Raw genomic sequence first — 114,189 nt, 5'->3', positions numbered from 1 at the left:
TTAGTAACACATTTCTACTCAGAGAGCTGCAAAACTTACCTTCCTCTTTTCAGTCACAGGCCTTTCTGAGAAAACAGGACCCGATTGGATGATTGGATGATTAGGAGTAACGTCACTCAGGGAAAACTTAAATTACTGCTTAAAAGCAAAAAAATATTTTTTTTTCTCCGTTTCACTTACATAAACATACAAGGCGCAGAATAAAAGGGGAACAAAAATAATAAAATATAAATTAAATTAATTATTTCAAACAATATCTACAACTGAAGATTTCAGATGCTAAAGCCTCTAAGTGCCGTTTGAAATTTTCTTCTAAAATTAGCATTTTTATCAGGCTCCATATGTTTATGTTAAGTTATTTCACTTAAATGGCGATGAAAAGAACCTATCCATTGCCATGAAAGTGAAATTACTGAACCTACCACATAGGAGCCTGAGAAAAATGCTCATTTTAGAAGAAAATGTCAAACGGCACTTAGAGGCTTTTGCATCTGAACCCTTCAATTGTATCAACTCAAGAATGAAACAAACAAAAAAAAGTTTACTGGACTGATATAAAACTTGCAACATTAATTGTATTATTAAATACATGCACGCACGCACACACACACACACACACCGGATTGCATGTGAAGACAGTTTGATTGGTAGGCCTGCACATTTTCATACTGAGTTTGTGGTTGTATGAGTGTGATTGTTTGCTTGTGTATGTGCATATATTTTTGCCAGTGCACATCTCTGGACCAAAATGCCTTTTGAATGGGTTTGGGAAAAAAAAAGAGAGAGATGGAGTCATAGAGCGTGAATATTAGGTCTTTCCCTCAGGCTCAGAGCCTGAGTGCTCTGCTTGCCTGAAACTTTTGATTCATTACCCCCTCACAACAAGGCTGTCACAGTCAGACTCTAATTCTGATCTGGAATATTACGAGCGCTCAGCAAGCACAGATGAATAAGTCACCGCCTTCAGTCTCGCTTTCCAGCTGTTCAGATTTGCTGCTCAGTCAGAGACAGAGCTGTCACTCATTATGATGTTCATTAACAGAACGCAAACAACAGATCTTACAATTAGGACACTTTGGTTTAGAAATTTTCTGAGATAATGTCAGTTTCAGTGGTTTTATGACAATGGGTTGCAGGTTTGTTCTGGGTTTTGGACAGCAAGACATGCAACTAACCATAGAATCAAGCATACGACAGTAAAATAAATGGAGGGCAAAATGGTTCCCATGTCTTTTGCTGTGATTGTGTGACCAGTTAAACTCATCAGATTGATCTATCAAGTTGGACAGATTTGTGACTCACCATCATGTTTGAAACCTGTATTAATTTGAATGAGTTTAAGAACATTTTTGCTACTTTTGTACAATAAACATTGTTGATACTCTATTGGGTCGTCACTTGATGTTTATTAGTAAAATGAGTACTAAAGACCTGAGAATCACTGATCTGTGATACTACTGGTCTGGTCAAGCATTCTGATTCTAATGAGTAAAAATAAAGAAATTTTGCTATGGACCTACACTAGGTACTTTTAGGGTATATCCTATCCCAAAAAGGGGGTCATGGTTTGGCTGATTAGCATAACCCCTCCTGGTCAGTCTCATAACTACAGCATCTGGCAGCAAAAAGAATTTAAAATTAGCATCTTATTCTTACAATTGTTGTAAGCAAGATGTAAATTGCAAGGTATCTTAATTACTAAAACATATTTTCGTGTTAAATCACCCAGTGTGCCAATTTTTCACAAACACATCATATAGTTTATGATGGTGGTCAGGTAATCCATTTTGAATTGATTCAGCTGTCAAACAGAATAGGAAGCAATTTTGGGGGGTAAGAGCATGCAGTGTATCATGTCTTTAAGGATTATACAGCAATGCTAAGCTCACTGTGCCATAAAATAGGAAACTAGGGTTTATGCTGTGTACGTGAGAAACGAGCGGAAGCAATAAGTGTAGTGGAACAGATGGATTGTGTTTACGTTGTTATATTTGTATCTATGGCAGCCATTGATGTGTAGTGGAGTGTCAGAGAGATGCCATTGGAGGGCGTGATGGGGTTTGCACGTCCTCTCCACCCTGAGGGCTGTGAAAGGGCAACAGGCCCTGGGCTGAAACAAGCAAAAGGGTGAGGAAAGCAGGAAGGAAGTGCTGAGAGCACAAATGAATGCCTGGGAATCCTATCTGCATTCTAGCTTTGTTCATGAATCCATTTGTCATCTTTTTTTTAAAAAGTGGACCATTGTAAAGCCTGTTTCTCATTGCAGTGGTAAGACTCGTCCACATTAAAGGAACACCCAAAATTGAAAATTCTCATTTACTCACCCTCATGTTGTTTCAAATCTTTATGACTTTTTTTTCTACTGTGAAAGGCAAAAGAAGACATTTTTAATAATGTCCTGGAGCTAAATGCATGAACATCTTCATACAAACTAAGTGGGAGGGGAATCGGATCTGCATGTTTTTTTATTTAATCCAAGGGATTTTTTTTTTTAACAATTAGAGGGCATTTTCCCCCTAACCTCATTAATACTTTATCTTTCATTTCAAATTCTTACATAATCTATAAATTCAATTATAATAGTGTGATATCTTTATCTATACGTTATCAAATTGAATCATTTACAATGAAAAAAATACAACTGCACTGAACAATGTTATGAGATTATTTTAATATTGAATATACAAACAAGAAATGATGGTGGAAATTATACTTTTAAGCGAAATTAAAACGCCTGTAGGTGCCAGTAGTGAGCATTTAATGAGTGAATCATTGAGTTGTTCATTCAAGCGATTTGGTCAAAAGGCAGATTCATCAGATGTTGATGTATGGGCTGATGAAACTGACTCAACCTATTCGTTCAAAACACTGAATCTTTCAGCAATGAAGCGGCTGGTTGCTGTGAGATGCGCTGTGGTTCCGCCTAAATGTAGCCTAAGTGACCCAATATTACCGTAATTGCTTATTGAACTGTTTATTGAACCATTAAACAGTCGTAATGGTGAAAACGTTGTGTGATGTTGCCTAACTAACTGTATTTTAAATATAAAAACTTTTCATTTTTGAAATTTTACCTCAGCATGCTGACTTTCGTTGTGTTGCACATTTTTATTTCTCTGCTGCGTGAGCCTCGGCTCAGCAGCGCAACTTTATACCGTACATGCATTATTAGCTACATCCACTATTCACCACTTACTCTAAATGTAATAAAATTAGAATTATACTTGCATTTTGGTGATTGCCTATTTATTTTTGGTTATTGATAGTTGTCTGGCGTTAATGAAGCGTTAATATTGAGCCCTGGAGTCTATGTGCCAGGGCTCAAACCCCGGACGGCCCCGGCCCAATTTAAACCCTGAATCCAACAAAACTTGGGAACTATAGTCTTTTAAAGCCACATTGGCTTTTTGGAATTAACAGAGAAAAAATTAAGTCACTATTCACCAAAAATCTTTACATCCAGTTCTCCTTGTGTGTTCATGAGAAGTAGTGATGTCTGACCAAACTGGTCAGATTAATTAATAAGTTGATTGGGTTCACAAGACTGATTCGTTCATGATCAAACAGATCTGCTGAAATCACTGGTTCAATGATCACATCATAGCAGTTCTTGAAAACCAAAACCGGACAGTTGTAATGCAATGCACTAATAACCAGATAGGAGAGTGTTAACAACCAGACAGAAGTGCCTGAACTTTTATTCACCCTAAGCTCTGCCCCACAGCCCCTTCAAGCCTCTTCAAGTACACACTTTGGTGATGTAATACTGCATAGATCGGTATTCGTCTGCAGTGGAGTCTGGACTCGTGCAGGTTCAACCAAAAGGCACATGGAAGGGTGTATTACTAAAGCAGTGGCTCATCATAGGTACAGTATTCTTCTGAATCATAAAATGACAAATGGGGAAACTCTACAGTCTCATGGATTTACATGATTCTGAGTGAAGACTACAAGACTGATTGAACAAGTGCAAAATAAAAAATAAAGTGCAATTTAAGATATGGTGCAGTGTACATTAATGCAGGATGTCACTGACAATTTGTTTTCCAATTTAAAGATGCACAAGTTAACTTGAAAAGGTACACTGTAACTGATTTTATTTATTTATTTAATTTTTTTAAAAAGGTGTAAATAAAATTAAGATTATTGCAGCATGTTTACATGAAAATACTATGTAAGTCCATATGACTCATGCATTATTTTTCAAGTCATCTGAAGTTATGTAACTGCTTTGTGAAGAACAGACCGAATGTTATCTTGAAGATCTTGACATCCGAAGTCACCATCCAATTCCATTGTATGAAAAGGAGCAGATGGACATTCTGCTATAAACTCCTTTTGTGTTCCACGAAAGAAATTAAGTTTGGACAACATGAAGGTGAACAAATGATGACAGAGTTTTCATTTTAGTCTGAACTATCCCTTTGAGCATGTCCGGTAGATGTGAGGCACACTGCTGTCCCTCCTGTCCCTGCTGTCTCTTATTCTCACTCTGTGTTGTGTTTTATATCTGTTTGTCTGTCATACTTTCTGTCTCCAGCTGTTGAGTAACTCTTGAGCCTCTGTTTTCTACCCTCAGGCTCAATGCACCCAGCTGAAGGAGCTGCGCTGTCCAGATGACAAAATGCATCACAATGAAACTATGTAGACTTGTCTTCAGTGACAGATGGAGCACAAAGAGAGATAATGAATGCATTTTCAGGCAAAGCTATTTAAAAAGCTGATGTGTGGTCCCTGGTGTGCTTTCCATTTAACTTATCCTTCTTCAAAACCAGCTCACAGATGCTGTTTGTCAACAGTGAGTATAGTACCACAAAATACCTTGATATTAACCAGTATGAACTTGCACATGTTGCCTGCATTGGTTGAACTTCTGTGAACTGACATACTTTACTAACACTGCACAATTTAAAACAATACTCCATTTATGCCCTGCTTTCTGTAGCCAGTAATAATGCAGTGTTAAATTCATCTGGCAAATTGCACTTTGTTTTGTGAAAGGCCCATTTTGCATAGAAAGGACGTGTGTTTTAAAGGACAACAATGACTTAATTTATAAATTCACAGCACAACGCTCCTTTGGCACATTCAGGTTTTTGCACTGAAATACCTCATGCCAATGTGGCACAGCTGTTTAGTGAATTCACCTCTGAGTGTGCCATTAAATAAACAAATTGTTTGCATAGGAAAAGCATATTCATGCATTTTGTCAAAGTAGATAACTTTGTCATTGCTCCGGCAGACAGCCGGTCTGAAGCTCACAACAAATACTGCATGTGGGGTGCAGTATGTTTTATAACAGATGGTATTGAAGTAGATGTTTTAATTAACATACATTACCTGATTTGTTTAAGGGCAGACTTGTTAGTATATGCAAATTTGATCCCACTTTATATTAGGTGTATTTATATGTATATATGTCAAAAAAGTAATTGTTTGGTACAGTGTACTTACTGTTTTCATGTTGTATTGCAAAACGCGTTTGTTAATTTTGAGATGGGACAGGATAGGGTTAAGGGGATAGTCATAATCTCAAGAAATTAATTACAGATCTAATTACATGTAGGTATTTAAAATATAATTACAATGTAAAAACAAATTTAAAATAATTTAAATGTTATAGGCTACAGAGTATAATGTCAGGCTACACAGTATAATTCAGTGAGCTTTTATTCATGTTTGAAAAGTGTTATACATTTACATAAATAAAGCACATTAAACATTTGACAGGCCATAATAGGAGTTTTTACAACCCTTCTCCTTCTTATGCAGTATATACAGAAAATTTGTATTTTCTTTTAGTTTTCTGGAAAATATCATACATGGATAGACTAAGGTAACTATAGATTCAGATTCATTCTTTATTGTCCCCAGAAAGAGGAAACTTGTTTCCACAGACTGTATCCGAGCTGTAATACACGTAATACACACATAAATGATACACACATACTTCCACCAAATACAAATATACAGAGTCAGTGCACATGATACACATGTGCTGCACCAAATATGCGTCAGCAGACCTACACGTATATTACCCAGGAGGTAGTAGCACCAACAAAACAATATAACTTTAAATTACACACTACCCGATTCCTGTGAATTTAACATTGTAATAGCAGAGGGTACAAAACTTTTCCCAGAAGCGTGCTTTTTTGAGGGGTAACTGTTTATATCTACGGCCTGATGGAAGAAGAGTAAAACATAAATTTAGAGGATGGCTAGGGTTTATTATTATAGTTTTTGCCCTGCGAATGATGGCAGTATCAATAAGAACTGACAAATTAGGGGCAGCGTCTATGAATGTCCGTGACATGATGGTCAAAACTTAGTTTGTTGTCTAAGATGCCATGGTACCTAAAACTGTCAACAATTTCTACTGACTGGTCATTGATGGACAGTGAGAAGTAGAAAATGTGTGCCGTGTATCAAAAATGAATTCCTTTGTTTTAGTAACATTGAGAAGAAGAAGGTTGTCTGTACACCATTGAGTGAAATAAGCAACAGATTTATGATATGCTGTAACCATTAAGGAGGGCGAGTATGGCTGTATCATCCGAGTATTTGAAATATAGCCTACATTACTTTGAAAGAAAAATGGTGTAGAATTTACTTTGAAACATTTTTCACTCAAAAATTGCTAGTATTAAATGTCCCAAATAATTACAAAGAATCTGCATTGAATTAAACAAACTTCTATGATATTTCAGTCTACCATTATCAACATCTCTTCATAAAGTCAGTTTGTCAGAATTAGGGCTGACTATATATTAAAAATAGTTGGATTCTTTAACTTGATTGCCAAAAACAAACAAAAATAAATAAATAAATACAGCTAAAACTGACATGTTGCATTTCAACATATAGTGGCCATTAACTGTCATTCTCCATTGTCAGTTTTCTGGCTTTTAGATATCTGAAGTTAACTATGTCGACCCTGTACTGAGGTTTTAAATATGTGCAATGGGATCGAGCCCTTGCAATACATTGGCCAGCATATTAGCAGACAAATCTAGCCATAGATGAAAATATGCTCTGTACATCGCTGAGTGTAAAACTGAAAGTGACTGAGATCTTTGCTCAGGGGCAATCGTGCATAGAGGAGACCGGCAGATGGAGATAGTGTGAGACTGAGGGAGACCAATAGAGGGGATCCTGGTTTTAAAACCGCCAGATGGGAAGCATATAGCTCTTCTGGGTCAAATTGCCACGTTTTTGGTCTTGTTCTGCCCTGAGTTCTTCCTGTGTTTCCTTATTTGGTTACCTTCCTGTCCTTGTTCAGTTTTATTGATTAATCCCCAGCACCTGTGTTTTGTAATTATCCTGTGATTATTAATTCCTGCCTGTTCAGTTCTCCTTTGTCTGGTCTACTCGTTACGTTCCCTGTGTTTCTTTGGTTTATGTTCAAGCTTTCATGTTGGATATGATCCCATGTGTTTTCATTTATTAAAGACTATTTACTCCACTGCATGCGTTCTCCCTGTAACACCACCGTGACACAAACAGAGGTAACACCCCACAGCACAATGACATAACTACCCATTAATCAATGCTCCTGGGTTGAAAGAACCAGTTCTAATGTAGAGAATGTTTTTAAGACAGACTTGCATGTGAGAATGCAGGCTCAGTGGATTTAGGATGGAAAACAGTGTTAGTATGACAGTTGTGTAGCATCTGTGCAGCTGAACAGCGAGTCTAATAGTCTCTTAACATTCTGCTTGTCTCCTGTGTTTCATATTCTGTCACTGAAATGTGCACCAGACAAATGGGTGAGACTTAAAATCACTGTCCGCTTGTCACACTTCACGGGGAGCGAGGGAACCAGGAATTTGCACAAACTAGAGTCTTTAGTCCAACAGGGATCACAGGCAGGGAAGACATTCAAAGACCGACAAACATAAACTGAATGGACGGGGGCTTATAAAGACATAACGAGGGAACTAAGGAGACACACCTGGAATCAAATTAACCATCAGACAAAGGAAAAACTGGGTCACAGAACACATGGGGAGCAAAAACACAACAAAACAGTCCAGGGGCGTGACACCGGTGAGCCTCTACTGATATCTATAGAAATGTTGTCGTCATTTTACCACTCATATCATTCATATCGTCAAAAAATTAGGATTGTTTAACATCAAACATCAAAATAAGTGTACTTGTTTAAAGCATGACAGTAGATAATTAAAACATCACTTGAAAGCTTCACTCTAAATGATTACAAAATTAAAAGCTTTCTTAAGTCGCCTTAATATTATATCTGCAAGTACAAGTTCTAAAAAAATATTCTTTAAAAATCTGAAGAACACTAAGTTCATATTAATAAATAATACATATTTACGAATGAGTTTAAGGAGTGCACCAACCTACAACACAGAAGCACTAATAATTATAGGAATAAATTGAACCAGTTCTAAGACATTACAAACTTATATAGAAACTTTCCAAACATGGACTTCATCTGTCTCTGTGCAAGGAATTATAAGGTTCAGCACAACAATTTCTTAAACATAAGCAAAAGCCACAGATTAAGTTGCAATCTGTCTGAATGACCCTGGAGTCCCACTATGTGGCAGTTGACTCTCCTTTGCTAAAACATGATCATATGATTTTCAAACTATAAACATTCCTAACCAAAAGACTAGACAGAACAAGCAAAGGTGATATCTTCCCTCTCCAAGGTTGAGTGTCATGAGGACCTGACTGGAATTCAGCATACAAAAAAAAAAAATGCACCTAATCACTTAAAAACACTCTCATAAAATGTGTTATGTGTTATGCTTCAACCATTCACTGTTACGTATTGATATACTCTGTTAAAGGAATTGTTCACCCATAAAATGAAACTTCTGCCATTATTTACTAACCCTCATGTCGGTCAAAAAAAACTGTATGACTTTATACATTCATCTTCGGAACACAAATTCATTTTTAATATTCTCTCATCTTTTTTTTTTTTTCATTGAAAATCCATGCAACCAAAATTCCACATTTTCAGGCTTTAAAAATTCATGAAAAGATGTAAAGATGTAAAAAAAAAGTAATCCATATAAATTAAGCATTTTACACCAGGTCTCTGAAGAGATGCAATAACTTTTATGGTGAACAGATAATATTTCCTAGTGAATTGGTACTAACAGTGTGTGGAAATAAATAGTACTGTACTGTAAGTGGGCACAATAAATGATTTAATTTCTCACTTTTATGAATACTACATTTCAAGTCAGTGAACCTAAAACTGGAACATACTTACATTTTTGAGTATATTGCCATGGGTAAATCTGGTCATTCTAGAAGATTTCTGAATCACAGTGAAGATTTCATTAGCTCAAGCCTATCCTGTCGTTCATGATGCTCACTTAATGAGTTGCAATGAGAAATTAGTTATTCAGTCATTGTACAATCTTACTGTGGTAATGAACAAAGATGCATTCAATACGCCACTTACGGTATTACCTCGCACTGATAGCACTGACATTTCTCTAGAGACGAATATCAGGCCAATTTACAATTAATGATAAACCAACACAACAGAACAAACTCAGCCCACTTACTTTGTCAACATGAGTCAAGGTAAGCCAGTTTAACTCAGAGAAGAAGGTTTAAGAGCTTCATGTGTAAGAAGTGCCCTGTAATCACATCATGAATGAGTCCATTAAGCTCTAATGGAACTGATAACAACCTGAGAGGAAGCAATGGTCCCATTATGAGAAATATTTATAGCAGATACAAAATTGCCCCTCTATCATTGTCATTATGACTTTTGACAATTATGTCTGTACGTCATGAGCATAAAGAAATAAAGGGACGGAAATTGCACTTCACAGTATTATTTGATGGAGGGCACGGCTAGTCGTATGTGTGCTGTTTTTACCAGCAGGTACAGATGTAAACAAAAGCTCTAAGTGTTCATTCAAAGCCTGGTTCATCAAGGCGCAGATCACTGAGATTAATCAGAACAAATTACTTAAGTGCATAATGTGCGAACATCACAAATTCCCTTTCAAGTTCATTCATCCAGTTTTAAATTGTGTCCCTTGAAATTTTGTAATACTTAACAATTACTTAAGTAAGGAATAATTGATGACAGGCCATTGAAATATTAGAAAGCAATGCACACCCGAGGTTGTGAATTAAATCGAATTATTGCACTGCTTAGTGGAATTCTTGATTCTGATTGGTCAGTCGCAACATTCCAAAGTATGCTATTCCTCGACAACAGCAGGTAAAAGCTGATAACACAGTCTAATCCAGGCAACTGAAGTCAGTGCTATATGCTTGCTAGGAACAGTTTTCTTTGCGGACGTTGTGCGTTTGGTCAGCTAATAAAATATTAAAACTCGAATCAATATTATGTGCACAATAATTTAATTATGTCATCCTGGTATTGCCGACTCGCTCTCTCTTGTTTTCATGACTGTTTTGTACACTGTAATAGATTATAAGATAACTAAAAAACTTGTAAGATTTGAGCTCTTTTATCTTGACCCATGTTTCACAATTCATTCCCAGCGCAATGCTGTACCAGGTGAGCTACCAAGCAAGTTTGCTATGATAGAAAAGCAATACATATGGAGCTGGTTATGTGATGCAAAAGTCTAAATGTTTTGATTTACAAATCAAACACTATAGTAAAAGTGTTTTGCAGTCATAACATAGTATTGTGCAAGCAACCATTAGACAATAAGTCTTTGTTAATTGATAATCTACAACCATAATCATTATTTGTGTAAAAAGGAATAAAAGTTGTTGGTGTTTTACTGTCTTGTGTTCATTTCAGTTGAAAACTACAGTGAATTGTATATATAGGTAGTTTTTTTTTTTTTTGAGTTTTGCAAAAATGTAGAGAGAGGCACATTTTTCCAGTGAGCCTATACGTTTTTGTGTCTTTTTATGTCTTTATAAATACTAATAAAAAGCAGATATAGTATGATAGTAATATGCATGCTAAAAAAATCAATTTCATGACCCCTATTCCTGTTCTTCCATACCACACACAATACTTTCCTCCAATTTTTTTTTTTTTTTTTTTTTTACGGTGGTGTGATTAGGCTGTTATGAATGTAATGGCATTTGAACACATTTGTGACACGACATACCAAAGCATTCATCTAAACATACAGTTCACATTAGCGACTGTGATTCTGTTCCAAGTGCCATCTGCCTACAAACTCTAGTAGAGCATGATGAATGATGTGGAAATGATTTAGGGCCCAGTGGACAGAAGGGGTTGATAATGGACCACCTCATTTGGATTGTCCTGGCAGTTGCCAGGATAGAAGGAAACAAACAGTGTGGTTTGAAAACACAGCAAAGACTACTAACTAGACGGTTATGAAACAAGATCTCCCCAACCACACCAGATGACTATGTGTTTCAAGCATTTCACTGGCCTTGTTAGGCTCTAATAGTGAATCACAAATCACAATGTGAGGCAGACCAATGTGGTGATATGATAAATGATTCATGCATTTAAAACAGCATGTGATAACAATGCCCTTATCAGGTCTTATTCCAGCATCAGTCTCACACAAGCACAACAGCAGTTCCCCAGAGCATCAACACCTCTACACATCTGTTTTCCACACTGTGCTCCTTTCTCCTGCACAACAATCTTTAAAAGAGCGGACAAGGTATTAAAGCCACAGAGGTGAGAAGTCTATGGTGAAACAGACAGATTTGTTTTGTTAAAGGCAGGACAGAAGCTTGGCCTACAGCCTTAAAGAGGATTGAGATAAATAAACTGATTAGAAAATAAAGCGCTAATGCACCAAAGCAATTCATGTCTGCTCAACGATCCAGTCCAGTGTAAACATTGGATTTGTTTAGGCAGGTTTACAACAATTGCTGTACTGAGAATATTAGAACATGGTGGGCTACATTTTCTAGCTACATGTTCTAAGAGTTTTCCCTCAACAAACTTCTAATTTGTTGTTTATTGATAGTAAGTAGTTGTTGTATAGATGGTTGTGCATTAATATGTGCTTTAAAAGTATTAATAAACAGTGTGCTAATATGTAATATGCATCCTAATAAGAAACTAGTTAATAGTGAATAGTGTTCCCTAATCTAAAGTGTTCCCAAATGGTCATACTTTATTTCAAGGTCCAATTTTCACTTACTTTCACCTCAATAAACTCCTAATTATCTGCTTATTAATAGTTAGTAAGGTATTTGTTAAGTTTAGGTATGTAACCTTCGAGCTAACCTTCAAATAGTTGTAAACATCAAGTCAAGGCTTGAAGAAATTCACAGTAACCAACCCGATTATGTGATTTTGTATGAATTTGTACAAAGAAACTAGAAAAAAATATGTTTAGTTCCACCCCTAAACTTAACCATCAGTGAAGTGTAAACAGATCGTATGAAATTGTATGAATGGCATTGTATAAATGTATATATATATATATTATTTGAATTTATTTATTCACCATCTTGATATCATAATTAATCAAAAAAACATTATACAAGCACATATTTTAATCTACAGCATGGCAGGCCTTCTCTGTCATATCTGGTTCCATGTCTGGCCAACCATACCAGCAGCCCTTCTACACAGCAAGCGAATTACACAACACAAAAATTAGAACACACCCATTACAAAGAGCAAAGTTTCAACACCGTTTGTTTATAGTGTATACATTGTATTTGATTATAATGGGAGTGTTCTAGATTTATTATTTTGCATCAGTCATTTGCAATGTAGCTGAGGTGTACTATAAAACACCAACACTGTGATAAATAATAATAATAAAAAAAATCATATTAATAATACAAATGTGGGGAATTCTTACCAAGAAATATTCAATACATTCAACCAAAGACACTGCAGTCAAAGAAAAAATATATATATTTTAGGGGCAAACAGGATCTTTTATGACATTTTTGCAAAGAAAATGATTTGAAATAGTAGCATGTTTTTGAGTTCTTGCCAACAAATTGATTTTAAAGGAACAGTTCACTCAAAATTGAAAATTCTGTCAATTCTGTCAAATCATTTCATGACATTTCAAATGAGATATTAGACATCTATACAAGAAAATTAGATGATCTGTACTGCCAAGCGCCAAACATGTGCCAATATGATGTTTGAACTACGGTAAACTCCAAGTTTTCTGAAGCCATAAAATAGCTTTAGGTGGGAAACAAACCAAAGTTCAAACTCATTTTTATGAGAATCTGACATCCTTGATTTTCATGCATCATGTGACCAAATGCAACACGACCTGTTTGGAAATGGCACATTTTAAATTTAAAAGCTACAGCAAAAGGGAAGATTGTCACGACAACTTAATTTTTTTTTTTTGTCTGTCCTTTTGTGGTGATGGAGAAATAATACGGGGATGAAACAACATTATTAATGAATGACAAATTTTGAATCTTTGAGTAAGCTATTCCTATATATACATCAATATAAGTTTTGACTGTTTCAAAATATCATACTTTGATGCAACATCATTACAATTCATATACTTAAAAATAATGGGTTCAGTTCATCAGATGCATGTTCTGTTACACAGATTCAGCTTTCCATCTCTCCTGCTTCCAAAGCATGGCTTGGGTTCTCCTGGGATACTCTTGGCAAGTTCATTCCTAGATATTCCAAGAGGTTCGGAAGTTTGAATGCAGAGAGATGAGCATAACAGATGCTTTGCCTCCCTCACTGAAGAATTTGGCGCCACTTCAGTTTGGCTGCAAGAAACAGGCCTTACACTCACATGAAAATAGAAGGCAGACCCATGAATGCATGATTTATCGACTTCCATGATTACTGTCATGCTTGGATAATATTACATGATGCCAATTTTGGAAAATCTGTTTGAAATATTCAACAGGATGTTTTGTTTTGGCAGACAACCTCAAACAAATAAGTTCATGGTCTTTGATCCGTTGTGGCGATGAAGTATTTCCCTTTTTGAAAAAAGTCCAACTGGATTTTGCAACGTTTAGCACTTTGTAAGCACTAAAGAGTCTTTCATCTGCAGTTATTATAAATTAGCCACTACTATCTCACCTTTACCACAGAAAGACTGAATTATCTCTCACTCAAAAGGCAAAATTGGTCAAAAAATGCCAGATTTTTCTCTTTTTAGTTAACTGAACACTAAACCAGGACCTAAATGTTTCTCTCACTCTCCACGAAGCACACACAAGCACAAAATACACACCATGTGCACAAATAACAGACACCACAAAACAAAGTCATTACAAATCTCAACAGGCATTTACCGATATCTACATATTTAACAATTATAAATTAAAATTGTGCAAATTGCCCCACATAGTTATCAGCGAAAATCATCATCATTATCATCACGTGTTTGATGATCTAAAGAAAATATAAATGTGCATCATAATGCACACAAATGCCACAATATGGGGCATCAGCTGCTCATTGTCATTAAAGGTGAAGTATGTAATTTATACGTCATTAGTGACACTAAACAGAATTGGAAATATTAATTTTCATAACAGACTCTCTATGTTCCAATTGTTCAGACCAAGTTCATTTCAATAACTGAGAAATCCCATCTGTTAGCATTCTCAGTCAACTTAAATGTAGCTGCTTGATATCTACATGTTTAGTCGTCAGTGAGGAAAGATGATTTTTGCCTCTATAATGGTGTAGTCACAGCATCTACCAGCATAGATTAATTGCCAATATCAACCAGACAAACCTTAACCCTACGGTTCAAACAAAAAGTCCCACCCCAAACTCTTTGTTATTGTTATGGCTCAGCTGGGCCACTCAAACAAACAGATTTGGTGGCACTAATGTCGTAGAAATTACACACTTCACCTCTACACTTCGCTGCAATCTGATATCAGTCTCTTGAGGTTGCGTATTTATTTATTTTTTTTATAGCATATCATATCTTGAACTGAGCATGACAAACATCCTCTGAGTGAGGAACCATTTTGATCGATGTCTTAGGTTGTAATTTGTTCAAAATTTTCTCTTCACTTTCTGGCTCTCGTCCTCCTACACTTCCTGAACATCTTTCAAAGCTCTATGGCAAAGTATTTGAATGCCTATTGGGAGATGAGAAGTATGCGAGAAAAGAAGCAGTTGCTAACTAATACTGACTCTTGAACATATCAACATATCTGGTGGACAGTCATCTCCTCTGACCACTGACACAGGGAAATCAGATCTGTCATACTACTCCATTAAGGCATTGACCCAGACCCTTTGAAGCATTTCACATATGGCTGTAATTTGCATGCTTGAGTATACCAAGCATATTTTCTTGAAGGGAGCAAATCGCCGTGATTAATAGTGGCACATTCATCTAATGTTTGCCTGAAGTCCTGTTCACTATACAGAATCTGCTTTAAGCAACTTTCACCTCTGAGGATTGGGTGACTGATTTGTACTTCACTTACTCTGCAAGATGAATCTTTGTGTTTCTGTTTTAATATTGGGGTCTATGACCTACAGAAAAAGGCACACGGGTAATACCTGTCAATACTTGATCAGTCTATATCTATAGCTTAGCTTGGCAATTAATTTCTAACAAAGACAAAGATGGTTTTAATTAAACTACACAAACACAGCTTTATGTGTTACATGTACCCAAAAGCATCAATTGATTCCAAAATATATGCAAACAAAAATGCTGGTGTGTTGGTGTCACCACAAGGCTTCTTTGCTTACTTAACCAGCATAATGTCCTTGACCAATCAGCTTCACCCATTTTTGGCTTTGCTGGTCCATCGGCACCATATTAGCATAAACCTGTATGGAAAGTCAGGTCCAAGTCAGTCTTTTCTACAGGGACATGTGGGGTTCCTTCGGTTCAAATGGAGCTTATGCACTCTGGAATGCATTACCCGGTTTAGTTAACTTTTTGACAAGTTCAGTTAAGTCTCTTTCTTAATCTTCCATTCATCCAGAGGTGCTGGTCATAGATGTTTGCTTGTGATGGTTCCTCTTGGACCCTGCAGTCCTATTGGGTTTTCTCTTCTAAATCATCAACATCACAGACAGCTATATAAGACTAGAGGTAAGACTCTGTTCTTCATCATTGAGTTTGTTAGCATGTACATTTGTGCAAATCTTTAACATATGTCCACCTTCTGCTCACCGCTGATCCTGTCTGACTGGGACAATGTCAACTGAGCACCATTGTAACGTGATGAACGGGTGCCCATCATGCGTCCATCAGAGAGGACAGTGCTCTCACAAACTCACACACAAACACACACACATTCACACGCCTCTTGCTCCTTGCTTCAGGACCCTCAGCCAGAAGAAGCGAGGGTGGTTGGGATAAGGGTCTTCTTCTGTGAGACATCTGGAGCTCACAGATTGCTCTTGGCATTGTCCTGTTGAACGCTACAACACTTTCCTATGTCTTCTGTTATCGAACTGCAGGTGGAACTATCTTGTGGTGTGGAGGTGAACTGCAATCCAGTGCCCATACCATTCTGGCTGTTGGACACTAGCATCTGCTTTTCTTCTGGACTGCCGAGCCGGGAGGTAGTGGTAGCGATATCAGGCAGCCGCGAGAGGTTGGAAGGAGGGACCATGATGCTGCCACTCTTCATCTGAAGGGACTGGCTGTAGGTGTGACGGTACTCCTCCTCTATGTCCCTCCCAAGCTTCCAACGTCTCCATTTCTTCAGAATCTCAGACTGAACCTGACCAATCAAGAAGATGCACAGAATGGTTAGGAAACAGAGTGAGAGGACGGAGCCATCTTTGCGAGATTGTGTACAATAAATAAAGAGAATCAAACTTACCTCCTTGTTGACGAAGCAATATAAGATGGCTACCAGCAGCCCCTGTGAACATGTCAGAGCATGAATAAGCAATTAAAAAAGTTGCTGCTGAAATGTCCAGGGATGCATTTCCCCTACAATGACATACAGCTTGTTGCTTAACAACCATGGTACAATGCATTGTTGAAGAAATGATGTAGCTAGTCATGACTGTTTCCCAAAACTGTATTGATTTTTTTGCACATCGGTCATTTGTCATTATTAATATTACACAGGTCATGGAGTAATAACTTCTGCTAATGAATTGGTTTGTGATGGAATTACTGTCAGATTATTGCCATAAATAAGGAATACAGCATCTGAGGATAACTGTAGTATATTTGTTCTCCATTTGTTTTGTATTCAAAAGCCAATAAGGATGAAGTGTCGACAGATGGAAACATAACATTCAAGCCTTATGGCCTCACTTGTTCTCTCCCTTACTCTGAATCTTTACGCATGTGAAAAGTCTCATCAGGGCAATTCCTCCAGGCAAATTCGTCACATTGCAGCTGCGCTCCACACGAGTGTCATTACCAGTTTGTCAAAGGGTAAGTCAGCCAATTTGTAGCATCTGCTCTCTTAAAGCAATTAGTCCTGACACTGTAAAATAAGCTACATAATGTCAATTTTTTTTTTTTCAAAGCTGCTGCCCAATCAAGGGACATTTAAAATGCATTGCTAATTTGCAGCATATGGGGCTTTTAGGGAGATTTTAGCAGGGTGAGGTGATTTCTCTGTTTAGCCACGACTGAGTGGCATATCAAAAACATAATTTTTAATTTGTTATTATACCTGAGCTTGTTCTGAGCAATTTTGAGCTTGTTATGCATCTATCAGTGAGGGTCAGAGTTGTGCGGCATTCAAAATTTAACTCACTTGAGAGTGCCTTTTAGATTCCAATTCAATTTCTGAAAATGGTTTAGACTAATGAACTCAAATTCAGTAAATTCCTTGTCCCATCATTCCACTAAAACTTCACTAATTGAAAGTAAAACAAATCTAAAATTCAGAGTTTTGCTCAACCCTATTTAGAGCGATGGGTTATTAAGACTTCCTGACCTGGAAGGAGTTGAAGAAGAGGTCGATGAATAGCTTTGTTAGGCGCAGGGATAGAGCACCATGTGAGGTAGACTCATCAGTAACAAATGAAAACAGGACCGAATGGATCCCCAGTAACGGAATCAGGGTGAGGGTTGACTTAGCAAGCCTGAAATTGGGAGAAAATCAATAGACAGTTAATCTGGAAACAAATGCACAACATTGTGCAAATGCTCAAAGTTCACCCAAAAATACACATTCAGTCACACTTTATAGTTTGGGGACCAATTCTCACTATTAACCAACTATTAACTACGACTTTTGCCTCATTAAACTCCTAATTTGCTGCTTATTGACCCATTTAATCCCAAATTTTTCCCAGACATGCAAATATCCTTATCCTTATATATCCCTAATAGACATTTATATGACTTCATAAAACCTTATATATAGTTGTATGGGCTACTTTTATAATGCATTTATTGACAGCTCACTGTGTGTTTCATCAAAACATCTCTTGCGTTGAAGCAAAAGGAACTCATACAGGTTTGGAATAAACAATGCCAGGCATTTCACTTTTGGGTGAGTTAACCCTTTAACTGTAGAACACCCACCGGAACTTGTAGTCAGAATATCTCATTTGGTGCGCCCTCAGTTTGGACACGAGGATCTTGATGATGTGTATGAAGATGAAAAAGTTAATCTGGACAGAGGGAAAAAAAACAAAAAAAAAACATCATAATGCCCTGGTTAAGACCGTTATGTCACAAAACTGACACAACAGTTTCCTCACAGCACAACAAATGACTCAAGATGAGGGACTGGGGCAGCGAGGAGTGTAGGGGGAAGGAAGTCAGCGATGCTTGGCAGAGTCTGGGAATGGCATTCGTACAGTCCAGCCCTGGGAAAATTTAAACATAGGAATTCCTGCCCACTACAGGAACACTTGAGATGCTGACAGATACGCAGAAACATCACTGCACATTGCTAAATGCTCATCTGCACCTCATAGCCAATGTGAGCATTATGAATGCATGGCAATTTTGCACAGTATTGTGCGTTTCAATGCAATCATGTGGAAATAAGGCACTGGAGGAGGGGGAAAGTTATTCTTTGAAATCATAGCTGTAGACCCTAAAACATATTATGTGTGGTAGCTTCCTGATGTACTGAGAGTCGACATCATATGGAGCTGTGCTTCGTGCATAATGGAAATTACTTCAATTTTGAATGTTGTGCTTAATGCTAAGCTAAATGCAATGCAATTGGGTGTGATGGTGTGAGCATAGATGGAAACTGCAGGGTATAAAACATTTAACCTTACAGTGTTCTTCACATTCCTTCAGTTATGTCAGAAAATAGTCAAGCCTGGGTCACAGTAATATCAGTATCATCAAAATTCTTACTATGTGTCGTGTGGGTGTAAAGATTGGATAAAATAGGCAGAATTGGCCTTTTTTCATTTCATGAATGTGCATTTTATTTGAAATGGCCACAGGTTGTTGAATAGGAATGGCAGAATAGGAAATTCCGTTACTGAAGTTCATTAGTTTTGTAATTATATTGTCACTGTCTGCCTGCTGTGTAGGAGACGAGGAAACGAAGGAGCACGGAGACACAGGAGATTAACATTCAGTACTAGTTTAATAATCCATAATGTAGACTTACAGGCAGGAACACACACGTAGGACAGGGAATAGACGAACAATACCGGACAAGGAACAGAACACTCTATAAATACACAGGAATAAACGAGGATAATTAAGCACAGCTGAAACCACATGAACTCATAATGAACAGGAACAGAACCAAATATGGACAAATAGGAACTCAAACACGTGTCAGATCGCCCCCCTCCCGGAGGGCGCGTCCTGTGCCGTAACCGTACCATTGGGGGGGGGGGGCAGGGTGGAGACAAGGAGAGCCTCCAGGGCGGATCGGGAAGCCATGGCGGAGCTGGCCTTTCTGGAGGACATGGCGGATCAGGGGACTCAGGAGGCCATGGCGGATGGGCCTTGCCCGGCTTGGTCACCACAGCCATGGGCAAAAATGTTCTTGGGGGAAATTAGGTCCTTCAATGCCCGGAGGGATTCTGGAGGGGACTCAGGAGGAGCGGGTACTTGAGGAGCGGGTTCTGGAGGAACGGGCTCTGGAGTGAGGATAGGTGCCGAGAACTCTAGGGTTAGTGCCATATCCACGAGCTCTGAGATACACGCTGGAGTGGACTCTGGGGCTGGAGCCGACAGTCTCATCCTCCACAAATTCCTACTTTGGTTTGGGGTAATTCGGGCTGGCGGGCTTGAGTCAGCGGCTACCGGTGGGCTTGGGTGAGCTGCCGACGGCGGGCTTGAGTGAGCCGCGGACGGCGGGCTAGAGTCAGCGACGGACGGCAGGCTTGCCTGGGGAACGGCTGACGGACTTGATAGCAAGCTGGTTCTGGATCGGGGCTGGACACTCTCCAGACACCGGAAGATCCCTTCCCTCCAACTCAGTCCTGTGGTGTCTGGGAGGTCCACGGAGCGATAGTAGTTGGCCCTGATTCAGAACAGAGAATTCAGCGTGGCGTCATCCAGCGCCGTATTCGTGGCGATCCCGCAAAACTCCCACGCATATGCCATAAGCGGGAGGTCTCGGTGGGCAAGAGCAGAAAACCTTGCGGCGGTTTCCATAGAGAAACAGGGAAAAACAAAAGACTTTTAAAAAAAACAGGAAAACAAAACGGGGAAAAGGAGCGCCGAGTACTGTTTTTGGGTCCGGTATTCTGTCACGGTTTACCTACTGTGTAGGAGACGAGGAGACGAAGGAGCATGGAGACGCAGGAGATTAACATTCAATACTAGTTTAATAATACACAATGTAGATTTAAAGGCAGGAACACACACGTAGGAAAGGGAATAGATTATATTCCTTTTAATTTAGACTAATCATGCCAATTTATTCACGGTTACATTGAATTTTTAATAACACTCTAAGGTTTAATTTGTTAGCATTAGTTAACATGTAATAGCAATGAAAAATACTGCTAAAGTGTTTATTAATCATAGGTATTGTCAATTTCAACATTTACTAACACATTAAAAGGAAGATTTGCTTCTGTTTATTTAATGGGCCTGAGCCAGGGGCGTAAATTTCATCTGACAGTAGGGGGGGACAATAAACGTAAAATTTCTCAAGAGCAATTTTTGAAGGGGACACAAATAATACAGCCAAAATTGTACTTGTAAGGATAGATGTGTGTACATAGCATGGACACCGTGTTTAAATATGAGTTCATGGTTCACCACACGGTCATATTATAATTATTATTTTGCGTCATCCATAGTATTTTAGGTTTCGTCTGAAACCTAGTATGTCTCTTTCGCATTAATTCGACTGCATTAAACCCACTGATCTGCCACATAACATCATATTGAGCAAAACCCAACACGTAGGTCTACAATATTAGCCTAATATCAGTTCACACACAGGTTTATCACCATGTTAGTTGTAGTGGGTGAGCTATGGTATTAAGCTTGTTAACCTTATAATCACTCATAGAAAATACATCGGATGTCATAATTTTTTGTCATGAATTTATTAATGATCCAGCATCATCTGTGTTAAAGAGAAAGAATCATTTCACTCGATGTTTAAAGAGAATAAAACAGCCTTGATAGCCTAAGTTATAACTAACTTGCTCTCTCCCGCCGGACTCGTGTGTGTGCATCGGTAAAGAAGGAAAGCAGGCAGTGGACCAAACCACTGTGAGGAAAGGGAGGGGGGAATCAAAACATTTCTGAACTTAAAACGTTTTTTTTGCATTTATTTTGTTTTACTAATCACACAATTATTTTAAGTATATGTCCATTATATTATTTTCAATACACAGAGTCGCTTGTAATGATATTTTTAGGGGGGACAAGCCTCAGATGGGGGGGTCCTGTCCCCCCCGTCCCCCCCGGGATTTACGCCTATGGCCTGAGCTAACATGAACTAACTTTAAACGACTGTATTAACTGCAACTGTAATGGAATTATTAATTCTAATAACAAGTAACAAAGATACTGTGATGAATGTATTGTTCAATGTTAGGTAATGTTAGTTAATGCATTAACTAACGTCAACTAATGGGAGCTTACTGTCTCTATGTATTTTTCAATACATATCAAAGTATAGCAATTCACATCAGTTGAATCAACTCAGATCTAAATTTAGCTGTACAGTGCCACAAATGTCCACCATGTTTTTTGGATAACTTAAAAAAGAAATGTAACATTTTTGATATTACATCAAATTATTAAATACAGATTTCCGTAAGCTGTTATTTTACAGTATCCTTATTTCATGTTACATGTTCTAACTATAGTGATAACAGTATGCATAATTACTGTACAAGCAAATAACCCTAAACCAAACCCTAATTCTACCCATAACCTGATATGATAACACTTTATTTTAAGGTGTCCTTGTTACATATGTTACATGTACTCAGGGGCGTCATGCACTCATTATTTTTGAGGGGGGGGGGTGACAGCAGCCACAGCACTTATGTTCTTATGTTTAATTTACTTTTTTCTTTTTTATTCGAAACATTCCCAAACGCATTAACTATATCATGAAATATCTCGATTGTCACCTTTATAGATTATGTTAGTTGATCTATAGTGGTCGATGGTCAAAGTTACCTAATAATGTAATCTATTAACTATGCATAAAAACCTGTCTGTTTACTTAAGTAACAGATAACGGTGTCATGCCATAACATAGTTTTAATATGACTGACTTTATGTGAATGTAATATGTTTAATGTGAATTTAACATTGAAAGTTAATATGAATAAAAACATTGTAAGTTAGGCTAAGCTACTTATCATAACACTTTCATTGTACAGAAAGCGAGGAAAGAACATTTACATTATCAAAGAACATTTTCACTGACAGTCTAGAGTTCAAGCACTCTCAAAAACTCCCATTAAAATCACTGAAGCTGTTTACACTATGAAATTAATATCTTACTTACTGTTATGGTCTCAGGTAGATCAAACTCACGGAGAGCAGGGAATCCAAAATAACAGTCTTTAATAGAAATCCACCAGGAAACATACATGGAAAACTCAGGAATAATCCACTCAAACATGTAACATAGACAATAACTGGCAAATGAACTGGGGAGAAATCAGGACTTAAGAATACATGGACTAATGAGATAATTAATGGCACACCAGGTGGAGACAATGAACTGATCAAGACACAAGGAAAACTAGTGTGACATGTGACAGATCGCCCCCCTCCCGGGAAGGTGTGTCCTCACGCCGTAAAGAGTTCAACCTGAGGAGGGAGGACGGGGGCTCAGGAGGAGGGCGTGGAGCAGGAGAGAGGACCAACCAAAAACAGTACACAAAATAAGTCCACGGGGGAGTGGAGGGTGGGTGGAGCCAAGGGAATGCCAGGAGCAGGAGGAGACATGTGTTGAGCCAGGGACCAACCAGGACGAGGCCCCAGGGCGGAGTCAAAGGCGGGGGGAGCCAAAGTGGGAATTATGCCTTGACAGTCGTGGACACCCTGGGGACGACCGACGGAGATGCAATCCCCCATAGATGGAGACCCAGATGGAGCTGAAGAGCCAATGAGCCCACGCTCAGCCGATGGTCCTGGAGACCAAGGAGGAGCCGTGGAGATGAGCGTCCGAGGAGGAACCAGAAATCCAGAGGTCAAAGGCTGAGCCGGTGGGACCGAGGACGAAGGCGTAGCCAGGGCCAAGGACGAGCCAGCCGAAGCAGCAGGTGCAGGCAGGTCGACAATTGACCAAGGCGGAGCTGGAGGGACGAGGGAGCCCAGAGAAGATGTATGGCCGATGGTTTCCGGTGGAGCCGAGGGAGGGAGGAGCCAAGGTTGAGCCGAAGTGTCGACGGGCCAAGGTGGAGCAGGGGGCACAGAGGCTAGAGGCGGAGACAGTGGATCCTCTGTGTAGGATGGAGCTGATGGCCCGAAGACACTCTGCATATCCAGCTGGACAGTAGGAGGTGCAGAGGGGCTGAAGGACAGCAGTGATGACGGAGCTGAGGAACTGGCTGAGTGAGGAGGCGGGAGAGGGAGGCTGGGCGGGAATTCAGGAAATACAGGAGACACAGGAGTCGCTGGAGAAACAAGAATATCTGGAGAAACAGGGGAGCTGGGAAAAACCTCACTAAGAAAAGTCAATAAGGTTGTCCTCAAATAAGTCCTTCAGTTCCTCTAAATGACTGCCAGTGATTGCTGGCCCCTCAACCACGGCGGAGGAGGAGTCTCCTCCCAGCACTCGAGCTCCACGAGAAATTCCTCTGCAATGATCCGCAGTGTTGCCAGTTCGCACACCTGGTCAGACTCTTGAAGAGAGACTTATGACCTTGTCCTCGGCCCAGGTTCCTCCATCGCGGCGTGCCGACCTCCTCGGTCTGCGGTGGGCTTGTGCGACAATCAAATCAGTGAACGCAGATTTGAATTTAGCAGCCGATGATATGATCACTTTGAATGGGCATAACGCCTCTGCATGTACTTATTATTATAATAACAACAAATTATGCATAATTACATGCAAGTAACCCTAAGCCACACCCTAATCCTGACCCTAACCATAAATACATGTACTTAATTAATATTACTCAGTATTTAAATATATAAGTACACTGTAATGTGGACACCTTAAAACAAAGTGTAACCCCTGATATTATAGTAAGTTGTTAATTAATATTATCTAGTACTTAACTGTATATTTACTCTAACATGGAGACCTTAAAATAAAGTGTAGTCCGAATTTCTATATTATTTCTGATAATATTGTGTACCATTACTGGTTTATGGAATATTAATTCAGTTCTGAATGATGTGCAACCATTCAACTAATGTAGAGGACTTATTCCAGTTATTCCAGTGACTTCCAGTCTTTTCAATCATATAGATTCGTACACTGACTGATACAAAAACTCTTCCTATGAGGTGTTAATGAGGGAGGGACACTGAGTAAATGTTTGATCCTCAAGTCTTATTCAGTGCTGTTTGGTCAGCAAGTCTCACTAAACAACTAACTGAATCGTGTTTTGTGTTGTACCACATTCATTCTTCATAATTAATGGTGTTCTAATTATGTGTTAATCACTCTGCAATTACAGCTAATTACACCTATAAAACTTTAGTGCTACACTCTTTTAATTGCATTATTTCTGAACCTCAGCCTCCCGGCCCTTTCCTTTTTAAACACTGGGTCGCTGAACCCGTGGAGACATATGAAGGATGAGTCTGCATTAGAGTTTACAATAATACAATTCATTTCTAAGTAAAAAAGCATATTCAATGACAAAACAATATATATGATGGCCTTGTTTGATGGGGAATTGATTGTTTGTTTGATTGATTGATTGATTGATTGATTGATTGTTTGTTTGTTTGATTGATTGATTGGAAATTGTGATATCAGCATATGACATACTGTATATGGAGCTGTTGTGTTTATGGTTCCTGAACCCATTCACCCTCTTTCCTTCTGCTTTCCTGTCCAATCACCAGTATCCTAAATAATCAAGGCTAAAAAGCAATTTTGAATTCATATTGACTTCTAGGGTGGAGGTAAAGTGGCATTAGCAGTGCTCTGAATATGGGACACTCGGGCAGATAAGTACAGCTGAGAGAGGCTGATGAGGGATCGAGGATCGGGACTCACTCACCAACACGGCCAGCAGGATTGGCGAACGAATAATCCACCAGTACTCCATGTTAACATTCTGCACCCAGCATCTGGTCAACAACAAGAGATCAAATACATGACTGTGAATGAGCAAATATATGGCATATATGTTCAATAAAAATACTCAATATAGACAAAATGTAGTTAAAAAATTAAGTTTACTGAAGCAACATAGGTTTACTTGATTATCCATAGGGTTTTTTTAATAGAAAAAAAAAAAAAAAAATCATGTTAAATGTTAGTATCAAATATGACAGAGCAGTCTTTTAAGGAACATTTAATTGTATGTCTCTGAATCATCACTGAATTGCATTGCATTATTATTTTTATTTATTGATTTATTTTTTTGTCCCCAACAATAAAAAAATACAGAGCTTTGATAATAAATCGAAGCATTTAAATATCATCTTACTAGACATATTAATCTAGGTGAGATATAGTGTGACAAACTATTTTTTGCAAGTAGTCTCTTATAAAGATTTCATTAACAGAATCAGAACTTTATCTTACTTTTTGACCATATAAATATCAGCAACTGAAGCAAATTGCATATTTTTTCTCAGTTTAGGCCTCTGAATAAAACGTACTCGGTTACTGTCGTAACCTCGGTTCCCTGAGATACGGAACGAGTACTGCGTCTTGTTAAAGACGCTACGGGAAAAAGCATTTTTTCTCCTGAACTGAAGCCTTATTCAATCACGCAGTGAAACTGCACGGCCATTGGTTCGTGTAGTGTGTTAAAAACAAACCGACTATGGCAACGAAGCCTGCCAGAGCCCGCCAGAATGGGCGGGGCCATCTGGCTATGTAAGCGGCCGTTCGCCATAGGATCTCAGGTTTCTTCGACTGAAGCGACGACTGAGTCGTGCAGCTACCCAGCACGGCAAAGTACACAATACTCGTAACCGAGTACGTTCCCTGTCGATACTCCACTCGTACGGCGTCTTGTTAAAGACGCTATGGGAACCCAGTACAATCACGCCGTGCTGGTAGAGGAACGACTCCAATTTATACCTCCTCAAGCATTCAATGCCCATAGGGAAGCATAACAATATACTCCAAGGCTAAAACGGGCTAAACTCATAGAGGTCACGCCCGGCCTGGGTAATTGTTCCAGAAGACTCTTGCATTTCCGGCACTCCTTGGGCCAAAACCTGCAAGCAACCAATCAGAGAGCTTGAGCGCCGTGCAGTCGAGGATTCTCCATCAGAATGGTTCCCATGCGTAAAATGTGCCATTAAGCAGAGAGGACTCTGGCCTGTAAGGCCGGTACGTCCAGGTTATAAAACCTATAGCAAATGTGGACGGCGAGGCCCAGCCGGCCGCCGCACAGATCTCTGTAATAGCCACACCGCTAGACCACGCACTCAATGAGGCAATGCCTCTTGTGGAATGGGCTCATACTCCGATGGGGCATTGTAGGCCCAAGGAAGAGTACGCTAGAGTAACAGCATCCACTATCCACCTGGAGAGCCTCTGCTTCGTAACTGGAGTCGTTGGGCCTGAATTCCAGGCAGGCAGGGCTAATGGAGAGCGCCTGCAGGTCTCCTACTCGCTTGACCGACGCTAGTGCTAAGAGCAGAGCAGTCTTTAGCGACAGTGACCGGAGGGTAGTGGACTGTAGGGTTGGGGGGGGGTCTTCAGGGCCCTCAACACCGTGGGCAAGTCCCATGTAAGGACTGTGAGGGGCCGAGGTGGATTCCGCCTCTTGGCACCCCTTTAAGAAGCGGACAACCGAAGTGTTCCTGCCCACAGATTGGCCTGCTATAGGGGCGTGTGAGGCCGCTGTAGCTGCTACGTAAACCTTGAGTGTGGACGGGGAACGTCCTTTATCCAGAAGCTCTTGCAGGAAGGACAGAACCACCGATAAGTCAGAGGTAGACGGGTTTTCACCGCGGTCTAGGCACCAAGTGGAGAACACAGACCATTTAAGGGCATAGAGGCATCTTGTAGATGCTCTGGCCTCAGAAATGGTGTTCAGCACACTCTCTGGGAAGTTCGCAGGCTCCCGTCAAGCGGCCAAAGGTGCAGGGCCCACAGATCGGGCTGAGGGGGCCATATTGTCCCGTTCGCACCACTGGCAGTTTCTTCCTCCTCAAGTTTTTAGCTCCATATTCCCTCTATATAATATTACATGAGCCATAAAAACCTGCTGATGCATCAAATTTGTTACTTAAAACAAATCACATATGCAAATTTTATTTGATGTTTAGAAAGGAATACTAGCTTACGATTTTACTGAATACTCTACATACACTGTGTATAGTGCTATAAGCTAATTTGTTGTCGCATGACTTCATAATACATATTTGTTTTAATTCAGTACATCATTAAGAACACCCAGTCATCCTCTTAATGTAAGAACAGTTGCACATTTTTTTAACTCCAATTTTGTGTATAAAATGTCTTTTGGCAGTTCGATTAAATAATGCATAAAGAACTAGATGTTAAAAATTGTGGCTGATATTACTTCCGGTTCATTCATCACACTAGAAATGGAAGGTCAAATAAAGTGCATTGCAGTGTGCCATTTTGTTGTTTTGACAACTATTTCAGTGCATGTACTCTTAAAAATAAAGGTGCTTCATGATGCCATAGAAGAACCTTTTTGTCTAAATGGTTCCATAAAGAACCGTTAACATCTGAACCTTTCTGTTTTACAAATGGTTCTTTGTGTCAAAAGATTATAAAAAAGGTAAGAAAGAGATGGTTCTTTAAATAACCTTTGACTGAATGATTCTTTGTGGAACCAAAAAATGGTTCTTCTATGGCATCGCTGTGAAGAACCTTTTGAAGCACCTTTATTTTTAAGAGTGTACAGAGAACCTGCACACTGAACATGCTGCATTATCTCAGTATTTGGAGTGATAGTGTGGAAAAAACCCCAGCAACACTGCAACAAATAGCCTCACATACACATGACATGACAGATGACATGCTGTCTGAATGGGGAAAATGTGCAGCTTATCAACAGGAAGGAGTGATTCTTTTATCTCCTCAGGTCGGGTAAGTTCAGCTGGATGGACGGGGAACAGTATGAACCTGTCCTCAACGCCTAGTAGGCCATGACACAAAGTGTGGTCACAGATATACAAACTACATGATTTATGTCAGTCTCTGTGCTTTCTGCTGAGTTATAGAAAAACTATAGAAAGGGGGCTGGGATAGTCCTTGTGAGAAAGAATTTATTATGGAAATAATATACTTAAAGTGATGGTTCACCCAAAAATGAAAATCTTGTCATTATTTACTAATCTTTAAGTTGTTCCAACCCTGTATGAGTTTCTTTCTTCTGTTGAACACAAAAGAAGATATTCTGAAGAATGTTGGTGACCAAACAGTACTAGCCACTGACTTTCATAGTATGAAAAGACAAGAAAAAAAAAATACTATGGATGTCAATGGCTATCGTTAGCTGTTTGGTTACCAACATTCTTCAAAATATCTTCTTTTGTGTTCAACAGAAGAAAGAAACTCATACAGGCTTGTAATTTTTAGGTGAACTATCCCTTTAAAGTGTGAATGTAATGTTTTCAGGACAGTCAACTGCATATCAATTGCAATTAAGTGAAAATGTATTATAGTTTTAAATTATATTTAATACAATTAGACAACTATAGAGTGTATACTATATTAGGTTTTTTTTGTTAGTTTTGTGACCTAAGTTTGAGACCATTACAACTGTAATTTTTTGATAAGCATGTTTGATTCATTGTTTCTTTGAAATTATTCAAAATTCAGATTCAACAATCATTTAGCTTGTCATTAAGTGTGAGGTTTTATTTATTAAAATATGTTAGTACAAAAATATGCAGGCAAAAACATGGCTATTTGACCAAAAGTATGGTTGAAGCAGTAAAGCAGACATTTTTTTTAGCTTTATCATCAAGATCTAATAGAGTATATATACAGTAGACAAAGCCATGTTTAATAAATACCATATGGAAACTCCATTTTACATTTAAGATACAATTTGTTTTTCTCTCTTCACACAATTTATTACGAATGTGCTACTTACAATACATCTGATGTATGGCAGACTAACTTACGGGAATTGTGTGCAGCAGTCAGGTTTTGAAATATGGATGAAATAGATAATTTTAAATATGTAACCTCAACACTCCCAAAGGGTCATTAAAATAAATTTACATCTTGAAAGCCCTTCCAACAATAACAGTGAATGAGTGAAAGATTTATGAGATTTTACGCGCACAATGTGAAATGTTGGCTGCTACAAGCAAAACCGAAAGACTGGAGTGGATGTTGAAGATATATAAAAATGCTAAATACTCATTTATCATGGAGAGACTGAAAATCTGCCTAGCATCACAGCATTTGACATAGTATCTGGGTAGCTTGTGTCCACAATTTATGTATTTGATTTGTTATAAAACAAAAGCTACAGTGACAGAGTACTGATGTCGGCCAACTCTCCAGCTACAAAAAACACACTGACTGTTTGACGAGAGCTGGCTTTCATCAGTCGCAAACACACTCATCCCACGTGGCTCCAGAACTTACTCTTCATTCTCATACAAGTACTTCACGATCACCCACGGCAACACGAATATCAGAGGGGCACCTGAGGGAGAAAGAGAAAGAGAGAGACCTTGTGATACAAGGCATAAACCATCTGCCACACTCTGTTTGGACATGCTATGTATGAGGAAGCTTTTAAACCCTGTTAATGAGTTCACAGCGTAAAAGCTCTGAACCTCTCACCCCAGCCGATACACTGGTAGATGCCGAAGTAATTCCTCTCTGTCAAGACTGTGACGACCAGAAGGCTGTGCAGGTAGATGCCCTCCACCAGCAGCCAGTAGTTGTTGGCCAGTATGCTGTACTGCATCATCACCATTGCAACCCTGCAGCCGACCGCCGTCTGAAACGCATACGTTGTTTTTGGATCAATGAAAGCTTTTCGCTAAATTTTAACCTGCCACCTCCATTCAGATTTATTTGCACAGTAAATAGGTATTTAACCCACATCTATACTAACATGCATTTTAAGGAATATTCCTGGTCATTTACAACATACTTCAAGGTTTACAAGCAGCATATTAGCATAAAAACTTCCATAAAAATGTTTGTAGCATTAAAGGCCTGATTTACTAACAGCTTTCACCAGTGCAAACCCTATTTTGGCATTAAACTACTGTCAGGGTTTATTAAAGACACAGTGAAAAATTAGCAATGAAAGGTCAGTTATTTTTGTGGCTAACTTTGTTGCTTATGCATTTATTGGAGGCGCAAAAATTATTGGAGAAAATTTAAATAAATCATATACTGTACTACACAAATAAACAAACTACACATTGACATTGGTTACCAAAACAGCTATCAATTCAATTCAAAAGTCTGGGGTTTGTAAGTTTTTTTAATATATACTTTTATTCAGCAATGATGCATTAAATTGATCAAAAGACCATAGAGAAAATTAAAAAGGAGACATTTTCTATTTCCAATAAATGCTTGTTTTTCTCAACTTTCTTATCATCAAAGAATCCTGAAAATAACAAAAAATATTAAGCAGCAAGTGTTTTAACATTGTTAATAAGAAATGTCTCTTGAGCAGTAAATCATCATATTAGAATGATTTCAGAAGAATCACGTGACACTGAAGACTGGAGTAATGATACTAAAAATCGCTCCGGTTACTAACATAACCTCGTTTCCCTGAGATAAGGGAATGAGCATTGTGTATGGGGTAAACTCCTGTTTACTCTGTTACTGAAGCCTGATTTGAAAGGGCAGAGTCCCGAGCATAGCTGAGGACTTTTAAACATAGCTATTTCCACCGTAGGGAGAAATAAGGACTGCCCGGCACCTGAACCGCTTTTAGAGAAAGGAATTTGTTCTGTGCCCAGAATAGGAGGCGTTAAGCCAACCTGTAAAGGGAGTGAGACCTCAGACCACCTTGACGATTGATGTAGGCTACCACTTTTGTGTTGTCTGAACGGACCAGGACATGGTGCCCGCGTAGACCCGGCAGGAATGTGTTCAGGGCCATAAAAACTGCTAGGAGCTCTAGACAGTGTAAATACTCTTGGAGGTCAGTCCCAACCGTACGCCTGACTGAAACATTCGTGAAGTTGTCCAAGGGGCCACAGCTTTGATACAGCGATGGTTTACCTTGATATAAAAGCAGCCCAGGTGCCAAGCGTGGGACGGGACTCTGGCTTTGAGCCAAAATTGGAGAGGCCGCATGTGAAGCAAGCCCAAGGGAATCGCAGAGGAGGCGGCCTCCATGAGGCTGAGTAGCCTCTGGGGACGAGATATTCCTGGTTTTAGGGACGCCGCCAGTCACTGAATAGTCAGGGACCATTCCAGCGTGACCCAAGCCCGCATCTGGGCAGAGTACAAAATCGTCCCCAGAAAGACCACTCGCTGTCTGGGGAAAAAATTACTCTTCAGAAGGTTCAACCCGAGGAGCTCCAAGTGGCTGAGTAACAGCGCTCTGTGAGCGAGTAATTCCTGTTCTGATCTGGCCAGGATCAGCCAGTCGTTGAGGTAGTTGAATATGCAGATTCCCATCTGCCTCAGAGGGGAAAGAGCCGAGTCTATGCACTTCGTAAAAAAGTGCGAGGGGCCAGAGACAGTCCATTTTCCACAGCAAATTTGCTCTCTTGAGTATATGGGTCCGCTATCACAGTGGTAAAACATTTGTTCCCTTATGGTGCACCTGCAGGGCGTGATCCACCGGGAACCAAAACTCCATCGCTAAGAGGTGTTCAGAGGGATGAAGGGTGAAAGCGAGCTGTTTTTGAGGGAGTTCTGGGTGAGGCGAGAACTGACCCTTTCCTCTTCCTTTCTGATGGGTTAGGACGGCTTTTGGGGCTCAGGGTCCAGCACTAGTCAAGGGCGTGGGCCTTGTCGCTTTGGATAAGGAAAATACTTTGCCGTCTGGGGGCGCTGCTGAAACCCAGGCTCAGCGTGGGCTTTGCAGGCTGAAGCCTGGTTTATACTCGGCGCGTCCACAAGTTCGCTTGGGTACGCGCGCCAAATATGACGTCATCGCGGTGTTGGCGGAAGTTCGCTTTGAGTGCGCGCGATGTCGTTTTGCGTGGCGGTGTGCACGACATTTTTTGTAACTTTCCACGCAGCTCCGCTTCCGAAGATGCACGAGTTCTGGGCGATTCTAGCCGAACATGCACGTCTGTGCTGGTATTTGTGTGAAACAGAAGCAGTTTGATGTTAATTTCAAACTCCACCAGGTAACATTTAACGCTTTGAGGGAAAACAATGAAGAGTTTTTTTTTGTTTGTTTTTGCATAGTTTGTCCAAGGCTTTTTAATTCAAGAACGTTTTCTTTTTATTGTATAAAAATAGAATTAGAATTCATGTAGACACTATTTATACACTATTTGCTTAATAATATGCGAAATAACCCAAAATCTTAAGATTATTTTAACCAGTTCATAAAGAAATTATTAATTCATCAACTCATTCATCACACGAGAAGCCTTGTACCGGCAAATAACTTCTTCTCACCAGTGATTCCCGATGGTTTTAGAGGAAAACTACTCCTCGTCGCCCCCTGTCGTTTCAAAGAATATCTCAACGGTGAATGAGTCAAGTATAAACGCCTTGGCTGTTTGGGGAGGTGCGCGTGCAGTCAGCGGAGGCTCGCGAAGCGGAGCCAGGCGCGAGTATAAACGAGGCTTGAGTGGATGGGGCTTTCTGGCGACTAGCAGCCGCAGCACCAGAGCGCTTAGGGAAGAAGTGACGCAGCGCTTGCGACATCTTCTGAGCCTCTGAGAAGCGCTGTTCAAACCCGTCCACAGCGGGGCCAAAGAGGCCCTTTGGAAAGATCGGAGAATCAAGAAAGGCCATTTTCTCAGAGTCCCTTACTTCAGTGAGGTTCAGCCAAAGGTGGCGCTCCAACACCACCAGGCTGGCCATGGTCTTTACCGATAGCCTGAGCTGTGGCTTTTGTAGCGCACAGAGTCAGATCAGTCGCTGTGCGCAGCTCTTTGAAAGCATCCTGATGTTTGCCAGACTTGTCCATATCACGGAGAAGTTTGACCTGAAACACTTGTAGAAACACCTGACTGGCCGCTGCATACGCCCTGTTGGCCAGAGCCGAAGTGGTACTGCAGGGCTTCGAGGAATGCGCTGCATGGGCCTTTAATCCCAGGGTGGACGGCGGACACAAGCGAGCAGCTACTGCTTCCTCCAGAGGGGGGAGCTTGCTATTGCCTTTTTCCTCAATGTTGTCAACGGTGGTGAGAGCTGCTGAAGAGGAGGGGCTAACTCGGGTCGAATAGGGGGCACGCCAGGTCTTGGTCAGTTCCTTGTGAAATGCAGGCAACAACGGGGTGGGCAGGAAGGTGGTTGATGGCGTCCCGGCAGGAACCACTCGTCTGAAAGGCTATGGGCGGGCTAATCGGGAGCCAACCACTCGAGACCCGGATCCTCCACCGCCTTGGAGAGAACACGGATCAGCTCACTTTCCGGTTTCGGCCGCGATGGTTGTGAAGAAGAAAGAGCTTCGGGATCCTCACCGGAAGCGCACCATTCTTCAGCATCTGATGCCGTCAAGGACATCGAGTCGTCGACCGCAATCTCTTCCTCGGAGGCGCCGAAGGAAACCAAGCCGCTCGCTGCAGAGGAGGGGAATTGATCCTCTTGTGCGAAGCACACTTGTGTGACGAGGCGGAGCGGGGAGAGGGGGGCACAAGGGCGCTGGGCCGATGTGATACCACTCGCACCCGTTGAGAGAGAGCAGCTGCTCTAATTTGCTCTTTTAAAAAGTGCCGGATGGCCGCAGGGGAGACTCGTCCTCTGCCTGGGGCTCTTCGACGGCAGTGAGCGGGCTGAGCTTCTTTCCTTCTTCTTTCTTCGGCTTCTTGCAGAGTCAGCGAAGAGATGATCTTCATCACTGAAGGAGAAGGTTCTGATGAAATGGCACTGCGAGTCGACTTATATACACGTCGGCTCCGCCCTTTCTAGCGGGCTAAAGCGCCATTGGTTTGTGCAGCTACACAAACATGAACAAATCAGGCTTCAGTAACAAAGTAAACAGGTTTACCCCATACACAACGTGAAGTGAATGTTCGAAAGGGAACCAGCTTTACCATCACAGAAATAGATTAAATAGAATACATTTTAACATATTTAAATCGAAAACAGCTATTTTAAATTGTAATAATACTTCACAGTATTACAGTTTTTACTATTTAAAATACATGCAGTCTTGGTGAGCATTAGAGACTTCTTTCAAAAACATAAAAAAAAAAAAAAAACGTACTGCCCCCAAACCTTTGAATGGTAGTACAGTATATTTTCATCTTTTAATAACAAAGAAAAACAGCAGGTTATTGGACCTCGTTTTTAACCAGCCACTCCACCTCCAGTTCAGTGGTGATGTCCTGACCAACATGGAAGTCATCAGGCCTTTCCAACATGGCATCTTTGATGAGAATAGAAGAGGCTCGCAGGATGAAGGAGGCAAACAAGTTCATGTGGATGTTGTTTCTCATGCAGTGCAGCTTCCTGTGGGGATCAGAGTGCAATGAATAAAAGTCAAAAGGCATTACACCGTTCACACAAAGAAGCCCAACTCCTTAGCCACAGACACAACCAAAGATCCAAAAACTGATGCTAAACACGTTTTCAATTTAAAATGTAAGCAGAAGGAATAAATTCCCAGTTGGCTTGAATGTTACCTAAAGGCCACCAGGATGCCCAATGCCAGCACCAGCGCCGCAAGAGAAAGGGAATATCCAATGGTGTACATGGTCCGGAACTGACTGAGGATCCGTCCGTAGTGTTGCTGCACACAGACATACAAATATATCTGTTCAATGACACAAATGCACAGGTGAACACCATATTGAATTTAGGGTGGATGGAAATGAGACTGTGAGAGATACACTTTCAGTCTTTACATTGACATGAACTGTATAAAGGTCCTAGATCACGTCTTTTTAAAATTCACTATTTTATAAAATGTTTTATGCAGTTCTTGTCCACTGAAAGTCTTCGGAAAGATGTTTTGTCAGCTGAACAATCGGTATGGCGTTAAACAACAGTACAATCCATTGAACAAACTGTAATTCTATTAATATTTCAGTATACTTATTGTGCTATTATATTAGGATCTTACAGGTTAAAATTACGGAACCCTTTAAAGGACATTGTGGTGGGAAAAATTAGAGGTGAGTGGAAAAAATTCAGGGCGGGAGAAAAAAATAATTTTCAAATGTTTTGCGTTCCCTCGCAAAACTTTTGCGTTCCCTCAAGAAACTTTGCTTTCCCTCGCAAAACTTTTGCGTTCTCTAGCAAAGATATTTGCGTTCGGACAAACTCTTCCTGTTTACTCTTCCTGGTAGCGTCAACAAAAGCTAACGTTACATTTTCCAAAGAAAGCATTCTGAAACTCAAGCTCAAATCAGAAATAAAACAGCTACGGATCACTGATCCTGGATCAGTAAGTGACGCCACAGACACTAAAGCTCGTAACGCCATTGGCTCCTCAAACTGTCAGTCAAACCTCATTATTCCTCCCGCCTCTTTCGTCAATGAAGTGCAGCGCACATCTCAGCTTGTTTGCAGTCTGAAGGTAAATAATGAACTGTTAATTGAATAAGTACATCGGTTTCTGTACTCAAAAAACAAAGGCTAATGCTTTTTTTGTTGGTTTTTTGTTTTTGAGGAGCGGAGAAGAGTTTCTCTAGCATGTGTTGTCAAGTCACAGCCAAATAGCTCGTGCGAAGCGCTTAATCTTTCATCCCAGACAGCAACATAGTGTTGGCCCAGATCCGGCCTACATCTGGCCTGCGTGAAATCCATGCGGGCCAGATGTGGGCCGGATCTGTGCCAACACCGCTTGCTGTTTGGGATAATATGATACTTTGGCCAAATAACAGAAAAAAACTGAACGCCCACATAATGACAGAAAACTGGGGAAAACAGGACACGAGTCAGAAAAAAAAAAAAAAAAACCTTCGCTGGTCCAATGCTTCGTATTTGAACTTGATTTTGGTGAAATGTTTATATTAATATCTAATGACACATGCAACGATGCAAATAAACATAACCTATCTGTAGGCCTAAACATCTGGTAACACTATACAATACGATTTCATTAAAATACATTTGTTACAGTATTTATTAATCTTTGTTAATGTTAGTTAATGAAAATACAGTCGTTCATTGGTAGTTCATGTTAGTTCACAGTGCATTAACAAATGTTAACAAACAACTTTTGATTTTAATAATGCCTTACTAAATGTTGAAATTAACATTAAGATAAATGCTGCAGAAATATTGTTCATTCTTAGTTCATATTACACCAGATAACTAATGTTAACTACTGAACCTTATTGTGAAGTGTTACCATTTATATAAATGTATCTGTACACAATAAAGCCACAATATCAACTACTAATAGGAGGTTTCCGGCCGACAGCAAAAATTTATTTTGCCTATGTCACAATTTGAGGTCAATCCGGCCCTGTATTTGATACTGATTATGTTGCCAAATTGGCTGTTGAATAAACAATTAAACTGAACATGCCTGTCTATCTGCTTGACTGACAGTTTTATTGATCACTGAGAGAGCATTGACTTGGTATGATGTTGGTTCAATAGAATTTAAACAATTTTTTTTTAAATAGCTTGGATGTAGTAAACTACTTTTGCCATGTTGCCGTAGCTTAGCTTGCTACATTTCCCAGGGCTGTAGCTTTAGTGTAGTTAAGCTTCATTTAAAGAAGAGTAACTGTTAGCTTAGCTCACTACATTTTTCAAGTAGCTTGCCCAACACTGTTTACAGCTCGTATGTTCACAATGGAGCGGTTAATAGAGTTTTATTTTGAACTTGGACTCAAAGTAATACAGTCAGTGCTTATTTCGAAGCACGGTTTTGGGACATTCTAAAACGCTTAATGTGGCTTATAATGTTTTAAAACAGTGACATTGGAGGACTAAATTTGATAATAATAAATCCTGATAAAAATTATTAGGCTAACATTAATAACCTTATTAATAATATTACTATTAATAAAGCAGAATATGAACGCAACGCCCTGCACGTTAAGCCTTTTCTTCCCCATAGAAAGCGCTTAAGGTAGGCTATAATGAAAGATTCATGCAGCTCGTATGTTCACAATGGAGCGGTTCATAAAGTTTTTATTTTGAACTTTGACTCAAGTATAAAGAAATACAGTCAGACAGTGGTTAGTTCAAGGCACGGATTTGGGACATTCTAAAACGCTTTAATGTGGCTTACTGTATTAAAACAGTGACATTAGGACCAAATTCGATAATAATAAATACTAAAATTGTTAGGCTTATATTAATAACCTTATTAATAATATTACTATTAATAAAGGAGAATAGCCCAGAATATGAATGCAACGGATTTGGTATTTTTAAATCACCATTTTCATTATAGCCTACCTTAAGCATTTTATGGGGGAGAAAAAGCTTAGGCTACATGCAGGGCGCTGCGTTCATATTCTGGGCTATTCTGCTTAGTAATATTATTAATAAGGTTATTAATATTAGCCTAATAGTTTTATAAGCTTTTATTATTATCGAATTTGGTCCTCACTGTTTTAAAACATTAAGCGTTTTATTATGTCCCAAAATCGTGCCTTGAACTAAGCACTGACTTATTAATTTATTTGAGTCCAAGTTCAAAATAAAACTCTATGAACCGCTCCATTGTGAACATACGAGCTATAACTACTGCAAGCTGTAAAGTAAACAGGAAGAATATGTCCGAACTCAAATGGTTTTGCGAGAGAACGCAAAAGTTTTGCGAGGGAACGCAAATTTTCTCAAGGGAACGCAAAACATTTGAAAAATATTTTTTCCTCCCACCCTGAATTTTTTCCACTCACCCCGAATTTTTCCCACCACAATGTCCTTTAAAGGGCTCCGTAAAAATGTATATGGATAAATGTTTTCTACAGTATGTTTGATAAATATTTAAACAAATAATTCAACTTTTTTCAAACATTTTTGAAAATTTAGTTTAAGTATGGTCTGTTACAGTGTGATTTTTTTGCCGGTCAAATTACATCCGAATAAATATCACAGCAAGAAACAGGGACTATATTTAAAAAGAAATTATTTTAAAAGAAAAAAAATGTTTAAAAAAACTAACTCTGCATTAAGGCTGGAATACAATACATGATGGTTTAGCTCTTTTTTCAATTTTGGCAAATCGACACTAGTTGCAACAAATCAGAGCCAGTCTGCAGATTTCACAGAAAACAAACATGCTTGATATTTTGACTTTCAAGGGAATCTCTTTTCAGATTTTAAAAGTCGTTTAGTGTATTCTAGCTCTAGAGCTGTGGTGTTTCTCACATACCATGTTGATTTGTGTGGGGTCACGTGATAGACATTCGCTGGCATTCTTCTGTTTGCTATATTGTCCGTCTGCATCACACTCCAGATACACGAACCCATGTCGGACTGACACACAAACACATACACAGATTGTTTGGTCACACAGGATACATAAGAGAGTGTCATACAGTGGGGCAAAAAAATATTTAGTCAGCCACCAATTGTGCAAGTTCTCCCACTTAAAAAGATGAGAGAGGCCTGTAATTTTCATCATAGGTATACCTCAACTATGAGAGACAAAATGAGAAAAAAAAAAATCCAGAAAATCACATTGTAGGATTTTTAAAGAATTAATTGGTAAATTCCTCGGTAAAATAAGTATTTGGTCACCTACAAACAAGCAAGATTTCTGGCTCTCACAGACCTGTAACTTCTTCTTTAAGAGGCTCCTCTGTCCTCCACTCGTTACCTGTATTAATGGCATCTGTTTGAACTCGTTATCAGTATAAAAGACACCTGTCCACAACCTCAAACAGTCCAACTCCAAACTAGGGCTGCAACAACGAATCGATTAAATCGATAAAAATCGATTACTAAAAGCGTTGGCAACGAATTTCATAATCGATTCGTTGTGTCGCGCGACGCGGAGACGTTTGATTATTAAAAAAAATAATAATAACTTTAGTTGAGCGCGGAGCGGAGTGAACACACTCTCTCGCACACGGATGGTAGCAGAGTTTGGCGCCTCATAAATAAATAAAAAAAGAAAAAAAAAAAAAAAAAAACGAGCGGAGGTAGAGGAAAGATACATGGCGGAGGCAGAGAAATCCGTGCGACCCAAGTCATCCAAGGTGTGGGAGCAGGGGCGGCGTTTGCGTATGGCAGAGTATGGCACAGTCAGGTGCTGTGAAAAATTATCCAAACTTGAGTCGCTTATAATTCGTTTTTATTATTTTAAATCAGAGAGTTTTAAAAATAGTAAACCAATGATAAGCATTAAAATAACTTGTCAGTAAAACTTCGTAACGCCATTGGATCATCGAGCTCTCAGCGAGACCTCGTAACTTCACCCCGCCTCCGTTCAGATTGACGCGCCGCGCACAGCCTGGAGAAGATGAGATCTCTGCTTTTTCGCAATGCAAGGGTGAATAAATCATTGGTGTTTGAATAGTACAGCGTTTTCTTTACTCAAACACTATGTCAGTAAAGGATAATGTTTTTGTGTGTTTGAAGAGTGGAGAAGAATTAGTTATTTGCTGTCTATATACGTTTTAAATATCCTGTGCATTATGTGCATAAGCGCTTAATTTGAGATTTTGGCCAAGTGTATTAAACAACAAGAAAAAACTAAGCGTCCATATAGCTGCAATCAAAGTTATATAACCTGTAAAAGTTGATGAAAGCATAATGCACTTGCTGCTTCAGATAACAGTTACAGCCGTTCTAATGACAAACAAAACACTCCATCTCCGTCATTCTCTGGTCAAAAACATTATTAACTCCATTTGAGCTTGATTTTCATATAATGTTAAGTGCAAGTGTCTGATACAATACCAACGCTAACGACGCAGTGTTGTTAAATTATTTAATTTTTTGCACTCCCCCCCCCCAAAAAAAGTCTATATATTTGGCAGATGTAAAGCATACATGTGTATGTTTTTTGTGTTAGTCCATTTTTATTTTATTTTATTATTATTATAACAGCTCAGGGATGTTCAAGGAGCAACATGTTGGTGCACTTTCTAAAGATTTTAGTTCTGTTTTTGAATAAAGGGTTGGAAATGAATGCTTTTCTTTTTTCTTTAAATCCGATTCATCGATTAATCGGAAAAATAATCGACAGATTAATCGATTATTAAAATAATCGTTAGTTGCAGCCCTACTCCAAACTCCACCATGGCCAAGACCAAAGAGCTGTCAAAGGACACCAGAAACAAAATTGTAGACCTGCACCAGGCTGGGAAGACTGAATCTGCAATAGGTAAGCAGCTTGGTGTGAAGAAATTAACTGTGGGAGCAATTATTTGAAAATGGAAGACATACAAGACCACTGATAATCTCCCTCGATCTGGGGCTCCACGCAAGATCTCACCCCGTGGGGTCAAAATGATCACAAGAACCACACGGGGGGACCTAGTGAATGACCTGCAGAGAGCTGGGACCAAAGTAACAAAGGCTACCATCAGTAACACACTGCGCTGCCAGGGACTCAAATCCTGCAGTGCCAGACGTGTCCCCCTGCTTAAGCCAGTACATGTCCGGGCCCGTCTGAAGTTTGCTAGAGAGCATTTGGATGATCCAGAAGAGGATTGGGAGAATGTCATATGGTCAGATGAAACCAAAATAGAACTTTTGGTAAAACTCAACTTGTCGTGTTTGGAGGAGAAAGAATGCTGAGTTGCATCCAAAGAACACCATACCTACTGTGAAGCATGGGGTGGAAACATCATGCTTTGGGGCTGTTTTTCTGCAAAGGGACCAGGACGACTGATCCGTAAACGAAAGAATGAATGGGGCCATGTATCGTGAGATTTTGAGTGAAAACCTCCTTCCATCAGCAAGGGAATCGAAGATGAAACGTGGCTGGGTCTTTCAGCATGACAATGATCCCAAACACACCGCCCGGGCAATGAAGGAGTGGCTTCGTAAGAAGCATTTCAAGGTCCTGGAGTGGCCTAGCCAGTCTCCAGATCTCAACCCCATCGAAAATCTTTGGAGGGAGTTGAAAGTCCGTGTTGCCCAGCGACAGCCCCAAAACATTACTGCTCTAGAGGAGATCTGCATGGAGGAATGGGCCAAAATACCAGCAACAGTGTGTGAAAACTTACAGAAAACGTTTGACCTCTGTCATTGCCAACAAAGGGTATATAACAAAGTATTGAGATGAAATTTTGTTATTGACCAAATACTTATTCTCCACCATAATTTGCAAATAAATTCTTTAAAAATCCTTCAATGTGATTTTCTGGATTCTTTTTTTTCTCATTTTGTCCCTCATAGTTGAGGTATACCTATGATGAAAATTACAGGCCTCTCTCATCTTTTTAAGTGGGAGAACTTGCACAATTGGTGGCTGACTAAATACTTTTTTGCCCCACTGTATATGTGCATTAGAGAATACTTTGGTTTTAAATGAGCTAAGCTAAAAGAAGAGCATTATTTAAAGTGCAGCCACATATAATAATATAATACCCCCCCCCCCCCCCACACACACACACACAATTATGGACCTGAATTTACTCATTCTCATAAATATTGTGCCACCTGTCAATACATGCCCAGCTAATATTTCATACCAAAATTAAAAGAATATAAAATTGTATTTTGCATCAAGAAAATTAAACCTACTATATGCATTGTGAATAATGGTGGCAACGTGTACAACTGTGATTCATTAAATGTTTGAACCATAAATAGCTGTTAAATAACACAAATAATTGATAATTTACTGAATTAGAAGAAGGAAGGGGTTTGGAGTCTTTTGACTGTTGAAATTGCTACAATCAAATTTAAAGCTTAATCAAGTGTAAAGTTTCATTTTTGTTTTGGTAACCTGACAAACAAAAAATAATTGTTAATGCGAATAAATCTTAAACGAATAGTTCACCCAAAAATAAAAAAAATGCTGAAAATGTACTCACCCTCAGGTTATCCAAGATGTAGATGAGTTTGTTTCTTCTTCAGAACAGATTTGGAGAAATTGAGCATTATATCAGTTGCTTACCAATGGATCCTCTGCAGTGAATGGGTGCCATCAGAATGAGAGTCCAAACTGCTTTTAAAACTATCACAATAATCCACACATCTCTAGATCATCAATTAACAACTTGTAAAGGGAAAAGCTGTGTGTTTGTAATAAACAAATCCATCATTAAGACATATTAACCTCTATCCATAATATTACATTCTCCAGTGAAAAAGTCATCTTATCTGAATCAGGAGAGAAATATGCACATATGTAGTTTTTTTTCTTACAAACATGCAGCTTTTCACTTCAGAAGACATTGATGGACTGCAGTTGTGTGGATTATTGTGATGTTTTTATCAGCTGATTTGACTCTCATTTTGACGGCACCCATTCACTGCAGAGGAGCCATTGGTGATGAAATCGATATTGTTTGCATTTTCAGCAAATTTTCATTTTTGGGTGAACTATTCCTTTAAACCGCAATTAAAATAAATGTCACAATGTAAAATAAAATAAAATAAATCTTAACAGTCCAAAAATATGATTCTTTCGAGAAATGTTATCAATGTGAATGTTGCATTTCCAAGCAGTCTTACCTTCCTTGTGCCAGGGCAGGTACCAGGGGCAGGCCACACTCACTGTAGTATTAGGCAGTGCATCCGGCCAGCAGGCATACTTATCAAATGTTCTGTTGCACACAAGACCTGAAAACAACCATTAATGTCAATGTCTCCACTGTTCTGTTTGCAGTGCTGGACAGGATCAGTATGTGACATGACCCTAATCGGAGGTTTCAGCAGTGTTTTCCTTTTCTCTTAACAACACTGTGCACTTTCATCATGGCTGTCGACAGGGTCTGAAAGATCCTTGCTGAACTTACACACAACTGTGGCTGCCACTCCACCCATTACTTGTGGAAGGATGCTGATCAACGCACCTGTTATCGGTGGTTCTCTGCTAATATTTCAAAACATTCATCTCGGTACATCATCCATCTTGCCATCAACGTTTTGAGGGATGCAGCAGATGAGACCTGCAAGAGCCAATTAGTAAGACTGCATGAAAAGTTTACATGAATTAAGTATTATAATTCTATTTTTTTTTTCTGTAAAACACAAAATAAGTTAACTAGAAAAATGTCAAGGCTGGTCTTTCCCAAGTAAAGTGACTAAAAGATATTATATAAGCACATAACAGCAGACCACCGAGCAAGCAGCATTCAAATATAAAGTAAACAGCTCTAGATGACATCAGTTAGTGACTGTATGAAAACAAAGTTCAGATCGGGGTCTGGACTCTAGTGAACATCTAAATACCAGCAACAGTGTGTGAAAACTTACAGAAAACGTTTGACCTCTGTCATTGCCAACAAAGGGTATATAACAAAGTATTGAGATGAAATTTTGTTATTGACCAAATACTTATTCTCCACCATAATTTGCAAATAAATTCTTTAAAATCCTTCAATGTGATTTTCTGGATTCTTTTTTCTCATTTTGTCCCTCATAGTTGAGGTATACCTATGATGAAAATTACAGGCCTCTCTCATCTTTTTAAGTGGGAGAACTTGCACAATTGGTGGCTGACTAAATACTTTTTGCCCCACTGTATATGTGCATTAGAGAATACTTTGGTTTTAAATGAGCTAAGCTAAAAGAAGAGCATTATTTAAAGTGCAGCCACATATAATAATATAATACCCCCACACACACACACAATTATGGACCTGAATTTACTCATTCTCATAAATATTGTGCCACCTGTCAATACATGCCCAGCTAATATTTCATACCAAAATTAAAAGAATATAAAATTGTATTTTGCATCAAGAAAATTAAACCTACTATATGCATTGTGAATAATGGTGGCAACGTGTACAACTGTGATTCATTAAATGTTTGAACCATAAATAGCTGTTAAATAACACAAATAATTGATAATTTACTGAATTAGAAGAAGGAAGGGGTTTGGAGTCTTTTGACTGTTGAAATTGCTACAATCAAATTTAAAGCTTAATCAAGTGTAAAGTTTCATTTTTGTTTTGGTAACCTGACAAACAAAAAATAATTGTTAATGCGAATAAATCTTAAACGAATAGTTCACCCAAAAATAAAAAAAATGCTGAAAATGTACTCACCCTCAGGTTATCCAAGATGTAGATGAGTTTGTTTCTTCTTCAGAACAGATTTGGAGAAATTGAGCATTATATCAGTTGCTTACCAATGGATCCTCTGCAGTGAATGGGTGCCATCAGAATGAGAGTCCAAACTGCTTTTAAAACTATCACAATAATCCACACATCTCTAGATCATCAATTAACAACTTGTAAAGGGAAAAGCTGTGTGTTTGTAATAAACAAATCCATCATTAAGACATATTAACCTCTATCCATAATATTACATTCTCCAGTGAAAAAGTCATCTTATCTGAATCAGGAGAGAAATATGCACATATGTAGTTTTTTTTCTTACAAACATGCAGCTTTTCACTTCAGAAGACATTGATGGACTGCAGTTGTGTGGATTATTGTGATGTTTTTATCAGCTGATTTGACTCTCATTTTGACGGCACCCATTCACTGCAGAGGAGCCATTGGTGATGAAATCGATATTGTTTGCATTTTCAGCAAATTTTCATTTTTGGGTGAACTATTCCTTTAAACCGCAATTAAAATAAATGTCACAATGTAAAATAAAATAAAATAAATCTTAACAGTCCAAAAATATGATTCTTTCGAGAAATGTTATCAATGTGAATGTTGCATTTCCAAGCAGTCTTACCTTCCTTGTGCCAGGGCAGGTACCAGGGGCAGGCCACACTCACTGTAGTATTAGGCAGTGCATCCGGCCAGCAGGCATACTTATCAAATGTTCTGTTGCACACAAGACCTGGAAAACAACCATTAATGTCAATGTCTCCACTGTTCTGTTTGCAGTGCTGGACAGGATCAGTATGTGACATGACCCCTAATCGGAGGTTTCAGCAGTGTTTTCCTTTTCTCTTAACAACACTGTGCACTTTCATCATGGCTGTCGACAGGGTCTGAAAGATCCTTGCTGAACTTACACACAACTGTGGCTGCCACTCCACCCATTACTTGTGGAAGGATGCTGATCAACGCACCTGTTATCGGTGGTTCTCTGCTAATATTTCGAAAACATTCATCTCGGTACATCATCCATCTTGCCATCAACGTTTTGAGGGATGCAGCAGATGAGACCTGCAAGAGCCAATTAGTAAGACTGCATGAAAAGTTTACATGAATTAAGTATTATAATTCTATTTTTTTTTTCTGTAAAACACAAAATAAGTTAACTAGAAAAATGTCAAGGCTGGTCTTTCCCAAGTAAAGTGACTAAAAGATATTATATAAGCACATAACAGCAGACCACCGAGCAAGCAGCATTCAAATATAAAGTAAACAGCTCTAGATGACATCAGTTAGTGACTGTATGAAAACAAAGTTCAGATCGGGGTCTGGACTCTAGTGAACATCTAATTACAAACAACATAGCTGGTGTGTTGCGTCACTTACCTTGGGTGTAGATGGAGTATTGAAATCTAACCATAAAATACAGCGACTGCAGAACTTCTGCAAGCTGGGCTTTATTAATGAACCTCTGTGATGTTCTTGTTTTTATTTCTTTTTTTTCTCACATAAATATGCTGAATTAATGGCTAATCTAATCTTCAGTGACTTGCATAATGCTCCGATACTAAGCCAACTCGAAAAAGAGCTGAGCGGTGCGTGTGTGGCATTTCTATTTATTCTCAGCTTTATTTATATATTTATCTGGCTAGATGTTAACACAAACTTATTTATCTAAAATGAAATGTAGGCAGCGCACAAATAAAAAAAAAGTAGAAAGAAAAAAAATTCAATGTACAGTGGGGGGGAAATATTTGATCCCCTGCTGATTTTGTACGTTTGCCCGCTGACAAAGAAATTATCATTCTATAATTTTAATGGTAGGTTTATTTGAACAGTGAGAGACTGAATAACAACAACAACAACAACAACAAAAATTCAGAAAAATGCATTTAAAAAAAGTTATACATTGATTTGCATTGTAATGAGTCAAATAAGCATTTGATACCCTATCAATCAGCAAGATTTCTGGCTCCCAGGTGTCTTTTATACAGGTAAGGAGCTGAGATTAAGGGCACTCTCTTAAAGGGGTCATATGATGCTTTTTTAAAGATCATTATTTTGTGTATTTGGTGTAACAGAATGTGTTGACATGATTTAATGTTCAAAAAACACATTTCTTTCTAAATACTGTTCATTATTGTAGGTCCTCTATGCCTCGCCTCTCTCAAACACTTCGTTTCCTACAAAGTCCCTCCTTCTGACAAGCACTGTCTGCTCTGATTGGCCAACTGGCACAGTGCATTGTGATTGGCCGAACACCACAAGCACGAGTCGGAAATGTAACACCCCTTTCCATAATCGCGAGGTTTAGCTTTCAGAATAAAAGTAAAGACAGTTAATAATGTCCTTAGTTTTACCATCAGTTCAAGCCCGAGAGGAGAACAGAGTCGCGTGACAGACACAGTGATGATGCTCGTGTGTATTTGCAGTACAAAAGCTGTGTTGTGTGACCATATTTTATTAGAATGCGTTATTTGCTTTCCGTGCCTTTCTAAATACAGACACCAACCCATACCTGCACTTCACATCCCCTGCACAGCCTGGAACATAACATTTATTTCCATGATCTGCCATTTTCGCCGTTGTCTTCACTTGTTTCTTCACAATACCTGCTGAACTTCTGATGGTTTGGCTGTGCAGGTTCGGCTGGCCTAGAACATGGGTGGGTATATGCAAATGTTGGGGGCGTAACTATAAGTGATCCCGACTGTTAAGTCACAGTCGGTGTTATGTTCTGATTTGCCTATTTTTCAGTGGTCTTTTTTATTCACAAGATTTACATAAGAAGGAGGAAACAATGGTGTTTGAGGCTCACGGTATGTAATTTCCATGTACAGACATTACCGCAGGAAGCAGGGGTGCTGCAGCACCCCCTAGCGTGTAGCCCAAGAAAAAAATGGTGGGGATAGGGGGTGCGGTGTTAAAAATAAGTAAATTAAAACAATTTTACAAAAAAAGAAATAAAACTAATTTTATTAATTTGCATATTCATTAAAATTAATAGAAAAAGGAAGCCTAAGCCTACAATGACAGCAAGCAACAGCAAAACATGAATTAAGTTGAATCAAATTGATTGTGAAAGTCGTTTCAACTTAATCTGACTTAGGAAGTCGTTTTTGCCATCACTTTTTGATTACATATTATTACCTGTAACATGTCTGTGCCATACCCAAATCAAGAATTAATGACCATTTCTACAGCCATTGCAAAGATACAGCAGAGAAAGATCGAGAGCGTCTATTTACCTCAACAGCAACCAATCTCGCATTCTCACATCTGCAGCTCTTATTTTGATCTTTAACGTTAGATCTTCCCTATTCTTGGAACAAAATTAATGCTTAAGGTTGATTCAGTATCACTCTTAATGGAAAAAAAATAAAAATACCACACACAACATCAGCAATACTACAATGACAAAGTAGCATATATTAAACATAAAACTTTTATTAACAGAACGAATAAGACTTAGGCCTACCCGCGTTTTTGGATTTTCCCTTTACTTCAAACGAATGCTTAGTTTGGCTTATTATTATTATTCATAATAATAGTAAAAAAAAAAAAAAAAAGGCTATACAATAAAACAGTACAATGTAAAATTAACCTATATTAAACTTTGAACTTTTGTTAACAGTATAAATAAGGGAAATCTGTTTTACCAGTACTGTAACACAAATAGGCTAAATAAACGGACTTTGGATTTCCCCTTTCTTTGAAACGATTGTTTGTGGTTCATTATTAGCCTATTAATTAAACCACCCAAATAAGGTCTTTTCCCTCTTTTAAAACAAATGCTTAGTTTGTGGTTCATTGTTTTATTATTTATTTATTTATCTTTAATGAAAACACAGCAACAATAAAGACAAACTCGCTTATATTAAACGAAGAAACTTTTATTAACAAAAGTTGCGCTTTTGGATCATAGTGTCTCGCATCACGTGACCAATGTAGAACCCCCCCGCAGCATTTCTCGGCACCCCCTGCTCAAAATACGTTCCCGCGGCTATGTGTACCTTAAAAGAGAGTGACAGAAAAGAGAGGAAGGGGAAAAAGCTCTGACCTGGATGCAGGAGGAGAAACTGAGCAGGGTCAGAAGGAGGAATACTTGTGACATCCCTTAGTCCTGCTGCTGCTGTTGCTGCTGCTGCTGCTGGCGCTGGGAGGGGAGCCGGGGGTCCACACCAATATGCTCACCTCATAGGAAGGCTTCAGCTATCACCACACAGCCTAAAGCACAGATGGAAAGAGTCAAAGAGTTCAACATGTTATCAAACAGCAAATGCACAGTGTACCCTCAAAAAAGGCCGAACGTTAAGATAATATGTATCATGTAATCGGTGATATACATGGTAGAAATGCCATTTATATCCAGCTGCTATTTTAAAAATATCTCACAAAGCAGAAAACTAAACCATACACTACCATTCAAAAGTTTGGGGATAGTAAGATTGGTTACAATTTATATTAAGATGTTCTTGTTAGATGTTACATGTACTTACTATTATAATAACAATCAATTATGTATAATTACATGGAAGTAACCCTAAGCCAAACCCTATTCCTAATCCTAACCATATAGAAAGTACATGTAGTTACTTAATATTACTCAGTACTTAAATGCATAATTACACTGGAACAGGGACACTTTAAAATAAAGTGTAACTAAGATTTTCTTTTTTTTCATGTTTCATGTTTTTGTTTCTCATGCTCACCAAGGCTACATTTATTTGATAAAATACAGTAAAAAGAGTCATATTGTACAGTAATAATTTGCTGCTCAAGAAACAATTATTGTTGTTGCCGTTATTGTTGTTATATATGTTAATATACCTCAAGGTTAGACTATTGTAATGCTTTATTGGGTGGTTGTTCTGCACGCTTGATCAACAAACTACAGTTAGTCCAAAATGCAGCAGCTAGAGTCCTTACTAGAACCAGGAAATACTGTATGACCATATTAGCCCGGTTCTGTCAACACTGCACTGGCTCCCTATTGAACATCGGATAGATTTTAAAATCTTGTTAATTACTTATAAAGCCCTGAATGGTTTAGCTCCTCAATACTTGAGCGAGCTCTTATCACATTATAGTCCTCCGTGTCCACTGCGTTCTCAAAACTTCTCAAAATAAGCCGTTTGATAATACCTAGAATATCAAAATCGACTGCGGGCGGCAGATCCTATTCCTATTTAGCACCCAAACTCTGGAACAATCTACCTAACACTGTTCGGGAGGCAGACACACTCTGTCAGTTTAAATCTAGATTAAAGACCCATCTCTTTAGCCTGGCGTACACATAGCACACTAATACGCTTCTATTATTCAAACTGCTAAAGGATTGTTAGGCTGCATTAATTAGATCAACCGTAACCGAACACTCCCCATAACACCCGATGTACTCGTTACATCGTAAGCAGAATGGCATCTACGCTAATATTTGTCTGTTTCTTTCCTATTCTGTTTCTCAGTCCATATCCGATCAGATGGTGGATCAGCACCAAGAGATGATGTCTACAGCCCTGATCGTCAGCGGAGACCAGGACACCCAGATGACCCCAGAGATATATCCCTAGATATATCAACCAAAAATAACAAAATAACTAAAATATAATAAAATACCTAACTACATAATACTACTATTGTTAGAAATTGCAACAAAATAAAAAATAGAAATATAAACTTTTGAACTGCGGGTTTCGTCTGGTCAGAGGAGAACTGGCCCCGACTGAGCCTGGTTTCTCCCAAGGTTTTTCTCCATTCTGTCACAGAGGGAGTTTTGGTTCCTTGCCGCTGTCGCCTCTGGCTTGCTCAGTTGGGGACACTTAATTTCTAGCGATTATCGCTGATTTGATTGCACAGATACTATTTAAACTAAACTGAGCTAGACAATGACATCTCTGAATTCAATAATGAAATGCCTTTAACTGAAAATTGAGTGTTTAATCTTATCATTATACATTACTGACACTCTATCCTCCAATTTGATACTGTTAAGTGCTTTGACACAATCTGTATTGTTAAAAGCGCTATATAAATAAAGGTGACTTGACTTGACTTAAAAATTAAAACTTGTAAAAAAAAAAAAAAAAAAAAAAGTCCACAGGATTCTTTGATGAAAGACACTTCAAATTTCAAATTCAAACACCATTTATTTGAAAATAAAAATAAAAGACCATTAATGTTTTTACTGTCACCTTTAACTGGTCCTAGATGAATTAAAATGAGACAGCAGAAAGACAGCAAAAAGACAGCAGACAGCTTCATAAAAGCGATTTAATATTGACACATTGTTACTACATTGGTTTATACAGTTGTTTATGGTTGCCAAGTAATGTCACAACTTTGAGCTTTAAGAAATCAAAAGCTATTTTAAAGTCTTTGTTCTGTAATTACAACAGTGATACATTTATGACAGTCAGTTCCACTCACTTTACTGTAGGGGCTCTAAAGTTACAAAATTCACAAAACTACATACATTTGCTTTAAGTTACAAATATTAAAAAGCAAATATTAAATGAAAAATCAAAGATGAACTATTAAAAATAGGCATTACATTATATTTTTGGCTGAATTTTAGGCAATATATATATACAGTTAACATAATCTAAAATACCTCGTAATATGACTGTATTTTGGTCACATTCCCCAACCCCACTCCCAAAACAAGACCGAGAACTGGAATGCCCCCGATGTTGTTTTTTTCCACTGATTAAAGCTGCAAACATCATGTTGAGTAATAATGCAAGCAGTGTGAGCCTCATTGGCTCCCTAAACTCATTTCACTGTTTGCTGAATGTGAGCAATCAGGATAGCATACAAGAATAAAGAATGTTTGCAGTGCAATTAAGACCTGGACTACTGATCTACAGTATAAAAACAACACGCTCATTATCCCACTTTTCTGCAGAAGCCTCTGGGTAAAGGAAGGTCACAGACTGTTGACCATGTTGCTGTCTTTGCTCCGAGCTTTTGCTTGCGTGATGAAGCAGATAGCAGCGGACAGGATACACTTACCCTTACAACACATCCAGCTCAATTACTCACATGGTTTAGAGAGATGTTAGAGAGCCAAGGGCCATATATATATATATATATATATATATATATATATATATATATATATATATATATATATATGCAGGTGCTGGTCATATAATTAGAATATCATCAAAAGTTGATTTATTTCACTAATTCCATTCAAAAGTGAAACTTGTATATTATATTCATTCATTACACACAAACTGATATATTTCAAATGTTTATTTCTTTTAATTTTGATGATTAGAGCTTACAGCTCATGAAAGTCAAAAATCAGTATCTCAAAATATTAGAATATTACTTAAGACCAATACAAAGAAAGGATTTTAGAAATCTTGGCCAACTGAAAAGTATGAAAATGAAAAGTATGAGCATGTACAGCACTCAATACTTAGTTGGGGCTCCTTTTGCCTGAATTACTGCAGCAATGCGGCAATCTGTGGCACTGCTCAGGTGTTATGAGAGACTAGGTTGCTCTGATAGTGGCCTTCAGCTCTTCTGCATTGTTGGGTCTGGTGTCTCTCATCTTCCTCTTGACAATACCCCACAGATTCTCTCTGGGGTTCAGGTCAGGCGAGTTTGCTGGCCAATCAAGCACAGTAACACTATGGTCATTGAACCAGCTTTTGGTACCTTTGGCAGTGTGGGCAGGTGCCAAGTCCTGCTGGAAAATGAAATCAGCATCTCCATAAAGCTTGTCAACAGAAGGAAGCATGAAGTGCTCTAAAATTTCCTGGTAGATGGCTGCGTTGACTGTGGACTTCAGAAAACACAGTGGACCAACACCAGCAGATGACATGGCAGCCCAAATCATCACAGACTGTGGAAACTTCACACTGGACTTCAAGCAACATGGATTCTGTGCCTCTCCACTCTTCCTTCAGACTCTGGGACCTTGATTTCCAAATGAAATGTAAAATTTACTTTCATCTGAAAAGAGGACTTTGGACCACTGAGCAACAGTCCAGTTCTTTTTCTCCACAACCCAGGTAAGATGCTTCTGACGTTGTCTCTGGTTCAAAAGTGGCTTGGTAGCCCTTTTCCTGAAGACGTCTGAGTGTGGTGACTCTTGATGCACTGACTCCAGCTTCAGTTCTCTCCTTGTGAAGCTCTCCCAAGTGTTTGAATCGGCTTTGCTTGACTGTATTCTCAAGCTTGCGGTCATCCCTGTTGCTTGTGCACCTTTTCCTACCCAAATTCTTCCTTCCAGTCAACTTTGCATTTAATATGCTTTGATACAGCACTCTGTAAACAGCCACACCTTTCAGTAATGACCTTCTGTGACTTACCTTCTTTGTGGAGGGTGTCAATGTTCGTCTTCTGGATCATTGCCAAGTCAGCAGTCTTCCCCATTATTGTGGTTTCAAAAAACAAGAGATACCCAGAATTTATACTGTAGGGATGGTCATTTATTCAAACTCAAATGTAAATATTCTAATATTTTGAGATACTGATTTTTGACTTTCATGAGCTGTAAGCTCTAATCATCAAAATTAAAAGAAATAAACATTTGAAATATATCAGTATGTGTGTAATGAATGAATATAATATACAAGTTTCACTTTTTGAATGGAATTAGTGAAATAAATCAACTTTTTGATGATATTCTAATTATATGACCAGCACCTATGAAGAGCTCTTTTCCAAAACGCTATAAATCCATTTTGATTAATTTGAGTAAAAATGTGTTTTTTTTTACCAAGAAAGTGGAAAGATGAAAACCACTATTTTCTATTTCAAACGTTCACATACCATCTTTAGGTTATAATAACATTACAAATTCAAATACAGATTTTGATTTTCAAAGATTTATTATAAAAATAGTCCCCCAAAAAAATGCAATAAATCCATGACACTTTTTTTTTTTTTCAAAATGCAATCCATTGAATCAGTATAAAAGTTATTTTTCATATTGAAACTAAAAGGACAAAAGAAAAGAAAATTTCATCATGATCAAGAACATGAACAACAATACCACATTAGACCACAGTAATTCCAAAGTGACATTTCCCTTACATTCAACTTCCAGTGCATTCATCTTTGCCATGTTACATTCATTTAGTTTACTAGTGCTATACTCTGTATTAACAAAAACATTAATGGCATTAATAAAAACACTTACACTGACAAGCTACGCAATATCGCGTTCATAATCGAATGCGATTCATCTGCAATTATGAACGCGATATTGTGCTTGTCAGTGATCTACGGCTCTGTGTATTAAATGCCGCTCCATCTGAAAGCACGTGATGGAGATCGCAGAACCGGCTTTACTGACGAGATGCGCATAACAATCACATGCGATTTATCGTGCAGCCCTTTTTGTTTGTTTGCTGATCACAAAGTACAAAGTAGATGAGGAAAACTCGGATGCCGGGTGCATTCAGAGCGCCGCCATTACTGTCTACAGTGCGTGGAATGGTGCGCTGTGATTGGTTGAGCGGATATATCGCGTTCTGCAGAGAAGGGAGACTGGCGTTTGTAGCGGTTTGGAAAAAAAGGAAGAAAACATGACAGAATAACACGACGGATATCGCATTTTGTGTCAAATTAAAAATTTACTTTTCAGTACTGACCAGATACAATCCTGATTTTGGTGTTAAATCAATTTTTAAAAAAATGGCGTTTATCGCGTTTTGGAAAAGAGCTCTTCATATATATATATATATATATATATAATTCTTATTATTACAATTATTATATTATTGTTGTTTTTGTTAAAATAGTCACAAGATGGTCACAAGATAAATATTCAGATATTTTCCCCCAGTAGTCTGTTTTATTCAAACAATTATGAACATTTTTGCGTTTAGACAGAAGAACTTTTCCTGTTGAATATTAAAAACAAACGAACAAACAAAAAATCTGGATCTTCATGTCTGCCATGCAAATCAACTGTTCCTGCTCATCTCCAGACTGGATCTCTTCTCTCCACTTTCCCTAATTGCAGATTCAATCATTAGATCTGTCAGCATTAATATTTTTACACTTAGATTTTGCGGAGGGATCAAACTGTAACAACGTGTGCCCCAACCAAATGTGACGCGATGCGATAAAAAGTATATTTTCCATATAATTTTTGTCCTAACCACCCTCGACAGCAACACGTGACAACAGCTAAGCGACACGGAATTCTATTTTAGAAATGGTTTTTATTTTCTGCGACGTCAGCAGGAACAACATACATAATATGACAGTGATAATCTCAGGTAATGATTATGTGCTTTATTCAATGTGAAAAGTGTCTAATGTGATTTTGAATATTATTTTGTGTGAGGTTTATAGCCATAGTGAAAGCAACAATAGATATTTTACCTCAGATCTTGAAAATAAATTAAAGCAAACTTAGGCTACGTTAAAAATGTGAACTTTGCGGACCAGCATCCATAACAAAGATGGTATCACTCACTAACTCATTCACTGACTCAAATTTCATGCCACATTATTTGAAATTAGCGCGGGCCAAACATTTTTCTCTCCAGCAGGCCGCCTATTGAGGAACCCTGCTCTAATGCATCATAGGCATTATAACTTGTAGGATGCAGTCCCAGAATGCATTGCAGCAAGCTCAGTTTAAAAATGGGATGAATTTGGAATAATATTCTACCATACAACTGTTTGCCGTTAAACATTCATTCTGGATTGAATGCAGAGGAAAAACATGTTGTTTTATAAGAAAGGTCATAGACAACTTTCTGACACTTCTCATTCATTTCAATGGCATTTCTACCACAACTAAGTGAATAATTATCGCACAACTTTTACACAATTTCAATGATGTCAAAGCTGTAATGTTTTTGGTTATCAAGTAACTCATGATCCAAGTTGTTGCTGCATACATACATGCAGGTTCTGTTTCAAGTAGGTTTCTGTCTGAGGTAAGCAGCAAGGAAGCTCACTAGGCGTCCATGTGTTGGCATCCCAAAGTGTAGTAACAGTTACTTACCTGGATATCGATCCACATCCCACCCCTACTTCAGCCGTAGTCGGAGAACAGAACGAAATCTGAAACGTTTCTGCAAAAAACACCTTTACCATGGAAACATTTTTGGCTAAAACGTTTCAAATTCCATTCTGTTCCAGTCTCTGGGCAGGCTGGGACAGGCAAGTTAAATGACCTTTCAAATTCATTCAGATTGTTGCGGTGAATACAAAAGACTAACAATCCAGTTGTTCCAGAAACAAATTAAATATAAAATATGATAACAATTTGACTGTTTTTAAAAATAATGATTTTTCATCACAATGTAACCATTAACATGCACATTAATGTCAGTGGCAGTTGCTATGCTACTGCCTGATGCCCTCTAGAAATATACAATTTAAACCACCTTTGCTCACAGAATGTTTTGCAAAAATTTCCTTTATTTTGATTTTTTAAATCATCACTAAACATTATGGAAGTAAAATGCTGTTTCATTTTGACTTGAAGCCAGATGAGTAGGCCTACAGGATGGTGATCTAACGACTGACACTGTTGCAGAGGTTTCAGACTGTTGAGCATTCATGATTGTTGAATGTAAAACATGATTTCTTTGTTTTACAAAGAAATTTCACAAAAAAAAAAAAAAAAAAAAAATTTAAACTATTCTCACTGAGAAATTGCTAGTAAATTAGTAATTACAAGTAACACATTGAATTAAACATGAAATTTCAAAGTAGTTTTTTTTTTTTTTTTGAGGTAACACTTTATTTTGGTAGTCCACTTTAGACATTCACTACCTATAAGTAACTTTGCAACTACATGTCAATAATATATATATATATATACACATACATATGTATATATATATATATATATATATATATATATACACACATATATGTATATATATATATATATATATGTGTGTATATATATATGTGTATATATATACATATATATATATATATATATATTATTTTTTAGATTATTGTATTAGGTTTATGATACAAGAATATGTTTTTACAATTTTACATAGAGATTTTTGTTTGTTTATTTGTTTGTTTGTTTTTGTGGTTGGGTCAGTGAAAATGTTTGCAGGGCGAGTAAAATATACAGGCTGCATGGCGAGCCACAAGAAAAAACCTCATTGTTGATCCCTGCGGTCAGATTTGCTGTCGCAAATCTTTAGTTCTTTTGCATTTCTCTCTGGAGGGCCAGTAATTGTGATTTGATTCATGTTCAGTTCACACTCGTGTGGTGTCTATTTACTTAAAATGCTACATTTATAAAACTGAAATGGAGAACTGGATTACTGGATTTGTATCTCTCACCCAAATCTGAATGTTAAGATCTTGCCAGCTTTGGAACTGATAGCTGGGGTACATAATTTAGAAATCACTTCCATCCTTCTCCAGGACACAAGCACAAAGAGGTATACGGTAATCTTGTTTAAGAATCGCAAAACTTAAAGCAAAACCCCTGACCAATGCAAAGAACAAAAACATTCTGCTGAGTCATAATTTACTTTATTTCAATCTTCCAGATGACCTTACATTTGGAGAAAGCCAAATGCCAAATGTCTTAAACCCACAAACTATGTTATAAACTTGAGGGATGAGCAGTCATTTCACTAGAGGTAATTTTACCAAAATAAAATTGTGTCCACCATGTTCAATATTTAAATATTTTCAGCAAATAAATATGTTTACTTAAATTTTGCATTTTTCCCCATCATACTGGCCACCACACACCATGCTCACTGCACACTAAAGCCTCCAATAGATCACAGAAAGGCATTATGCGGCACTTCAGCTTAAATATAATGTTCTTGTCGTCCTGCAGAAATCCATCAGAATGATTAGGTAGGTATGTGTGGTCCAGTCAAAACTCTTCCAGTGAGAGGAGGTCAACAGTTAAAGCCAGACACACAAAAAGAGAAATAGTGTATGGACAGTAGGTTGTGCTGCCAGTATTTTCATTAACCAAACCAACTGGCTAAGAATGTCAAGGTTAAGTACACTGAAAAAAAAAAAAAAAAAGTAAAACGACCATGTAAATTATTTAAAGTGGATTTTTATATTTGTCTAATTGAAAACCATTGTTTAAACCTGTTTTGTTCATTTTGTCTAAAAGCAAATACATTCACTCTATGTAAAAAAAAGAAAAGAAACGTAGTTTATATAGTATTTTATATTGTTTATGCACAGAATACTGTTACAACATAAGCCATAGACACAGAGGTAAGTGATCAAACAAGAATGTTTATTAACGGCTGTGGTGGTGGAGAAAGGGGGAGCAGACTGGAGGTGACTAACAATCACAAATAACAGTTCTTGGTAGCTTAGCTGAGGTAACTGAGCTAGCTCTCTCTATTCTAATTCTATTCTTAAAAAAAAAACAAAAAAAAACTAACACTAACTTTTCTAATCTTTTTGTATTCTATCCATTTGTTTTCTTTTTATTTATTCTACAATTAACAAAAGCAAAAAAGGCCTCTAACACTAGCTTGCTCTATTCTTTTTCTATTTTATCAGTTTTCTTTTTATTTATTATATAATAAATAAAAAAAAATAAAAAACTTGCTACATGTACTGCATTAAGCGAACTGAGACTTGTTATAGCACTTGCATATCATTGCTCTTTTGTTGTTTTGATTGCTTCCATTGTCCTCATTTGTAAGTCGCTTTGGATAAAAGCATCTGCTAAATGACTAAATGTAAATGTAACTGAGTCTTTATCCTTTGCAGGTTGATCGGGGTAGCGCTGGAACGTTGGTGAACTGGATCGATGGAGCGTCGAAGCATCTAGGGTTAAGTACACACAGATAAGTAATACGGTAAGTAGTCAGGCTAAGTTCATCGAGGTGAACGGTAGACTGGACGGTGAGGCTGTGAGAGGAGTGCAGAGATAAAGGCAGCGTAACGAGTGGTAGCAAATGTGGGTGATCAGAATTCCGGTGAGTGGGATCTGGTGTGTGTCGGTGTAGGTGACTGTGGTGATTGCAATGATTCCCTGACATTACCTCCTTCTCCTCCTCCTGACGCCCTCAAGCAGCGGCCTCTGGGTGCAGGACGATCTGGATGGGTACGGTGGAACTCCTCCAATAGAGTGGGGACTAGCACATCGTCCACCCAGGATCTTTCCTCCGGTCCGTACCCCTCCCAGTCTAGGAGGTACTCCAGCCGGCCACCTCGTAGATGGACTGTTGTTCCAGGATTTCTGGAGGGGGTGCATCCGGCTCAGTGGGTCCTGGTGTAGAGTGAGAAAAGGGTTTAAGGAGTGATACGTGGAAGGTGGGATGAATGCAGTACCTTGCTGGGAGTTGAAGTTGTTAGGTGACCTCGCTGATCTGCCTCTGTATGGGGAATGGACCAATGTAGTGGGGACTTTTTACAAAGGCAGGCAGAGGCGCAGATCCCGGGTGGACAACCATACCTTGTACCCAGGTTGGTATGAGGGAGTAACGAAACGACGGGCATCTGCAAAGGTCTTATGCCTCCGCACTGCTCGTTGGAGGTGGATGTGACCTGAGTTCCACACTCTCTCGCTCGCTCGGAACCAGTGGTCCACAGCTGGAACCTCATAGGGCTGTTCTGTCCATGGGAAGAGCGGTGGTTGGTAGCCGAGTATGCACTGAAAAGGGGTCAGCCCAGTGGTGTTCTGTTTCAGGGAGTTTTGAGCATACTCGGCCCAGGGGAGGAAGTGGCACCAGCTTTGCTAGTCTTCGTGGCAGTATGACCGGAGGTAATGTCCGAGCTCCTGGATCTTGCGCTCAGTCTGGCCATTTGTCTGCGGATGGTAACCGGAAGACAAGCTCATCATGACTCCCATTAGCCGGAAGAAGGCTTTCCATACGTGAGAGATGAATTGAGGACCCCGGTCCGAGACGACCTCCTCCGGGAGGCCGTAGTTCCTGAAGACGTGGTTAAAGAGGCATCCGGCTGTTTCTAGAGCTGTGGGTAGGCCTTTGAGGGGAATTAGTTTGCAAGCTGTGTTACCGTCAGAGTTGGGGAGGTTAGTGATGAAGTCTACCCCAATATGGGACCAGCTGGACCACCTAGGGCCTCCGTGGAACAGGAAGCGGGATGAGCTTGCCTACAGGGAGGTGATGAGGAGTCTTCGACATGGCTCAGACTGAGCAGCTATGGACATATCGGATGACGTCCCAGGTCATACTGGGCCACCAGTACCAAGCTTGGAGGAGCGAGAGGGTCCGTCGGCTGCCTGTTTATCCAGAGCCCGGTATGTAATGAACTGAGCCCAGAAGGGTCTGCCGTTGAGAAGTGGGAATGTAAGTCCTTCCTTCTGGGCCTCCCAGCGGAGCAGGTTCGGAAAGCGTGGCGGTATAGATTTTCTCGGTGAGCTCCCACTGGATGGGGCTGACGATGAGGGCTGGAGGGAGGATGGGTCTTGCTGTTGCGGTTTCCGGGACAATAAGTGATGGTGAAATTGAACCATGTAAAGAACAGTGCCCAGTGTGCTTGGCGTGGGTTGAGTCTTTTTGCGTGTCTCAGGTATTGGAGGTTCTTATGGTAGGTACTTACGGTGAATAGATGGTGGGCTCCCTCCAGCCAGTGACGCCACACTTCTAGTGCCAACTTGATAGTGAGCAGTTCCTGATTCCCGATATCATAGTTCTGCTCCTCTGGGGACAGTTTCCTGGAGTAGTATGCACAAGGATGGAGGCTGGGAGGCTCACCATACTGCTGGGACAGCATCTCTACCATGAATGGCGCTTGGGGATCTGGGTGACTGAGGATGGGGGCCGTGCTGAAGGCCTTCTTGAGCTTCTTGAAGGCTTAGTGGGCGTTAGAGCTCCAGGACAGGGACTTGGGTTTTCCTCGGAGCATGGAGGTTAGAGGAGCCGTGTGCAGACTGAAATTCTTGATGAACCGCCGGTAGAAGCTGGCAAACCACAGGAACCATTGCAGATCCTTCACAGATTGTGGAAGCGGCCTTTCTTGGATGGCCTAAACCTAAACCTTCCATCCCAGCCAATGACATAACCGAGGAACTGTACCGTGGTGCAATGGAATTCACACTTCTCCTGTTTTAGGTAAAGGCGATGTTGACGGAGCCGTTGGAGGACCTGCTTCACGTGGTGGTGATGTTCGGCCAGGTTCCGGGAGTATATGAGGATGTCATCGATGTAGACTATGACAAAGCGATGGAGGAACTCCTGGAACACCACATTCATAAAACTCTGGAAGACGGATAGTGAGTTGACTAGGCCATAAGGCATTACCCGGTACTCGTAGTTGCCAGATGGAGTGATGAAAGCGATCTTCCACTAGTCGCCTTCCCGGATGCGAACGAGGTTATACGCGCTCCGCAGGTCCAGCTTGGAGAAGACGTGGGCTCCACGGAGTTCCTCGAGGGCGGCTGGGACCAGGGGAAGTGGGTATGGCAGCTTCACCGTCTGAGAATTCAGAGCATGGTAGTCGATGCACGGCCTCAAGCCCCCATCCTTCTTGCGCACGAAGAAGAAGCTGGAGGCGGCAGGTGAGGTGGAGGGTTGGATAAAACCTTGTTGGAGAGCCTCCTGGATGTAATCCTCCATAGCCTTGCACTCCGGGATGGACAGAGGGTATACTCTACCCTTGGGGAGTTTGGCCCCAGGCAGCAGGTCGATGGCACAGTCCCATGGCTGATGAGGTGGGAGGCGGGATGCTGCCTGCTTGCTAAAGACATCCTGGAACGCCACATAGTCAGATGGGACGGTGGGAATCTCCCGAGGCTTGGGGCTCTCGACAAGGGTGGAAGCAACTTGAGCCAGAACGGGACTAGCGAGCAGTCTGGGGAGAGACAGTTCAGCTGGCAGAACTCGCTCCAACGAGTTACCTCACATGGTTCCCATCTGACTTACGGAGAATGGAGAGTGAGCCAGGGGCATCCCAGAATGATATCCAATATGGGTCCCTCCAGTACCAGAAAGGCGATGGTTTCCGGGTGAGTTCTGTACGTCACCCTCCCATGCAGGGGAGACGGCTTAGGAGGTCGTGGGATGTGAAATTGCCAGAGGAGCCCGAGTTGAAGAGGGCGGAGACTGAAACAGAATGATCTGGGGTGAGTAGTTGCACTGGTAACAGAGATAGAGTTGAGACTTCTGGGTCTAGTTGAAGGGTACTCACCACAGGGCGTGGGGGTCTGACGGGGCAGGTCTGGATGAAGTGGTTTGTAGCTGCGCAGTATAGACAGAGTCCAGCTGCAAGGCGGCGATCGCGTTCTGCGCGAGTGAGGTGAGTGGAATCCAACCGCATGGGCTCTGGTACTGGGGAACCGACGGTGGGTGTGGCAAGCTGATGGGTGGCTTCGTCAGGTAGGCAGGCGGATAAGCGTTGAGAGATATGTGTGGCCCTTTGCACGAAGCTTTCCAATCCCATCGTGTCATCATAGATAGACATGGAGGCACAGATGCGAGGATTCAAACCCTGACAGTAAGCACTGAGAAGGGCAGCCTCATTCCAGCCGCTAATCCCCACTAGCGTACGAAACTGCAAGGTGTAGTCACTGGTCGTAGTATATATATATATATAAGTATGATGGTCTTTAAAAAAAAAAAAAAAATTTGTATCAGTGTTAAAGGGATGGTTCACCCAAAAATTTTGTCATTAATTACTCACCCTCATGTTGTTCCAAACCATAAGACCTTCGTTCATCTTTAATATATTTTTGATGAAATTCGAGAGCTTTCTGGCACAGTAATGTAACTGAAATGTTCCCAGGCACAAAAAACACAGTAAGGACATTGATAAAGTAGTCCATGTGACATCAGTGTTCACAAAAAGTACACTCGATAATGGTGGAGGATGGTGAAGTGGAAGAGAAGAATTGTTGAGTAAAGTTGTTATTTTTGTTGTCTTTACACACAAAAAGTATTCACGAAGCTTCGTAAAATTACGGTTGAACCACTGATGTCACATGGACTATTTTAACGATGTCCTTAATACATTTCTGGGTCAGTTACGTTGTTGTCTATGGAGGGTCACAAAGCTCTCAGATTTGATCAAAAATATCTTAATTTGTGTTCTGAAGATGAACGAAGGTCTTATGGAGTTTGGAACGACATGAGGGTGAGTAATTAATTACATAATTTTCATTTTTGGGTGAACTATCCTTTTAATGTTTATATTTAGGAAAACAAAAATGTGATTAATAAGTATAATTTGAGGGGAAAAGGTCAATTTAGCTGTTCGAAAAGGTTTAGCTGTTAGCAATTTAGCTGTTTGACATGTGAAGCAAAAAACCACAGATCCATTTTGTTACAAGCTGTTTGAGCAAATTAAAATTCAGCCAGTGGGTCAGGAAAGTTTATGTGCACAAGAGGCACTTTAAAAATTCAACCCCACCCCCCACTCCCCACTGTTGCCTCAGACAGCGCTAACACTGTGTGACAGTTTCAACACCTGAGACCTTGCCTCAAGCACATGCTGGAATACTGTTAGAAAGAAGTTGGGGAATACTGCCCAGGAATAGCACTTGAGTCCTATTAGGCTAATCTTGCTTAACAAGAAAAAAACTGACAAAGGGATATCTTCGAGCCTACCTAAAGCTGCGACTTTAGCCAACTCTTAAATCACATCTTTAAACCAATCTCTGCCAACAATGGCTAAAAAAAGTAACTGGCACAGATGCGGTTTTAGCTTATTAAACAAACCTAAAGGCCACAATTTGGTGTGAAAAGTTCAAAATAATGACTAGTAGCTCAGAGGCTGTAGGTAATGAGATACTGTACAAAGACAAAACACACAGTTAGCTTTATGCTAGCAGCCCACAGGGCTTTATTTCCACTTCAGCTGCTCATTCACATAACATCTGTCAGCATGCACATCTCTGTAAACTCTGAAGTTGTTAGCATTTAAATTTAAAAATTAAAATTAATTTAATTTATAGTTTACTGGTTAACATGAATGACAAAAGCTAATTTGTTTAGTTGTAGTAGCTATTCAATGAAATGTAACGCTCGTAAAGAAATATTAATACAATTTAGTAACAAGCATTTTACCAATTTAATAAAAGTCTTCATTGTCAATTATGATCAATTTAATGTGTCCTTGCTGAATAAAAGTATTAATTCCTTAAAACAATGACTGACTCAAACCATCTGATAGTATGTAATAATATAATAATAGTCGCTAATGTTTAAGTAACAGCAATAATAATGTAACTAACAGGTATAACATGAACACAGTAATATGAAGTGTGACTAATAATATGAAGTGGTCTCAGTAACTGTGCTCCAATAATCATTAAATATTGCCATTTTAGTGACGATTTTTATTCCCAGCAGTTTTCATTGTTCAATTCTATTTAAATTCAATAGAGAATGTAATTACAGAGGTGACTATGATTGTCTCTTAAGCGAAAAACCGGCAACACATCGAGCATACACTCATAATTTTCAAGTACCACAAATCAACCATTGACTATTTGTATTTAAAGGCTCGCTTTTATTCTGGCATTTTGCAAAATGGGAACACTGACTGTCATGAAAAAGAAAACAAACCTCTCTGACTAAAACACAATACAGGGCTGCTCTCATGCCTCTCTGAAGAGCCCATGAGATAGGATGGACACACATGTATAATTACAGCCATGCCATTTTGGTGAGATCTGGGCTTAGTGACCCAAACCTGAGAAAATTCATTAGTGGAATATTTAATACCACAGCAGCAGTCAAACGGCCTGAGATCTGACATTTATACATGGACAAATACGCAATAAGTTTTACATGTGCACTGATACCTCTTTCCCAGTGAAATGAGGCTGGCAGCTGATGTTTTTCATTTATTTTAGGAGTATCTCACAGTCTTACTTTTTAAAAAACCCAGAATTAACAGTACATATCAACGCAGAAGAAAAGTTTGAATTGTGGGATATGAACTCATAATTACAAGTAAAAAGTCTCAATTATATTTTTATTTTTAGCGAAAAAAATAAATAAAAAAGAATTGCAAGAAACTATAAAAATATTACATAGAAAATTGCAACTGCTTTTTACATTTTTTATTCTGTAACGGAAATGGGCTTCCAAATATTACTACATACAGTAACCGTACACTTTTTTAAGCCATGAACATGAACATTGTTAATGTAACATATTTCTGAGTAAAATTCCTAATAAATCAGGAATTACTTAGATTGTAAAAAAAAAAGTAATGCATACTTTACCAGAAAGGCAAGAGATATTTGAGATGTCAGTTTTTTAGATGTAACTTTTTTGGGGGAAAGTATGCACTTTTCAACACAAATGCAGATGCAATGCCTTTAACATTTTGTAAACATTGTAAATGTATAATTAAATATTGTAGTTCCATAAGTATATTAGCATGCAGACAAAAACAGCCAGCCAGAAAGAGTGACCCCAAAACGCTGTCCCACTACGCCCTTTTACCCCATTTAACTGGGGTAAGAGAACAAGTGCAGTTCCCAGAGTGCCTCTTTCCCACTGAGACGTGACAGTTGTGGGCCTATGATCTGATTAGAAGCTCACAGAGGGCTCAGAGATACCAATGTCATGAACCAGCACGTTGGCGCAGTTATATGCCAGTAAGAGAGAGTGCCAGTGCCGCACACCGCTGTCACATCACACCCCACATGCTGTCACTTCATCGAGGTTCAGATTAATGTCACTGCATCTTTGCCTGTGTCAGCAGCGATCCTCATGGACTACCGCTGACTCCATCTACTCTACCATGCCATTTCTATCAACACCAAGTCTGATATGCCACAGATGAGACTGAATGGCTTTGTTCCAAAACCAACTGAGCTGACTTACTGTCTGCTGTCTACAAAGACAACATCTTACATAAAGTAACTGATTTGGAAAACTCAGTAGCAATTCTATTTGTCACAAAAGTATCCATTGCTTTCACATAAATATTGGGTAAAATAGTCAATTAATAATAGGACTGAACAATTTGTATTGATGTTATTGGATGAGTTGTACTTCATCCACCATATTGGATAGGGTGACCATACACCCTCTCTTTTTCTAGGAAAAAGAGGACGTATGGTAACCCTAATATTGGATAAATTGATATGATACAGTTTATGATAAATATAAATATGTTTCAAGGACTATTTTGTTTAACGTTGATTCTAGTAGCTGCATAGGTCTGATTTTATTGGAGCTTTCGAGAAAACTGATCATGCCGTTCTTACTGATCAATGTGGCATTCATGGTGTGTTTTTTAGATGGTTTATCCCAGTTTTACATGAAAGAACGTTCTCAGTGAGAATTGTCTGTTTTACATAATCCTCTGCAAATAGTGGATCTATACTGGAACCACTTTTATTTACCTTATTTATACTAGCCCTCAATTCAATTTTTCAAAAACACAACTGAGTGTTCACAGGGCGTTATATGCAAATTTTTGGCCAAAACAACAAAAGAAGGTATTTGACTTTTGGAAAAACCTTTTGCTTCATGAGTGTAGTTATGGTGCCTAAAATGCTTCCTATGTAGGCAACACACTAGGTTTTGGAAAAGAGATTGATTTATAATCTTCATTCATCCACTTTCTTCTACTACTGTATGTCATGCTGTGTCTTTACAGATGTCTGATTATGTAGTGGACAAGCAGGCGCACGTATGATTGCTTCACGCTGAAACAACTTCAGCTATGAAAAGCATGCCTTGTCCAGAAAACACAAAAAATGGCTTTTGTTAGCTTGAGCATCATTTGCGAACATATTTACAATAGAAGTCAACACTGTAATACGCCTACACAATTGCTTTAACTTGAAAACAAAGCTCAGGCTAAAGCAGCTGTGGAGGCGGATTACAATGTTGATTTCTGTTGTAGAAATAAAGGGTTTTTCAAAACCTCTAGCGCCAAGAATGATGCCTCAAATCATGCAGGTTGTTGAGAAGAGGTGATGTTACTTTTATAAATGGTATTACTGATGATTTTTGAAAATCTATGAATATCATAGAGACTTGACTCTTAACTTTTTAACCAATAAGCCCAAGAACACTGTAGCAACATACTAAATCCTCCACCCTGGCAATAAAGCAGCAAGTTTTGCACAAGCAAACACCATTCATGTTACGCATGCAGAAAATATAAAAATCTAGTTATTCCTCTATGATTAACCTCCAAAAAAAAAAAAAAAAGTCTGTACTCTCAGGTCTCTTAAGGATAATAATTAGTCAGGAATGATTGAATGATACACTTTAGTATATGTTTAAAAAGAGAACATATGGAAATAAAATTGTGAACTGAATGTAATGTTTCTGACATGCAAATATATATATATTGTAATTTGTTATAAAATATAAATTTAATATCAAATAACGGTATATATACAATCAAGCCGTATGTTAGTCAGCACATCAAAGTAAGTATACTTTAAGCCCCACGGGCTGCCATCCTCCAGCGTCGCCGGGGCTGGAGTATCCCTCACCTCCACCTCAGCCCGTCGGCTCCACCATGGCTCCTAGCTCCCTTCTCTCCGCTGTGGCCCATCTGTCCACTGGCTCCGCCGGGCTCCCTCGTCCTTCTGGCTCCGCCTTGGTTTGGCGTCGACCATCCTGTGCCTTGGGACTCCACTTCTCCGGCTGCGCCTCGTCCCTCCGGCTCCGTCAGGCTCCTCCATCCCCTCGGCTTCTCCTCAGTCCTCTGTCGCTCCGGCTCCACCGCGGCCCTCTGGATCCCTGCCTCCGCCTCGGTCGCCGGCACCATCTGCTCTACCTAAGCCCTCCGCATCCTCCCCGTCACCCTTGCTCTTCGGTTCTCCGTCTACGCCTCGGGCTCCTCTGTCACCTGCTCCGCCGCCGTCGGTCGGCCTCCTGGCCATTCCTCCTCCATGGCTCCTCCCTCCGTCGGCTCCACTGTGGGCCGCTGTTATGGTTGCAGCCTGGGTCCAACTTGGCTCCTCCTGTTCCGGCTCCCTCCTGTCTCCTCCCTGGCTCCTCCCTCCTTCGTCGCCTCCCTGAACTCTGTCTGTCTGCTCCCCGGTGGAAGTATTACGGCGCGGGATGCGCCTTCCAGGAGGGGGGAGTAATGTCATGCCCCTGGACTGTTTTTTGGTGTTTTTGCTCCCCATGTGTTCCCTGTGACCCAGTTTTTCCCTCACGTTGATTGTTGATTGTATTCCAGGTGTGTCTCCTTAGTTACCTCGTTATCCTGAGTTTAAAAGCCCCAGTCTATTCAGTTCTTGTTTGTCGGGTCTACTTCGTCATGTTTGTGTGTCTCCAGCCGTTTCCTGTGTGAATTCCCCTTGTTTGGATTACATTAAAGACTGTTGAAATTGATTCCTGGTCTCCTCGCTCCTTCCATCACAGATTGTGACAGTACAGTGCAAAAAGCCACTTTGAAGGTTACTTTTAGGAGGATGGGATATGAGAAGTCAATGTAAAGTTCTCACCATGACAGAAAAATAAACATGTGCATTTGTTACGTTGATATGAGCAGACTGGAGGATTATTGTGACTGCTTGGTTGGCCTTAAGTTAACCTCAGAACACCTACCTATAAGGCATCATTCTTGCATATCCTAAAATAGTACTATCAACACTGTAAATCCACATCGACAGCCCTGTCAACTCACTGACAACATGCATTGTCTGAATACAGTCTGAAGGCATGAAATGAATGTAGGTTTTGAAGGGCAGAGGAAACCCCATGAAACTGCTTCCCTGTGCTGACATGAGTCATCAATATTTCTGTAGTTTACATACTGTGTACACACATAATGCAAACTGAAGCTGCTTTTCCACCATTATGTTAAATGGTTCTCGTTGGGAAACCAATTAGTTACAGTTTCTTTTTCCACTGCAGTGCTGTCACTGGAGACAAACACACTGAAAGTGTGTAAATATAATGGATCCAGGAGCAATGGTTTGAAGGTAAATGGTGGATTTGTTTATTAGTCTTTAGACTGGACTGAGTTGTGTGGATTACTTGTGTATTATTGTGATGTTTTTTGTGATTGTGATGTTGTGACTCTCATTCTGATGGCACCCATTCACTGCAGAGGATCCATTGGTGTGCAAGTGATGTAAGGATACATTTCTCTAAATATTTTCCAATGAAACAAACTCATCTACATCTTGGATGGCTTGAGGATGACTACATTTCAGCTAATTTAAATTTTTTTTGGTGAACTATTCCTTCAATTAACAAGAGCAGATCCCCCAAACCAACCAGAGCACAGATACAGCTGACACATTTTTAGACACCCTTACACTAGTGATTAAGAGTGGCTGGATGGCATCCAGGACAGCTGAATGGCTGATATTCACCTCTGCAATGTGCCACCCTTCAACAACTACACAACAATAGTGTCTCATTAATCGTTAGTGACAGTTAGAACACTGCCATAATTATAAGTGACTGTAGTTATGGTTGTGTCTTAAATAAAAAAAATAAAAAAAAGTCTAGCACACATTGACAGATCCATGCTAATTATTCATGCCTCATACTTGAGCACTTGAGAGTAAATGTGACCGCATTAAGTAATAAGACGTATTAAGTATTAACAGTTAGCAAATTCATTAAAGTCAACATGAAAATCAAAACTAAGCATATGAACTGTCTTAATACAGTTGACTGGCCTTGACTTTTTTCTGAGGAACACACACACACGCACACACAAACAAAGATACTGTTACACGTGTTTTTGTCCATGTGATGTCTTGGACCCCATTGACTTTCACTCTATTGACAAAAACAGGTAAACATTTCTACAAAACTTCTTTCATGTTCACAAATTATAACATGAAAAATGCTCCAATACAAACTACCAAAGATGTCAAGAAAGTACAAAAGGCTTGACGTCAGACAGCGTTGCTACATGTGATAAATGGTTTGAAATGAAGGTAGGTTCTTAAGATTTGGAGCGCTCTGTCATTCATCTGCAAGAATCCATTAACCGTCATTTGCAGTGATTTTCTGGGATTTCTGTCTGCCCATATGCTGAACATCTGGAGGTTTTTAGGCTTGTATTTTTCTAAAGTGTTAATATGGATTCATCTTTTCATTTAAAATAGGGATAGACATTAAGTTTAAAATCAGCCAGAATATTCTTAAATATTATGACAAAGCAATGTGACTCACTGTTGTTTCACAGGATACACAGACACCATTATTGAGCCATCAAAGCGTCTTGTTGAGAAACACAAGTAGTTCTGTCATAGTTCTGTGTGGTAATAGTGCTGATGTGTTTATTAATGCCCTGAATGAATGCTATATGATAAAGAGAACATTGATCATTCAATATTTCTATATTTTTATCAATGCAACTGCATTACCTACAGGCGAACACACAGAGGCTTTGCTTATGGCTCTATTTAGCCCAAGCCATCAATATTTAACATAGCTGCCATTAGCCTCATTTAACAGACTCTGGTGATTTATGCGCACAATCAAGTAAAATATGGATGCATAAAATGTGCATTAAAGAAGAGCAAGGAGAACAGATGGGAAGAGTGAAAGAGTGAAAGTATATTGTATTAATGGTAATTCATTTGTTAAATAGAGAGGTATTTTAGTGTGTGATGTGACAGTTAACCCACAGTTCTTCAGAAGAAAATGGCATATTAATTGTATTGAACAGCCTTTTGAACAGTAGTGTATTTAAAGAAAAAAAAAAAAAAACGTATATATTTAGGACTGTTTACATTTGTGTTCTCTACAAGCTCCCTTTACTAAAAAAAAAAAAAAGTTACACACAGTTACACTCAACAATGAGATCGAGGAGGGATGGATTTACTCAAAGGTTACAGATCCCCTGTCAAATGCCAGGAAGATTTTTTTTTTTCAGAGCCACAGGAAAGGGTAGCATACTAAGTCATCTTTACAGAGACAAGATTTGTACTTCAGAGAGACTTTTTGACTTTTGTCACATAGGTTGAATCCCTTTATGATTTGTCAGATCTGATCTTACAAATTCCCACATGACCTGCACCAGTTTGTCTGTTACTTTTCAAGAGTGGGGTAAATTAATGTGTAATCTATTTAGTCAATATACAGTATGTGTTCATTGCATGGGAATGAGCAGCCTTTCTGTTCCATGTAAAAAATAAGGTCATATGGGTTTGGAACAACATGAGGCTGATTAAATGATGACAGTATTGTAATTCTGGGGTGTATTATCACTTTAGTCGCATTGTCTCAGGTTATTGAGCAAGTAATGATTCACTGGTCACAACTGCGATCACATTACTAAAGATCTAACTACTGTATGTTAAGCATGCATACATTTCCAACAGAGCTCTAAACTCACCAATGCACTCAAGTACTCGCATTTCAACCGCAGGCCAAATCCATTCTGTAACATTCACCTCACAAGACCTAAAGAGATTAGCCATGAATAATTTTCCATTAGACAAGATACAACTTTGTCATAGTGCAGAGTACATGCCACATTAATGTTTTTGAAATTCACGTATGTTCATCAAGACTGCATTCATTTGATCAAAAACAGTAATATTGTGAAATATTATTGCAATTAAAAAAAAAACTTCATTCATTCATTCATTCCTGTGATGCAAAGCAGAATTTTCAGCATCATTACTCCAGTCTTCAGTGTCACATGAATAGAAATATTTTGTAACATCATAAATATCTATACTGTCACTTTTGATCAATTCAATGTGTCCTTGCAAAATAAAAATATTAATTTCTTTAAAAAAAAAAAAAAAAAATCTTATCCCAAACTTTTGAATAGTTTCAACAAAAAATATGAAGCAGTTCAACTGTTTTCAACACTGAAAATAATAATAAATGTTTTGGAGTACTGGAGTAATGGCTGCTGAAAATTCAGCTTTGCCATCACAGGAATAAAATGTTTTAAATATATTCAAATAGAAAACAGTTATTTTAAATCTTAATAATATATCACAATATTACTGTTATTACTGTATTTTAGATCAAATAAATGCCGCATTGGTGAGCATAAGAGACATCTTTCAAAAACCTATCTTTCACTTTTGAGTCCACAAAAAACATTCCCCTCTAAGTCTGCTTTGGATTTAGTGACTTTAATTCAGTTGTGCCCTGGACAGAGTGCCAGAAAGGCCTCCAGCAGTTGGTCTGGTAATGAAAACATAAGGAACATGACCCGCAGCCCCGACGGCACTTGTGACCTTTTGAGCTCAGCTCAGACTCCCAGGCACTCTCGTTTCTTCACTAAACAGGAGGAGTTATTCTTCACCTGCTGATTACTCATCACAAAAACATCAAATGACTGCTGGCTCTGAGAATGTTGAATATACAGAAGAAACGCACTGATCCAGAGTGCACCTGTTTACACCTGCATCTCTGACCAACGAGCACTTCCTTCAGGTCACTCTGTCATTCCATGCATGTTGTGACATTTGCTACGCTAATACTAACAGGAAATAAGACAAGAAAGTGTGTTTCCTTTTAGTGAACTACAGTAGAAACAAAAATAACAGATTATCAAGCGCACAGCATGCCGGCTTTAGGTTGTTCTGTATCCAGCAGAGAAATCTGAGAGGCTGAGGATTATAAAGGTGAATTTATGTGCCCTGTGGGCTTACCAAGAGGAGAAGCTACCAAAACATATTGCACAAGCTTACGGTCTGAAAAGAGCAGATTGGCTGCAGTGTTAAAGGTGAACCATGGGGCCGCTGAGATTGTGTGTACATTTCAAAGATCTGGGGCTTGTGAGGATAAAGTGTAACTCAGAATTAATCTAGCCTCATTTGCTCTTTTCCTAATAACAGCAGGATAAATTTGCATTACATGAGGGAAATACTATACCAGTGCATGCATAGTGTTAATGTTGTACTCTAGGTAAGTTTTGGTTTTGGACTGGTTCTGTGTAAATGTTATGCCATATCAGAGCCACTTTGTGTTGGTGTTTTGATTGTGAATGAATCAGTGTTTTTGAACAAATCATTCTTGTTCACTTCCATGCACTAATTCAAACTTTTCATTCACTGAATTTTGAATTTGTTTGTGGTTGAATTAACTGCAGACGTTTAATATGAGAGCTGTTTAGAATGAATCCTAACCTGAATGTTTGCAGAATATTAAAATAAAGAAAGAAATTAGCAGGATGTTCTGACAAAGTGTCTTTTTTATTCAAGCACAATCATTCTATATTGGAAAAATTTTTTTTTTTTTTTTTTAAATGAGTGAGAGTTGTAAGATGTTTAATGTTGGTGCCATTGACATTTATAGCCTATGTGCGTATAGCTATTAGATCTGTCGATTGTATTTAGGTATCAAATTATTTTAGATTTTTAGATTATTTTAGATTACATTTTATTTTGAAATAGTGTATTATAGGTTACATTATTGCTTATATTTATTCATTTCAGGTGCACCCAGTGGCTTTTGACTAGGCCTATTCGAGGGTCACATGGTTGTGATTTCATACCTCAACTTTGTGGCTGGATTTGCAGTCTTATTACAACTTTAGTCTGGTGTTCCGGGAGCAGGCATCTTTTGCACACTTGAATTATTTCCGAGGTAATATGTTTTACTTGAGTAATTTCATTTGTGAAAAAGGTTACTTATTTAATTATATACTGGTAAATGCTGATTGTATTGTATAAGTGGCATTTTTTAATTTATTTTATTGAGCTAGTTTCATTCAATACTGAACTTTATTCTAAAGCTTCTGCTTGTTTTTATGTGCAGATGTTTTACTGGAATTACAACACTCACTGGATACAAGACGGATACATAGAGGCAAAACAAGTGGAAAGGTCTCAGAGAAGAGGGACAACCCTCGTGTGTGCTCATCTCAGAAAGTTGATGGACTTTCAGTATGTATTTATTAAATTGTCTTTTGCAGGAATATTCTAAATTTAATAGAACATAAGCTCAAACAACATAATTTGTGGTATAGCTAATGTTGATTCCAGCATTTTATTTTAATCCTTTTTTTTTTTACCAAAATTATACAAATTCTGTTGATTGACCTTCATTCTTATAGAAAGTTAATGTTCTACTCAGAATATGGCTTTTTTGTGTGTGTGATATAACAGGTATTTGTAGTTATTTTGTGATGCTATGTTATTTTTATGATAAGATTTTAACTGTTGAAAGACTGACATTTTTATTTTTTACCAGTAAAAGCAATGTCTTGCAATGTATTTCTGCCAGTTTTAATAAATATTTATTTGCAACATCTTTGACTTGGTTTTTATTCATTTTTAAATATAGTGCTCATGATAATGCATTTAAATCAGTATTTTACAGTTTACTGTTAAAATTATTATTTGCAACATTTTCATTGTTAAATTATTAAAACATCATCTTGGATTTAGGGGTATTTACAGGATTTTTATTGGAAACTTTAGTTGCCAGGTAAATACTGTACTTTAGTGAAATTACAAAAAGTTGCTGTAAAATATATTTACACGATTTTATTAGCAACTTTTGTTGCCAGGTAAATACTGTACTTTAGTGAGATTACAAAATATTGCTGTAAAATAAACTACAAGTTTAATTCAATGTTACTGTAAAAATACTACAAATTACTGTATTTCACATACAGCAATTAACTGTAATTTGCTTTGTAGTGTTATTCTGTAATCCTTTTTATAACAATTAACATCATTTTTACAAGATTTTATTGGCAACTTTTTTTGCCAGTAACATCCTGTAAATTCTACGGCACATTTTTTACAGTCCAGGAATGTGCAAGGAAAATAGGATTTTAGGACACTGAATGCACAATGAGAGAAAAACACGCACGCAGATGCTTTCTAGCATTTAGGAAACGAGATTAAAATTCGCAGGGTGCAAGGTTTCTCCACCAACCAGGAATTTAACAGTGTTTCATGCAATAGGCCTCTAAAATGAAGAGACATGAAGAAAAAAAAAAACGAGAAAAAAAAAACAAAAACATACAAATAAGTTCACATGGGAACAGTGGCTCTCGGTTTAAATTAATTAAAAACTTATTTAAAAGTTATAATACAACACAACATTCAAAATTTGAACTAAATTACGATGCCAAAAATACTAAAAATATTATAATGTCATCTGTTTCAGAGTCCTGTGGTTTAGGTAACCAGAGTGTCGGCCTGGAGAGATTACCAGTGCTATGGAAAACATGACTTTGTGCACTGAGAAAAGCATAGAAAAAGCATAGAAACATTTTCACACAGAAATTGCTAGTAAATTTCAAAAACATTTAGAAAGAAATGGCAAGCAAAACACTGTGAAACTACATGTGAAATAGAGTAGAAAATCTGAAATAATATTTTCTTGTAAACATACAGTAATCCTTGTTTTATTCACAGCTTCAATTTTTTTTTTTTTTACAGTGTACCAAAAAAAAAAAAAAGATCCATAGAGAAGGCCTTGGAGAGGTTGGTTGTGACACATTTGAGATCCCTGGGCAGCTCATTGCTGACCTCCCTGCAGTTTGCCCCAGGTAGGGGTGGATAATGTGATCATCTACATACTGCGGAGGGTCAGTTCACACCTGCTCAAAGCTGGTAGTACAGTGAGAATAATGTTCTTTGATTTCTCCAGTGCCTTCAACACCTTCAGACAACATTACTGGGAAGGTAGCTAGAAGTAATGTAGGCTGATGCCTCTTGGGTCGCCAGGCTGTCAAATTCAGAATGACGCAGTTTTGCTGGGATTATTTAAAATAAATATGATATATTCCATTTGAGATGTGAACCTGGGTCCCTGTATTTGGTGGAGGCTTTTATCCAATCATAAGCTGCACCTGAAATCACATACTGTACTCTCTAGTATGTACTACACTGGTTTGAAACCAAGCCAGGCTCATTGACAATACGTGCTTGTGGTGAAATGTCCAGTGAATGGGACTGAAACGCACATTCTATATGTGACTCACATACTTATTATGTTCTTATTATGTTGCTTCAGGCATATATTGCAGTCATTCAGAATTAAAATATTCGGGGGTGTTGCTAAAAGGTTATCGTGTTTTATTGTGTTGAAATATGACATAATCCCTACTCCAAAATCCCTAAACCTACCCAATAGTGTTAATGAATGCAAAATGTATATAAAAACGTGTAACGCCATATTGCGCGAGCTACCAGCTGAGTTAGAAAACTCATACATATGAAGCGTCACAATGAATGTCACAATGGTTTTGAAATCTCGCAGCATGTTAAAATTTGTTTTGAAGTAACAACATAATATTTAATCAAAACTCTGCTCCTGTGAATAATAATTTGTGTGAAATGGAATACAGTGAGGAAAATAAGTATTTGAACACCCTGCTATTTTGCAAGTTCTCCCACTTAGAAATCATGGAGGGGTCTGAAATTGTCATCGTAGGTGCATGTCCACTGTGAGAGACATAATCTAAAAAAAATCCAGAAATCACAATGTATGATTTTTAACTATTTATTTGTATGATACAGCTGCAAATAAGTATTTGAACACCTGAGAAAATCAATGTTAATATTTGGTACAGTAGCCTTTGTTTGCAATTACAGAGGTCAAACGTTTCCTGTAGTTTTTCACCAGGTTTGCACACACTGCAGGAGGGATTTTGGCCCACTCCTCCACACAGATCTTCTCTAGATCAGTCAGGTTTCTGGCCTGTCGCTGAGAAACACGGAGTTTGAGCTCCCTCAAAGATTCTCTATTGGGTTTAGGTCTGGAGACTGGCTAGGCCACGCCAGAACCTTGATATGCTTCTTACAGAGCCACTCCTTGGTTATCCTGGCTGTGTGCTTGGTCATTGTCATGTTGGAAGACCCAGCCTCGACCCATCTTCAATGCTCTAACTGAGGGAAGGAGGTTGTTCCCCAAAATCTCACAATACATGGCCCCGGTCATCCTCTCCTTAATGCAGAAAAACACCCCCAAAGCATGATGCTACCACCCCCATGCTTCACAGTAGGGATGGTGTTCTTGGGATGGTACTCATCATTCTTCTTCCTCCAAACACGTTTAGTGGAATTATGACCAAAAGTTCTATTTTGGTCTCATCTGACCACATGACTTTCTCCCATGACTCCTCTGGATCATCCAAATGGTCATTGGCAAACTTAAGTCGGGCCTGGACATGTGCTGGTTTAAGCAGGGGAACCTTCCGTGCCATGCATGATTTCAAACCATGACGCCTTAGTGTATTACCAACAGTAACCTTGGAAACGGTGGTCCCAGCTCTTTTCAGGTCATTGACCAGCTCCTCCCGTGTAGTTCTGGGCTGATTTCTCACCTTTCTTAGGATCATTGAGACCCCACGAGGTGAGATCTTGCATGGAGCCCCAGTCCGAGGGAGATTGACAGTCATGTTTAGCTTCTTCCATTTTCTAATAATTGCTCCAACAGTGGACCTTTTTCACCAAGCTGCTTGGCAATTTCCCGTAGCCCTTTCCAGCCTTGTGGAGGTGTACAATTTTGTCTCTAGTGTCTTTGGACAGCTCTTTGGTCTTGGCCATGTTAGTAGTTGGATTCTTACTGATTGTATGGGGTGGACAGGTGTCTTTATGCAGCTAACGACCTCAAACAGGTGCATCTAATTTAGGATAATAAATGGAGTGGAGGTGGACATTTTAAAGGCAGACTAACAGGTCTTTGAGGGTCAGAATTCTAGCTGATAGACAGGTGTTCAAATACTTATTTGCAGCTGTATGATACAAATAAATAGTTAAAAAAAATCATACATTGTGATTTCTGGATTTTTTTTTTTTAGATTATGTCTCTCACAGTGGACATGCACCTACGATGACAATTTCAGACCCCTCTATGATTTCTAAGTGGGAGAACTTGCAAAATAGCAGGGTGTTCAAATACTTATTTTCCTCACTGTAAAAGTTGTTGGAGTTTTACTGCCTCTAGTGTTCATTTCAGCTGGAAACCACAGTGATTTGTACGTACAGGTACGTTTTGATTAAACATGTATTTAACACATTTCCAATGAGACTGCGTGGGTAATATCAAACTCATTTTGCAACTGTTAAAATGTATGCTCTATATAGTATGAATATGTGAATGAATGATATTTACTACATACTACATTTGTCACGTTGTCATTGTCATGTGACCTCAGTTGCATCACTTTACTGCCATTACAAATCCTCTCTAATGGTCTCAAGGGAAAAATGTCTATCAGACGCGTCATCCTCGCACTTTTCAAACTGTTTTATAAATATGAATTAGGACATACTACTTGGCATACTGTTTTTCTGTTTTTCAACTCGAATTCTGGAAATGTTGGGACATTTTTTATTTTATTTGAATAAAATGAAAACTAAAAGAATTTCAAATCACATGAGCCAATATTTTATTCACAATAGAACATAGATAACATAACAAATGTTTAAACTGAGAAATTCTTACAATTTTATGCACAAAATGAGCTCATTTCAAATTTGATGCAGGCAGGCCAATTCAGCACCCGGACTCTTCTACTATGAAGCCATGCTGTTGTAATAGCTGCAGTATGTGGTTTTGCATTGTCCTGCTGAAATACACAAGGCCTTCCCTGAAATAGGCGTCGTCTTGGGGGGAGCATATGTTGACCTAAAACCTTTATATACCTTTCAGCATTCATAGTGCCTTCCAAAACATGCAAGCTGCCCATACCGTATGCACTTATGCACCCCCATACCATCAGAGATGCTGGCTTTTTAACTGAATGCTGATAACACCCTGGACGGTCTCACTCCTCTTTAGCCCGGAGGACACGGCGTCCGTGATTTCCAACAATAATGCCAAATTTGGACTCGTCTGAGTATAGAATACTTTTCCACTTTGAAACAGTCCATTTTAATAAGCCTTGGCCCACAGGACACGATGGCGCTTCTGGACCATGTTCACATATGGCTTCTTTTTGCATAATAGAGCTTTAGTTTTCAAAGACAGAATCATGCCGATGAGTGATGCAGTTTCGTCTGAGGGCCTGAAGACCACAGGCATCCAAAAAAAAGGTCTTCAGCCTTGTCCCTTACACACAGAGATTTCTCCAGTTTCTCTGAATCTTTTGATGATGTTATGCACTGTAGATGATGAGATTTGCAAAGCCTTTGCAATTTGACGTTGAGGAACGTTATTTTTAAAGTATTCCACAATCTTTTTACGCACTCTTTCACAGATTGGAGAGCCTCTGCCCCTTTATTTCTGACAGCCTCTCTAAGACATCCCTTTTATAGCTAATCATGTTACAGACCTGATGTCAAATAACTTAATTAGTTGCTAGATGTTCTCCCAGCTGAATCTTTTCAAAATTTCTTGCTTTTTCAGCCCTTTGTTGCCCCCATGCTAACTTTTCTAAGACCTGTAGCAGGCATCAAATTTGGAATGAGCTCATTTAGTGGATAAATGTGCAAAATTTTTCCGTTTAAACATTTGTTATGTTCTCTATGTTCTATTATGAATAAAATATTGGTTTTTATTTTATTCAAATTTAAAAAACGTCCCAACATTTCCGGAATTTCGGTTGTAGTATGGAAGTAGGCAGATTCATAGGTAGATTCAGACGCAGCGACAGTGTATTTAACAAACTCTTAGCGTTGATAGTGCCGTGCTCTTGCTTATTTCCTCTGTCTGTATAGAGAGTAAAACATCACTAATCGCACTGTTATTTAACAGCGAAGCTCCTGAGCTGCCAGCAGCCTGTGTTTGTGTCAGATGACACGTCATTTTTTTAAGCAGTGTTTGTTTTAAACAAAATACCATAGTAATCCAATGTTCCAGTGTCTGATGATACTGGTCTTCATCAAACACTGAGCGACTTGCCCAGACTGTGACTGTGTGTTGAGAATGAACAAAGTCCCTTTAAGGAAAGTCAGTTCCCTGTGCAGCTATGTTCTATCAAGGCAGTAGACAGGTACAGTACAGCTTTTATGTACTTGAATGGGGAATGACCCCAAAAAAGTATGTATGTATATATATATTAGGGCTGCACGATATATCGCATGCGATATTTAATGCGCATCTTGTCAGTAAAGCCGGTTCTGTAATCAGCGGTCATTTCCATCACGTGCGTGATTTCACATGGAGCTGCATTTACTACACAGAGCCGTTGTTCACTAACAAGCTGCGCAAATCCACGTTCATTATCAGCGTATCGTGCAGCCCTAATATATATATATATATATATATATACACACACATGCACACATGCACACACACACACACACACACACATACATAGAGGCATGCTTCCAGGGGATTCATCCATATATTATTAATACATTAACTTGCAGTGTTATGACAAAAGAGTTGGAATGATTGACGAATAAATCTTCATCTTTAATATTTATACTATGCAATATACTGTATGTTGAGAACAAGAAATTGCTTTTACTATTACTCCATATAAGTCTACATTATTTATGGAACAAAGCCAGACCAAAATCAAAGATAAAATACATCAAGTTGACAGCAAGTATAAGGGACAAGGACCCCCCCACCCTGACTTGCCATTGGTGGAACTATAATAGTCATTTAAGTGCAATTTAACATGCAATTAACTGACAATCTCCGTACTACTTCAGCATCAGCAGGAATATCTATATTATTCCAGTTTTATATGGTTTGCCTGTGTTAATCTCGCACTTCCACATCTGTGCAATCCCTCTGCTTTTTATTTCATTTTGGCTTCCGTTTCAAGTGGTTTTTTACTCTCCCAATGTCTTTCTTGTTCTTGTTTCCCTGAATCACACTTCCACTTCTTTAGAGACATGCTCCCATATGCCCTGCCAGATGCTCTCACACACTTATGCAAACCACATCAAATTGCCTGAGGGCTCTTGAACTTCCATTCTTATTTTGGGCAGTGAAGAAGGTCTCGTTTGTTCCCAAATGTTTTGGAGAGAAGCATAGTTTAGGGTGACACTGTGCCGTGTCTCTCCAATGAAGTTTTCAGAAGCTGGCATGCAAGCGCCTCAGAACATAAATAATGGATTTATCAAGTTAAGCAGCCAGCCATGCAGCTGTACATACCAAGCAATGTTATCTTGCCGGCTACCATATAATTTATTTCTCCTTAGCACAAACTAATGCTAAAAGCAATTCATAATGGAATTTTCCTTTAATAAAGGTAAAAGACTAAGGCAGAGCAACTTTTATCCTCCTTTAACCTAGTGGCTCTCAAGGGGTTGTGACCCAAAATCTGAGGTCTTTTTTGATAGGGTCATGGAGAGCAAGGAAAAACAATGCTAAATTCAAATAATAAGATGCATCTATCAGTATAATTATCCATAGGACACATCTAGTTTGTGCAAGATTTGTCAGACTATTGCAATCTGGTGTACTTTACTGGGACTATACGTCATCACTCCACCACAACAGCCCACTAGTATTTCTTTTCACTGCACCTATATCTTCAAGCTTGAAAGCTCCACTGAGTTTGGATCAGATAAAACAATGGACAGAAGGTGATATCAGGTGATTTCAAGTTAGCTTATCTTCCTTTAATTGTTTATTTACTGTAAATGTCTCGCTTGATTATTTACACTGAGGGTTGAAGTGTCTTCCTATCACTCGAAGAATGATGCTAGCAACACCAAGGTTATGAGTTCAACTCCATGCAAACACACAGACTACCTTCAAAAGATTGGGGTTGGATCTTTCATGTTTTTGAAAGATGTCTCTTATGCTCACAAAGTCTGCATTTAAAGGCTGCACCATGATATACTTTTTCTTTTTCTTTTTTCTTTTGATGAATTGAAAGTTATTTAAAACATTTATTTTCTTTTTTTTTTTTTGTAACAGTGCAAAAGTTTAAAAGTCTTTACTGTCACATTTTATATAAATTTAGTACATCCTTGCTGCATAAAATAATTTTGTTAAAAAAAAAAAAAAACATTTCACTGACTCATTGTACACATTTTTGAATGGCAGTGTATACTGACAAATAATAAACACTTATAAACATACTTGCCAAATATTTGATTATTGTCTTTAAGAGATGTAAAAAAAAAAAAAGTGTCGCTTGTGATGATGTTGCTCTCTCAAAGACAACTGTGATTACATTTCACTGCAACAAGAAAGATTTCTGGTGGCATAACTCAACAAGGTGAGCTGCATCCTTCACGTGGACAAATGACCATGTTTCCGCTAGGGGTGACAGACCAAAGATTCCCGTCTGACATGAAATGTGAAGGGCGCAAGCTAGTATGAGTGACAGTGAAAGGTGTCTGCGTTTTTTAATGTTAATTAGCTGGGATATATTTCAGAGCAAATCTGGAAGAATATGACAGATGGAGACACACAGAGTAAGTACAAAAAGGCAGAAAGAACAGGTGAATTAAATGGACCATAACAAAATTATTCACTAATTTAAGCAGGAATCTCAGAAATGTGTGGTAAACAGAGAAAAGATGGGAAATGTAGCCCATTATTTTAAGTAAACAAAGCTGTTTGAAATGGTTCTTTTCCACCCAGGCTCATAGGGGAAAAAAAGTTCCATACCTACACTTTAGCAAAAAATGTGTCTATTCATACAATTCACTGCAGTTTCCAGTTGAAATGAACACTAGTGTTAATAAAATACCAACTTCTAATCCTTTTCAAACTAATTATGAATATATATATATATATATATATATATATATATATATATATGATGTACGGCTTTTCTGACATAGTAAACTTGCTCAGTAGCTCACCTGGTACAGCACTGCGTTTACTCGAGTACTGTGAAACACTAGTCACGATACAGAGCTCAAAGACTTGTAGAAGCAAGCTAAATTGTCTTGGTTGCATCAACAAATTCATTTTTATCTCACATTTACTTTTGAACACAACTATTGGTTAGGTTTATTATAGCTGGTATGTTATTTTCAAATGCAATAAAGCATTAACCTTTAGCGGCACTCACTGAACATCTTACTTTATGTCATGAAATGTTAATGCAATGCTAAGGTGGCCAGATTTCTGAAATGCTGCATGTTCATTCAAATTGGTTTTCAGTCATTCATCAGCTGGAAAAATTGTTTTGAAAGTGATTTCAAAAATATTGATCTCCTGTGTCATTACTGTTATTGTTATTTTTATCTATTTATCAAACAATTAGAATGATTATTAAAACTTTATAGCTATATAGCTATCATTATAGTTATCATCTATGGTGTCAGTGGACCTTAAATAAATGTTGTGCTGTTGAAATACCACACACTAAAGTGCTGTAGCTCTTTATTAAAAAATGAAATCTTTTTTTGACAAGATTTAAGCTTTCATTCAGGAGCGAATTCAATAGAAGATAAATTTGCACCTAGCTGGATTATTTTAATGTTTATTTCATCATATTCAACCAAGAAAACTGTGCCAACCTGTCTCTTTCTCTCAACACTGTAAAATGCACGTGAATGAAGAACTTGAAAAGTGGAGGGAATATACCATTTGATTGATTAACTCTCAAATATTAATAGTAATAAGTATTATTTAATTATAAGATATTATAATTAATAAACTATTTCATTGATGTGTTGTTATTCAATATGCTTAAATAAACCTTTTTTCTAATGAGCTTTATTTTACATTTGATGCCTTTTAAACATCATTACTAAAAAAGTATAATTTAAAAGAGGCACAAAGCTTCCCAAAAATGATAAACGATTTTCAAAACTGTAAAAAGCTGTATTTTTATAAAAAAATATCCTTGAGAAAAAGTTTATGACCTCAAAACACTTTCACCACAGTTCATGATTTGTCAACTAACACATTTTTACATTTGCATCTCATAACCAGCTCCATATGGCTTTTCACATGTAGCAACACATTCTTTCATTGTTGACTGATTGCTGTTGCTGTGTGATTATCTTAACCTAATTAACAATGAACATCGTAATTGTCAGTACTGTATGTAAACATGTTTGAGCTCATATAGGCGACTGGCTTGCTAATGTAATCACCAAATCATAAGAGGTTAAAAAAAGAGAAAGAGATAAAGATAAAAAAGCAAAAGCAAACTGCTAATCATGTGCAAAACATCATGTGGATCTCCACATGACAACTTACAGCACTTGACATGACAATGAGAATAATTAAAGGGTCTAGTTCCTCTAACTTGTCACCTTTTAAAACACCTTTACAGTCGGTGTGCAGTTCTTTGGCACATTTAAATCTCTTAACATGAATCAGAGGCCAGAGGAAGTCTCTTCACATAAAGAGTGTGTTTGTGCGCAGAAGATCAAGGTTCAGCCGTCAACACGTAGGCCACAGATCAAGGTCAGCTCTTCCTGTTTGTTTACACAAAAACAGGCCACGCTAAACACACGGACATCAGGAGCCCACTCTGATGACGCAAGTCATAGTGATATTTTTCAGCCTCTCGCAGAGTGCCACTCATCGAAGTCCAATTCAACTGAATAAATGCCACGCACAGTGACAAAAACACTTCAGTCTGTGCAAGAGCTCCGGTGCATTGACAGGTTCTCACAATTGAATGCAGAAGTAATTAATTTGAGCCAAAGACGAGATGACTATTATCCATCAAGCTGTTTGTGAATAATGGGTTCAATTATTCCATAAAAATTAACAATGGCATACAATTTATCAAGTATTTTGGCATTTCGGAAAAAAAGTGCTATTTTTTTTTTGTCTATCAGAGTACATGCACTCACTACAAGAGTTCGGCTCCAACATGTCCAATTAATTTGGATGAACGTTTTAAACATTTGAAATTTTAAAAAGAAATGAAATGGAGTCAAGATGGAGTCGTGCTTAATGCAATGTTTTACATAAAATTAAATAAAAATTATTTTAATTATTCCACCTAAAAAAGAAAAATCTGTCATCATTTACTCACCCTCATGGCATTCCATGAGTATGAGTTTCATTCTTCTGTGGAACAAAAACAAAAACATTTTACAAAAATGTTAGTAACCAAACGGTGTTGGGTCTATTTGACTTCCATTGTATGTTCTGTCCATGCTATGGAAACCAGTGGGACTATTCTTCAAAATATCTTCTATTTGTGACCACAGAAGAAAAAAAAAAGTGATACAACGACATGAGGAGGAGTGAATGATAACTATTTTAATATTTGACAACTATCTCAGTCTATCATGGCTTGGGATGTTCTGAAGTTATATGGGTCATATAATTTCATGAAACTATAATGGTGATTTTTGTGCTTCTTGTACTTGACAGCACGCAACTGATGTTGTATGGAAATTGTCGCATGAAGGTTCCTTAAAACATCTCGAGTTCCACCAAAAATAGATGTATACGTGTTTGGAAGCACTGAGTCTCAGTCTATCTCAGACCAAATCATTATAGCTGCATCATACGGTACAGTCAATCCCTCAAGGCAAGATAGGATACTAATGAAACACTTGTTCTTTAACAGAGCCAAAGCTAGACATACGCACAACACAGCTGAGGTGATTCTGATTAATAAGAAGTTCAGCTTCTGTAAATACACCTAACACATCTAAATTTACATGAAATCTAAATTAAGTCTAAAATCATACAGTAAAAAACAAAAAAAAAAACTACCACACGTGCAATTACGTTTGACACTAAAACATACAATATTGACAAATATGACAACATCTGAAATGTAAATCATTTACGAATGAACAACTTTACAGATGTGCAATGGAAAATGGTATAAAAGATTTGTAAATATTTAGTAGCTGTAAATATGTTACAATGTTTAGATTCTGTAAATACGTCCATATTGTATATTTCAGAATCTTTCCAAAGGTAAAAAAAAAAAGTATGTTTTTGTACTTGTAAATGTTACATTTTACTACTTACATATAAACAGAGAGACCTGGCTGGAATTTATATGAAAGTTTAATAATTCATCCTTTAACACTATTGAATATAAAAATGGATATAAAAATGCATATTTTTGTTAAACACAACTCTTCAACATCTTCAGTAGGCTTCTCAGAAAGTTTACTTTCATACAGTGCCAACAAAAAGTCTGTGCACTCATATTACTATGAATGGGAGAAACTAAAATGCAAAATACTGCATGGTGGAACCTTCTAAATAAAAGAGCCAAACAGCAATTGATAAAGTCATCACATCACTTGGATTCCTGAAGTAGGCTAGCTGCCTGGAAGCGTTGCAAATATGGTCACAGAGTGTGCTGACTTTCCAGAAAAGAGTCTTCTGTGGCCGTGCCTCCCAAACCGTGTCAGGGAAAGCTTGGGTCATGAATATTAATTATGTTATGTAATGTTTACATTGATTTGCTGAAAGGCAGGTGTTGGTATATGAGCCTGCAAGCCATGGTGGAATTGTATCACTTGCGCATCCATTGAAAATTTTTTTTGTGAAAATAAAATAAAATAAAAAATTCAAAAAGGCGAGTTTTGCGATATGTGTTAGTAAAATATGTATAAAAGGATTATTATGTATAAAAGTAATGTCACACTTGCAATGGTGATGTTGTGCTGGATGTCAGTGTGATTACCTGTGGTCAAATCACAGTCATGCTGATATTCATTACAAGATTGCGATATTGTGATATTGCTAACAAAAAAACAAAAAAAAACAAACAAGCTCTGATGCACGGTCAGGGTTTGTTTTGTAATAATGACTGGAACGTTTCTCTCTTTGATTATATAAGCAGCTCTCTTTGAATATAACGTGATGCATTCATTTACTGATGCACCAAGAAATGTGTTGGAAAATGTTAGCAGTAATGATGACAGATGACATGTGTCCTGAGGACAGATGAGAGAGTAACATTCTCCAGCACACCACTTCTGTCCTCCCGTAGAGTCTACTAAATGTGACGCTGTACGACTGTGTCATTCTGTAAAACTGAGAAAATAAGCCATTATATCCAGAGAATTTGCCCCATCGTGCCTATTTGTGTTAGCATGAAAAGGATGCTTAAACTGGTTTAGCTTTACAGTAATCACAGCTAATGTTTCTCTCAGTGATTAAGCCAGAGGTATTAACTTGTATCAATATCAATGTCAGTCATATTACATTTAACTATAAGGAAAAAGTACACAGCAGTTTGTCCAGGGTTCTAAAGATACAGTCTTGAACCACACTGTAAAAAGAAATTCTGTATTTTTTACAAAATAATTTTGGCAGCTGTGGTTGCTAGAATAATTTTGTAAAAAATACAGAAAAAACTGTAAACACGTTTATGGCGGAAAAACGTGAAAGTATAAAACTGTAATTTACAAACAAGAAAATTTGATTGTAAACCAGTAAATTCAACAACACACACTGCTATAAACAACTTTTGCAAAAAACCTGGTTATTTAAACAAAATACTTTCAAATGTGTAGTGTCACGCTGTCACATCTCACGTGGAGCATGGGAACCAGGAACGAGGAGACGAGGAATTCACAACACGGGGGTTTATTATTCAAAATAGGAACACAGAATCACAGGCAGGGTAGACACTTAAAACACTAACTGAAAGGACTGGGGCTTATAAAGACAAGACAATCAAGGGACTAAGGAGACACACCTGGAATCAAATTAAACAATCAAAGGGAGACAGAAACTGGGTCACAGGCCACACATGGGGAGCAAAACACACACAAGACAGTCCAGGGGCGTGACATTACTCCCCCCTCCCGGAAGGTGCGTCCTCGCACCGTGGAACAACAGAGGGGGGGGGAAGCGGGTGGGAACAAAGGCGGAGGCTCAGGAGGAGGACGGACCACCGGGAGGGGGCCGGCTGACAGAGACCAGGGAGGTGACGAAGGAGGGAGGAGCCAGGGAGGAGACAGGAGGGACCCGGAGCAGGAGGAGCCTGGCAGGACCCAGGCCACAGCCATGATGATGGCCCACGGTGGAGCCGACGGAGGGAGGAGCCATGGAGGAGGCATGGCCGCCGACTCCAGGGGGCCGACCAACGGCGGCGGAGCAGGTGGTGGAGGAGCCCGAGGTGGAGACAGAGAGCCGACGAGCCAGGGGGATGCCGAGGATCCGGGGGGCCAAGGTGGAGCCGAGTGCTCTGGCGACTGAGGCGAAGGCGGAGCTCCGGAGATCCGCGGCGGAGCCGGAGCGACTGAGGACCAAGGTGGAGCTGGCGGGAGGAAGGAGCCCAACTGAGCCGGTGGGACGGAGCGACGAGGTGCAGCCGGAGGAGCGGAGTCCTGAGGCGATGGCGGGTCGACGCCCGACCAAGGAGGAGCCGGAGGGACGAGGGAGTCCGGTGGAGCTGGAGGATCGACGGGTGACGGTGGAGTTGAGGGAGCTAGGAGCCGAGGTGGAGCCGCTGGGTCAACGGGCCGAGGCAGAGTCCGGGCCGAGGAGGTTGGAGGCGGAGGTGAGGGATACTCCAGCCCCGGCGACGCTGGAGGATGGCAGTCTCGTGGGGCTCGCACCGCATTGATGGTGGGCTGAGGGCGAGCAGAGGGGCTGCCAGACGACAGCGGTGGAGGAGGCAGGAGCGGGTGGGAGGGTGGGCATTTTCGAGGAGCGGGCACTGGAAGGCATTTTCGAGGAGCAGGCACTGGAAGGCATTTTCGAGGAGCCGGCACTGGAAGGCATTTTCGAGGAGCGGGCACTGGAAGGCATTTTCGAGGAGCGGGCACTGGAAGGCATTTTCGAGGAGCCGGCACTGGAAGGCATTTTTGAGGAGCGGGCACTGGAGGGCGCTTTGGAGGCGCAGGCTCTGGGGGCCGCTCTTGAAGCGCGGACTTGGACGGAACCAGCGGAGGCACAGGAGAGCTGGACGGGACCAGCGGAGGCACAGGAGAGCTGGACAGGACCAGCAGAGGCACAGGAGAGCTGGACGGGACCAGCCAGGGTGAGAGAGAGAGGAGAGGGGAAACGTCGACCTCCAGATCCGTCTCCCAGTCAATTAAATCCTCCTCCATGTCCAACAGCCCCAGATGGATGATCAGCTCATCCTCAGCCACGGTGCAGGGGGCGGAGCTCCACTCCGCGCTCACACCGTCAACGGCTGGCTCCCTCGCGATGGGCACTGTCGCCGGCTCTCGCACCTGATCTGACGGGTTGGGCTCAACTTCCGGGACGATCTTCCACTCAGTCGCTTGGCTTCGCGCTGGCTCACAGATCGCGGCGGGCAATGGCTCTCCGTCATCGGTGGGCTCGGGCTGATGCTCCGTACCACTGGGAGTTGGTGGGCTGGGCTCTGGGTCTGGAGTGGATCTGGCGAGATCATCCTCGGGAGAGACGGTGAGGGGCGATCCATTTCTCACCAGAATCCACTCCACGAAGGCGGCGAAATCCTCTCGAGGACCATCCTCGGACGACAGCGCTCTGCACGCGGTGTTCAGACTTGCGTTGTAGAATGAGCAGAGCGTGCCGTCCAGGTAGCTGGTGGTATTAGCTATCATCAGGAACAGTCTGGTGTGGTCCTCGAGAGATCTGTCCCCCTGCTCCAGCAGGAGGAGGAGGAATTCGGGCCGGACGAGGGGATCCATAGGGCACAACGGAAAGAAAAAACACTGGGTAAAACGAGGAAACAAAACGGAGGGAAAAATACGGAGGTTACTGTTTTGGGTCGGTCTTTCTGTCACATCTCACGTGGAGCATGGGAACCAGGAACGAGGAGACGAGGAATTCACAACACGGGGTTTATTATTCAAAATAGGAACACAGAATCACAGGCAGGGTAGACACTTAAAGACCGACAAACACTAACTGAAAGGACTGGGGCTTATAAAGACAAGACAATCAAGGGACTAAGGAGACACACCTGGAATCAAATTAAACAATCAAAGGGAGACAGAAACTGGGTCACAGGCCACACATGGGGAGCAAAACACACACAAGACAGTCCAGGGGCGTGACACACGCAGGGAATTCTGGCAATATCAGTTTACAGTTTTTGACTGAAAATTATACATTGATTTGTTCTTTTTTACTTCTAAAAACTGTACAATTAACAGCATTTTACTGTAAAATTACATGAAATGTCTGGTTAGATCTTTCACAGTTTTACCCTGTATATAGTACGGGAACGTACTCGGTTACTATCGTAACCTCGGTTCCCTGAGATACGGAACGAGTACTGCGTCTTGATAAAGACGCATATGGGAAAAAGCCTTTTTTCTCCTGAACTGAAGTCTTATTCAATCACGCAGTGAAACTGCACGACTATTGGTTCGTGCAGTGTGTAAAAAACAAACCAATGTGTCGGCAGCGGAGCTGCACGAGCCTATGGCGACGAAGCCCGCCAAAGCCTGCCAGAATGGGCGGGGCATCTGGCTATATAAGTGGCTGTTTCACCATAGGATCCTCAGGTTACTTCGACTGAAGCGACGACTGAGTCGTGCAGCTGTCTGGCACGGCAAAGTACGCAGTACTCGTTCCGTATCTCAGGAAACCGAGGTTACGACAGTAACCGAGTACATTCCCTGTCGATACTCCACTCGTACTGCGTCTTGATACAGACGCATATGGGAACTCAATTCAATCACGCCGTGCTAAGGCAGAGGAACGACTGCATAATATTACTCCATAAGCATTTAATGCCCACAGGGAAGTTCAATAGTATGCTCCAGGCTAAGCGAGTTAAACTCATAGAGGTTATGCTCGGCCTGGGTGATCGTTCCTTATGACTCTTACATACTCAGTACTTCCAGGACCGAGGTATGCAAGATACCAACTAGAGAGCTTGAGAGCATTGCGGTCAAGAATTCTCTGTCAGGATTGTTCCCATAACGTATACATGTACGCTCATCTAAGCAGAGAGGACCTGGTTGGTACAGGCTGGTACATTCAGGTTATAAAACCTAGCAAATGTGGACGGCGAAGCCCAGCCGGCCGCCGCACAAATCTCTGTAATGGACACACTGCTAGACTAGGTCCATGACGAGGCGATGTCTCTAGTAGAATGGGCTCGTACACCAATGGGGCATTGTAGGCCCAAGGAAGAGTATGACTGCGTAACAGCATCCACTATCCACTTAGACAGCCTCTGCTTCGTGACCGGATGCCCCTTGGCGGTTACCGAAGCTAACAAAGAGCTGTTCTGTACACCTAAATGAGGCAGAACGCTCGAAGTAGATCCTCAGAGCTCTGACAGGGCATAACAAGGACAACTCCCGGTCCTCCTCAGAAGGAGGAAGCACGGAGAATGTGATGACCTGAGCTCTGAATGGAGTTGAAAGTACCTTGGGTACGTAACCATGCCTTGGTTTCAGGATGACCTTGGAGTCGTTGGGCCCGAACTGTAGGCAGGCAGGGCTAACAGAGACTGAAGCGGCTCAAAAGCGGCTCAATACAGTGGTCAGGTCCCATGTAGGGACGGTGAGGGGCCGAGGCGGATTCAGCCTCTTGGCTCCCCTCAGAAAACGGACAACTGAGTTGTCTCTTCCCACCGATTGGCCTGCTATAGGGGCATGAAAGGCCACTATAGCTGCTACAAACACCTTGAGTGTGGAGGGGGAACGTCCTTTATCCAGCAGCTCCTGCAGGAAGGACAGAACCACCGCTAACTCAGAGGTAGACAGGCTTTCACCGCGGTCTAGGCACCAAGTGGAGAAAACAGACCACTTAAGGGTGTAGAGGCGTCTCGTAGATGGGGCTCTAGCCTCAGAAATGGTGTTTAACACTCGCTCTGGGAGGCTGGTAGGCTCCCATCAAGCGGCCACAGGTGGAGAACCCACAGCTCGGGCCGAGGGTGCCATATTGTTCCGTTCGCCTGAGAGAGATCCCGTCTCAGGGGCACGGGCCAGGGGGCTGCTGTTAGCAGCTGAACCAGTTCTGACAACCAAGGTTGGTTTTCCCACAAGGGGGCCACCAATAGAACCTTGTGTCCTTGTTCCTTGATCCGCCCTGATGACCTGAGGGATCAGGGGGATCTTTGAGGGGGCGAGCGGTGCAGCTCTTGAAGGAGGCCACAAGTTTCTGAATGGCCAGAGCGCGTTCTAGCGCTACCACCGCTCTCATCTGAGCCGAGTCCAGAACTGTTCCCAGGAACGATACTCGTTGTCTGGGGGTCAGTGCACTCTTGGCGAAATTGACCCTGAGCCCCAGGCACTTTAAGTGGCTGAGAAGGTGGGTCCTGTGTGAGAGTAGCTCCACCTCTGACTGGGCCAGAATGAGCCAGTCGTCAAGGTAGTTGAGAATGCGGATTCCCATCTGTCGTAGAGGGGAAAGAGCCGCGTCCATGCACTTCTTAAAAGTGCGGGGGGCCAGAGACAGTCCAAAGGGGAGGACCGATGGGGGGCTATCTGGATGTGAAAGTATGTATCTTTCAGGTCCAGAGAACAGAACCAGTCCCCTGTGCGAATCTGCGAGAGGATCCGTTTCAGCGTGATCATCGCTGAAGCGCGGGGGTCTTCGAGCGAATTGGAGTGAATAACCTCGTTTTATTATCCCCATAACCCATTCTGACACTCCGGGGATGGCCTGCCAGGCCTCGGCCCGCATGGCAAGGGGTTGGATAAACTCGAGTGACTGACTGCATGGAGGCAGGGCACTCGTGAGTGGCGGAAGAGGAAATCTGCTCTTTTTTAAAAATGTTTGTGTTTTATTTTCTCCACTATCACAGCGGATGGTTGCTTGGGCGCTTGTACGGGCCCTGTATTTGCAACAAACACACTTCCCTCTGCACCTGGAAATGAACGGGGTGAGAAGAGGTTTAAGAGAGGCTGCTTGGTGGGCGGTCCGGCTGTGGCGGGACTTGGCCCTCTCCTCTTCCTGCCCTGCAGATCAGGAAGACGCTGGAGGTGCAGGGTCCAACGCTATCTTGGGTCGGGGGCCCTGGCGCTTCGGAAAGGGTTGGCGTCTGGCTAAGCGTGAACGCCCTCGCGTCTGCTGAGTCTTGACAGACTGAGGGGCGGGAACGGCAGATGCAGGCTTCGCTGGCTTCTGAGTCGGCGCAGGTTTAGGGCGACTCGAAGCAGCTGCGGAGCTGGAGCGCTTTGGCAGGAAGTGTCGAATGGCCTGTGACGCCTTCTGTGCCTCTGTGAAACACTTAGCAAATCCTTCCACCGCAGGTCCAAAGAGGCCATTGGGGAAATCGGGGCATCAAGGAAGGCGACCTTGTCCGTGTCCTTGATTTCCGTCAATGTGAGCCACAGGTAGCGTTCGAGCACCACTAGACTGGCCATGGACCTTCCTATCGCCTGGGCGGTGGTCTTGGTGGCGCACAGTGCCAGGTCTGTTGCACTTCTCTGCTCCCTGAGAATCGCAGGATCAGGCTCAGACTCGTCCATGGCAGAGAGGAGTTTGGCCTGATAGACCTGTAGAACCGCCATTGAGTGAAGCGCTGAAGTCGCCTGTCCAGCTGAAGCGTAGGAGCGTCCAGCGAGCGCTGAAGTGGTCCTGCATGGCTTGGATGGGTGGGCGGCTTTTGCTTTCCAACCGATGGCAGTGGGTGGGCAGAGGTGAGCAGCCACTGATTCATCTAGTTGAGGCATCCTCTCGTACCCCTTTTCTTCAGCGCCGTCAACTGTAGTGAGGGCGGATGAAGCAGAAGTACGGAGGCGGGCAGAGTAGGGGGCGCGCCAAGATCTTGTGAGCTCGTTGTGAACTTCAGGGAAGAACGGCGAGGGTCGCTGGGGAGGGGCCTGACGGCGCACCCGGCAGGAACCACTCATCGAGACGGCTACGAGATAGCTCCTCTGGTGGAGACCACTCCAATCCCAGCTCTTCGACTGCCTTTGAGAGGACACGGAAAAGTTCGGTATTCCATCCCGGCTTTGGCGGTGCTGGGCGCGGACGAACGCGGGGGGGCGGGGTCAGCCACTGAGCCCGACAGCTCCTCATCGTCTGAAGCTGCCAATGACATGCTGTCATCGGCCAGCTCTTCGTCACTTCCCCCGAATGAGACCAGATCGCTTGCACTTGCAGAGGGACGGAAAAAAGGATGGGAGAAACCTCTCTGTGTGGTGAGAGCTAGGCACGTGGGATCTGAGCCGATGTGAGCTCGCTCTCCGTGCTCCTCACAGGTCCCTGGGAGGAAGAAAACGGGAGGTCGCGAGGGGCGGAGTCACTCTCTGAAAAGAAAGCTATCCGTGAGCGCAGAGAGGCGAGACTGATGTTCTTGCAGTGAGAACAATCAGAGCCAGCGAGCACGGCGTCTGCATGGGGTTTCCCCAAACAGGAAACGCACTCGCTGTGGCCGTCATCGGCGTGCAGGGAAGACCTGCACGAGCCGCAATAACGGCGAGGCATTTGCAACAACGCCGATTTGCTTCTTTTAGAATGCGTGAGTTTTCGCCGGATGGCGGTAGCGAATGGGACCGGAACTGCCGCGATACTGGAGCGCGGAGTAAAAGGCGAGTCAGCCGAGCAGTTCGAGGCCGCTGGGTCCAGCTGCAAGGCTTGTCTACGGCGAGCAGGCTTCCGGGATCAGCGAGGCGAAGTCGTCGTCGCTGAAGGAGAAGAAATCTGAGGATCCTATGGCGAAACGGCCGCTTATATAGCGAGATGCCCCGCCCATTCTGGCGGGCTTTGGCGGGCTTCGTCGCCATAGGCTCGTGCAGCTCCGCTGCCGACACATTGGTTCGTTTTTTACACACTGCATGAACCAATAGTCGTGCAGTTTCACTGCGTGATTGAATAAGACTTCAGTTCAGGAGAAAAAAAGGCTTTTTTTTTTTTTTTTTTTTTTTTGTGGCGTTTTTACAAAATTTTTGTTAAAATTACACTTTATTTTTTACAGTGCAAATGAGAGTGGACCAAATTTGTTTGCACGTTGTTTAGTGATTTTACTGCAATGTACAGCAACTGACAGTAAACAGTAAATGACAACTGTGAATGATACCTGTGATGTATTTTGGGAGCGGGCCTTTTTTTTGGATTACTATGGACACAGTTAACTTACCATAAGGACTTAATTAACATGCAATTAATTTTCACAGAGATGAGAGGCTGCAGCATGAAAGAGAACAGGATAATCTATTGAAATTGAGGCAAATGATGATTAGCGATATTTGACCGTGCATCTGGAGCTGTGTTGCCACCTTAGGCGACTGTCTATATTGCCCAATGTTATGTGTTTTCATTAACTATATCATTTTTTATTTAAATAAATTGTTTTATTTATTTATATTTATTATTATTTATTTTATTTTTTTCATTTTAATTTTCTTAATTTTATTTTTTGGAAGGGCTTTTTTAAATTTAATTTATAGGAAATAAAAGTGAATAAGAGTAAAAATTTGAAGACACGGTGATTTTGTTTCTTAGATTTTTCTAGATTTTTCCATACGTGCATACATTTTTAATCTGCACATCCATAGAGGTAGAATATCTGTATAAAACAACATAGAAACAGACAAGTGGAGAAGTATGTGCATATTATTATCATTACATTAAAAAAACAGCTCCTCATAACCGCATAACATATTCTGTTTAGCTATGATTTTGTGTCATCGAACTGCATATTCACTTTCAGTTTGGACAGACAAATTACTTGTCGCTGGACACTTGTCACGTCACGCTTGGTTGAGACTGATTAAGATACAGATGACAGAGGCAGATTGTGTTAACGTCATGAGTGTCTGTCTCTCCACAGGACAAATGACAGCGGTAATGTGATTTCACAGGGAGATAAAGAGCATGTGTGTTTGAGAACGTTTTATTTAATGAGCCCTGACCAGCATCCAGCTTCATGCGCAGTGTTTCATGTACTTGGACAGATTTAATAAACTCGGAGCTGATCCGTTTAACACACCACGAGAAGGAAAGCGGGAATGATTGGCAATAAAATTTGAGCTGGTTAAAAACAAAGCAGTCAATGCTAATTCAGTAAGTAAAGGCTTATTGTTTCCTACAGCTCTCAGGCACTGTTTGTACTTGTTGAACACCTGTAAGTGCACATACAGCACACATGAACGCTGGGATACATGAGGCTCTAATTATCTCAGGGTAGGTGTACCGCAGCACGTGTGATCACTCAACATGTAATGAAACTCTCGGTGAACTCGTGGACCCCTGCGTAACCCCACGTCATAGACCCCATAGGACAGCTGGTGCTAACAAGCTCACACAATGCCACATTACACCCAGTTCCAACTTCCAAGTGACTGAATAGGTCTAACAACAGCGAGGTCAAGTCGAACCTGGCTAATAATGCTGTCTCAAGTCCACAAACATACTGCAAGCAAAAATGGCAAGCTCTTTTTCGATGTGGCAAGCTCTAATCTAATTGGCTGGCTTTACGCAACTTCTGTGAGTCAGGTTACTGTAATGAGTGCTTAAACTAATCAATGGAATTGTCAAAGTTAATCAAAGTTTTCTTTGAGGCACTAGGTAGCAGGTTAACAAGATATGCATGAACAGATGTTTCTTTTGTGTTTTCTATGCTTGTGAAGCCAACAGCACTGTACAAAAGTACAAACAGAAGTTTAATCACATTTCAGCTTCTTTGTGTTGCCAGATTCACGTTCATCAGTTTTGGATAAACTGAACCTGCTTTTAGCTTTTAAAGTGCCGTGAAATGTGCAAGAAGCAACATGCTATTTTGCAGAAATCTTGACACATGCATGTTTTTAATGTGAGACTAAGTACTGAGTCATGTATAAATGTGTACAGTCTCTATTTTGAGCATTTGTTTAGAAAAAAATAAAAAACAAATTTTTGTTACAATTAATTTGTGTCATATCTGACTCATGTTCTCATCCATTTACTGTAAATATATATATATATACACACACACACACACACACACACATTTTTTAGAAACAAATCTAAATTAGTATGTGGATTGAAATCTTATTGATATTGGAGTGTAGAATGAGTTTCATTCTAAAGGTCCGATCAGAAAAGTAAATGATTTTATACACTTTAGCACCACAGCAAGATCTCGTGATGGACTTTTCTGTTCTCTTTCCACACAGACAGCTACTCTCTCATGTCTCTTGGTGTTGTACTGATGTACAAGTCAGCATAAAACAAATACTGACTACGCAGTCTGAACAAACATATGATTTTATTTTGGACAGTCATCCCAAAAGATCAGATTTGAAAAACAAATCAGAACTGGGTGCAATTTGAACAAGGCACAGTGAATACAACTATGACATTTTTCTTTGCCTCAAATGCTCTTTCTGTTTGGCATACTGTAATGGAAAAATGTGCAGAGTCTGGACAAAAAGCATGGTACAGAGGATACAATCTTCCCCTCTACACGTACCCTTTGCTCTGTCACCTGATTTGGCCCTATGATTCAGCAGACAGGGAAAGATCCTTTTAAAACATCCTCTTTGCTGCCTTAAATGGGAAAACTTATTCCATTTTTAATACAGTAGCATATGAAGCTGAGTAAACTGTTGTGCTAAATATATCTTTGATATTAGGCACAGACTGGGAGCAAATGAAAACTACATTCACAAGGGTGAAAAACAACAATAAAGATCACTGTGCTAAAAACACACACATTACAGACTTAATGTGATGCTTCCCACCTCGCAAGGTTATATATCAGCCTATGGCAACTCCAGGAAGAGAGGCACGGATATTGATTAAAGCAAGAACTATTCTTAAAGTTCCCCCAAGCAGTGTGGTTTCCACACTTTGCATCCATTCCTTCAGACTGGTAGTGAACAAATCTTAAATAAATGATTCTTGTTCACAATACACGCAGACTGTTAAGTCCCTATTCAAGAGTCTGAATAAAGGTTGAATACAGCAAAGCAAAGTCAAGTCAAGCAAAGTCTGCTGAGATTTTGTACACCTAAAATAGTTTTTTTTTTTTTTTTCTGACACCCCACAGTGCAGCTTCACGCCACAATTACCTTGAACTGCTACTAAACGACTATTACACACACAGTTAATTAATTAAAATCATCAACAATTTTAAAATATATTAAAATAATTAAAAATATAAATGTTTAGGCCTAAATTTAAGATTTATGCATTTGAAAGTATTTGATTGTAATCCAAATAGATGAAACACATTTAACATAAACAAACTTATAAACTTAATATGATGCATGTTTGTCAGTCATACATAAACAAAATAGATAAGATTTCTGTAATAGTACTAATAAACTGAATAGATTTTCAGTACACAATAACCAGGTTTAAATAATTATCATAATTTTTTTTTAGTCTCATACATTTTAAGTAAGGAATAATTGACGATGGGCCGTTGGATTATTAGAAAAATAATGCACACCCTCGGGTGTGCATTATTTTTTCTAATAATTCAACGGACCGAAGTCAATTATTCCGCTTATACTACGGTTGCCACACCTCAAGACATCGATCAGATGATATATTGCAAGGCATTCGTCCGGTATTTCTACTTAAATCGCTGTTGTGAGTAGGATTATTTCTTCCGCATCTCATCCAACGCCTCCGTTGCTAATTCCAAAATGTCATTTTAAACCTAGTAACGGAGGCTTGAGCCGTTGATAACAGATTAATGCAGTTAATGACTAAGTTATGAGAGAGAGAGAGAGAGAGAGAGAGAATTACCTCTGTGCATCTCTCAATAGTGTTCGGCAGCAATGTCTCTAGTTATAGTGAAACGAACAGCGCCGTTGTTGTTCCCTCGCTTGTGAGAAATCATGTAGTTTTTAAGTTGTTTACTGATAAAATCGTCAGAGTAGCGCTAACAACATTAGCGCGATGTATGTTAGTGTGTGTGCAAACTGTTATGTGTGTGCAGCTGTGAGGGAGAGAGAGCGGGAGAAAGAGTATGTTGTTTCCGTACATAATAAAGTGTAATTTTGTGGCAAAAACACGGACCTGATCTGTCGTTTTTATCATTTTGATTACTATATTTATTTGTTTGGCCAGTGTCGTTGTGGGTTTTGGTTATTTTGCTGTTGTAAGACCTTTGAAATAACAGAAATCATTTGGCGAAGTGATATGGTCTTGTAATGCGGTCAAGAGCTGCCTGGAACTACGTTCGCCGTGCGTTTCCCTGAAAATAATTGCACACCTTAGAACGTTCGTCAGCCAATCAGATTCAAGCATTCAACGGCCCCGTAGTATAACTAATTATATTGCTTGTTCTGCAGCTAGCCATATTTTAACTATGTTCATATATTTTAGCTGAGAATAAATTTAATTGTTTGAACAATTGTATGAAAATGCTGATTCTAAGCAATCAGCATAAATGCATTTTGAAATATGATCATTTAAATCAAACAGTTAATCTCAAATAGTTAATAATGCCATGGCCTTTTTGAACGCAGAAATCTTACCTGTTTCTTAGCGACTGAGAATATGTATTAACAAGTTTATTAATTTATGTTAAATCTGTGTAATCCAAATGGATGGAAATGTAATATGCAATCCAAATACATGACTCTTAAATTTAGGCCTAAATATTTGAGTGCACAAAATGTAACCAATTTTCATGTTGGTGCAACTAAATTTTTGTGTGCCCAATGATTAGCGCTGCCTTATGTGACACAATCTCAAGTTGGACACCAATAACAGCACAGCACCGAGAAAAAAAAAAAAATGATGTGCATGGTGGGTTTGTTTACTTGTGTTATGTCTCCTGATACTGTCTGTAGGACTTGATTGGGTAACACTTTATTTCAATAGTCCACTTTAGACATTCTACTAACAGTAAGTAACTTTGCAACCACATGTCAACTAGAAGTCATTGGAGTATGAGTAGACTGTCTGCTTAATATCTTCTAACACTTTATTTTGCTGGGTCCACAACATACAACATACTGACTATGAGAAACTTTGCAAGTATATGTCAACTTATTCTACGAACCCTAAACCTACCCTACTGAGAGTTAGTAGACATGCAGTTGCTAATTAATGAGAATTAGTTGACATATACTTACAGTTACTTATGGTTAGTAGAATGTCTAAACTGGACTATCGAAATAAAGAGTAACCCTTGGTTGCACCAGTGCCATCGCTCACGTGTGTTATCTGAAGCCTTGGTTTACATTTGGCTTTTGGAACTTGTTTGGACGTGATAAGATAAAACACATTTGTTAATTTTTGTCTGCGTGTTCTCTCCAAACATGAATGTTCTCTAAATTAGGCAAGAAAATAAAAATGGCGTCTATGCCCATGAAAAAGGAAGGTGCCATAAGGGCATGTGGAGAAGTTCATGACCATATAAAGGACAAACGAAAGTCCCCAGTTACACACATTACCATCATTAGACCACATAGGAGACTCAGCCTTCATGTTCAGCTGACAAAAAGTGATGCAAATGCAAGATATAACTTGTCTTGAAGGTCTATAATAAGCAAAATCCATGACAGACGAGGCCTGCGCGCCTCAGGGCTATGTTGAGGTCTGGATTTCAATGAGAAGGGAAAATAAGGGAAACAACATGAAATCATTGTGTCACATACTATCACTATCCCAGCATGTGAATTTAAATATGTAAATTACTGAAAATTATTCTAGTATAGTATGCCTTGAGGTTTATACCCTGTGAACCGACCTTTTCTCTAGTACTTAATTGCTTGTTATGAAATACTGTCTTGTCTTATAACAGCTTCTATGTGGCCAACAGAAGAACCTGTAAATGTCTGAATGCGTCAGATGGTTGACAGCCACTTCAGGTCTCCTCAAGCATTAAAAGAGTCTGGATGGGTTTATGTTTGCACTGCAAACATAGTAAACATGTGTTCACTCTTCATAGATAATTCAGAGGGTTTTTTTTTTTTTTTTACCAGGTACAAGGACAAAGCAGATGTTGAGTCAGATACACATCTCTGACGTAGAAGCAACGAGTGTTGCCAGCTTGGCTGGTTATCTGCTCAATTAAGCTGTATTATAAAAAAGTCTATAATACCTGGAGAGAGCTATCCATTAGCATTCCCATTCATCTCAATGGCAGTTGCTTGGTTGGAGCATACAGCCCAAGAAGAACTCAAACTGGATGCTGCCATCTTTTCTTTGTATGACTTCATAGAGTACAATGAAAAGCACAATGAAAGTGGATTCAGAGTTGTTTTAGACCAAAGTGACAGGATTACTTGTAGGACAATGTGCATATGTTGCACACAAAACACATTCTAAATGGAGTAATAGGCTAAATAAAAAATAAAATCAAGAACAAAAAATATAATGTTGCAACAGCACAAATGCAAAAATTTTAAATTATGAAAGTAGAGCACTGTAGTCCAGCCAATTTTTAGGAGGCTTCCAAAGCTGTAGTTGCGCACTGCTAATAGACACTGAACGGCAGTGTGTACACAGGGAACAAAGGTTTTGAATTGTCAGATTTGAACTGTCCTTCAGTCCATTTCGCACTGTTTATAACATTCCAAAAAGCTAATTAAACATCTGAAGGCTTGTGGAGTCTTGTGCTTTGATGGATGACACACAAAGCTTGAGGCTTTTACTTCATTTGGAACTATTTTCATTCACCGAGAAAAAAAAAAAAAATATATATATATATATATATATGTTAGGCAAAAATGTCTTAAATGTAAATTATTCATTGTCTTGTTAAAAGGACTGTCTTCTAAAAGTAACATCACTTCAGATGTGATTTCCTGCTTCTGAACCATAAGCTCTATTTTAGTCTAAAGAGTGGTGCATCATTTAGGCTGATTTGTTGCAATCAGACATATGAAGGAGAGATGAACACGTTTTAGACAGTTCATATAAATAAATAAATAAATCCAGTTGTGTGAAGTAGCGTGACGAAATAGCAAGTGACAGAAGAAACCATGAACAACAAACACCAACATAACAACTAGAAACACAACTGTGAAAACTTCTGTGTTTACTGACAACCTACCGTTTCCTATTAGGTTCCGAACAGCTAGAATAAAGGTTACAATAAGCAAGCATATGCGAGTGAATGATCAGCTAAAACCTATCGATACATTTGAACCACAAAGGGATCCCTCGGTTTTTCCAGCTCGCGCTTTACTTCTTTGCTGATTGTTTGTTAAAATCTAGAAATACTGCCCAGCGTTAAAAGGCAATGAAAGAAACATAACACTATTACATAAATGTTACAATAAGCAAATGTGTTATTATCTGACTCAATTTATGGATACATAAAATGTCAACAACTGATAGTCAGTAAATCCTGTCAGTTCTCGTGCCACGCGCGCGAGGAGACAAAACAGAACTGACAGAACTCAGTTTAAACTGTGGAGATCACTAAAATAGTAGTGTTTAAACTGCTCTTTCTATAAACAACTATAAAATAAAATGTCACGACTTTCATTTGACGTACATTTAAATGCAGAATACAAAATTGATTTGCCTTTGTAAGCACGCATATAACGCATACAATAAATAAATAAATAAATAAAAGTTTCAGGAAATATTATTTTATAGCTTTCTCTGTAGTAGCCTATATGTTTACACAGCGTGCGGTTTTTTGTCCTCACAAACTCCTGCGTTGATAAGATTGAGGTTAAGCAATAGGGCAACTTGTTTTTAAGAGTTGTCTTTCGCAAGAGTAACCAAGATTTACTTTACTTATTTTCTCCAACAAAATAGTGCTTAATGTACGTCAGAATCCGTATGGATAACCTATGATCCTCAGAATAAATGTCGCTTTTACTTAACTTCCCTTTGGCAAACGAAAAAAAAAAAAAAAAAGATGCAATATTGTTTAGTTTCTCTATTCAAAGGTCGCAAAGATTACACTAAATAAATAAATGAAAAGTGTTTTACCTTTAGCTCGTTTAATTCCGCGAATGTCCCCAATCTGCGATCCACAAGCGGGCATCTTCAGAGGAACAAAATCTGAATCCCAGTGCAGAGGATTTAGCGCGTAATCCAATCCTGGATGGATTGATGCGAGATGAATCCTTCGGCGACTATCAATCTGCGCTTCAGATTTGGCGTGACTGGTCTGTGGTGAGGGACACTCATGAGTTTCAGTGCACGAGCACAATGAAGTGAAGCTGCGGAGCGCGTGTCTGCATCATCAGCCTGACGTCAACACTCAACCTAGTGACCACTGCTAACTGCGTTACACAATTAACTAATGACAGCGTTAATTACAGTCAATAGAGTGAGACTAACCTAAGACTAATGCAAGTTTTATGTAAAAGTAACGTCCAAGCCTCTGCAAATACTTACTTTTATTTATATTACTCCAGCCAGTAGCCTATCCGTTGTAACATCTGTTTATTTTAAGCTGTATAGAGAAGAATGAGGCTAGATCAGCCAGGCTTTTTACTCATGATTATTTTACACTGATTTCTCTACTTCACAAATGTTGCTGGTATTGTTTACAAAATACTCCAGTCAGTATTTCTTAAGCTAGACTTTAAAGTTAATTCACATACAGGAACACATGATTTGGCTGCATAAAAGATATTGAATATTTGCACCAATATTGCCCAAGGAAAAGATGCAGTTCACTGAACACACATTAACCTTTTGTGACAAAGTGCCCCAATAACGGTGCATGTTGTCACATTACACGGGATAAGTCGTCACAGTGAAACCTGCCATTAAAAAGCTTGTTTTATTTTTATTTTTTCAGCAACATTAAACAATTCTGAAACAATACAATTGAATAAAGAGGATGAATGTAAAAGCCAACAAAAATATCAAACCATTTTATGGCTAACAGAAACTGTTACTGTAAATATTACACTGTATTAAATTAAAACATATGTAACCATCTGACATTTATGAAAAATACCCTTGTCCTGAGAACTCAATGTAATTGTAAATGGTATAGCTGACTTATTTAAATGTCAGTGTGGATTTATCCAACAGCGTTATCAGTACTAAGATACTAGAATTTTTAATTATTATTATTTATTTGTTTATTTTTAGAAGAGAAAACACACTTGTGTAATTAGATTTTTGACTCAAACTTTATATTACTGAAACGTTCTGCCTTACTAAAGCTTTAATGAAATGATTTAATGATTGGTCACATAATATGATCATGTGTATGACTGATACATACAAAGAAACTCTCCATTTAGGGACATAAAGAAAACACAGGTCTATAATCCTATAATGTCTTCTGCATGTAAACATCATGTTCTTCAACCTAAAGATTAGGATATGGAAATGTGCACCATCACAAAGTCATCATGTGACAAACACGCTGTGAATGAGATCCGCTGCTGTGCTGCGTCTGAGGAAATCTGCTCCCCTCTGCTGTGTGATTTATTTTTGTGTGTGAAGGATTTCTGGGAGGTCCATCATTACACTCAATGTCTCACACTGAGCAATTGTAATATGTACGCTTAATCACAATGAAATGTTGAAATACCATTAGCAGTTTAGTTTCTTCAAAGGCTGTTCAAGTACAACAGGACAATGAAGCTAAATACACTGTTTTTTTGTTTTGTTTTGTTCGATTTTGTTTTTTTCTGCACAAAAGCTAAATGACATGAGCCTTTAAAGGAATAGATTGTGTGTGCGCGTTTTTGTGACAAATGAGGACATAAATTTGTATAATGACAAGGGTATGACAAAGGCATTACAAGGAGAAGGTGACTTATCAGGACATTACCCCATGTCCCCACCTTTCAAAACGCTTATAAGTCACACAGAATGGAGTGTACTGAAAATCTGAAATAGCACAAAGTTTCCTGTAAGGGGTAGGTTTAGGTGTAGGGTTGGTGTAAGAAAATAGCACATACAGTTTGTACAGTATAAAAACCATTACGCCTATGGGATGTCCCCACTTTTCACAAAAACAAACGTGTGTGTGTGTGTGTGTGTGTGTACACTTACATTTGGGGTCTGTATTAAAAAAATAAAATAAAATAAAATAAAAAAAATGTAAGAAATGAATACCTTTATTTAGTAAAGAAGAAAATTTGACAGCAAAGACATTCATAAAAAAAAGGTTTCTATATCAAAATGCTGTTCAGCAAGGGTTTTCTTTAAGTTGAACTTGATGTAAAATAACCAAAACAAAAAATATATACAATTAAAACTACATAGACATATCAAAAAGACAAACCAAATTAACTAAAATCAAAATGAAAACAGAAAATAGCAATAAAAAACTAATTCAAACTATTAATAAAAACAATGATATTAAAATGTTTTCATCCTGAAAAAAAGTATCACAGTTTCCACAAAACTATTAAGCAGCACAACTGTTTTCAACATTGATAATCATAAGAAATGTTTCTTGAGAAGCAAATCAACACATCAGATCTGACACTGAAGACTTGAGTAAAGATGCTGAAAATTCAGCTTTGCATCAGAAGGATAAATTATATTTAAAACATATTTAAATAATAATAATAATAACTTACTTCAAATGTTCACAATATTTATACATTTTTAGTAATATTTCACACATTTCACATTTTCCCCCTAGAAACACAAAAGGAGAATTTTTGAAGAATCTTTACAGTTAGAGACAATTTTAACCAATGACATGGGGTAGGGGTGGGGCTATCTGTTTGTTTGACCAATGGAAGATGGGAAAAGTTTAAAGAAAAACAAAATAAAAAATTTGGCAGTGCTAGTTACATAGAAACTACACAACATGGGAAAAGAGCTTGGTTAAAGGGATAGTTCCCCTTCAAAACAGAAATTATTTCATTAATTACCCTTGTGTTGTTCCAAACCTGTAAGACCTTCGTTCATCTTCAGAATGCAAATGAAGATATTTTTGATGAAATCCAAGAACTTTCTGACCCTCTGTAGACAGCAGGGGTACTACCACAATCAAGGTCCTGAAAGGTAGTAAGAACATTGTTAAAATGGTCCATGTGACATCAGTGGTTCAACTGTAATTTTATAAAGCTACGAGAATACTTTGTGTTCAAAGCTAAAATAACTATTCAACAATTCTCCTCCGCCTCAGCCTAGGGTGCCATTTTGGAGAGCATCACGACACATGCGAGTCCTTTTCCTGCATGTAAACAATGAATGCACGTGATGCTGCTGACGTAAAGCACGCATGCGCTGCACCTTGTTTACATTCAGAAGAAGGTGCGGCCATGCATTGCGGTACTCTTCAAAATGGCTCCCCAGGGTGACGCAGAGGAGAAGAATTTTTAAATAATGTTATTTGATCAAAATCATTTAATCAAAAATATCTTAATTTGTGTTCCGAAAATGAACGAAGGTCTTACGGGTAATTAATGATATAATTTTCCATTTTTGGGTGAACTATCCCTTTATGATTCTTCAGCTGTTCTTGTTTGGCTTTCCATGGAAAACTAACAGCACACAGGTCTGGAACAACAGAAGGATGAGTAAATAAGGACATAAGTTTTATTTCTGGGTGACGTATCCCTGTAAAGCATGAATGATTGTAGAGGAAGAACTCAACCGGACACTTCCCTCCAACGGTTCTTCCTTCAACCCCACTGGCCTGACGAAGAGCCTCTTCATAATGCTACCCAGACTCCACTCAACCTTAACAACGTCCTTCAACTTCAATCCACTCACGTGTTGAATCGTGATCCTCTGCTTACAGTGACACTGTGATAATTGTCCCTGTGTGGGAGTCATCAGGCCCACTGATGCATCTGTTGCCACTGAAATGCCAAGCATAAATAAATACCGCTGTCATGGGTTATTGACCCCATGATGAGTGACTAGCCTACTAGGGAAGTATTAATAATTAGCAAGCAAGCATGTTAATTTGAGAGGAGAGGCTGTGTCTCAGTTCAAGTGATTAAATTCAAACAATGGATTTACACTTGGATTAATTATGATTAAAGGTCTTGGTTTTGGGGAAGACCGCAGCTTTAGAGGCTTAAATATTCATATTATTTTATATGTTCAGAGATTATGTTGAAGCATATGATGGCACTTTATGAAGGGGAAAAAAGGGGAAAATGCAGTAGATAATAGAATCATCTTTTCTTTCTTTTTTTTCTTTGGCGATGTATTGCAATTTGTCTTTTTTATTGTTTTTCTGAGTGTTCCCTGTTGTTGTCATCAGCAGCGGATTTTTATAAAGCTGGGATGTTCTCTCTCAGACACATACATCCATTTTTCTTTAGCTCATTTGATCCAAGCATGTTTGAGCTCTTGAATTGATCAAACAGAATTTTGGCACCCAAAAATCACTGTTTAAGCATATTTTATGCAGATAAACAGCAATTCTGGATGTCATCGAAATTAGTGTTACAATTAATTTGCTTCATTTTGTTTGTTGACATTGATGTTCTGCTATAGCTTGACCTTCAGACCAATAACAAAAAAATCACATGACTGCTTATCCAAACTTGATCAATTATGTCATATTTGAGCATGAACTTTCTGATATTGCTGCACAATGGAAAGTTACCATGCAACTTAGCCTAATTAATATTAACGAGCTAATGCTTTTGCATTGCTGTGACATTGGCTGGCTACACTTTTAAAACACAGCGACTCAAATGCACTAAAGAATAAAAAAAGATATTTTTTTCGTCCCCAGGATGACTACATGCTCCTGTTCACTGTGAACTCTGTCCTAATACAAAGTTCATTGCCCCACTTTGAAGATAAGCATTAGTGAGGCAAACTACTCTTTCTGAACAACACAGGTCACTGTTTATCCATTCAGTGTTTCACCCTAAGAAGAAACTATGAAGACAGTTTTGTTCAAACTTTAAAGAGCAAGAACGGTCAGACCACCCAAAAATCTGTGTCCATCTATAATTCATTTTCCCCCACAGTTATATAATATATTAGGAAGCTGTCAACATTTCGGCAGCTAAAATGTTCGCAGTCAAAAGTCCAATAACACAAATGTTTGTTTTTCACTAGCGGTGGATTTGATTTCATGCCCAGTAGGGGTATGCTGTCAAAAGAGGTCAAAGTGTTTAATGAAATGTTCAGTAGCTTTTTATAATCAGGTGCAGTCAAGTTTTCAAAAATATGCATACCCCAAGAAGCAGTGTGACAGCTAGTGTCAATCTCCTTGTTTGTATGTGTGTATGTATGTATGTATGTATGTATGTATATATATATATATATATATATATATATATATATATATATATATATATATATATATATATATATATATATATATATATATATGTGTGTGTGTGTGTGTGTGTGTGTGTGTGTGTATAGTGCTGTCAAATGATTAATAAATATTTTTGTTTACATAATATATGTGTGTATTGTGTATATTTATTATGTATAATATAAAGACACACACATACAATATATATTTTGAAAATATGTACATGTATTTACATGCATATATTCATATCCATATAATTTATACCATATATAAATATATTTAATATATAAATGTACAATTTTTCTTTGCATTTATACATGCATGTGTGTGTATATTTATATATACATAATACGCTGTACACACACATATATTATGTAAACAAAAACTTTTATTTTGGATGCGATTTAATCGTGATTAATCATTTGACAGCACTAATATATATATATATATATATATATATATATATATATATATATATATATATATATATATATATATATATATATATATATATATATATATATATATATATTTGGCTAGTAATCCAGTATAATGCAATGCTACAAATTGCTAAATTTATGCAAACACTAATTGCTAAAAGGTTAACCTTGCTATATATAGTGAAAACTGTAAATGGTTTAATATTGTGTTTGCACTTTTTTATAGTATGTGCACTGTGTAGTCAACAACATGCCCGGGTTAAGGTTAGATTCAGCGTAAGTAGCTACTGTACTTATTACCTACTTATTGAATTGTTGTAAGTACCGACATAGTATGCCCATGAGGACTGTAAAAAGTGCTGCCAACATCACGTTACACATAATTGCACTGTATATAATACTGTCAAATTTATAGTTTTAGCAAGTAAAAACTATGAATTTCCATATATTTTACAGTGAAAATAGTAAAAGTACATTCCCATAAGTCTCCTTCTGACATCACATTTGATTATATTTTATATACTGTAAATAACTTTGTTTCTTCTTATTTCTGTTATCAGTAATGCACATTAGAGTATTACCTAATGTACATAAGGCACTCTTTGGGTACACCTTTGTACCTAAAGGGTGAATATTAGTATCTCATATGTACCTATGGTACATATTAGTATAATTTGGAAGGGTACCACCCCAGTGGCAGCCTTTGTACCTTATTTTCTGAAAGTATTTATGTGAAAGATACCGTGTCATATGTGGTGTTTTGTCTTTGTGTGTATGAACCATCCATCCATCAGCTTTCTGTTGTACCACATATGGTGGTTTTTATTACATTTCAAGGTTAAAAATGTATATGGTTACAAGTTGTAAAATATACAGGCATCAATGTGCCATCCTGTAATACCTGAATTTCTACCACAGCGGCTGATTTTATTTACCATAAATTTAACAGGATATTTTTAACAAGGCACTTGTTCTAATCAAGCAGGCAAACTACTGGCAAATGAACCTATTACTCACTAAGAAAAGTCAATAATATTTCTCTCTCGTCCAATATTTTGGATAAACTCTGAACTTCAGCCAATGTGAACAGTAGTTGAGTGGGAACTGGCTATTCCCTGAGGTGTATTTTCTGGCAGGTCCAGCTGTCCAGACTCCCATGCACACCAAAGCCAGCAGTGAACCGTGAAAAAATGTGACTTCTCTCAGGCCTGATAAAAAGCTACTGGAGCCGTAAAACTGAACTGATCAGACCGAGGTGTCAGTAAATGAATGTCTTCTGTTTTTTAAAGGATTACAGAGTGCTTCAAATTGACAGCGGGTGTTAAAGTACGAGATTCCTCATAAATGGCGCTGAGTAGTTAAGAGTCTGAGCTAAAAATCCAGAACTACGCCAGTTTTCTCTGAAAATCCATCATCAGGTCTGAGCCATTAAGGATATTATGCTCAGTTCTGAAAGAAAAGGTTTTTGAATTGGATAAACGCTTCTTCCAAAGTCTTCCAGAGATGTATCAAATTGCTGAGGGCTTTTCAGTCATTCCCTAGAATAGGCAGATTAATCTACATTGTTCTTTGAAAAAGGCTATCTCATTTCTAAGGAAAGTGTGTTGCAATAGCAGCCAGGTAAATTTTATAAATGCAATTTTCAGAGACTTTGCTAATGAAGACATTATCATTGCTCTTGTGTCCAGCTTTGTTGTACACAAAACATGTAGTACAAGGCTCAAGTGCCACTTGAAAAATGAATCTGCAAAACAAAGCTTACAAATGTGGGGTTTTGCAATGATCCTTTAAAGAACCATTTTGGGTTCCCCAAAGAACCTTTCAGTGAACAGTTCTTAAAAGAACAATTCTTTCATAATGTGAAGAACATTTTATAGAACCATTTCACTATAAAGAACCTTTTGTGGAATGGAAAGATTCCATATGAATCATAAAAGTTCTTCATTTATTCAATAATGCCAATAAAAAACTTTTATTTTTCAAATGTTATGGGGTGAAATTTTACGGTGAAATAACGTTTTTGGAAGTGAAAAAGAATGTAAAATTTGCAGGGAAAAAACATAGACTGACTGCGACCTTTTCAAATGGGATGTTTTTTCTTTGAAATAATTAAGCTGTTTCTTAGTTTATTCGTATCAGTTATGTTTATTAGGGTTATGTTACATCTAATGTTGTTAAATTAATGTTTATTGCATATTTCAGTTTAATGAGTCTCACCATGATGGTGTTTATTGTTTGTGTGAATGACACTGTGCACCTTCTATATATGTTATTATTTAAAAACTGCTTGTGATGGGCTTTGTTTCATCATGTGACTTTCTCATCACCTTCTGCATTTGGTGGTTATCAGTGCATTACAAAGGTACAAAACAGATTTAAGTACTTCAGCAGTTGGTATATTAACATTATATCAGTTAATGATATTATGGTATTTAACTGTAAATTTAAGTAAAACCTAAAATCTTGCTACTGTATTTTTTACGGTAGAATTCTGGCAACCACAGCTGCCGTTTTTTTTACCATAAATTTTACAGTATTTTTTTACAGTGTACATTTACTCTTTGATTCCTGTCATTTGCAGTCTTTCTTAGATTCTGCAGTTTTGTCCATAGGCAGATTTATTATTTATTTTTATTTTTTTATTTAGTTTCTAAACTCCACAGAACATTGTCCTCATTTGCCTCCACAGCAAAGAAATCAAAAACTACCTTTGACCATCAAGCACATCCCATTATTCTTAAGTCACACCACATCGTGTCATGTGGAGTTCATTGGAAACCTCAAATCAACAGAGCCAAAACTGAGAGCCGGAATTTCAAAACTGTATGGAAATTTCAGTTGGAAAGATGCATGGTCACAATGATCTTTTTAGTTCTGGCACTGTAATGGAAGTGTAAGTGGCTCAGATTGTCCAAACAGATGGTAAAATACACAGATAAGAGATCGCTGGAGGAATGAAAAATAAGTGAATTCTGTTAAGTGACTAAGTGCTGAAACTCAATGAGTGTAGAGTTATATTTATAAAGCATATACCAAGATCCCCTGAGAAATTCACCTCCTGTGGTGAGACAGATAACAGGATATAATGGTCTTCATTATGTTCTTCAACTGCAATTCTGAAAGGTGCTGCCAGGGGGAGCTACTGTACTAAGCCGATGCAAATGCCATCCAAACAGGTCTCGAACAGATATACAAGTCACTAAAAACACAATATATTTATTCATTGTTTGGAAATGACGCAATTTTTTTGTGCATTGGGCCAAAGAGTTACAAAATTAAGCCAAGCTGAAAGTGATTTCAGACATTTTCTTAACACGCTCTCTTCAAACCCTTTACTGCAATGACATGTCAACCAACCTGACAGGCAGAAAACTGTCCATTTCTGTCCAGGATAAAGTTCTTAGGACATGCATTTTCAGTGATATATATCTGGTAGTGGGGATTACATTAGTAAAAATAATTAAAAGCACCTTGGAGGCAGTAAAAATATGCCTCTACAGGCATTCATTTTCTTGTCTTGTTGCCTTGAGAATGCCAATAAAGAGAAAAGCACAAAAGCCAAGTGTTGGCCAGACATCAGTTTTTAATACCTCAAGGAAGCCTGAATAGTTTTATCAATGCCAACTGAAAGTTTGAAAAAAGGAGCCCTGGCAGAATAGGATAGTATTAAAATGAATCTGTATCAAAGGCCAAATAATGCATTTACTAAACAAACTTTACCAGATTGTAACACATAATTTACAAATACATTTGTCTCACAGCACGTCTCTGGAAATAATTATTCTCCACTCTGTAGCCTGGCCAAAGAATGTGTCTTTTATTTAAAACATTGGCAGATGAGCAGCCCAACAACAGAGCTCAACTTAACACACTGAAAAGAAAGAGGACTCTTATCTCTCTCTCTCACACACACACACATAATATGAGTGTGTGTGTGTGTGTGCACGTGCGTTGTTGTGACAAATGAGGACATACATTTGTATAATGTCAAGGGTATGACATAGGTAACCTTAACTGGTCTATCATGAAATATACATGCAATGGTATAAGCAACAACAAATGAAATAATGTACTTTTAAAATCAGCATTGAAGGAGTGTGTAAGTAGTATGTGTGTGTGTGTGTGTGTGTGAGAGAGAGAGAGATACAGTATATATCTGGAACATTGGGATCAAGAGACTAAAACACAAAGTAAATTACAACTATATCGGACCATAAAATCAAATTATGAATTGGAAGATTATCTCCAGAGTGTCAGAGACACAAAGCAAAGACAGATCCTGACCAAGTACAGGCTCAGTGAGCACAGACTAGCCATTGAGACCGGCAGACACAGAAAGAGCTGGTTACTCAGAGAGCAAAGGGTGTGTGCTCACTGTGAGACAGGAGAGATCGAGACAGAGACGCACTTCCTCCTTCACTGTCATAAATACATATCCATAAGAAACCTCTACTTCAACAAACTCACCAACTTAATAAAGAACTTTACAGCCATTAGTGAAACAGAACAAATAAAGATAGTACTAGGAGAGGGACAGACAGTAGCACTGGCTGCGAGATACGTGTGGATGTGCCACAGCCTGAGAGACAGCAGGTGAATGTGTGTGTGTGTGTGTGGACATGCCACAGCCTGAGAGACAGCAGGTGAATGTGTGTAATGTGTGTAATATGTGTATTACGTCTGACCTCAAAGTGTTTCCCTACTGTCTACCACAGTGACCCTCAGCCTTGTGTGTTTATATGTTAACTGTGGTATGAAATGTTCACATAATAAGTTCTTATTTGTTACACTGTTTATTTAAGTTTATATTGTTATAAGGTTTTTATTCTATTATTTTGATCTTTTCATTGTTATTATATTTCTCCACATATATTTCAAGCTTTGGCAATATTGTATTTTTTACAGTCATGCCAATAAAGCAATATTGAATTGAATTGAATTGAATTGAATTGAATTGAATTGAATTGAATTGAATTGAATTGAATTGAATTGAATTGAATTGAATTGAGAGAGAGAGAGGAGTCCTCTTTCTTTTCAATGTGTTAAGTTGAGCTCTTTTGTTGGGCTGTATATATACACACACACATATACATACATACATACACACGTGGTCAGAATTGTTGGTACCTTTGGTAAATATGATCAAAGAAGGCTGTGGAAATAAATCTGCATTGTTAATCCCTTTGATCTATTATTAAAAAAAATTATAATTCATAAAAGTCCAACCTTTCATTGGAGAACAAGAATTTAAAATGGGGGGAAATATCATTATGAAATAAATGTTTTTCTCTAATACACATTGGATACAATTAACGGTACCCTTTTATTCAATACTTTTTGAAACCTCCATTTGCCAAAATAATGTAGGAGTTTTGGTAACACTTTATTTCGATAGTCCACTTTAGACATTCTAGTAACAGTAAGTAACTTTTTAACTACATGTCAACTAGCAGTCATTAGAGTATTAGTAGACTGTCTGCTTAATAACTTTAACACTTTATTTTGATGGGTCCACAACATACAACATACTGACTATGAGAAACTTTGCAAGTATATGTCAACTTATTCTACTGACCCTAAACCTACCCTACTGAGAGTTAGTAGACATGTAGTTGCTAATTAATGAGAATTAGTTGATTAGTTGATGTAGGTACAAAGTTACTTATAGTTAGTAGAATGTCTAAAGTGGACTATCAAAATAAAGTGTAACCAGAGTTTTCTCCTATAATGCCTGATGAGGTTAGAGAACACCTGACAAGAGATCAGAGACCATTCTTTCATCCAGAATCACTCCAGACCCTTTAGATTCCCAGCTCCATGTTGATGCTTCTTCTCATTTTCTACAGGGTTCAGGTCAGAGGACTGGAATGGCCAGCAGAAGCTTGGTTTTGCGCCCAGTGACCCATTTTTGTGTTGTTTTTAAGGTTTGTTTTTGGATTATTGCCCGTTTGGAAGATCCAAACATGGCCATTATAACATTTCTAACAGAGTCAGTCAATTTAGATTTTTTTATCTGTTGGTATTTGATAGAATCCATGATGGCATGTGTCTAAACAAGATGTCCAGGACCTCCAGCAGAAATATAGGCCCACAACATCAAAAATACAGCAGTATATTTCATTGTACACATAGGGTACTTTTTATCCATGTGTTCACCAAACCCATCTTGAGTGTTTGCTGCTAAAAAGCTCATTGTTTAGTTACATCTGACCATAGAAGCCAGTCCCATTTGAAGTTCCAGTCATGTCTGACAACTGAATATTGTAGGATCAGAACGAGTCAGACAAACTAAGATTCGATCAGAACATCGAAACATGAGGAGCCGAAATTCCAGAAAGCCCAACAGGACGTCGTAAATCTGTCCATGGTACTCTGGTGCCATGAGTCTGGAGCAAGCCTTACCAACAAGCCTCTTTCACAGAACAGTTTGCAACATTAAGACAAAAGAACACTTATTGGTAAGTCCAACGCAGGAAGGAGATCGTCAAATTTGGGGTAAATAATCAAGATTAATGGTCAAAGAGATGGCCATCACATTTGTTCCA

The 114,189-nt window shown here is 39.1% G+C and overlaps 1 protein-coding gene and 1 long non-coding RNA gene across 3 annotated transcripts in view; both read right to left on the bottom strand.

Annotated features, from left to right (window-relative positions):
• Positions 1–5,735: 5,735 nt before the first annotated feature.
• Positions 5,736–102,209, bottom strand: gcgra (glucagon receptor a). Its single transcript, XM_058771985.1, has 14 exons — positions 101,975–102,209; positions 48,706–48,872; positions 45,620–45,716; positions 45,277–45,384; positions 38,831–38,934; positions 35,172–35,278; positions 34,830–34,998; positions 30,226–30,385; positions 30,025–30,085; positions 25,484–25,553; positions 18,420–18,508; positions 17,827–17,974; positions 16,747–16,788; positions 5,736–16,644 (listed from the first exon to the last, which is right to left on the bottom strand). The coding sequence occupies exons 2-14, from the start codon at positions 48,757–48,759 to the stop codon at positions 16,306–16,308; spliced, it is 1,548 nt and encodes a 515-aa protein (XP_058627968.1). The 5' UTR covers positions 48,760–48,872; positions 101,975–102,209; the 3' UTR covers positions 5,736–16,305.
• Positions 102,210–104,238: 2,029 nt separating this feature from the next.
• LOC131537730 (uncharacterized) overlaps positions 104,239–114,189 on the bottom strand; it is an 18,249-nt gene continuing 8,298 nt past the window's right edge. The window contains exons 2-4 of one of the 2 annotated variants that reach the window (XR_009270372.1): positions 105,689–105,777; positions 105,370–105,472; positions 104,239–104,967 (exon numbers count right to left, since the gene is read on the bottom strand). This is a non-coding gene — a long non-coding RNA (uncharacterized LOC131537730). Of the gene's footprint in view, positions 104,968–105,369; positions 105,778–114,189 lie in introns of both variants that reach the window. The other variant, XR_009270371.1, reaches the window with a different exon arrangement.

This window comes from Onychostoma macrolepis, chromosome 03, assembly GCF_012432095.1.
Source record: "Onychostoma macrolepis isolate SWU-2019 chromosome 03, ASM1243209v1, whole genome shotgun sequence".
Classification (NCBI taxonomy): Eukaryota; Metazoa; Chordata; class Actinopteri; order Cypriniformes; family Cyprinidae; genus Onychostoma; species Onychostoma macrolepis.
Note: the sequence above shows the minus strand (reverse complement) of the source record. Positions and strands in the feature narration are given on the sequence as shown.

Excerpts from the sequence above, each read along its gene's own strand:
- gcgra (XM_058771985.1), bottom strand. The coding sequence starts at position 48,759 with ATGTCACAAGTATTCCTCCTTCTGACCCTGCTCAGTTTCTCCTCCTGC. Across the intron at positions 30,086-30,225 it reads CTACCAGTGTATCGGCTGGG|GTGCCCCTCTGATATTCGTG; the intron begins GTGAGAGGTTCA and ends TTTCTCCCTCAG. Across the intron at positions 18,509-25,483 it reads CAATCCTGCTGGCCGTGTTG|ATTAACTTTTTCATCTTCAT; the intron begins GTGAGTGAGTCC and ends CCCTCTGTCCAG.